Source organism: Anopheles marshallii, chromosome 3, assembly GCF_943734725.1.
Source record: "Anopheles marshallii chromosome 3, idAnoMarsDA_429_01, whole genome shotgun sequence".
Taxonomy (NCBI): Eukaryota; Metazoa; Arthropoda; class Insecta; order Diptera; family Culicidae; genus Anopheles; species Anopheles marshallii.
This window is the reverse complement of record NC_071327.1, coordinates 83,510,863-83,652,882: the sequence shown is the minus strand read 5'-3', so window position 1 is coordinate 83,652,882 and position 142,020 is coordinate 83,510,863. Positions and strand designations below refer to the sequence as shown.

At 47.5% G+C, this 142,020-nt stretch overlaps 12 protein-coding genes across 12 annotated transcripts; 3 read left to right on the top strand and 9 right to left on the bottom strand.

Annotated features, from left to right (window-relative positions):
• The first annotated feature begins 4,757 nt into the window (after positions 1-4,757).
• Positions 4,758-6,871, top strand: LOC128716002 (dolichyl-diphosphooligosaccharide--protein glycosyltransferase subunit 2). Its single transcript, XM_053810924.1, has 3 exons — positions 4,758-4,770; positions 4,894-5,138; positions 5,210-6,871. The coding sequence occupies exons 1-3, from the start codon at positions 4,758-4,760 to the stop codon at positions 6,869-6,871; spliced, it is 1,920 nt and encodes a 639-aa protein (XP_053666899.1).
• A 595-nt stretch (positions 6,872-7,466) lies between these two features.
• LOC128715097 (unconventional prefoldin RPB5 interactor-like protein) lies at positions 7,467-9,084 on the bottom strand. Its single transcript, XM_053809979.1, has 2 exons — positions 9,034-9,084; positions 7,467-8,960 (listed from the first exon to the last, which is right to left on the bottom strand). Exons 1-2 carry the CDS (start codon positions 9,082-9,084, stop codon positions 7,467-7,469), a joined length of 1,545 nt encoding a protein of 514 aa, XP_053665954.1.
• A 1,690-nt stretch (positions 9,085-10,774) lies between these two features.
• LOC128715610 (phosphatidate phosphatase LPIN3) lies at positions 10,775-16,457 on the bottom strand. The gene is made up of 4 exons (XM_053810518.1): positions 13,681-16,457; positions 13,256-13,607; positions 13,086-13,189; positions 10,775-11,033 (listed from the first exon to the last, which is right to left on the bottom strand). The coding sequence occupies exons 1-4, from the start codon at positions 16,455-16,457 to the stop codon at positions 10,775-10,777; spliced, it is 3,492 nt and encodes a 1,163-aa protein (XP_053666493.1).
• A 12,343-nt stretch (positions 16,458-28,800) lies between these two features.
• LOC128714933 (uncharacterized) lies at positions 28,801-29,571 on the bottom strand. The gene has a single exon (XM_053809815.1). It carries the CDS (start codon positions 29,569-29,571, stop codon positions 28,801-28,803), a length of 771 nt encoding a protein of 256 aa, XP_053665790.1.
• LOC128713283 (ras-related GTP-binding protein C) lies at positions 29,570-31,344 on the top strand. The gene is made up of 3 exons (XM_053808142.1): positions 29,570-29,584; positions 30,128-30,945; positions 31,023-31,344. Exons 1-3 carry the CDS (start codon positions 29,570-29,572, stop codon positions 31,342-31,344), a joined length of 1,155 nt encoding a protein of 384 aa, XP_053664117.1.
• Positions 31,345-33,738: 2,394 nt separating this feature from the next.
• Positions 33,739-38,939, bottom strand: LOC128711930 (proton-coupled amino acid transporter-like protein pathetic). Its single transcript, XM_053806821.1, has 5 exons — positions 38,931-38,939; positions 38,769-38,839; positions 35,108-35,200; positions 34,219-35,031; positions 33,739-34,147 (listed from the first exon to the last, which is right to left on the bottom strand). The coding sequence occupies exons 1-5, from the start codon at positions 38,937-38,939 to the stop codon at positions 33,739-33,741; spliced, it is 1,395 nt and encodes a 464-aa protein (XP_053662796.1).
• Positions 38,940-51,004: 12,065 nt separating this feature from the next.
• Positions 51,005-52,021, bottom strand: LOC128716259 (leucine-rich repeat-containing protein 59). Its single transcript, XM_053811180.1, has 3 exons — positions 51,908-52,021; positions 51,751-51,810; positions 51,005-51,688 (listed from the first exon to the last, which is right to left on the bottom strand). Exons 1-3 carry the CDS (start codon positions 52,019-52,021, stop codon positions 51,005-51,007), a joined length of 858 nt encoding a protein of 285 aa, XP_053667155.1.
• A 586-nt stretch (positions 52,022-52,607) lies between these two features.
• Positions 52,608-57,411, bottom strand: LOC128716258 (adenylyl cyclase X E). Its single transcript, XM_053811179.1, has 11 exons — positions 57,268-57,411; positions 57,060-57,200; positions 55,972-56,496; positions 55,779-55,903; positions 55,668-55,703; positions 55,177-55,608; positions 54,957-55,110; positions 54,712-54,905; positions 53,972-54,638; positions 53,638-53,906; positions 52,608-53,565 (listed from the first exon to the last, which is right to left on the bottom strand). The coding sequence occupies exons 1-11, from the start codon at positions 57,409-57,411 to the stop codon at positions 52,608-52,610; spliced, it is 3,645 nt and encodes a 1,214-aa protein (XP_053667154.1).
• A 1,198-nt stretch (positions 57,412-58,609) lies between these two features.
• On the bottom strand, positions 58,610-65,840 carry LOC128710872 (laminin subunit gamma-1). Its single transcript, XM_053805726.1, has 9 exons — positions 65,691-65,840; positions 63,802-64,678; positions 61,764-63,152; positions 61,502-61,699; positions 59,749-61,165; positions 59,428-59,677; positions 59,268-59,354; positions 58,892-59,192; positions 58,610-58,821 (listed from the first exon to the last, which is right to left on the bottom strand). The coding sequence occupies exons 1-9, from the start codon at positions 65,838-65,840 to the stop codon at positions 58,610-58,612; spliced, it is 4,881 nt and encodes a 1,626-aa protein (XP_053661701.1).
• Positions 65,841-68,132: 2,292 nt separating this feature from the next.
• Positions 68,133-68,366, top strand: LOC128714510 (uncharacterized). The gene has a single exon (XM_053809385.1). It carries the CDS (start codon positions 68,133-68,135, stop codon positions 68,364-68,366), a length of 234 nt encoding a protein of 77 aa, XP_053665360.1.
• Positions 68,367-69,799: 1,433 nt separating this feature from the next.
• On the bottom strand, positions 69,800-74,538 carry LOC128712113 (transmembrane channel-like protein). Its single transcript, XM_053807009.1, has 8 exons — positions 74,498-74,538; positions 73,908-74,400; positions 73,514-73,839; positions 73,270-73,380; positions 73,017-73,208; positions 71,339-72,941; positions 71,164-71,268; positions 69,800-71,092 (listed from the first exon to the last, which is right to left on the bottom strand). Exons 1-8 carry the CDS (start codon positions 74,536-74,538, stop codon positions 69,800-69,802), a joined length of 4,164 nt encoding a protein of 1,387 aa, XP_053662984.1.
• An 8,167-nt stretch (positions 74,539-82,705) lies between these two features.
• Positions 82,706-96,774, bottom strand: LOC128711594 (formin-J). Its single transcript, XM_053806475.1, has 6 exons — positions 94,798-96,774; positions 94,508-94,685; positions 87,874-88,010; positions 84,828-85,016; positions 84,600-84,722; positions 82,706-83,830 (listed from the first exon to the last, which is right to left on the bottom strand). The coding sequence occupies exons 1-6, from the start codon at positions 96,772-96,774 to the stop codon at positions 82,706-82,708; spliced, it is 3,729 nt and encodes a 1,242-aa protein (XP_053662450.1).
• Between the last annotated feature and the right edge of the window lie 45,246 nt (positions 96,775-142,020).

The following is a 142,020-nucleotide window of genomic DNA, read 5'->3' as shown; positions in this document are numbered from 1 at the left end:
TATGGAAAATACAATATTCAACACCATCATAACAGAAAAACAGCGCCAAAAAGTGTAGCCCACGATGAGGAAGCGCTTTTTCCAAGAGCATTCATCGAATGTAGATGCTGAAGAACGGTTACAGTTTGTGCTAATGGCATGCTCTCTTTCTCCTCTCTCTCTCTCTCTCTCTCTCTCTTGCTGCTGCTCTTAAAAATTCAGTTCTTTAAAATAATTTTACATTTGTTGACAATTTCTGCACAATTCTTTTCGGGCTCTTTCAAAACCTTCTACGGGATGGGCGTGCTGAGTACCCAATTGGCAATTGGCAACAAGAACCCAAAATGTCTGGGTCGGTCTGTCCCCTTATGAGGGCACAACAGTCCTAAAAAAATCCATCCTGCACGCTTGTCACGACTCACATCCCGAAGCCCATTCTCGTACCGCTCACCCGCCGGGGGTGCGTCACCCGCCTAGGGTTTACACGTCCTGTCCTTCGCTGTACCGAAAGTGTCATCGTGCATGGCAAACGCATATGCGGAGACTCGTCGTCACGCATCCTTATTTAGCATCGATCTATCGCGAAGACGGTCTGCACTGTTCAGAGGGCGCAAGCAAGCAAAATTTCTTGCTCGGGGTGTACCATTTTTCGACACATGATATTTGGCGCCAACACCAGCGAGACACAATGTAACCAAAAACGGAGCTGGATGGTAGGTAAGCCCGGTCGAAAGTCGAGTCCACTTGAAACAGCAGGGATTCCCCCGGTTATCCTTGGTTCCGCTTCGGTCCTGTTTTTCTTCTACCCCGGCGCCTAATGCGTTTCCACCCACCCGGCGAGGGACGATGCATGTGCTTTCTTGCGAGCGGGAACCAAGGACTCGTGGAATTCGCCCGCTTTGCCTAACGCCATAGGCTGGGCACACACGGGACGTCCACGTCCTGCCCACGTCCACACCAACGTCGTGCAAAGCCGAACATAAACGCCTATCCTTTACTGTACGCACGAGCGAGACAGCATTTGTCGTACGATCAAGCCCGTTATGCTCTGTACGCGTCATTCTAATAGTTATTTCCGATTCCTCTTTCACTTCGTGCTTTGTGGACGTCTTGTGGACGCGTCCACGGCAGGACCCAATTTTTTTGAATTTTTGTATGACTTCGTGGATTTTGGACGTCCAGTGGACGTACGTGTGTGCCCAGCCATAGACCTCTCGCCAGTGCACGACGACGTAATAGACCGTCCTACGAACAAGCGGTTGATGATGGGTGGCCTCTCCCTAACGGACATGCATAGCTGCTACTGATCGATAGGACATTATTTCCTGTGCACGAACACCCCGTAAAACCTGGGTGACTCGTTGGGGGTTCAAATGATTTAGCAAAATTTTATTGTTTTTTAAGAGCCAGCGAGAGGCAACAAATCAAACAGTTCTAATGTTTTTTCCCCCTCTTCCTCTGAACAATGCAATGCTCGTGCAGCTCGAGACTCGTGCACCTGCAAGTGCATACAAATAAATACACATACACACAGAGATGCATAGACCGTCGTTTTAGCAAACATTCCGCAGTACAAGAATCACGATGAGGTCGATGGTTTGCGGACGGTGCTTGGTTGCATACCGAGTCCGGGAGTGTGTGTGTGTGTGTGTGCTAGTACACTTTTCCACCACTCGTCCTTTCCCTCCCTCCCCTCATCCCCGCAAGCTTCGTTTTGGGCAAATTTTCTTTAAATAGACATCTAATAAAAGCACTGCTTATGGTCGAAGAGCATGGGTTCGATTTTCCTCCCACTTTAGGTCCCGGGTGAGGGTGGTGGTGGGGACGTGGTTGTCGGTACAACCGATGCCCTTCACTCCCACTCACATCGTACATTCCATAGCCATTTGAGGTCGACGCAACAGCAACCAACTCCCCTCTTCAAAGTCCATGTTTCCACGACGACAACATTGGTGCGGGGCCAAAATGTTCCATCCTCTCCGTGGCGGGCTATTCTGGTGGTGAGCAGATGACTCCGCGCGCGGGATTATATTTCCGCCCAACTGTGTCTGAGCAGATCCCGCTTTTACTCATCAGTGGGAACCATCATGGGTCACTCGGTAGGTCCGCGAAAATAGATTTGTAAATGTACGAATTTGCTTCCAAACCTTCCCTCGCCCAGTCGTCACACTACGTTCGGAGGATTTCCCCGTAAAACCATAGGTACGGAGTCCATCGGTATGCTTCGCTGTCTCTCTTGCGCTGACTCTGTTGGCGTGCATGCCAACGGCTATTGCGATCGGTAGAATCGACGACAAATCGACCAACACGCGGATTGTATTTTAAACCGTGAACTGCGAAACTATTCAAGTATGTATCGAAGGAGGCGATGGTCACCTGATTGGAATGTGTGTTTCTCGCAGCGTCACAATCGAATTTGAAACAGTCAACCCCACACAGTGAGATTGAATGTCTGATTGCAGTACGCGGATCAGAGTAAGCCATGCCTTGTAGTCAACGATGGTTGTTTGATTCGACAACTCTTATCAGTAAACTTTTAGCTGGAAGTGCGAAATTTCTTGGCGTGGTGAGTTCTATGCTGGATGGTGATGCTGCGGCAAATGGTGGAATTTTCCATCCATCTATATCACGATGGAGAGAATGAAACCAAACGTACGAGAGTGTGACAGGTCGAAAGTGGCGCTTGGCCAAGGATTCTCCCCGTTCGTTTTATACCTGCATCTTCTTGGGCAAATTTCTGTCCATTTCTACAGGAATACTGTAAGTCCTAGATTAAAATTGGAAATGTCCCCGTTTACCTGTTAATGATGTCCTTTGGCTAATGTACCTGGGCTACTCAAAATGTGAACTCCATTAGTGGCAAATGGAATATGTTACAATAAACAGGTGCAATGATGTTTAGCAATATGTACCCTATGTTCTCATCGTAAAGGTCACCCATGCTGTTCAAACAAGCAGCTGTTCCTAATCACGTCACCACCAGGCACCGTCAATGGATGAAATGGCTAAGAACACGGGGAATTCCCCAATTGATACCTACTTGCTTTGCCCGATCCTTTCTTGCGTCCCATGCTGATGATTGTGGCAGCGTCTGCTTGCACCGTCGTGTCCTCCCCACTGTTGCACTTGTTCGTTCGTTGCACATGCACTTCTTGCCTTGGCCGCAGAACAGGACCAAAACCCGACCCGCCTGACAAAACACTTTCTACACGCAGCCTCGTTTGCACTTGCTACACATCCGAAAGGAAACCAACGCGGACGCGCGTTTTCTTCTCACTTGGCACGGCACCGCAACTGCACACCTTCTTGTAGGAACTTGAGATTAGGCGCTATGTATATCTCGTATTTTCCGTACTTTTTCTCTCAAAATCAACAAAAGCACAAAAGAAATCACTTCTTCTTCAGCACATTCTTAACTATTTGGCACGGTCGCTCTGAAGGCGAATCACTTCCGGCTGTAGTTATCAAAAACTACCCGCAAAAAAGCTTGCATATTTGAAACACCAGAGACTGCTTATACGCACACACATTATACACCCCCTCCCCCCAACTATCTCGCTCAAGCTCTCTATCTCTTTCTCACACACACGCACACGGACTACTACGCGATATGTCGGATACACGGATGTTTTGTTTTTTTTTCTTTCTACCGATCAAGAAGAACGATGATTTCGCTAGGTGATTCTTTTCCTATTGTTTGTATCGGCAACTTTTCACCTTTTTCCTATCCCCTTTTGCACTTGCCGGAATCGCCCGTTTTGCACGCGGAATAGTTTCCCAAAAAAACAACAGCGCAGCACACAGAGATACCCGGATAGGGGAAAACTGATACCTAGCTCCAGCTTTGAAAGTTTGTGGAGCTAGAGACACACACGGAACGGAACGTCCGTACACGGCTCCGTCCCACAAGTAAGTGCGCCATCTTTTTTTGTGAGAGAGCAGCTCAAGCGTCTTTGCCAGCGTGCATGAACCGAAGTTAACTCACCGTTCTCACTTTCGAGCGTGAGGGAGACAGCACACTACCGGTAGGTGTTGTGAGTGGAACTCCCTAGAGGTTAGTAGGTTGATTTTCTTAGACGTTTTAAACTGATGGAAAAAAGTTATAAGATACATTTCCATGCGCACATCCAAACAAATAGTAACAATCAAATGGAATTTATTAATTTCATTTCATTTCACTTTTCAGTTAGGTTATATTGAACAGGCCGAGGTATAACTAGCTACACATGTTTTGTATTTTCATTCTATCGCACTTGTCGCGAACGCATTCAGTCTTGAAGAAAAGAGGCGAATATTGTAGTGAAATAAGAAAGGGAGCGAAAAGTTATGAATTTTGGATTCCAAATTAAATCATTGAAGTACGAAGGAATTGTTCAGTTATAAACAAAATTCTGGAGTTTGTAATTCTCTACAATTATTCCGATCAGGATGTAAGGCGGATGTTTGCTTCCAGTCACGGATGTAACGTTCAAATTGCTTCAACCCAACCGTGTTCCCAGAACTCTACGCATGTGGTTTAAACACAACCTTGTTGTGTCCGCACGAACCTAAATTCGCTGCGTCGAAATCGTTGTGTTGTCATGTTTTCGCTCGAAGCGCTGTCATTTCACCAACAAGAAGAACAGCAAGAGCAACAAAATCTCCGATTTTCGTCTGACGTGGTCCGTGTACATCGGCTATCGGTAAATTCATTTCAATTTCTGCGCTGGCTGCAATTTTCTGTACGTAAGAACGTCCTGTTTGCAGCTCCCGCATCGCTTATCACCAACGGGTACATCATGAGTCCTTTGGGTAAGTGGACAGACAGATCATTAGAACCAACCGGCTTACAAGGAGGCTGACCTACCGGGCGTGTACGTGTGCGTGTGTGTTTACGATAAAACTCTAATCCCGCTATGGTTGTTATTTTGGCAGGATTGCTAACGCTGGTTGCCCTACTAGGGGTCGGGTTTGCCGCTTCGCCGACCACACTACGCAGTGTGTCTAGTCATCTCACAGCACTGGACCAAGAACGTTTTGCAAAGGTTTTCAATGAGGGACTGAAATCAAATGATCTCCAATCGATGTACTACGCGTCCGCGAATGTGGCTCTTCCGGCCGGCGATGTTACCAGCACCTGCAAACGCTTATTCACGCTACACGGTGAATCGAAATTGAATGTACGTAGCATCCACGATTCATAATGTATTCCCTTCCACAATTCTCTCTAATAATGTCCTTTTTGGCGCAGGATTTCGAGAAAAACTTTTATCTTGTCGGTGCTCGCAAGAACTTTGGTTGTAAGGAAGCACTTCAGGCAAAGGTCGAGTCTGCCGTGAAGGCGGCTCTAACGAAGGATGCTTCGACCGCTCAGGAGATCTACTACAACTTCCACTCGGCCAAGCTGGCAGGCCTCACCGTGGATGAGAAAGTACGCACCACACTCGGCAAAAACCTGCAAACGGTATTGAAGAAGGACGATTCACTAAACTCCCTCGGGCATGCCTTCACTGTGGCTGCCGAGTTGGGTTCAGCCGGCTCATTTGCGTACGACCGCATCGAGGAAGCGTTTGTGCAGGCCGATGAAGTCGATGGAAAAATGCTTCAGTTCGAAGGAGGTCTAAGCATTACGGCACTTATTGTAAACGGTGGATTCAAGCTGGCTACAAGCCTCTCCAAACCAGCCCCAATTACAGCGGAACAAGCGGTCAAATTCGCTACCTACTTCCTGTCGCGTGCCTCTGTCCAAACGCCGAAAGGCGTTAGCGTGCTGCTGGAGGCGTTGAAGCTGCTTGCGTCGCAGAAAACTATCGCTCCGGTCTGTATTCGCCTGGCTGACAATGGCCAACTGCTTCCAGAGTCACCCGTGCTCAGTGTGCGTGTGTGTGACTTGCTCGGAAAACCCCTGACACCTGCTCTGGCCGCACTATCCACCACGATCGTGTCCCGGACCAGCGGTGATGCGCTCGTTTCCAAAGTGAATCTTGTCCCCAGCAAAGACGATTCGACGCTATTCACGTACAGCTTGAAATCGGCATCTCCTACGCGCGGTTTGTACAGAGTGGACATTGAAGCCGCACCTTCCTACCGGCAGCAACTGCAGGTGAGCGTACTGGGCAAGGTTCGCGTAAGCTCGCTAGAGGTCGGAGTAGGTGATACTGATAGTGCGGCCACGAGCGTAAAACGTCATTCGGTAGTACACCCCTCGAAGCTGGACACCGTTCTAAATGCTGACTCGCAGCAGAAGGTCGTCCTTAAGACAGCACTAGTCGATGATGTTACTGGCAAACCAATCACCGTTCATCAGGCATTCGTGTTGCTGCGCCAACAGGAAACCCGGCAGGAAATTATCTTCGTGGCCGAAACGGATTCGAGCAAGGCGTACAAGTTCGAGATGGATGTTGGTGCGCGGGCTTCCGACTTTGGACACAAGAGCGGACTCTACGAAGTGCGTTTAATCGTAGGCGATGCGCTTCTCTCCAACTCTTTCCAATGGCATTTGGCCGATCTCGAGCTCAAGTTTGCCGTGATTGAAGGACAGCAGGTGAGCGCATCAGTCGATGCTGCCAGCTCGCGCAAACCTCTCCCTGAAATCGTTCACCAGTTCCGCGCACCGGAAAAACGTCCACCACGCTTTGTATCCGACCTGTTCACCGCTCTGTGCATCGCTCCCCTCGTAATCCTGTTCGGTCTGTGGGCCAAACTGGGTGTGAACGTGAAAAACTTCCCACTATCGCTCGGTGCTCTCGGATTCCATCTCGGTTTGGGTGCCATCCTGGTGCTGTTTGGCATTTTCTGGCTTCGGTTGAACATGTTCGAGACGATTCGTTACCTGATCCCGCTGGCACTGTTCACATTCTTCTGTGGCAATCGAATGTTGCGTAAGATCGCGCGTGGTGGTAGCGACAAGTAATACCGAGTCTCAGAACTCTCCTCGAGCAGCCTAACAGTCCTTTAAACGAACAAAGGCTTAACACTAAGCAAAATAGCATGACGGATGAATCAACCTCCCATTGCAGAGGAGAGAACGCATTTACAATAGGAGAATCAACCAAACCATTCCCTTATCCCTGCCGAAGATCGCAACTTAGGGAGACCAGAACCAGGCAGAATTCGAGTTTTAAGTCACACCGAACTCCATCTCGATGCAGGGCTTAATTGGCGTGCAGAGCTGTCAGTCTGTTGCATCAGTCTTTCTTTACTTTGTAAGAATTACCGTGAAGAGCCAAGAGCAATAGGAGGAAAAACAAACAAACTAGGGTTTAAATAACGCAGGCGCATAGAACTGAGCAAGATACAAATGAGCATCATATTGAGGGTCTCTATACAGAGATCGCCTGTTTGTCGTGTGAGAAATAAACATTGGAAAAACTGGACATCAGCATGTGAAATCATAGAAAATCCGATCAATGAACCCAATATTGAAAAAAGGATTTCTCATCTGAAGAAAACAATGGATATGGAAATTGGAAAATTTATATAACTTATAATGGAAGTAATGCTTACTTTTAGTTACGTTGCTGCTTAAAACGACTCACTTTCCTCTTTTGCTGCTGCTGCTGCTGCTTTTGTACCGATTGAACATCGGCTTCAGTTACCGCGTCAACGCTGCTATGCTCGACGACCTCCCCCAACAAATTCGGCAATTGCATTGTCATGCGACTGGCTTGTTTCGTTGGTTGTTCCGAAAGGGGACGGTTTGGATTATGGTTCTTAAGGATTGGTTTCAGGTTCGAAATTTGCAACTGTTTGAGGGATTCTTCTTCCGCGAGAAATTTCCGGTATATATCGGCCGGTGACACAATCTCCTCTTTAGAATCGGAACTGTAACACTCCGGCGAATGTACGATTGGAAGGAAGAGTGTCGGTTTCGAATGATTTAGTAATTCTTCCTCACTCGTTTGCTCTTGATGTCTGTTGGTAATGAGTTTGATATGTTCCTGTTCAGCAAATTTAACCTTTTTAACCATGGGCGGTTCGGGTTCTTTCGACGGAAGCAAAAAGTCTAATGCTTCCTCCAATTCATCTTGCAGCTGATACAGATCTAGCTTTTCCACAATGTCCATCGAGTTTTGATACAACCGTCGACGAACGTCCTTCAGCTTCGCATGGAATACTTTAATTTTGTCCTTTTTGGGGCGATTTTTTGTTTCGTTTAGAAGCTGTGAAAACTCGGCCGAGATATCGTCTTCTTCATCATTTTCATCTTCTTCATTGTCCGTCGTCGTTTCGATTTGTTCTTCCGGTTCTTCCTCTTCGACGGCTTTCGGTTCATTTGTTGTCGTTTGCTGTTGAATCTCCGTCCAAGACGAACCCCTTTTTGCATCCATCACAGACTCAGGTACAGGTTGTTTGTGTGCAGTCCGTAGTCGTTCGTTCATCCGGATTTCACCTCGCATCAGCCGTCCTAGCTGATCATCATCATCCTCCCCGGTCGGAAGTTCCAGCTGATCCATTTCATGTTCCAACTCCTCCAGCAACTCCATTTCCTCCAACTTAGCAAAAAGTTCACTGTCACTTATCTCTTGCGCCGCATTCTTTTTTACTGCTCGTTCTTTTGCTTCCTTCTGCTTACTTTCGCGCACGCGGTGACGATGCTCTTCGCGCCATCGTTTTTCCGCTTCCTCATCGTAAGCTTCAACGATTTCTTGTACATTTCCACCAGCAAATGCTTCGGCTGCCAGTGGAACTTCAAGCTTGTCGTTGTACAGTGAACGTTCACGTTCGTACTTTTGTAGAAGTTCTTCTGCCAACTTGATACGTCGGTCTGCGATCGATTGCCCCTGTTCTGAGGAGCAGTCGGAGAAATAACCACATCCATGACTGACCATAATCTCTCCCGTGTGGTAAAGCTGACCAGGAAGGAAGGCTTTCGTTCCTATCGGGATCATTATGTCCGCTTTAGGGGCCTTTTGGTACATTCGTAGATTCTCCTTCAGCTCCATATGTTCTTGCCGGTAGGCTGTCCATCGTGCCGTTTCCGCCTCGTTCGTACGTAACGCCTGTAGATAATACGCACCACGCAAGGGACATTTGAGGAAGAAGTTTGTAGTGTATTATTCAGATAATACTTACATCGGAATACGTTTTATTATACAAATGATTCGGTTGGTTTACCGGTTCCATTACGGTGCGAAATTTCGTGGTGCCGCTAGAGGAAAACAATGATAAACATACACACACGCACCGTTCTTTTTGGCATTGAAAACAACTGTCAACGTCGCTGGTATAATGTTTTCAAATTGACCGTTACCACTGTGTGATACTGTGTGAAACACACAAACAAAATTGCCTCCATTTGAGATTTCATTAACCAAGCCTTAGAAAGTGATGCAGTGTATTACGATGGGTATGATTTATTTGCATTTGCAGCCAGTTCTAAACATTTTCACGCTGAAGCAACTATCTCGCACTATTTTCGTTTTGCATTGGCAACACACTAACGGCAATAGCAATGTTTGCTACATTGATATCCTATCAGATAAAATAAATTCATCTTGTGCCGAGTTCGCAACTAAACGAACCGATGGCATTTTATTTTAATACTAAAGAAAAGGTAACCAAAACTTTGATACAATGAAATAAAACCACGAACTACGGTACACAGGGGATGAGCAAACCTGTAGCTTGGGCCTGCGACACACTGATGTGCTCTCTTTAGCATGATAATGCAACTAAATACCGATTGTTCTACTCATTATGTTTACAACTCTTTCCGTGTGTCTTTTATCGCTTCCTTTCGATCCTGTAAGCATAAGCACCTTTGTCTGATGCTCCGCCCAATTCAACGTTTCGCACTTATCATTACAACATTGGGCGATTAAATAGACACTATTTAGAATTTAAAACTAAACAAACTTGCTAGGAAATGCTAAAAATGAACAAATCAAATAAATAGAAAAAAATTATCACATACTTTTGTTTGCATTGACACTTCTGCCTCCTTAAACCACAGCTAGGACTGAATCAGCAGATTGATAGTTTGCTGATGCTGCTGATTCACGAAGCCCTTACTATCCCGTTATTCTTTGTATAGCTCGCTACGGTCGGTCCTTCTGTGGTTCGTTCCCGGTGCAACCGGAAACGATGAGTACAATCATGGTACAATCTTTGCTAAACTAAATTCCTGCTTGCATATTTTGTAGCACACACACTCACGCAAACCCGGTAGGACACTTTCGTTCAGTTCTGTCACTGCCTTCAATCACAGCTAGCTCTCAGTAGCTTGCTCGCTTGCTAGGAGCACCATTCTTTAACTTGCTACCTCTTTTCTTGACTCTTTTCTGATGCTTTGCATACTAATCCCTTACTTTTCCCACATCTTCTTACATACTAAACATTCACTGGCAGGCGTCACATCTTCATTTTGTCAAGCTCATTTGCTAAAGCCTCTGCTCTGTATGTGGCCTTCCTTTATACTATGCTTACACAATTCCTTTGGACCATTGCTGTTTGTCAAACATAAACAATCCAACCTAAAGCGAAATGGAAGCAACGCGATCAGAATGGGGAGTAGTATCCTCGCCATTCCAAAGCACTCGTTCAAGCTTACGATATATAGTATGAATAATATTATTATTATTATTATTGTACCGAACATTGGTTTCTTAGCTTAGCTTGTTCTTTTTTCTTCCTAACATCTTCTTTGCTGTTTAGAAATGTTACCATCTTTACTGAAATTGTTTTTGTTTTGCCTATCTTTACCAGTACAATTTGAGCCGATTAAATGATTTGGTTTTAAGATTTGTTCGTGCTCTGGTGGTGCTGGCATCTCTTAAAATGGAGATGAATGATATTCTATCATCCGTGGTTTATTTCAGTTCTCGGGAATGGTTGGCAAGGCCTGCTGAATTAGTGTCGCCGTGGGAGTAATTTTGCCAGAAGAAGCTAACGTGGCTGGATACGATGCAGAGCCGCTTGATGGCAAGGAGAGTCCGGGTATGTCAAAAGCATTGAAATCAATCTCAGCTACCGGCTCACGCCAGTAGTTGAAGCTGGTATACTCGTTATCTTCCTCCTCGATGTGTTTGATCGGCGGATACAGCTGGTCTACGATGTAAGCCATGTTAGCGTAACTGTATGAAAACGGGGATGAAACAAAAGAAAAGTGCATTTTTATTAACACCGCGCCTGATACAACACCGATTTGAATGCCAAGAATGTTTGTCTGCCAGCATTGTTAATCTCTATGATCTCATTGTAAATTATTTCACATACTAAACAACCAACATACATTGCAAAGCACGGAAAAGCACCAACAAAATTCACAGTTTTTATGTACATATTACAGGAATGAGAACGATGTTTTGTCAGGGAAAGTTTAGATCACAGATGATAATAGTATAATGAAGTGATCGTGAAGCACCTTTTCGCGCCCCCCTATACACCACGATATCATGTACGGATGAAGCTAAGTAGCATAGTTGAGTATATTATAATACAGCAATAAAGCGTAGGGTATGGTATGGACTTGTATGGAGCAACCATCTTACAGATAAGTGTTAGGATACCAGTACATTCTTCTCCATCGTCGTCGACCATGCTTACCCCGGTTTCGATGTCCGGAATGGGCACGCGTATCGATTCCACCGGCATGAGCATGAGGTAAAACAAACTCGGCAAGGGATACACTTTTGTTGGCTTTTTTGTACACTTTTGTACACACAAGATATCTTGCTATTAGATGAAACGGCCCATTAGGTCATGGATGCTATAATAAGTGGCTAGAAGACTACTTATTGTAGGATTATTGCGTGAGTATTGCCACTAGATCTAGTTCTAGTACCCACAGCATGTGGTCGTTTAGCTTATGCTGTCGAATTTTGCACTAGAATAAACTGCTCTGCATGCCGATTAAAGATCATCTTGACTAGTTTTTTTTATAGGCACGAAAGATTCGTCCTCGACTAGCGAGCTTGTTTCATTCAAGTATAGAACGGAAGAGGACGGAATTGTTGATCTTTTCAACCCGCATGATCGTGTGTTGATGGCACATGACTTGGGCCTGTGTTAAAGGAATAGAGAGCACTGGAGAGGCCTGCTCTTGCTGCTGGGGTGGGGTTGAATTCGCTAGAGAACTACACTGCATGCCTAACAAAGCCATTCTCGCTCGAAGCAGAGTAATCAGCGAAGCCTGATTTTCGCGAGCGCCTAATTCTCAGCACCGATTGTTGTTGCTGCTGCTGACTTTGCGGCTGTTGCTCATCGCCGCTCGTTTCGATTGGAAACTGCAACGGCTCATCGTCGTCATCTTCATCGTAGTCGTCATCGTCCTCGTCGTAGTCTGAAAATTCAGACTCCGGAGTCTCGTGTTCAATCGGTGGGAAGTAATCATTTACTACCAGCGACTGGCCAGCATACCTAGATGTATTTAGTGTTTCAATATCCAAAATGTACACGGATCGCGATCGGTGCAAGAAACAAGAAAAAAAAACGATCGGAAGCAAAGCGATTCGCGCGTGTGTTTGGTTGGCGAGGCAACACGTATGTTTTGTCGTTCGTCGTTGGTTTTGTGGGGTTGAACATCAAATGAGGTACAATAAATGGAAAATAAAAAAAGAACAAAAATACTAACATAAGTACCCGCGTGCAGGAAAAAACGATTTATTTGAACCACCCAGCACAAACGCTGTCCGCTGTTTAAATCCGTTTTGTGCTTGCAAATTAAATTCCAAATAAATGGCCAGATGAATTGTGCTATATGAATCGACGTGAAGATGCAGCAGTGTACAGTGTGGCTGAAGATCGTGCTACCTACGTGTGTGTATGTGTACGTTAATTTTGGCTAGTGTCCTGTTATTCAAAATTCAGAAAACCCCACATCCAATCCACACTAAATGTTCGCGAAACACATACCAATCCGAAAGCAAATTAGCAATACAAACACGCGCGAGTGTTCGATATTCGAAGCATTTCATTGAGTTTTTTTTTGTTCTTTAACCGAGCATCGGTCAATTCTTGGCTGTATGTGATTCATCCACTTCCATCACTATCGCTATAGACGTATGTACAATTTTACACAGCTTATTTATGTGTGGACTAAAAGAATTATGATGGTTTTGTGTAGTGTTCAGAATGAGCGAATATGTTTGAAAAGACAAGGAAAATGAAAGGCATTTGCAACTTACGTCGATTGGAATGTTTGCGTTAGCTCGTGCTTCAATTCTCCCTTTGGATTGATGGTGAAGATTCTCGACGTCGGAATACCAACGGCCCGGTACGCCCAAACATCCTGCAAACATTGTATAATATTATATCAAACACAGATGAGGCAATATACCTCTTTTCTATTACTTACATTGATCCTGTTACCGTATCCGGCGTAGAATGGATTTCGTTCTGGAAACAAATCTCGAATGTCATTCAGGCAGGCAATTTTGAATTGTTCAGGCTTTTTCTCAATCACTTCACGGTGAAAAGCGGACATCAGGGAGGTCGGATTGAGCAGCAAAGGACCATCCGGCAGTTTCACATCCCCTTGACGGATCGACTGCAGATAGCCACGCGTTGTCTTGGCCTGCCCGATGGCACGTGCAGATAGGTACAACATTTTGTACCCATTTTCCTCAATCTTTGAGAAAAGTTGCGCCACACCAATCTGATCCCAAGATTTGCCTACCATGGGCAGAATGTGACCAAGGACATCCGATCTGAAATAGTGTTACGTCGATGTTAAGGTTTGAATGGCAAGGTTTCATATCTTTTTTATGCAAAAACACTTACTTGGTTATAGTTCCATCGATGTCGGAAATGACTACCTTATCATTGTGCTTCCACTTGAACAGATAGCACTTGCAACGCGTTGTCCCCTGATAGGCAGTAGTAACACTAAATTCAATCTCGTTCATACCATCCAGAAGGTTCAACTCCTTAATGCGCTCCGAGGATAAACGCAACGTCTTGCGGTACTTTTCTCCACAACCGAGCAGATACAGTGTCTTCTCGCTGCTGTTGTCAATAAGGATGCCACCTACCGATTTGTCCAATGCCAGCTCAGAATCTTCCGACGACAGGGAACCATTGTATCCATCTTCCGTTTTCGATACATTTTTGTATGTCGGTACTGTTGCGTCCATACCTCCTTCGTGGTTTTCATCTTCCGGAGAATTCGAACGCGATGTTTGCGTGCCCACTGCGGCAGAGGTTTTACCATCCGGACCATCGCCAGATTCTTCCGTAGCTGCCGTCGGTGTGGTTGGCGTCTGCGGTGTGCCAGCCGGGGCCGGTTTTGCTTCGCCGGAACGTCGCCAGTACCACCAACGTCCTGCAACAATCGGCTGCTGCGGCTGCTGCTGTTGCGTTTGTTGCAGTGGTTCCTCTTTTTTCCCCTCTTCCATTCCCGATTCCTTCTGTTTTGCACTAGCCAGCATCTCGTTTGGCAGTCCACACTGGAACGCCAGAATGGTCATGACCTGTGGACAGGCCACTTCCCAACTATAGTACTTGCCATTGATACGCACGACTAGATCGGACGACTTGAACACACTAGGATCGGCCAGCACGTTAGCGTATTGTAAGCGGTGGCGCTCGAACTGTTCATCGGTGGGACCCGACGAACCTTCGGCGCCAGTTAAACCTCCACAGAGAGACAGAGCAAAGGAATCGATCGATTGATCGACCATACTCTTCGTGTCACCCGATGCGACATGGTCGCGTTCATCAAAGTCGGAATCTTTTCCGCCGGGCCCATCTTCCATCGAGGTAGGACTTTGCGGAATGGATGTACCATTACCGCTCTCGCGATCTTCATCATCGCCACTTCCGCCACTGCCACGCTGATCCTGTTGCTGGTGCTGTTTCAGCTTCGGGAACGATGGGAAATACAGTTGGGCGATCTCCGGTTCGTTCAGCTTATCCAACTCCGACAGATAAATCCCGTCCGGAACACTCTGGCGTTTCTTCTTGTTGTTGTACTTCATCAAGCTCATCAGTCCAGTCAGCATCGAGTTGTGCTGCGCCTGCTTGCCGGCTTCCGCATCACCTCCTTTCGGTTCAACCTGCGTCGGCAGCTCTCCCCAGTTCCACGAGTTACCGTACATCAAGCGTTCTTCCTCCGTTACAGGTTTTTCGCGCTGTGACATCTCAAACTCGGTATCGCTTTGAATAGGAGTGGAAGGACGCGACTGCTGCGGGCTTACTCCAGTTCCAATATCCGTATCGCTGAAGAAATGGATGTCTAGATCCGCATGATGACTAGACGTCATGGCTGGGCCATCCAGTATTGGGCTATCCTTTCCCTCCTTTTTGGTGGGACCACTAATATCCGGGACCTCCTGATCGACACCCTCGGTAGCCTCCTCTTTCGGTAGGGAGCTACCACTGGCCGACGAAACCGTGACCTGGGACGCCGTCAGACTGTCTGTTTCCGTTCCTTCGTTCGGATCGGAATGGTTCGAACCAGCGCCCGAGCTACTGCTGGCTGAATTTTTTCGTTGTGTATTTTTCTTCTTCATCAGTGACTTCTTCCTTCGCTTCTTTTTCGACTTAGAGTCTGTTGCGCCATCTCCACATGCAGCTGGTTGCGTAGTTGCCACCACGACTGGGACAACTTCAGTCGCCTGACCAGCCGGTCCAGCCTCAGTGGTAGGTTGAGCATCGATTGGTTTGAAATGTTTATCCTCTACCGACTGATCAGCCGCGCCTGATGCTGCGGGAAGAGGTGTGCTGTTTTTCCAGTCGCCCGCATTTGTCACCTGTTCACTGGTCACAGCTTCAAGTGAACCATCGTCCAAACCTTCCATGTGGAAGATCTGTTCCTGTTCGGCAGCCTCGGCCGCAGCGTTCAGTTCTTGTCGCAGCTTCTGCGTCGTGTACTCCTTCTTTGTCAGCGACAGGTCCGGCCTGTTGGTAAGATTGTCCGTGTGACGCCGGTGGCTGTATTCGGATCTTTGGTTTTCAAACTTTGATCGTTCCAGTTCGGGATTTTCGTTCGAAAGATCAACCGAGTTGCGACGTAATCGTGGCAATAATTCATTCTCCACAACGCCGTCATTCTCGCGCGTCGCAGCCTGACTCGCCACCATCATCATGACCGCCCCCTCGCCTATCTCAATCGTTGGCCCTGCAGCCACTCCTTCACCAGCGGCTCCCGTTGTTTCATTGGCTTCCAATGCTTTGAAAATGGGCCCACCGGATCCATCGTTCCGCTGCACGCTTTCCTCATAGTTGCTCAAATACGAGTGGCTCGGAATGGGGGAAGTGGCCATGTGGGCCGGAACTTCACTGTCGTCTTCCGCGCATTCTTCCACGAAGAATGCCTCACCCGACTCTCCGAGCTTCATCTGCAAATCAACCGGCTCCCCATTTACCTCGATGTCGACCACCTTCTCACGGCTGCGTAGCACACCGAGTTTCCCGAAGCGCACGTGGAACGGTGAGCTCAAGAAGGAACCGTCCGGTTGCTCTACCACTACCACATCGATGGCACCGGTCAGTGTGGCTCCATTGATTTCACTGTAGAACTCCTTAAAATTACTGAAGAGGTTTACTATGCTATTCATGTTGAGGCTTTGCTTTAGACGAGGAACTTTAGCGTCAATCAACCCAACCAGTTACAGCGCAACTGCTCACACGCACTGTCGTTTTTGCTCCGTTAGCTGTAAAGGAATATTTTCCCGTTCTATTTCCACGGTCAACGTCGCTGTGTGGTAGACTATCTGCAAGAGTAAAAGAAACGAGAGAATCATGAAACAAACACACCGACTCGAACAAGACGAAACATAGATTAGATAAAACGATGGTGAGTGGGTGAGTCCAAACTTCTATTCATGGCATGTGTTTCAACCAGGATGAGTTGTTATGAGCGATAACACACAACCGGCATTTGGTAACTTCTCAGCCGTACTTTAACCTTTGCCCACTAAAGTTTGGCGCATTAACAGGTGATAATCGCATCGGCACGCGGACTTCGTCGCGTCGATTTATCAATACCCAAAAAACCGTTATCAAAAAATTGAGCATTGCTACCAGGAAGATGAACCTGTGCTATTATGTTTATTATGTTATTGTAAATTATGAAAAGAAATATTTCGTCAGTGTCATAGCGTCGTGCATCAATAAATTGTCGAACAAACAAATATTAATATCGTCAACCATTGGCGACTATTCGTCTGTACCAGGGGGCCAAACCACGTCAGACCGGGTGAGTGATTCAATAAAGCTTTCTTCGCTTATATTCGTCTGTTTGACGTCGTTCATAATATGTGCTTGCCTTCGTGACAAGTGTGATGTTCCTCCACTCTAGAACCACACTTGATGCTTCAATCGTCCACTCACAATCGGGTATACATTCGTTGCCATTCCAAGTGATGGTATTGGTATAATGAACACTTCTACTAGTTGAACGATCATCTCACTTTAAGCCTCGCTTGCGGGGTGTCGCGAGCAAAATAATGTTCATTTGTTTGCACAAAGACAGGGGGTTGATGACGATGGCACGAATGATGCGAGCGAAAATTGAGATTGATTGTTAACGTCTTCTTCTAGATGAGTGTTAGGCACACAGCCGTAATATGGCAGCGATCGGTGATCTGATCGTGACAAACGAGTGAAGATTACTTCATTGGCGAGGGATAGCATTTTGGGGAGATAACATTATATGGAATTACAGTAGAATGGAATGCCTATAGAGCCGACAGGTTTAGAACCCCCTTCATTACATCCGCTTCATGCAAACCATTTCGATCCTTTATCGTACAACACAACTGGTAGATCACTTTTCTTTGTCTCCTTCTCTAACCCATGCTTAACAATATCGGCTAAGGTCGACACGGTTGTCAGTACGCGCCCTGGAGCTACTGCTGGTGTTTTGCTGCTGTGTTAATTACATCATGGAGAGTGAAACCACCAAGACCTTCGACAATGGAAGGAGCCAGGGTAATGGAAATTTACCCTCCCCAAAGTGCGTGTGGTCATTTTCTTGGCAACAAAGAATTGGCAGCATGTGTTGTAAGCAGGCAGTCGAAAGCAAAACGCAGGCAATCATTAACTTGCACAGCCAAGTTGTATCGACGTTGCAAACTTAGACCACCATTTGACCAGTGGACAGCCATGGAATGGACAGTTTTTTTTATCTATGCGGAACAAATTTCGCTGTCGCTGTTTGCCAATCGTCTGCTTGTGATGCATACCATTTTTTTTTGGTCAATTAATATTTTTAGCAGCACCGTTTGGTAACGAACGTTCTTGTACTCAAATACGCTACATTGCAGAGGGTCGTTTGACTTTCCTTCATAAAAATAATCTCACTCTCCATTGTGACGAGTGGTATGTTTCGAGATTTGGGTCAACGGCTTCGGCAACAACTCACGCGATCAGCTGACAGCGCAGCACACCGGATTTTTTTTCCTCGCTGCGCGTTCAATAACTCTGGCCGCAAGTTGTTTCGTCCCGACAGTTTCTTCTATCGGAGAACGCACACACTTTTAGCTTTACTTTCGCGATTTGCCTGTCGCCGTCAACGATGCTGATGACTGGTTTTCCAGAAGTGCAGGGAGCAAACAACCTTTGGACTTGTCTCGCGCGTCATGGCGCGTCGGTTTCGCACGATGCCTCGATGCAGCTGATTGCGTTTCTGTTTCCGTCAAGCCTGGCATTACGTCAAAAGGTACAAATAAGGTTGCTTCATTATTGCATCTCCCTCGTGTTCCAGAGTTGCCATTAATGGCCTGTAAGCCAATCGCCAAGCGGCGATATTCACTATCAAGTCTAGAACTTGGAACCGGTTCGGCTGTAATGAGTTCCTGATAAAGGGGAAATCCATCAGCTGCTTGATTAACTGGGTTGGAGAAAAGGACTTGTCATTCGAATTTCCAAGAATATTCGTCTAATTCGAAACGATCCAAGAAAGAAATATTCAAGCACCTCACGTGGCTGTAATTTATCATTTGTACAGGACCCATGTGAGAAGCCGTTGAGCAATAAGTCCTATTTTTGGCCATCGTCCCAAACAGTTCAGCTGTGCCCCAACACCTTTCCGAAGTATTGAACGTTTTCAAAACCTAAAAAACTTTGCATCTTTCCCTTCAGGCCTCTGGGCGTTAGCGGCACACCGTAAGACGTCTGTCCGCGGTGTTTACTGCGAAAAATTAGATGATATCTCGAAGGTAGAAAAATAACTACTACTGAGGGCAAAACTGAAACAACAAAACCGGGTGCCTGTGCCAAGGACAAAAATAGTTTCCGTCTTGTTTGCGTTTTATGTACCGCTTTTTCCTGACCGCGATCCTGGCCCTGTTTTCCGCTGGTTTGATGTCAGTGTCATCATTAGGAAAACCGTCCACTATTCGGTCGACATGTGGGGCGGTTGCCGTTTGTGGATGAGCAAAACGAAAATCGACCAAAACCGGGAACAAATTCTGTTATAATATAACTTTCATACGAGAAATGTTAATGAAATTTAAAAGTGGATTTTTGATGAAGCATATTAAAACACGACAAGCGTAAATTTGGATCTATTTTCATAAGATTATCTCACCTGAAACCCGTTCAATTTAACTTCGTCTAATTCTACACCACAATGAGGAACAGAATGGCACAGAAAAGTAAAGCGTGTTTGCACATTTCACAACGGAACGGAAGAAAACGGTTCACTTGTACCGATCGGATGATGATCAACCCTTCGATTCTTCTGACCACCGCAGAACAAGCGTCCTCTGTGAGACTCTCTTCTTTGTTCCAACTGCAATCCACAACCCCTGGCGAAGCCTTACGCTCCCATCAAAGCTAACGTCCACGCGCAAAGAACCTGTTTCGGTGCAAGGGTTTTGTTTTGATTTTAGGCTTTTGCTTCCCACCGACACACACTCACACGATCGCCACGATCGTTGCTTGATGCCCAATCTATGTTGCTATGTTTAACCACACAACAAACACTCCCCAACAAGATCGTCTTTCACTTTTCTTACGATCACACACAACAGTTTAACGTTCGGTTTGAAAATAACTTGTCGATCAAGCTACAACAGAGGTCACATTTTGATGATAAAACTTTCCAACTTTTTCTGTTTTGCAACTTAATCAAACCCCAAATCCACTTTTCTTCTCTGTTGGGATGGATAAACCACTGACAGAAGATAACCGCACACTTCCGTCCCGGTTTACGATTGGTCTGCGAATGAATGGTACCTCGGGCACCACAGAACCGCGTACTAGCTGCGCCGCGGAGCTGTTGGTGTTCATGTCGTGGTGTCTCATAGAAGCATCATCCCCACCTCAGTGGCCGCGGCGTCGTAAAGAGGGCGAACTTTATGTATGTGCGTGTTTCAGGGGTTTCTCTCTGCGAGATTACATTGCGTGGTGTTGTGGTTGTATAGGCCGGCTTTATAAAGTATACACCACGAAACTCACGTACACATACGGATCGCGTTACAGAGTGCCGGAGGGGAGGGGGCACCACACTTCCCTCAGCCATTCCCATACGGCTAATATGGCGACAGAGATAATTTTGCACGTAATTACGCTGGTCCGCTATGGTAAGGAGCGGATTGCGATCAAGTACCAACAGCATAACGATCATCATCATCCGTGTCGTCAGCAGGGTGGAGATGAGCACAAGCAAACATTACTGTCACTGGAGACGATGATTTGTTTCAATCGAAAGCCGCTACTGACTGAATGCGTCAGTTCGCTTCGCTGGTGGAAAAATAAATATGTTTTCCGCATTAGAGAATGGACGGAAGCTTAGTTTTATAGGTATAGCTTCTTCTAAGACATGTCTGGCGTTATTGAAGCGTGGTCAATTGTTTTAGACATCCCTCCTTTGTACAAAAACGATCTAAACAATTCTTGTTTGGTATTGCAGTACCGTCCAATGGTTCTGTTTTTCTTGTCTGTACCAAGCGCTAAAGCAAGCACCAAGCTTCAATTTATCCAGTGGACTTGGGTAGCTTGGTTAGTCGTTCAAAAATAGGCTATCTTGGCAACCTCTACTCAACTAGGACAATGTATTGGTAGTATTCGTCCGGTATGAAGGCGGAAATGGTGCTCAATTGTCAACAACAGTACATCTCACAACGTGCTTTAAATGTGTCCTCCTGTGTATCAACGGTTTCTAGACATTTGGACGACGTCTAAAGATGAGTCACACACAACTCACCGACATCTTGGTTCCTATCCCGCCATTATTTCCTTCTTGCTTTAGAACCTATTTGTTTGCATCGAAATGGCTTCATTCTAATGAAGTTCTTTCCGTCCCGACCGCTCATCAGTACCGCGTGCGCGTGCAATTCCGCATGACACCACAAAGAGGACGTCGAGGACGACTGTTGCGCAAAATTTATCCGCATGTGCAACACGTGATTTTGTCCGCACATTTTCACCACCACCGCAGGGGTCGGTGGTCGAGGAGTCGTGTGATCGACCGATGAATGTGAAACAATCGAACCACCGCAAATGTTTCCGCTACTGGCTTACGGACTTTCTGTGTGAGAATGCAAACACATGAAAGTGTAAACATGGCCGATTGGCCGTTAAAAATCCGCACCAAATGTCCCACACTCGAGAAATCTCACTCGGAAGGTGTACACATTTGATAAAAATACTATATTGCACACATGCACACCGTGGGGTTTTGCTTTCTACCACCTCCTTCACCGGGGACATTAACCGCTTTCTTGTATCTTTTTTCTACTAGAAATTCCCTCCGATCGTCAAGGTCAACCCGGCGACCGAAAAGTGGGTCCTCTCTTTAATCCACTCGTATTAGCAAGGCACACGTGCGTCGCATCCATCCTAATAGCGGGACCTGAAAGGGAAAACGGAAACGTTTGGTGTGAAAAGCAGATTCCACCTTCGATCTCCCTACACCTGTCACGACCTTCCATCTTGGACACAGGCCAGGAAGATGGCAAACATTCGATGTCAAAGCTATCGGTTGTACAGCGGAATAATATGTTTCTTCCACCGCCGATCATTCACATATCGTGCACGCATTTTTACAAATCCTCGTTCACTCCTCTGCCATACTTCCCCCGCCTTTCCCGTGGCCCTACACGGTAGTACGCAATCAAACGCGCAATTGACCACAAGTGCTGGGTGCGTTTTTGAAGGTTAGCCTGAACTTACCACACACACACACACATGGAGTAGGGAGGCAGGCATGCAAAGTTCGTCAAAGTTGGCCGGCATGTTTGCAAAATCGTTTCCACGTTGCCCACCACCAATCATGGCCAGCACACCTCGAATGCGAGTGTGTATGGGCTCGTAATCTAAATTGATGTGTTTCGTTCACTTCTAGTCATTGCTAGCCGGCTTCTAAACATCGGTACGCAGTGTGCGTGTCGTGTAGCAAAGCATAAAGCACACCTCAGCCTGCCTTGTTGCTTCCGACCCGTTTGCTTCGGGCGGTGTGTGATTTGCAAGAATTTTGATACGCAATTTCTCGTCCACAAACTTCTTTTAGCTTTCTTCTTCCTTTTGACTGTCTCGCGTCTAATTCAATAGAGACAGCGGCTAGTTTTGTTTCGTACGGGGAATCATATTCAGATTTATTCATTCGGCGAACAGGCTTTGTGTGGCTGTATCGATTACGGGTCCGCACAAAAAAAAACTACGCTTCCGGTACGAGCAAATCTCCATTTGCATGCCTCCACTACCATTTCAGTGGCAGTATGTGCGAGGTTAAGTATGTTCGTTCGGAACACCGCTAAAGAATTAGCCGCTCACTTCCACCCCGTAATAAATTCAATCAACTAGAACACGCGTTCCCCCAACCAAACGGAACGCTAGTTTACACACAAAATGTGGCTCACGATCGCCGACATTGATGCATAGACATAACGGTGTCGTCGTTGTTGTTTAGCTGCTACTGGCTAGAGAACTAGAACAACAGCTACTCTACCAAAAGAGGTTGTTTTGCAGGAACAATTGCGGTTCTTGCAACCCTCACCCTCACAACAAGCGGTCCCGGTACCTCCGTGCGGTACACGTGACAATGTAACTGATCTACCCTGCCAAGTTGGACTTGGGGAGAAAAACATGCAGTATTTTGCCCGTGTGTCACCTCCTCGTGGTATACCACTTGAGTGGGATGGTGATATGGGCAAAAACTACTTGCTGCATGGGAAAGAAACCGTCCTATGGAGTGCGTTGGCGTGTCACGCGATGTTTACTTCGGCCGGGTGTTTACTGTTATACAACGCGAAGTGGTCCTGGAGATGTGATCGCAAACAGCAGAGGTTTAACGATAACATCTTGTTATTAATTATTGTGCATACGCCTCAATACGGCCTCATCTTTCATCAATACGGTTCTGACACATGGATTTTGTCCAAAACCGATGAACCCCTCTTAGCCGTGTTCGAGAAAAAACAAGTTCAGAAGGATTTTTGGCCTCGAAGGACAATGGAGAAGAAGTCGCTACAATGACAAGCTCTACGATCTGTACGATGAACCCGCTAGGTTCCGGTCGGTTGGTCATGTCATTAGAATGCTACTGGACCCAATAAAGTCTTGTCAGGTTGGCCAGGCGGACAGAGAAAGTGTGGAAAGTTCAAAATGCTTTCATTGATGTTTTCGAGACAGTCAATCTTGCGTACGGAGGATTGATCCGAAAGGGATTTTGGACCGGTTCCGTTCTGTGACGACCGGAGCCGCTATAGCAAATTTAATGGACAGCATTTTCAGTTCGTTCCGAGTTTGATACGTAAGGGAATATTACAGAAACAATTGCCACGGACTAATAGTCAATTACGCAAAATATTCTTTAGTAAGTATTAACCCGTGCATGTGGTGTTACACTCGTCGATCATACCATATGTGCCAGGCACAAGCCGCACACCATATTTTGTAAGATTCGTATGGCTAGGCATCTGTATTTACATACAACTTCTGCTTGGATATGCAACTGTTACGCTTTTACGATTTGCCTCACCAACTATCTCATCTCGGGCCCTCGATTCTAATATGGGAGATCGTAAACAACTGCCCATTGCAAACTGTAAACAACGAAGAATGCGCGCTAAACCTGATTCGAAACGTGACGAGGATCATGAATGAGTTTCCACTTTCCAGCCAGCTTCAAAACATTGTTTCTAATACTGCCTCCTCCCCCTAGCGATCGCGTATTGCTGACTTCCGCATAGTCTTTTTTCTCTCAATATCTTTCAACACACCCACCCCACCAACGTGGTTTCTCCCCGGGGTCATTGCGGGTGCTGAACGGTATAGTCCCTCCCTTCTCTCGCATTCTACAACAACAATGTTGGCGCCAAAAGCCGAGAGGGCTGGTGCTGCTGTGAGAACAAATATCTAAATATCAGCTAAACAACAGACAGTGCCAACCACTGCTTTAGGGGTTTCGTCGGTCGTTGGCGAGATATAATGGGGTGTATGGTGGGAGAAGGGAATATTTTTGCGTTAAATGCTTTCCTTGGGGGCACGACCACCGTACGCGTAAACAAGCTAGAATGACGACGCTTCGAGTGAAGGCGATTAATGATCGCGAGCAACGAACGAACGAAGGTCAAACCGTCCCCGCTCTGGCGTTGAGGAAAGGTGATTATTACGGCGGAAGGTGATGCTCTCCTAAACTCTTTCGAGTTGTACCACGAGCATTTCGGTGTGATATGCCATCCGAAGGGGGTACCATGACTTGGTGGGTTTAGCTACAGTTAAAAACAGTATTGATTAGTGATAACTCTTATCTACTCTACTTTGTAGATAAACCTACTGAAAAATACATATTATCGTCACAGTTCTATGAATGTATGCAACTCTGATAGGAAAGCTTCTCTGTGGTAAAAAACAAACCACATCTTAGAGAGCAGAACTCAATGAGTGTTCCTCATAAGATCCTCATTTTCTCGAGTGTCTTTCAACATTCGCAGCAATCCGAAAAAGGTCACTACAAGCTGCGTTTATTACGTGTACATACAAATAATCACAAGCCGTGCCTTTCCGACATTAGCCAATAGTGAAGCGCCGAGCGATCTCAAGACTTCACAGGACGTGATTCGCTCTGCGCTTGTCTCTAATGTCATGGGGTGCTTAAAGTTGCGGCGTAGTTGCCGCCGGTTTTATGCCACAAACAAATCATCCACCTCAACCCTACCACCCCGTGTAGTAGAGCAGGAAGGCAGTTGCATGTGTGCGTCCAATCTGCGAAATGTAGGGAAGTAAACTGTTGTGCTGTTGTCGGTGCGTCAGCGAAAGTGGTTTTGTCTATGTAGGGTAGAGTGGCATGCGCTCGCGCGATCCGGTGCAGCTGGTCGGAACTTGGCGTGTTTTCTAACCATACGTATCACACCACGCGATGGCATAATGTAAAGTTTCGAAGAAGGAAGAGAGTATGTAATGGCGCCCTAATCTAATCTCAGACCGGTTGATCCCTTTTGCTGACCTTCAGAGAAGGATCGTTCGGAATCGGACTAGGATGGATGTACGATTATTTGCAATATTGCAAGCGTAATAATCAACCAATACGGCTGATGACGTCAAACGGGAGTAACGTGTGGGATTTAGGATCGCGCATTCACGACTTCCTGCTTAAGATCATGCGCCACATGAGGCTACCAATGAAGAGCAAATCATGGACAATCTGGTCTGAATCCAAACAGCAACGAATTGTAATTTATGTAAAGGAAGAGATTCTCCAAGCGCAAGGAAGGTTCGTTGAAACCGGTTCTAGCTCCAGTTGTGCACGACACTTCGAAGATCGTGCACGAATAATATTACTCCACCGTGATGATACCGTGATGTGGCCGTGATATGGCGTTCATTGACATTCTAGAAAGCTACCCAAGCCATCGTTCCGCTGGGGCATTGCCTAGCACGGGTGTAGAGGTCTCTCGTGTTATGGCATTCTTGTTGACTGATAAGACCAAACACATTTTCTTCTAATCAGCCACAGCGAATGCGTCACGTGCTGCATGTGTTTTCAGCCGCAAAGCACGCACCCAATTCGTGAGAATCGGAATGTTTAACAGCTGAACAATCATTGGAACTCATTGTTGAAGGTAAAATTTAGAATACCATAGAGAGAACTTTTCGGGAGCAACTGTGCTGAACTGAAGAAACCCGCAGAACTCATTTTATTCTTTCGTTCCTTTATTTGCCCTGTTCACGGTTTTCCCTCTGAGTCATCGTGGACCAGACGGATAATATGCTTGGGGCTGTGTTATTAACGTCTGCTGCCTGTCCACTCTTCGTTGCATACGATGCATGCGTGCATGCAGACAGGCTAAGACATGATATTTCCTGCATTTCCACACGCAACCATTACGCATTGGTAGGAGAAAAATCTTTGTTATATCGCAATTGTTGTATGCATCATGCGGTGCACGGGGTTTCGTTTCGTTTGATACACTTCTTCTTCTTCTTCTTCGTCGTGTGTAGTCGCCCTTGCAACAAAACAGGAAGTGCAATAAACGAAAAGTTTATGTTCAACAATACATTCATTCAAGTGGTTTACTTTTCAAGGCCCCTCAAGAGTCGAGCGTGGGTTAATTGTGATAACCATGTATTGGTGGCAGATTCGTTCGCAGTCAATAAAATCTCTCTTCCTACAAGCGTGTTAAATTCAGACAAAAATCACCCTTATTGTTTTTTTTTATCCCAACATTTCTGCGCATCATTTAGATCTTTATCGTTGAAGAAGTGGTGAACCATCATCAAGCTGCAAAAGCACGTTTATCGCCCATTTTGGCCGATTGCCGGTTGAATCAGCAATTCAAATGCTTTCCACCCGCGGTCCAATTCACGGCCGTGCACCACTGCTGCAGACCAACCCGAAGTAGTTCGCTGAACTCCGTTTTGAAATCACCGGCGTAGAGAGTCGTGATGCGCAAGGACCGTTTCTGCTAAGGAAGTGTACTTTACGGGACAGATCGATGACCTTCGGCGAGGAAAAGCGAGGAAGTAAACCATTTTTATCGATTCACGTGTTCTGAAGACCACCGAGGTTCAACCGACGTAGATTTTTCTCCGACACACCCTAAAATTTCTGGCTTTCAAGGTGCCAGGTTGACAAAGGATGAAGCATTTCTCCAGAAGTCATACGATGGTCGTACGATGTGGTGCGATGGAGCCTTCAACCGGTCTCGCGATGCATGAGCTTTTTTTTGTCAACGACAACTCTTTACGCATGGGAACAGGCCGCTCGTACGATGTTATGGCGTGATGCGTTTGCCTGGCGTCACACGTTCAAGGGGAAATCGACCGCGGTCGGTGGCACCAATACTACATCAACGATGCTCCCCACTACCGCACAACTGAGCGAACAAGGCAAAAAGACGCGCAGAGTGGCTAAAACAGCTGCTGCATGCTTAATCGCGGGTTCGTTCTTTGTTTACAACTCAATTTCTCGCATCAGCTAGCTACCGGAAACGATCGATAATCGGATTGATCGGTTACATGAATATGCCGAAATTCGTCCCATTTTCTTCCATCTCAGTAGCTCAGCTTGCGAAAAAAGCTTGAGCCGGGGATGTCTCACGCGTTGAACGCAATTTGTTCGCTCTTCAAACGATGTCTTAACGAGCCAGACTATTGATTTCCCCCATTAGATAGACTTCTAGAAATTTCTAAATTGTTTTGTGTAAAGTATAAGCTGGATGTAATTACTTACCAGCGAAATGTTCCTGGGACGAGAGAAAATCCAACCGGGAGTTAAAGGAAATGTATGCTTCTAGAACGATGCCAACTTCACTCACTATTCGTCGTGCTCTTTCGGATCTTTTGCAACTAACTGGACCTGCACATCACAAATACTGTTCGTTCCGTCGCGTAATGTTTCCTATCGATTTCACAACTATCCCGAAGTCTCGAAAATCGCGATGTTCAGAACAATTTCGCACGCGGAAAACCTTGGGCTTCACTTTCGACTCGGTTCGGAAAAGATGAGAAATGCATGCACTGCATTAAGCCATCTGATTTTCGTAGGAAATGGGAAAAATACACACTCACATACACGACGTAAGGCGCGTGTACACTGGTTCAAACGCGGCTGTCAAATGCCGATTGTCAAACTGACGGCCCAGCACAGGAATTCAATGTCATCAGTACGGGAATTTGAATGAATGAGGATTTTATTAATTACGTTTTGCAACATTTACACAAGATTTTTATTACCTGTTGATTGGCTTCATGAGAAAAAAGTCCAGCAATAAGGTAGTAATATGTAAAAGAATTGCATAAAGTTTAAAGATGTATATCGGTAGGTAATTCCTGGTCCTTGGGGATTTGTTCCTGAACCATATCGGCACCATCGTTACTTGGATCCATCGGTGCAGGTGCGTTACTGTTCCCAGGATTTTCGAAGCGGATTGTTTCTTCTCTGCATAAAAATTGTTACATGTTTGTAAATTTTATAATCACACCGCGCGTTTGTGCCATTCTCCTTTTACTTACCCTACTTGAGGAGCAGCTACGATACATGATAGTAGGATTGATATAACCGCAACGACTACCACAACCTTTCGATTAAACATGTTGAAAGAGCAATTCGTTGTTTTCGATGGTTTCGTAGCAATATTGGGCTTCGTTGGTTTGGTTTGTTGCTTATATATTAGGAATTTTACCCACAAAAAAAACATCCCAAAGAACAATGATGCAAGAAAAAAACGATAACCTCAGCCATGATGGGAAATTAGATTGTGTCAACTGGAAACCCCGTCGTACAAAGCGTGCGATTGTTTGTTCGGACACGCTATCTGCACAGGCGTAATTGAATTGAGCATTATTTCCATCGGATGTTAAATCGGAAACTGCAAACGGTACTGGGTTTGAATAACGAAATTCTAGCCACAATCTATTAGTTTATGTCCATTAGCGCTTGTATTTCTGGTGTGTGGAATTTTGTTTACTTGTATGTATGCGTAAAGATTAGGTGCAATTCTACACGATTGCTTAAAGAATTCGCCGGAATAACAGGTTAATGTCTTCGCCGCGGAAGCCAGCTTCACCACCAATGGATCGAAGCTTTCCCTTCTTTTTGGGGTTCTTCCATCCACCGGCGGGATCCTTCAGCAGGAAGCTACGCAGCTTTTCCCGGATTGCTTCAAAGTGCGGCCCAACGTTCATTATTTCGTGTACCAGATCTTCTACGCACAGCATGCCCAGCGAACCGAACAAGTCTTCGACCTGTTTGTTTGACGTTAGCGGTACGGGCTTCTTCGATTCGGCACCGGTTTGATCACAGCGCAAGCGGACATACTTGAAGAGTAGCTCCTTAACTACGCTGATGTTCGGATAGCCCCAGATGATAAACGGCTCCACAATCTTCAGTTGAGCGGCTATCTCGGGCGTCAAACGATGAAATGTGGCAGAACGCTGGAACTGCAGCCCAAGTCGCACTAGCGTCTTCATCACATCCTTGTTGGGTACGACCTTAATGCCACGATGTCGAAACACCAGGACCAACTGATTACGATTGTACTTCACCTCGTTCTTCGGCAGAACGCCTCTCCTCAGAAAGTTGCGTTTAATGCGCTTGGCATCGCGTTGGGCAGCGAGAGCGTGGGCTACGACAGTGGTCACCTTCCGGAAGGAGGTTTGCTTCTTCTTAGGTAGCGGTGCCTGCTCCGAACGCTTGGCCAACTGCTTTAGGCGCCCTTTACGATGAGTCAACACGCTGATCTCTTCCGACGGGAGTTTGTTCGGGACAGCGTACTTTTCCATGGTATCTGCACGGGTTACAGGTGAAAACAATAGAGCGGCTTGGTTTCCACGTGGTTTTACTTCTCGAACAACAACAACAGAGATCAATCAAAACAATTCTTCCGACATCGGAGGCACTTTCCGACAAGTGGTGACGAGTTTTGAAGCCAACCTCGTAAACGGTCACCAGATGGTGAGAACAAATTTGACAGGTGCAACAAAATCAAAACACAGTGATAAGAATAAAAGAAAAGATTAATTTTTTTGTATAATCCCGGTCAGAAACCAACCGGTCCCAACAAACCTCGATGTTGGTCCTCACCAAACTTTATTTTATCTGATAACTAGCCTAGCTATGTTCCAAATTCTGCGGATCTAAAGTGCCAAAGAGAGAAGTAAAAGTGGGACTTCAGATAGGATCGTGCAGATCCACGACGTAATTGGTGTTGAGCATTTAGGTTGTTGTGTAAATAATAAAAAGCGAGATTAGTTTAGCAAACAATAGAAAATGGTAAGTCTTGCACCATTATGGTCCATATGCGCTATTAATTGTGCTCATTTCCCCGTTCACTTGCAGAGTTACCAGGATGAGGAAGAACAGGTGGGATCGTTTCCGAAGGACTTCGGGTACGGGGACTTTGAGCATGAGAATGACGGGAATCGGGTGTCAGATGATAAGCCTCGCATTCTACTGATGGGGTTACGACGTTCCGGCAAAAGCTCCATCCAGAAGGTGGTCTTCCACAAGATGTCCCCCAACGAGACACTCTTCCTCGAGTCGACGAATAAAATTGTGAAGGATGACATCAACAACAACAGCTTCGTGCAGTTTCAGATTTGGGACTTTCCGGGGCAAATTGATTTCTTCGATCCGACCTTCGATTCGGACATGATATTCGGTGGCTGTGGCGCACTGGTGTTCGTAATCGATGCTCAGGACGATTACGTCGAGGCATTGACCAAGCTGAACCAGACCGTCACCAAGGCGCACAAGGTCAACCCGCGCATCAAGTTCGAGGTATTCATTCACAAGGTGGACGGTGTGAGTGACGATTTTAAGATGGAATCCCAAAGGGATATACACTCGAGAGCAACGGACGACTTGATTGATGCAGGACTCGAAGGTGTCCATTTAAACTTTCATCTAACGTCCATCTACGATCATTCAATCTTTGAAGCGTTTTCGAAAGTGGTGCAAAAGTTGATACCTCAGCTAGCTGCACTTGAGAATCTGTTGAATCTGTTTATCCACAATTCCGGCATTGAAAAAGCGTTCCTGTTTGATGTGGTATCGAAAATCTACATCGCAACCGATGCGACTCCGGTCGACATGCAAAGCTACGAGCTGTGTTGCGACATGATCGATGTGGTGATTGATCTTTCCTGCATCTATGGGTAAGTTGAAGCACAACAAGATTCCACTTACAGCAGCACTTACGCAGTCAAACTGAGCTTTCCCTTTTCAATTACAGCTCTCGGGACAATCCGGATGTGCCTGCGTTCGACAACCAAAGCTCGAGCATTATAAAAATGAACAACAGTACGGTGCTGTACCTGAGGGAGGTGAACAAATTCTTGGCCTTGGTGTGCATTATCCGGGAGGAGAGTTTCTCTCGGCAAGGTGTGATCGATTACAACTTCCTCTGCTTCCGTGAAGCCATAACGCAAGTTTTTGAGCTTCGCTTTAAGCACCAGAAGCTGGAAGCGGTCGAACAAGACTCGGACAATTTGGAAGATCTACGAGATTTTGAACGGGGGGATGTTATACCGTCCATGAAGCGGTTCCAGGATTAACTCCACCATTAACACTTTTGACATTTATCTTTGTTACAATCAAAATTTGCGCGTTCAAGGAAAAAAAAAATGTTCAGGGAAATGTGCAAAATAATCTTCGAGAGAGGGACGTAGATTTCCAGTAGATTATTTTTTCGAAAATTTCAGTTTGAAAGCTTGGCTTTTGTTTTGAAAATGTTTATATCTAAATAAGCGAAAAGGTGAAATATATGCTGTGTAATGAACATGAAACGGAGCCTATCCCGTATTTCATCGAATAACAGCCTATTGCAATGAAATGAATTTACAGGCATACGTACAGGATACACATTTTAGTAATCATTTCTCAGAAAGAAGTTCCCGGCACCGTGGCCTAGAAGGCCAAACTCATATAATCTTACTGGTGTATTTATTTATCATATTGATTTTTTCCTTATTTGTTTCTTTTTTTCATCATTCATACGCTTTCTTACAGTCAATGTAAATCTTAACGTGCCGTTCAGCTCTGGCACCGAAATGTTCATACTTATATTTCCAATATTTACTTAATCTAATGCGGGCCAATGAGAAAACGTGATTAATTATAGGAATGGGAGCAAACAAACAAACTAACAAACAAAGTTATATGAATGAAGTACTACGTCTGGGAACGATCAAGTATAACATTATGCAAAAGTTACCGATTTTGAGCGTTATATGGTAGGGTTTCCTTTTTCGTTTAAACAAAAAGGTGCAAGAATGCTTTGTGGAAAGCGCATTAACATACTAAACGCCATGCCGTTTTTAGGTGCCTTTCCGTTCACGACACGTCGACTGATTACCATTACCATTATCCTGCCGCGATGGCAGACGATTGAAGATAGTTTCATTGTTATCTTGCACTATTTTTATCTGTCGTTTGAAAAAGGTGCACGGCGATAAGTACGATCAATCGTCTGTCCCCAGTCCGAGAGATCCGGCGTGACTAGATTGGAAAGTTCATGGGGATCGGCATGGCGCTTGCCATGTTTAACGTTATAATGAATTGCGCGCATTTGCCGAATGATTGTCCCAAAGATCCATACATACCCCTCTTATTATGACGGGTTTATAACGGATAACCCGAATGGAAAAATCGACATGCATTCTCGTTCTGCCTAACAATCAAACCTGCCAAAGCGAGAAAGCTGGTGGGTTTTTTTGGGTCTGGGTAATCCGTTAAGGTTTCGAAATTAGGAGGATAGTTGGTAGTGGCTACGCTACAGTCCGTTGTTAATTATGGATCAAGTCTTTTAAGGATGACCTTTTCCATTTTTGCTTTGATGGATTCGAATGAGCATCAGCACCGTGGAAAATGGTTCTTTTATAAAAAGAACCATTAACACGTCCGTGTATGCTAGGGGATGGTTAGTAAACCTCGTAGCACGAGATCAACACTTGATAAGTCAAATCAGCAATAACTGCGTGTTGTTTATGGTGAGCGGTGCTTGTATCGGTAATCGTAATCGCTGGGAAACTGATTTGTGGAGGCCTTACATTACGCACGAACCCAGAAAAACAACAAAAACTTGTTGATAAAGCAACACACGGCTGGCAGCGAAAGAAAAAACAAAACAAAACGTTACAATTTGGACAGTCAAACGTTTGCGCATCATCCACTTGTGTGGCACCATTCGTTAGCTGAACGTAGCGTAGTTTTTGTTTTGTTTTCCGCGGTTTTGTATAACTGTATGAAATGCTCACTCATCATCCCTGAGAACGGGCGATTCAACGCTTCAAAAGCTAAACAACGTGTCCAAAATGTTGTTTTGTTAACTTCCATTTTTCCAAAAAAAAACTTAAGGAAAAAACACGTACACCAGACACCAGGATCGCTAGCACCTAGTCAACAACAATGGCCACATGGCAGATAAAAAAAACAATGTTGCTTGTTGCGTTGCGTTACAATGCGTGTCTGTTTTTCTGTCCGCTGCTACACTACTACGCAATATCAATTGTTGCTCCACTATACTTGAGGCACTTGTGTTTGTGTATTAAGGATGGTTCCAGCCTAACAAACAGCTTCTCTTTCCGGATATTTTGCATTCCCTTTTCCCGTTGTAAGTGAACTCCAGACCACGTTCGCCATTTTCAAAGCGACTGTGGGCACACGTTATTTTTCTCCGCTTATTCACACACACTTATCTGGATGAAGCAGACGACCCATCCAACGTAAGATTGCGCTTGGCGCATATGCACAAAAGCCGTGCAATAAATCAAAAATCTAAATAGCAAAACAGATAGAAAACTGTAGCTGTAGAAAAGCAAACGAAAGGCAGTTTGTTTCTCAGTCAGCAAATCCGTCTAGTTAGGTGTTCGTCGGTGTAATTGCTTGATGGTGTTTGAGGAGCCAATTCCCATTGACTGCTCCACTGGCTAAGGTGCGCTGCTAAGGACCTAAGCGTACAGGGCAAGAATTTCCTCGATGGCGTTCTTGGAACCAAACACGAGCGCAATGATACCAAAAACGAAGACGACTACGTTCTTCCACACGATCCAGTTACCGGGTCCGAACCCTTCCTCCCAGTACGTGACCATCTCGATGACAATTGGGATCAGCAAACCCAGGATCGAGAAGCAGAATGCACCGATGAGACCAATGAACGGACTGATGGTCGGGACAGCGACGGCTAGCAGGACGGCAGCAGTGACGAGGATAGTGCGCATAACGTACTCAACCAGCCGCGGTCGCTTGGTGAAGCGATCCTTGATGGCAATCCAGCCAATATCAAGACACACGTAGAACTGCAGTCCAAACGTGCAGTACACGGCCAAGGCAATCAGGATCTTTACTGCTTGGGCGGGACTGAAAGAAATATGAAGGCAATTCACTTGTTAATCTCCATCAATTCGCATACAGAAGGTATTGAAACTCACATTTCATCGATTGGCAAATTGAGCGTAATGCTTCCTTCCGCCGCATCGCCATACTTAACGTAACCGAGGAAACCGAGCAGGATGTAGATCAGCGTCACACCAGCCATACCCTGGTTTAGCACACCGCAAATACCGATAAAGTTCTGTGGCGTTTTCATCTGATTTTCCAGCGGCATCACCACACCGATAGCCTCCATGGCAAAGATGACAATGGCGAAGAATGCGGGCCATTGCATGATGGGCAGGAACAGTGGACGCGATTCGACCGCTGGCATATCGGTGACGAGATAGTAGAACGTAATGCCCAATCCAACGCCCATAAACACGTTAGCGACCATGGAGACCGGTGCGAGGTACTTCAGATTCGGTACCCATGACAGCAGGATCAGCGGTACCAGCAGCAGCGCAATCATGACGCGCAGATTCAACGGGCTACCGTAGTAATGCTCGATCACTTGCTGGAAGTTGGTTGCAATGATGACGGTATAGACGGCACAGGTGCCGAAGTACGTTATGAACAATCCGTATCGGATGCAGTAAGACGTAGGCATGCCAAACCGGCGGCCCCATTCCGGTCCATTCTCGAACGCGACCTCGGCAATCTCGGAGAAGCTCATCGCCGTTCGATGGGTGCGACGGTACAGTGTGTGCCCGCACTTCACCAGTACGTAGGCGCAGTGCGTGCAGATAAAGGCAGTGACCACGGTAGCCAGGATACCTCCCACCAGACCAGCATAGCTGAACGCGACCGGCATCGCCAGGATACCCGTGCCGAGCGAGGCCTTCAGCAGATGAGTTAATGTTTCGCCATCACTGTACGATCGAAGAAACGGAAATCCGGTTATCACATGCAAGGCCACAAGACAAACAGCAAATCTCCAATACTCACGTTGTTGGGTGTTCCAGTTTCCGTTCCTTAAACGGATCAAACTGCATTGTCCCATTTGCCTCGACATCCGATTTGGCGGGTGTAAACTTGTACCTTAAGAGAGGGAAAAGACAAACCGTAATTTATTTGAAATAAGCATCGCTAAGCCAGATAGTGATCGGTTAGTATGTGATCGAGCCTAAAGTCCATCGGAGTTTGCCAATTAGAAGCGCTTCGAGACACATCTTGTTGCATTGTTGCATCAGCCAAATTACCCAAAGGGAAATGAGGCATTTTTCCGCCATTTGCAATTCTTCACCCCCCCCCAGAGCTCATCGATATTCACCTTATATCCATGTCCATTTTCTCCTCATTGTTATTATTATTGTTATTTGATGACGCCATCTTAATGCGGTTTGCTTCAGAACCCTGGCGTAGGGGATGGAATTATGTTCCAATTGCACTGAATCTTTCTTTGCGCTATACGCGGCACGGCACAATTTTGTTTTTAAAACCTTGGATGCGCGTGTCACTACTGGCTTTAAAGTACATACAAAACACTAAACGGATGTGAGCGTTTCCCCCAAATTAATGGACACTTTTTAAATAAACCAAACTTTCCACTAGGCTTCAACGAACCCCAACCGACGGAGGTCTTGGTGGTTTTGGTGGGATAACTCAAAGGCCTCCTTCTCGGCGAACGACCGTTAGCGTACTGACCACAGCAAAGGCTTTTGGTCCTGATCGTGGGCTCTGTTGGTCGTCCGCGACAAGACGTTTCGTTGCTTCAGCGAAAATTAAACCATTCTCCCTTCTACTATTCCCCGCTGCTGCTTACCATCCAGTGGCCAGTGCTGGACCTTAGGGAGGTTGCGTTGTGGGCATGTTGTCTCCATACACTGGTACATGGTAAGATAACATTTTTCTGCCTCTGCTCTGTTGCTTCTTTTTGTAAGTTTTCACTGCAGACTGCAGCGGAGCATCAAAACGAAGGTAGAAGACGAATGTCGGGAGGATAATTTTCGGCTACGGCTCGCAGGAACGCAACGCATCTCGAAACCACAGGGAATGACAGAGACGAACATGTGCCAGTGATGTTTTTCGAACATTTCTGTGTTAACTATCGGTGTACGCACTGGTTTACCTCTTCGGAGCTGTTATTAACTACCGAGTACGTTGCGCCTCCCTGCACACCGTTTTGTCCTTCCGATGCATTTTTCCACGATGCACAGTTAAAAACTTTCAACCCACCCGAACGGATGGCCTCAAATACGAACAATGCAAACCCTTCCTTTGCCAGGAAATTGCAGCAAAATATGACGGGCCACACATTGGGGACTTTAACGCAGCGTGGTCCAAGCCACACAAGCAAGCAGAAAACAATCGCCCTCCACTTCAAGCGACACACATCGCATCGATTGCTGCATACCTCCGCTACACTAGCACACACCTTCCCTACATTGGTGGTTACATTTTCCTCGGTCGCAAATACGCTACTTGCTTTCTTACTGTCGACGCGATGGAAACGCCTCTGTCTCCAGGCGAATTACTCTACCCAGCAGGAGCAAGGTATGTCAGCGCAAAAAGGCGGAGAGTGGGGCACTAGTAGGCTTTTCTTTTTGCGTATGCAAAGCAGTGGTGGCCAGTGCATCGTTTACCCCGCCCGTATTAGTTAGCATGTATTTCTGATGAGTTTGTTTTGCAAGGTTCTTGATGCATCGATGCATCGCTTTTGTGCGCGGTACACGTAATGCATGCTATTACAATTGATCGTTCCAATAGCGCGAACGCGTGAAAATCAAATTCAGAGCTAATGGAAAAACAAACCTCAAAAATAGAAATAATTAATGCAAGTTTCTGGAACGAATGGATCAGGCACTTGTACGAGTGGCTAGAGCTATACAGCTACGGGAAGGTTCGTTTTCTGTGTCTCGTTAAAATCGATTGTTTCGAATGACATTTTACTGTCTGTAAGCAGATTTCTGATCATCCATAACGTATGAGATATTGAATAGAAGTTGCAGAAGGTTAGTTACCATCACTGCAAGTCACCGCACCGAAATATCTCTTTGCGCACGGTATTCGCAGTTTCCTTTTTCGATTTTCAGTCTCCCGCAAGTATTAAAGGTTGATTTCAGGTCGGGAATTAATTTATTCCACCAGAATACCTCCGCCAAAGTTTCCTCAGCTGCGATCCACCAATAACAGTGCAGAAGATGATGAGTTATTCCTTCTGCACACCCTCTTTTCCCATCATCGCTCACCAAAAGTGCATGTGCGTGCATGCACCCAACCACATCCCACCACTCCCGCGCGCTCCACTCCCCAGTCGATATCCGGTTCGAAATATCGATTTGTTCATTATCGAATTTTTCCTTCACATGCACAGGAGCGGTACGGGCACGAAAATTACCCACAAGAAAATGCAGCAAAGCGGCCAGAAATCCAAGAAGACAACCGAGGGGGTCTCGAAGGGAAGTTGAAATCATGATGAGGCGAATGGAGCTTTTCTTGTGCCAGGCGAGAGTGGTGGTTCACCACTCTCGTCCAATCGCAATGGCACCGAATTGGTAACGCAAAGCAGTACCCAGAAGGTACCTCGGTCAACCGCAATAAGGATCCCGGGTCAGAGCGCATTGGTATGTCCGTTTCGAGGAGATTTATTTTTCTGTTCTTTTTCGGGTCCGTCTTCTTTTCTTCATGCCAAAATGCCAGACGATAACATTAAAAAAAACTCGATTTCGTGGACACAAAAATGCATGTAAAATCACTAAACGCCCTCGAGAGGTGTGTGCACGGTTCAGAGGATTATGAAGAAACGGGCGAAACTTCCCGCAGCGAATTGGAAAACGCAAAACTGTCAGTTCGGTTCCTGTACAGTCTGCTATCAAGGGTGCATCGAAAAGTGTCCGGCCAACCACCACCACCACAAAAAAAAAACATCGATCAGGATTCCTGCAATTAATTCTCATTAGACCATTTACGGCGCTCAGCAACAGGGTACCGGTGACCTACCAGTAGCAAATTGCTTATGGTGCTTTCGGTGTTTTAATGAACGATCGTTCTTTGGGCGTGTGGTAAGCGACAGATGAATCGAACCGATTTTGCAACAAAGTTAAAAATCCAGTTGCACAACCTTAATCTTCCTTCGCCCCCACTAAACCGGGAAGGAGGGCCCCGGGCCCAAAAATTATTTATTCAAAAATAAAAGCCCAGCTCGATTGTGATAAAGAAGTGCGTCATAAATTTAGTTGATTTATACTACCCTGCAGTGAAAGTGGTTTACACAATCCTCTAAATTCCCGCAGGAACTCAATGTATCGCACAAAAAGCGCTAAATATATTGTCGTTGCATGATTGTAAAATATTAAAGGAAACCTTTTCCCATTCCGCTCTGGATATTCTTTCGCGAGGCACTAAAGGCTGTATTCGTTCCAACCAAACAACGGCACACAGCATGCATACGGACACCTGTTGCGCGTGTTGGTTATCTTCGGTATTTTAGACATTTTGCGCTACACGCTGCACGAGAACGCCAGTGTTTGGGTTAGCAATGATTGCACTCTTGACCAAATTCCCCACTTGAAGTGCGCGAGCTATCACTCATCAAACAGTGTTTGCTGGAGGTCCTCACGATGGACGATTATTGTTACTATTATATCCACTCGGTTGTTCAACTTACACAGTAGCTCCGTTCTTCCCATCCTGCGGCAGGAATGTTTCCATTTCCTGCGGTGGCGGTCCCGTGTATTCCTGCGTCGAGAAGCAGTGAAGGAAGGGGGAGATTAGGTTAGTGCTCTAAGCTTGCTTTAGGAAGAGAATCTCTCGATGCACGGACACTTACGTTCACCATTTTGACGTCTCTGTTTGCACTGTGGTTGGTTGTAAATCCCAGGGTTTGGTATAACTGTTGTGTTGTGTTTGTGAAGTGTTGGATTAGTGCTGCAAATAGAATAAAAAACGGAAGAAACAACATTAATAATACTCGTAAGGGGGTTTTGAAAGCCACAACAATCTAACCCAAGTTTAGCTCCTAGTTTTATGCAATTAAATGCACGCTTTTCCATTGTGCTAACTGCTGCGCCAACCATCAATTGATGTCAAATAAATGGTAACACTTTTTCTGTGGTCCCCTTTTTATTGTCAGCTTTTAATCGATCGCCTTTAATAACTAGAACGCCTTTACGCTTGGCTAACGACACAGCCCTTGGGATCAGATTGTCGTCTATCTACCGGGCACTTTCACAGCCGGGTGCAGGAAGGGGTCATAGTTATGGTGTAATTGGAAAGTAAGCAATAATTGGATGTTGCCGCGTTCGATCGGATGCTGAGCGCGCCACATCAATTGGACAAAATTATGCCAACCGTCGGCAACCGCTAAGGCGGGTGTAGAATGATTACTGATCAATTTAAGTACGATCGCGCGCAAGTAGGGGAAGAAAAATTGAGCACAAAGAAGCGAGGTTAGATATCTAATTCCCAAAACAAACACAAGAAACCGTCGTGGAGGCTCGTCTTTTGCTTGATATGGCCTTGTCCCACCCGAAACAACCCATCAAACTTCACGCGGGCTCCAATTGCTGGTCGCTGATAGCGTGATGAATATTTATACCCCTTGTTACGGCGGCACGCAGCGATACAATCACGGCCAAATCGATTTGGCCTAACAAAGTTTGGAAATCGTTTCGGCGAAGCATTTCTTTTCGATAGCGACCGACATTCTGACGATGTAGTCTGTAACGAACAAAATGCACTGCAGCTAGGTGCAGTACAATGAATCGTACTTGCGTAAATATTCTGGGTTCTACGCAAATGCACGACAACGAATCATTTGTTACTATTTTTAAACAAGGGACACACCTTCACAATTTTTCATTTCAGGTGCAAACAGATGTGGACATACATGTTCCGGTCTATTTCGTGAAGCTCTGTGGAATGTATGTAGGATTATTTTTGACTCTGGCAACAGCTTGCGAACTTCTCCTGCCATAGTACAATGACTCGAGCACTTGTGATTAGGCTAGGTAGTGGTTCAAGTGCGGTCCGGGTGGCAAGATGGTTGGTTGACACATCCCGGCGCATATCGAACACAGCCCAGATAAGCATTCAGTGACGACGTTCGCAACAAAATTCGTCAATCATGTTCGATGGGGTTTTTCTTTTTTTGCGTCCGGACCTTGAAATGGTTTTCCGTGCCGCCAGGGCCGCCATTGACGTCAGCACCAGCCCGAATCGCCCAAACCAGGATGGACGACACCCCGGACTCGGCCAGTTTGGCAGAGGAGGAATGGTTTTGTTGTAATTGTTGATTGTCAAAATGGTTCTATTTTTAATGCTACTTAACCAGCGGATGGGTAAGGAAGCAGTCCTACCCACAGAAGGTGAATGAAAGTGAAAACGAACACAAACCCCGGATGGAAATTTTTCACGCTTGGTGTTTTTTAGGAGAATACGTTTCGGGAACCGGCATAGTAGTTATCGATCTGGAAGCCTAAATCGAATGTTAAAGGTTCAATCGGCTGTCGTGTTGGAGGTCAGAGCTTTGGTGCGATCGCGTGCAGCTGATAAGCCACGGTTTGTTGAACAACGTACCGACCCAGGCGGTCACAAACATTGGGACGGTAATCGATAATGGTCGTCTCACTGCTCGTGGAATCGGCAAAATAATGCGGCCTCTACAAAAACACTCTGACTGTTTGTAGTGGCAATATGTGTGAAGGAAAATATTTTGCTGTCTCTGCACCCAGTTACATTTCTTATCGCTCGACGAGGGCGCACTAGAGCTCCAATCCACAGAGATGAAGGCACAGGCATCGCGAATAGGTGCGCAACTTCAGACCAACTTGCTGAGGGACCTAGAATCCAATTACTATAGCGTCCCGATACCGATTTTCCCGAAAGCTTGCGGTTGTCAATCTAGTTCACTAGCGAATTCCTGATAGCACCGTATCTTATCTTTTGCTGGTCTGAATATGCAATTCTGTCCGTCCGGACACACAAAGATGACAAGCTTCACTAACGGTCGGATACTTAGCGTGTTGTCTTCGTACATTGTTATCATGTTTTTGGCCGTACGTGAAAAGATTGCATTGATTTGCAGTGGTTTTTTTTTAATCGACACTATCTATACTTCCGGTTGGCTGTATTCAAGTGGGACAGATTTTTTGTTGCCAATCACTCGCCACTCAGCTGACTGATCAAACCCGAGCCACACTCCCAAGCTTATCGGTTCTCCTAGCAACGTGGCAGTTATGGACACACTTCACAGTTCAACAGTTCATTTTGCACGATGTAGTTTTGAAAACATCGCTTCACCACCCAAAACTGACCAACATACTTCCGGGAGCTGTAACTGGTGTGGCATACCGATCACGTTGCGACTTTACTTTAATCAACCATTCTCGGCTGGGACAAGCGCCACCTGCTATTTATTTTCGTTTGTATTCTGCGGACTTTGGAAAGCGGCACAATAGCCGCCCATGGTCTACGGCGAATTGTTGATTACTTTTTTAATCTTATGTGTTTTGCAAACACGAGTGTGGGAGCTTGTTGATTTTTACGCTTTACGTCCACTGTAAATCGACACAAGTTGTGAAAGCTTGCGACACCAGCGCTTGTTCCCTTTTTATTTTTAAGCGGTCATTTAGACATTCTGTTTTGCTGTAAATGTCAAACAAGTTGCTTATTTTGCACATATAACGAAGCAAAAACACAAAATGCCCATGGAATGTTTGACGTTAGACATTCGTTCATAGAACGGAGCTTCATTGAATAGGGCAGTATTTACGAGTGGCTCCGTCCGTCCGGTAGTAATAGACGAATGATGATCGTTATGCATTTTTCCTTGGTTTTCTAAAAAAAAGGAAACATAAACTAACGATACGGCCAATGTGACATGCTTCTCTTCCACATCGATCTAACAGTGCTCAGGCTTGTTCGAATGCTTGACTACGTAGCACAACCGCACATTAGATAACTCATTCTCCGGAAGGTCATCCGATTCGTGGACAACGTTTAGATGATCATTGTTAAGCTCCAAATTATTATTATTATTTGTCGATTTAAGCCAGGCTTGATAAGCAGCCACGTGATCTACTCAAATCCAGCAGGGTGTCTGATGCAATACTCGGCATATCCGACAAAACCCCGTGCAGTTATGTGTTGGGAAATCACTGGAACGCTGCAACACGCGCAAGAAACACGATTCCGACACCGCACCAGTCCAATGCCCGATTGCCAGACCTACGATGGCGCTGCGGTCCTCCAGTAAATAAGCATAGCGCGCACAAATTTTCCACCGATGTCGAAACCTAAAACAATCGTGGAACGCTCGCATCACCCGGTTAGCACATGGGAGAGCCTTATAACGGCCAAAAACCTAAATGTATTTTGCCCAACGTAGCAAAAATTATCAACCATACCGGGAAAGCTTGATACTCCGAGGGTTCACCAAAGCCAAATGTGTGCTGACGGAATTAAACTTTCAGACGCGTGGAGAGTTAGTCCACGATGTAGGGAAGAGCCACGCATAAGGACACCAGAACCGTTGATTTCTGAGAAACTGGTTATAACAGGCAAACCCGCTCTCGAAGTCTGTTTCCCGCAGGCATCGACCGACGATGTTCTACCCTTTCTGCAGAAGAGCCTCTTGGTAAACACAGATGGCGACCAGATGCGGCAACAAGTTTCGCAACCCGCACTGGGCTGTGCTGGGATGGAGAAAATAGGCCGAGAATCAGTGGGTCTGCACAATCGGCCAGAAGACGGTTTCTGTGCCAAGGCCGACCGGAACATCATGGGTAGAATGGGTAGAATGGGAAGCATACGAAAAAGGCTCTCTTGCCGGACGTTAAAATTGTCGAGCATGGTGTAAATGGTGTCGGCATTTCACATACAGTACGTTTCGCACCTTCATTCTACGCCTTAAAGGTTTCTTTTACATTATTCCGACAATTAGCATATCACTCGGAAGGATTTTCTGTGGAACGTATTAATTCTCATCCATCCAAACGGCTTCATTCACCGATCAATTATGTTGTTATTTGGAGTGTGGAGAATCATTACAACCAACGTTATCAGCTATCCGCAGTCATAATTGTAATAACGCGCAATGTACCCAAAATTCTACCTAATTTGTTACTTGATAACGGTCTGCAAGCGACACCTTCTCGTGAACAATCAGATAAGGTCCCTAAGTCTTATTAGGGACCGTCCACTATACGGCGTAGTATGGGAGAGATGTTACGGCAACCTTCTAGGGGTTGATTGGTTGGAAGCTTCATTTGCTAGTTACCAAATCCGGAGCTCGATGGTTTGTCCAACATCGGCTTGTATTAAAGGCATTAGGCTGTGTGCTGTGGTGGTATGTAACCTGATGCGTCAGTATAATTGAGCACATATTTCCTGTGCAGGAACAAAACGCAATGAGACGGAACGTGCACCGTCGTGCAAACAAAACTGCACAACCGGATTTAGAAGCGAAAACCGTCGGTGCGAGCACAGGCACGGTGGAGCAGACGGGAAAGTGATGAAGAATATTAGATTTCAAAGCCACGTGCTTCGTTGCTAATGCGTCGTCGTGGAGCACTAATGCCTTTCCGCTGGTACGTCCACTCCAACAAGCTTCACACCACTCCACTAGACCGATGAAAGTTCTAACCAAAGTGCTGACTATTGCCACCATCACAAGAACACTTAGCTTTCACCAATAAAACGCACTCGCGCTTCCTATAATCCTTCCACTCAGAACAAACACACATCCCCCAAAGCGAAATAAACTTAATTCTTAATTGTTGATGCTGCCCTCAGCTTTCAATCAAAGGCTGCTGTTGCGAGCAGTGCGCCGCCTACCGGGATTTGGAGGTGAAATTGGTGCCGCTTTTCACTTGGTGCTGCTGTGACCCACTTCTAACGAGACTGCTTCGATCGGCAGCTGACAAGCGATAACTGAAAGCCTTAACTGATGCCGATGCCGTGCTAGACTGTCGCGCTTCGAATACTGTTACTACTTATTACTACTACCAATACTGCACTACTCGCCACCCCAAATGGTATACGTGTGGTTTTGCGCTCTTCCTATCGCTGTAGCGAGCGTTTGCTGACACGCCAACACATTTCAAAGCGCTTTTCGCTACTCGATGCCTCTCTCGCTCTCGCTATTTCATTGATCGATACCACCAACACACACACACACACACACACCAACAGTCCTTTTGGCTATTGTGCGGCGAATGGTTTTGCTACTCTAACGAGTAGTTTTTGGCGCACTCGAAGGGCTGCTTACCGCGTGGTGTCTTCCGAATGATGCAACACGATTAGTTTGAGCTAATTTCAGAGCGTCTACTATTACTATGTACGATTTTAGGCAGACGGTTTTCTGTAGTGCTGTAATGCTTTGCATCGAACCAACCCGGAGCAGTAGCATTTATATGACGACGCGATCAAAATATGTTCGCGTATACGTTATCTTGAGCAAACGCCACAACGACCACCTCGCTGCGGTAAGGTCGAAGCCTTGTTTCTATCAAAAGACCTAGACCTTATCGTATGTCTTATCGCCATCTCCACGCAATCAGCGATGACTTGAGACATTAGGTGCACATTTTGCTTCACACTTTATCCGCTCCGTTCTCCACAACGTTGTGCAACGTCATCGACATTACGTAGGACAGCCGGGAATGGTGTGTCGTCATCTAATTCCAAAATAAAGTGCAGCCCACGCTGATTGGCTACGTGCTATTGATTGGCAGCAAAAGAGCAAGGGCAACAGCGTGAGCTCAAAATCAACATTTCAGCGCGTCCTGTATGCGTGTGCGATTTGTTTGCTCTTGAGTAATCCCCGCTATTGAAAGGGGGAACTATCCCACTATTGACGGGGAGGGGGGAGAACTGAAGATTACGGACCGCAGACAAGTCGCTAAACAAATAAGCCGATTCTTCCACTTTGCAATGCAAAATATTAACTATCGATTCTAAGCAGTCGGGGCACGCTAATAAGGCACCGGAGGGGACACATGCATCATTGGGATATGCAGTCGCCTCGTGAACTCCAAACGACGTCGTCTAAAAAAAACATAACTGAGAAAGGAGTGCACACAGTTGGCTGTTACTGTCCACTGCACTATCCCACTGTGTAATGCTAACGATGTTGGATGTCGTTTTCGATCGACGGCTAGTTGCTATGGCGACAGGATAGCCGATGGTGCGATTTCTGGCGCGAAATGGTGCTGTCGCCGTCCGCGTGACCAGATCGATATGGGATGCAGATGGGTTGTTTGGGCACGAAGTCACGGCGCTCGTTAAATACAGTTTAGCTCACCGAACCGGACGGAATGGTTAACTTGGCGCGAAATCACTGAGGCACACAATGAATAAAATGGGAGAAAGGTCACGCCTAGGAAGTAGAGCGCACCCGTTCCTTTGTAATGGACGGAAGGCCTTTACCATTGCGAGCAGATGGTTTGCTTAACAATCGTTTTAATGCAATACAATGAATTGTTTTTTGTTACCGTTTTGTGAGATAAAAATCTTTCCTTCCTCGTTTAAAAACTACGGAGGCATGGGAAAATGGGTGTGATGGGTGGCAAAGTGTTTGTTTCCATTTGTCACGAGACGAACATAAAACGCTGTGCAAACAATGCAAAGCAGTTGTCACCAAGACATTATTATTCGCTGCTGGTACACGTTTTACACAAACGCATTTCTGTTGCCTATTGATCAACCCCCAGCGATGGGGCCCGTCCTCTGCTGTGCTATGGCCGATAATTGATTCCACAAATTTGAACGCCTCGTGCAGCTGGAGCCGTCAACAATCTGTCCTATTGTAAGACGAACTCCGGCACGTTGGAAACTGTAACCTCCCAACGGGCATCCCCAAAGGGATAAACCTTCTTCATCACCTCCATCGCCTGCTCGATGTAAAACATTCCAGAGTTTCACTTGCTTACCTCACTGCGATCTTGTTGAGTCGAAGATAAACAGACCGCCGCTCTCAGCCGCTCAAACAGACGAAGGCACAGAAAGATCGATTGCTGTGGTTCGTTCGTGTTCCTATTCCTCTAACGGTCTGATCGCACCTCGACTGAAGACAGGTTTTTAACGTGACCGAGTTAGTGTTTTATACACTCACAAAAAATCGCACACAAACCTTGAACCTCAGCAATAGCAGAAATCACGAATCTCTTTCACTGCGGCCGAAAGAAGTGGAGTTCCTTTCCTTTCACTTGAACTGACGCGGTGCGAAACTCCCGGCCCGGTGCCGCGCCGAACGATGAATGTGAACTTCATGCAGTGAGAACAGAACATTCTACCCCAAGAATGAGAGAACCCTGAAATTTTCTTTTTTTTTTCCTTTGGGAATTGGTTACTGCGATCATAGCAAGCATAGAATATTGGGTACAGGTATTGCTGACTACTCTCCATGGCTAGACATCCACCCCTAGACCGAAATGCGTGCTCTTCGTATGCTCCGTTCCAAGGAAAATCGCGAGCAAAAGCGTATTAGAAACTGCATGTTTCTCTCTGTCCTGCTCGTGCTCTCTTTCCCCACATATGTACTACCAACATTTTAACGGACTAGCGCTCTCTTGCTATTCAGGGTCCTCTATTCTACTCTACAGTGTAGTTTTCCTGCTCTTTTGAACCGAGTTATGATGTTGAGCATGCTGCATTTTCTTCGCCAACACTGAATCATCATTGCATCAGGCTAATTTACCGCCGTTTGTACCGAATACCTTGCAAACGTCGGTCATTCAACGAAAGGGAAACCTCCCTTTGAAAGTTGCCAAGAATTGGGGATGATTTGTCAGCACAAATGAGTGCATGGTAACGATAAACCGATAATTTAAAGATCGTTGTTCGTATTAAGCCCGAATAAAGAGTGAATTTTTAAACGCACTCATCATCCCCATCCCCTACAGTTGTTTAAACAAGAAGAGATGCGTTTTTCGATGCGATTGCAGCGCGCGAGGTCGAGCCAAAAATAAATCACTCGCGTAGCAGCGTACAAGCAAACCCAAAACTCGGTCACTTTCGGATGTACAACGTGCGGTATCTTTTTGGCAATGGGGAAACAGTACAAAACACACTACTGTCACAGGAGGAATCTGCTCCGATCGAGCATAACCATTAGCCGACGCACGTGCGTTTACGGCTGGTGCGAGGAATGTTCCGACTGGTTCGTCGCAAGACATAAATCCGACGAAGCAGGCAAGGAAATGAGGGCGATGGATGGGCTCGAGCGTGCTGGCAAGCGTGGCAAAGATCATTCTAAATGTAGATCCATCGTATAGATCGCAGCTGTGTGTACCCTTGGAACAAGCTGCACCCATTTCACCCCGAAAACGGAGCGCTGATAATTTCACGTCTCTACGCGTCGGTAAGTGAAACTGTACATTTACTACCAACGGCGCGATGATTCATGATTCATAGCCAGCGAGCCATGCCAGCTTTCCGGCGGTACCCCAAAATGCTTTCAGTTTCGCATTTCCTCTGTGGTTTGTTTTGCCGCTCTGTTCTTGCTGGTGATTGCAGAAGTTGCGGCTACAGTAAGAAAACATCATGCAGAAGGCACACGCAAGCTTCATCGGCGTAACGCGAATCAAATGATAGCAGTGTGTTCAACTGAAACGAACGCTGCAAAGAAGTTCCGATCCCGATTGAGTAGCGGTTTTCACCATCTTCAAACATGCCAGCTTCCCGGCAAGATTTGGTGGAAAATTGGCTACATTCCATTTCGTAACTGATTCATTCCGATAACGGTTTCCAAACTTTTAGCAATATCCACACAATGTGGTGCCGTTCTGCATTGCCATTGCCCATCATCCTGAGCAGCGAAATAGACGGGAATTTGTATTGATCGACAGCAATCTTCACGCTATCGTGTCTCGATATGTACTAACTGTTAGTTCTCGTATCATAGTGAACTAAGATGTTGAACGAAATATGTTGCAATCAAACGACGTCATGGTACACTAGTTGGCTTTTCATCCAGAACGACCATCGACCATCGAGCTCCAATTGAAAAGTGCTCACGTAGTTCCGACGAAAAGTGCGCGTGTGACGCAGTCTAGGGATTGCTTTGTTTCCTTTTCCTCCTTCCGTCATCGTTTCCACGCACCTCCTGTTCGATTGCGTCATACCGTGTCCAGTACATACGTCCGTAGGGCGGCTTCTGGCATAGGACATAAACGCGTCTGGGGAAATTCACCACCCACGCGACTTTCCTGTGTTGGATGGTGATCCGCGGAGGGCGAAACAACGAACATAGGCTCCATTCGGACTGTACACACTCTACTTAGTATCGACCCGTTTGGTGGATTCGGTGTTTGGTGTTATGCTCCCAGCACAATGCGTCCCAAACGAAACGATACTTGCAGGCGGCATCGAACGATTGAAAGAAGTTCATTTCCACGATCCGACTTTTCGCGTAACCGCGGCGGCTTCAATGAAATGGAAGCCTTAAAAATTATATCCCTTGAACCCGTAGCAACCGTGTTTGGTTAAGGAGGCTGGAGAATGGTTTGATCGTGCTAATAATCACACACCATGGTGGGCGACACGCATTAGGCAAAATTTACACCTGGCTATGGGCGAGGCAGAAGATCTTCCGAAAGAACATGCAAACAACCGGGATCCAGTAGGCATAGAAACTATTTTTATCATCGGTGCGTGTAGCCGGCCGGACGTAGCACACCATTACATCAAGTTGTAATTTAGACACAGGAAGCAAGTTCCGGCATAATTCCAGAAATTCCCTCGTTTCAAGGTAATCGATGATAACGAAGCATGCTTGATAAGCTAGCGAGTGTGTAAAGTTCCATTCAAAAGTAGCCAAGAACAGAAGATGTTTGCACCGCATGTTTTACGCATTTTCTTCCCTTTTTTCTACTGTCTCATTTTGTCAGCACCTATTTCTCTCCTTAGAATTTTTCACTCACACTCTCACTCAAATGCCCGCTTTTCTTCTCTATCGCTCTGGTGCCGTTTATCCTTTTCTAACTTGTCTCCTCTTTCTACCGCTCGTATGGTTTGCCTGTCTTTTCTACAAAACCGGTACCGGCAGACAACCACGTGGCGAGTGCACACACACACGTACGCAGAGGTAGGTAACCGGTACTTTATGATCTCAGCTTTTGCATGTCCCGAAACGCCCTTATCGTCTCGAATCGCTATTAGCTATGCACACTTCAGATGATGTTCTTTGGGCTTTGGGCTTTTTTTTGGGAAAAGGTTACTGCTCTTACCTGTATCGAATGTTGGTCGAGGTAAGTGATGCGCCTTCCGTTAGATAGAAACACTCGCACGGAAACTCTGAATACATCAATTTGCTCGAGTTTCTTGCACCGTTTTACACTGCCAACTAGCCAAAGGCACACGCTTGCGTTTCACCACAGCACTGTAGCGCTAGGTCAGAATGTTTACACCCAGATGCCGCAAAGATTTTGTACGGTATTTTCACACGCGTTGAACAAGTTGGTCGGCAAGATGCCGAAAAAAAGGCTACAGGTACTACCCGACATACGCTTTGTGCGAGAGAGATAGAGAGATTTCGAAAAAACCGATGTTCGAAAATGACAGCTCCTTGCCGTTTTATTTTATTTTTTGTCGTGATGGCCCCCAATCCATATGAGTAGGTAATGTTTTATTAAAATTTTTTGAACGTTTTGGAAATTTGCAATATTGTGAATTTCGTGTGTACAATAAACACGCGCCTCTAAAAGAATGCAACTTTTGTAACTTGGGTATCGAACATCGGTTTCGAAAGATGGAGGACGGTGAAAACGCAGCCGTCAAATAGTTGAATTTTGTCATACCCTTTTATTTATTTACCCGCAAATCCAATTTGTACGTTACACAGTAAAGTTGATTTGTCGGTGGTACGTACTGAAGGAACATTATTCAAAATGACCAAGTTCATAGAATCTGTGAAGCGATACAAATATTTGTACACAGTTGGGGAAGACATTGGTGATGAAGAAATGCAAAACTGTTGGAAGAAGGCGTCCAAAGAAACCAGAAAGAGTGGTAAATTGTGGTTGTTTTGGGACTGAATGCAGCCGCCAATTTACTTCATTTTCTATCTTCTTGGTACAGTGGCTGACTACCAGCAAACTTTTTTGAAGCGACTCGAAGCATACGCAAGGTTTTTAGAAAATAACAATCCTAGCGATATGGATCGAACTAAGATGCAAGAAATGGAATTTGTGCGGAACAATCTACCAGAACTGTTGGAGCGTATGCGGCGAATATGTGGCGGATATGTTTTGGGTGCTGAAAACACTCTTCGGATCACTGCAAATAGTGACGAAGCTATCAGCGAGACGACCAAGAGGGAAATTTTAGAAACGATGACAAATCAGGACTTTCCGCAAACGCCAGTACCTCCAGTACCACCGAAACGGCTCCGTAGAAACGCTGTGGATGACAAGCAGTACGCATATACAATATGTGCTGTTGATGAACACTGTCAAACGCCGCAGGACTCATGTTTGCTAAATAAAGCAAACAACTTTAATCTGCGAACAGAGCGGTGCAATTCCGATGTAGGTTCGGATAATTTGCAGCCCAATTTAAAAATGTTTGGTTTGTTTGTGGCCACAACATTGAACCAGTTGCCGGTAACGAAACAAATCATCGCCAGGGGGAAAATTTTTGACATATTGCAAAACGCCGAACTAGAGAACTAGTTTGTTTAATATTAATTTTGTTATATTCTTTTTTGTGCCATTTTGGCCTATACCTCCCCCCCCCCCCACATTTGATTATCATTATATGCTTTGGACAACCGCGTCTACGCTTTATAATACAACATGTTTTCATCATATTAGACACATCAACTATTTAATAACGAGCAGCCGTTCATGGAGAATGCTTACTGTTTATTTTTAATGCACAATATTTAGAAGGACACCGGTGATGTTACTTAATATACTCTTCGAGAATGGTTTCAGGAGCGTGCCGGGGCAGCATATCGTAATATTTCGCGCACAGCAAAAACGAAACCGCCAGTACCACCAACATACCCAGCCAAAATAGGAATGAATGTCGAAAACCTGACGTCATGGTTTCGCCATCATCCGCTCGATTAGCTTTCTTTCCTGATTTAGGCTTAGATTTCGGATCATCACCGCTGCTGGCGTCACCATGGGGAATTTGCCGACGTCTACGTTTGGATTTTTCAGACTTTTGTTCGTCGGTCGGCTTCTCCTCTTCGGTAGTAATTTTCATGTCCTCTTTCAACTGCTCCTCCTGCAAGTGCTGCTTCGTTCCGCGCAGTTTTCGCTCCTTGGCACGATCTTCCACGACACGACGTTCGATCAGCTTCATAAATTCCACGGCACGCGTCGCTGCCGCTAGGCAATCGTTGGTGTCGCTGCATGATCCGATGAACTTTTTAAAGACGGGGTTTAGTGGATTTTCCTTCAGATCGAGATACTTGAGATTCCGCAGGCGACCGAGCGTAAGCGGTAGCTTTGTAATTTGGTTCTTGTACAAATCTAAACGCCGTAAGTTGGTCAGCAGACCGAAATCATCACAGATCGACGTAATGCGATTCTTCGACAGATCTATCTGAGTCAGTTGTGTGAGGTCGGTAAAATTACTCTACAATACAGAGTGGCACATTTAGGTAGGTTAGGTTGCCAACATAGTTTGGCTTTACTTGCCTCGATGATAGAGATGCGATTGCTGGATAGATCCAAAACAGTAGCACGTCGGAGTGGTTTCTAGAATCGACGTGAAGAATAAGCCGGTGCAGCGAATCAGTTCGATAAAGATGTAGAAGCAGGTTTACTATCTCTTGTTTACTCTAGCGATACTTACGATTTCTTGCACCGGTACTTTGGAAATGTTCATCAAGCTTAGATCCAGCACGTTATCCACCAGTCGATCACGCACGTTAATCTTTTCTTCGTTTTCATGTTGTTGCATTGCCATTCCTGTGCTACCAATGGAAAGGATGTCGCTCGGATGGATAAAAAACTGCTCACTTCCTTATGCTATGGTGCGGTCACAAACAACTTCCGCGAGCCTAAACTGCCGAAACCCGAATCGATCGTGTGTAAATTATTTCACCAAACGGAATGTATTCAAACGTTTGTTCTTCGCAATCGTGTTTAGGCTACAAACAATTTTGATAATATTTTTATTCAATTCAAGTTGACATGGGAAGCTGCGTTGGCATTTCTGTTGGATGCAAGATAACGTGCGTATATAATGGCGCATTGAATGATTCAGTCCAGATTTTCCACTGGCGCGAATTTGTTCAACAGCGGGCTGTTTGCTTTTGTTAACTTATTTGTTTCACCTTTTGTACATGTCGATGGTTTACCAGACATGTTTAAGTTAATGCCACTTATTACACTTAGCATACAATGCGGTATTTTATTGTGGTGCAAATGGAATGATGTATTTTTTAAATTTATCATCAATATGATGCCTGATGCCCGGATTGGCAACTTGTAACAATTGGTATGATATGCTTCACAACAAGTAGAACATGTATGTTGATAAATAGCTTAAACTAAAGCTTCGTCGTTATATATTCGGTGGGCACAGTTCCATTGCTTGTCGCACACGACTTTTTGAGAAACTTCAAATCGTTACTTATCTTTAGAAAATATGTAGGAATTTTTCCACGACCCTTGACGAATATCTCGCCCCGATAGTCGCACTGATAGCCGTAGCTTTGGAGCACTTCCGCGCTTTCCTTCGTTACTTGAATACGACCTGGACGCCCGGTGGAATCCATGCGCGATGCCATGTTAACCGCATTTCCCCAGATATCATACAGAGGTTTGCTGGAGCCTACGACACCAGCCATCACCTTGCCATGAGATATGCCGACCCGCAGCAATCCCGGGCTGGTTTGTTTGAAATTTTCATTACTAAAGTCTCGCAACACCCGCATCAGCTCGAGCGCAAACTCGGCCATGACGATCGTGACGTTGTTGCTCTGCCGACTAGAATTGCTGGAATTGCTTCTAGTGCTCGTGCTAGCCTTGTGGGTCACCTCCAGTGAGGTGCGAGGATTAAGACTACGCCTTCCGTTGGTCATTAGAGAGGTACGTGTCATGCCCGACACAGAACGGTAGCCACTGAGAGACGAGGACGAATCACACCTGCCCGGATCGAGTCCACAGGCCGCCATATACGTCCATCCGGCGACCTTGATTTTCTCCACCTTCAAGTACCCGTCGAAGTACTGCAGGCGTTCGTCAAAATCACAAATTATCTCGTTCAGTACCTTCAGCACACTTTTCTCATTCTCTACAGATATGTCGGTGTTCACCTCCATGTTCGTGATGGTCGCAAACATAACCGCCACATTTTCGTACTCCTCGTTGTAGAACTCATTTTTCAACTGTCGATTGATGTAGATTTCGGCCACATGCGTCGGCAAGATGTTTTCCACCAGGATCTTGTTCGTTTGCTTCGTTACTTCGGCTTCCTCCTTCTGTTTCAAGAGCTGTTGTTTCCAACTAACGAGATAGAAAGCATTTGCATAACAGTTTTGCAAAACAACCTATCGCGCATTTTCGGAAAACACTCACTTGTAATCCGTCCGTGCAATGTACTCCGACTGCCGATCGATCCAGTGAAATATGATGACAATGAACAGAATTAGCATCAGGTGGGAGACCTTTGGATCGAGGCCCGGATTCATGCTGGCGCTACTGTCGAAGTAGTTATACAGCTCATCAAAGATCGCCCAACAGTAGCAGAAGAATATCAGCAGACCCACGGCAGCTTTCAGTAGAAAGTGTATCCTGAGAAATAGAAAAGCCATCCCGATCGCTAGCGTAAGGCACTGCGTGACGGACTGGAATTGGAGATTAAGTTGAGCAGGAGTTTCCTCACAGGTTTATGGTACCCAACATCACTTACCCATGGATTTGTGCAGAAATTTTTACCCAACGACTCAAACGGTGCTCGGGTGTCATGAAACAGGTTCGTTAGATTGTCCGCATCGATCGGAGGCAGCTCGGTTGTTGTCGTTTGGTCCAGCAGATCGTAACTACACTCTATCAAATACATCAACGAACACACCACCAGTAACGCGATCGTAATCAGATAGATCACCGTGCGAATAACGTAGTTACTCATGATATTGTTGGAGAAATCGTAAAATATTCGCATCACCCTCGATTGAGGCTTTCGGACACGCAGCAAATCGTCGATCGAGTACGGCGTGTAGACGTCCCAGACCTTCTTGAACCAGGTGATGGGAATGAATGCAAGCAGCAGTGCTCCGGATAACCCATTTAGCACCCAAAAGTACATGCCCGACGCTTCGTTTAAGATCTGTATTAGCAGTATGCACACGAACACGATAAAACTCATCAGCACGCTGTACTTGAGCATTAGATCCGGCTCCCGAAGGTACGACAGTTCCCAGCGTTTGTTTTCAAAACACATAAAAAATGGGGACATGTTGTCGAGACGGTTGGTGTCTTCTTCACTGCAACGCGGCCCATTCTCCGTAGATCTCGGCGTTACCGTGTGCGAAGGCTCTTGGATGTAGGTTTTGTAAGACGAGAACAACTTGTTGAACCTGTGGGCGACAGCAATCAAAACGGATTAGGTAGGAAACACCAAACGCCAGCTGAGGGGTTCGCTGAACTGACTGAAATCTTCCAATCGGCATTCGCTCCAATTCGTAGGCCATTTCGACATTGGTCAGCTTCATGATCTCGCGAAATTGTTCCATTGAGTTTTGCATAAAATTTCTCGTCACCAAATTGCGTTCTTTTTTAATGGTTTTCCTCTTCACGCCACTCGACATGCGACTGCTGGGGCCAGGCTCTTGAACGGTAAAAAACTACCATACTAATGAGTGAGCGATCTTCGGGTCTGTTTCGCTTCCACTCACCGAACCATCGTCATAACCCGGCTGGGGAACGATCAGAAACGTCTGTATATTGTGCTTGACGAGGATAGGATCTTCCTTGGCCTGTGGTGTACCTTCTTCGAAGATGTACTCACCATCGAGCAGCTCCAAAGTTTGCATTGTAACGTGAACTTTGCTGTGGAGGAAGAATTCGGTACAGCGATTAGACTGAAGCTAAGATGAGCCCCAAGATCTCTCTCACCCTGCCTCCCCGGTTGATTCCATCTTGTTGGCAATAATAACGTCCTTCGACCAGATATCATACTGCCACTTGCACGCTCCAATTACACCGGATATGATGCTTCCGCTGTGGATACCGATGCGCATATCGATGTTCAGATCCCGCGACATACGCACATCCCGTATGTCCTTGATCATGCGCAGGCCCAAGTTGACACAGCTTTTGGCGTGATATTTGTTGCGTACCGGTACACCCGACACGCAGTAGTAACAGTCGCCCAGGAACTTGATTCGCAGCACGTTAAACTCCTTTGAAGCTTCGTCGAACTTTACAAACAGCTCGTGGAGTACGTCCACCAGGGTGCGGACGGGCAGCTGCGTTGTCATGTGCGTGTAGTTAACCACATCGGCATACAGAATCGTAACGTTGGTATGCTTCTGTACGTACAGTTTGCTGCGAATTAAGCAATTGTGAGGATGGCGAATGAATTCGATCTTTGTATCGATACCTACTTTATGGAACGCCATTGTGTGCCCGTCCGGAAGAAGCTGCAGTTGAAAAATGGAAGAAGGATATAGGACTTATTCAAGAAACGAACTGCGAACCCCCAAAGGTGATCTTACTTTTGGGTATTGATCGTCTGGTTGGCATTGTGCTGATCGTTGCGCATCTTTTCTATCATCGCACGAATGTCCTTCTCCATTAGTTCGGCCGTATGTTCCGGAAGGATGCTCAGCAGTAGCTCTTTCTGTAATGAAGCGAAAGCGCATCAGTTCACTGTTGCGAGTCATCGTGCCATACCGTGTCATGGCGCACCTCTTGGTTGCGGGCAAACTTCAATAGTAAGTTACCCTCGACCAGCTCCCGTCGATCGAGAAACGTCCGTCTAATGGCCACTTCGTTGATGAGCCGAAAGTACAACCCAAACAGATTCAGACAGATGAAGTAGATCAGCTCGGTGATCACCTTCAGGGCCGTATCGTTCTCCAGCCGATAGGTGATCAGCGTCATCACGATCAGATAGCACAGAGACGTTGCACTGCCCAGTATGATACCGTGGATGTTTTCGCTGAGCGGAAGGAATATGTAGATCGCCAGAATGGTATGGCTGGCGTAGGAAGGCCGCAGTGGTGGATTGATGAACGTGACAACCGCGTGGTACAGAGGAATCGTCAGATCGGTAATTATCATCGTAATAACAGCGATGCTGGAGGAAACGTACGGCACCCAAGGGTAAGCCTTCACGAGACCCTCCTTGAAGGCGGCAAACAGTGAAATCCATACGATTAGAATCCCGAACAGATAGCAGATCAGATCAGGATGAATAGCCGCCGTTGGATGCTACAATGATTGTACAGTGAGCGATAGTTAGTTGTAAATGTTTAATCCATCCTCGATGCGTTGACGGATGAATCGAACCGTACACCAATATAAACAGCATGATTCAGTAAATCAGCCGATGCAGGGCGCGACTAGCGGTAGCGCACCGTTCTTTATCGCGATACGATACGGACACAACATCATCAACATCGTCACCCGCGTGCGGCCGACACCGATATCGTGCGCTTCCGAAGTAAGTACCACAACAATGCACCGTGGTGCGTTATCACCATCAATTAAAATTATTGTCATCTTCGCATGAACGCTCTCTAGATAGGACGGCGGGTCGGGTTTTGTTGGGTCTTGTTTTCGACATGGAACACCGCTCCACTGGGAGGAGCATCTTTGGCCAGTGCAAAGTCAGTAGCGCCCTTCTTTTGGCGAGCGGATAATTGATGGGAGATGAATTGATCCCGCCTGACAGCAGTCCGTTGATCAGTAACTTGACCAACGGCATCTGACGAAACCTGAATGGATGAGTGACGGGGCGCCACAAAATCTCGCCATGGGCATTGTGTACTCACCGGCTTACCGGTCACGATGACGATCACATGCGAGATACTGACGAACGTTTGCAGCACCACAAATATCGACAGATAGCTTCGTTGAACCCGTTCCATATATTTAAGGTAGAAGGTCTCCAATCCCAGATTGACACATTCGCGCTGTAATGTGCGTGATAAGGGGAAGGCGATTGAGAGTCTACCGAGCAGCAGGGTCCTACATGCTTACCCTCAGAAATCCCAGTTCCCACTTCTTGAGTGCAATATAATCGCCCTCGGTATCGTGGGATTGATCGGCGTTGCTATCCGTGCGACAGATGTCACATTCTTCCGGTGCATAAACGCCCGTTTCGGGATTCACCTCACCCATCATCGTGTTGTGTTGAAAGGCACACGACGTCCACTCAATCCACTACGGTCCTTAAACACTTTTGCTTGTTGATCTTCCCTATTACATCTCTTCAACGGAGTTTGCACTACGACCACACACAGGCTTCCGCGACCACTGAACCGATATTGTACCTTGTTTGTACCGATATTTCTCGTTCTTCAAATATTTAATCCTGCGTTCGGAACCCTTTTCCAACCCATGTGAATTGTAGCTTGGCATGCAAAATCAACCGTAACGTCGCGGTCGGTTCGCCTACTCGTAGCATAAGAAAGTGCAAACGTGCGGCGCTTTCGAGCGACAATCGGAAACTAATCAATAACCGGACGATGATAAGGTGCTCCAGCCTAACAGATCCACCCGGTCGGTCCCGGTGGTTACGACACGGGCAGTAAAAGGGCATCGGAAAGGGAAATTGAAAATTACCACTTAAAAAGTAATGTACAAGACGACGCTCTCCGATAACGCTCACACCATCAGTGTAGTGTAGGTGTGGACGCACCTGTGTCGAACTGGTAGAGCGGTTTCTAACACAGAGACACACAGTCATCGGTTCTAGTTTTGTTGTACGTTTATTAACTTTCCTTCCCAAATCGTTATCTTCTCGGCACGCTTAAGATGATGGGCAGTATATAGTATGATGTGTAGAGGATAGAAAAACCTTAGATCTCGAAGACCAGGAAGCGGAAATGCGGAGAGCCGGTGTTACGAACGTGCGGATAGGTTGGTTCAGATCAGATAGGTCAGTTAATCGAGACTCGTACTAAAAGGCAAGGAAAACACGCGTACACACATGGAGTAGAAAAGTCCCTACTTAAGTCACTGGATTTGTTCTGTAGTAGCACCAGTTGAATCGTTTCTTTTCTTTGTGGAAGCGCCAACTGTTGGCACTGTTGGCTATTCTGTATGCTAGTTTTGGGGTGTTAGTCGTAAACGGTTGATGGATACCTTTTAAATATTATTCGCTTAAAAAACTATCGCTTTAAAACGTAATGAAGACGGGTTGTTGCACGGGGCAATTAGTAGTTTAGTAGTTCGTTGCTGGTTTGTGGCACATTTGTCATTTTGTAAGCACGCAAACATACGGCATGCGTGTCTTCTCAAATTGGCTACCTCGCTTATTCGAGGACAGAGGAGCTTCCCTAACATGGAACACACGTACATCGGCTTCATCTGCTGCTGCCTACGGTTCCAGATGCGTGCGCTTAAAGCATCCCGGTGGCAGTGATTTCGCTATTAGCTCGATGTTAACGACCTCGAGCCGCAGATCGGCCAGCTCCTTCAGATAGCTGCGGATATTCTGGTTCTGGATGTTTTTAGCTTCGGTCAGACTGTTGAGTCGTTTGGTCAGCTGCGCATCTTCCAGCTCCTTTTCGGCCGCAGTAAGACGACGTTCTGTTGAGGAAAGAGTAAGGTGACATTAAGTGACAACCATTTACGCTCGCAATCGTGCTGTGTGTCTTACCCAAATCGTCTAAACTTTTGACGTCGATCTCCCGCAGATTGGCCAACTCCGCCATGATGAGGCTGACCTCGCGCATCGCTTTGTCGACTTGCGATTTCGCTTCATTGGAATTCAGCTGTGCTTGGCCAACCTTTTCCTTAGCCTCGTTCGTGAGATTAAGATCCTTGCGGATCTGTGCTTCGCGTTCCTCTAATCGGTTGTCCGTCTTGGCCAAGCGACCATTCAGCTGATCTGCTTCATGGTGAAGATCGCGCGCAGTGTTCTTCGTCGCATTGGCACGCTTTTTGATATTTTCAGCCAACTAAACAAGAAGGTGAAAATTACACAGGGTTATGTATAATGCTCGAATGTATTGCTACCAGTAGCTCACTCCTACCTTGGAAGCTTCCTCTGCATACTTATCCTGAGCCGTTTGCGCATTTTTACGTGCATCTTCTGCATTGCGACTTGCAGCATAAAGAGCCTTTGCAGACAAAAAAAAAGCGAAGAAGGTTAATAAGAGCGAATTCACGTCTACAAAACAACCTACTACTCACCTCTTCTGCACGCTGCAGAAGGTCACGCGAGTTGGTGATCTGCCGCTCAATATTCGGTACCAAATTAAGCGCATCCTCCGCACGCTTGGAGGACTCCTCGACCTGGTTCTTGAATCCGGCCAATGTTTGGTAGGTGTAGTTTGCCTTCTGTAACGTACCATCACCCTCAGCCACGGCTTTAATCGCCAGTTCTTTGGCGAATTGCAAATGCTTCAGTGCTCCGATAGCATCTTCCTTTTGTAACTGAGCCCTGAAAGACAAAGCAAAGGTCATATGTAGCGTACATATATACTGACAACTACACACCATTCAAGTGCTTACCTGTTAAGCAACGTCTCGGCCAGCTCAATGTTTGTGACGACGCTATCGAGCAACTGGGCGTGATCGCGAATCTTGTTAGCAAGATCGTCCGCAATTCGATCAGCCTCCCGGTTGTACTGGTTGGCTTCCTTCTTGATCTTGTCGATGTCGATGTTGGGTGGTGCGGTACGATTGACGGCAGCGAACAGCGTCAGTGCTTCATCGTTTACTTCGCGAGCACGTGTCAGTGCCTGCTCGGTAAGCTTGGAGACAGTGTTGAGCTTCTCGCGGGCCTGTCCAATTTCGCTCGATATGCTCGTATCGAGCTCCTTGGTAATGTTTGCTTGCTGGTTGAACGCGTCGTTTGCTTTTTTCAACGCTTCCGATGCCTTTTTTTGCGCTTCCTGGGCCTGCTTCATGTTGGCATCAGCTTCCGCCTTGAACCGATCAGCGTACTGTCGAGCCTCACGCGATATACCACTGATTTGATTCGTCTGGTTACCCAGATGACCCGAAATGTCCTTCGCACGAGCCAGCGCCGTATTGCCCTCCGTTTGCAGCAGCTCCACGGCGCTGTCCAACTGACGACGTGCGTCTTGAATCTTGCCATTTGCCAACGTTGCATTGTAGCCTCCTTTGCCGATCTTGTGGTTCGTAACCTCCTGTGATTGGTCGGCATTGTCCAGCAGTTTCTGCACTTCCTGTAGGCGACCCTCGAGCTCCCGGAGTATTTCATTCAACGTTTTTTCGCCACCACCTGAACCACTCTTCGCATCCTCTACGAGAATGTCTATCTTCTCCTGTACTGCATGCAACTTTCCAGCAAACTCACTGTCATCAATGACAATCGGTTTCGATTGGATGTCCTGTAGGATCTGGTTCAACTCTGCCAACTTGGCACGATGATCGTTTGCGGCATCTTGTACCAGATTGTAGCAGGCCGGACAATCCAAACATCCCTGGTGTCGATCGTACTTGTTCTCCTTGCAGCGATCACACCGACGTCCTTCGACGTTATCATTGCACGGACATTGGCCATAGTGGTCGCACTGAGAACCCTTCGAACCGCTGGGATCGCAATCGCACGCATGACATCCATCCTCCGAGAAGCCGTAATGTGCTGGAGCACACTTGTCGCACTTCTTGCCCACTACACCCGGCTTGCAGAAACACTCGCCGGAGTATCTGTCGCAGGACGAATTGTAGCTACCGATCGGATCGCAATTACAGCTTTCGCATCCGTTTCCAGACCCAATGTTCCAATAGCCGACCTTGCATTCATTGCACGTACGTCCGATTACGTTAGGCTTACAGTGGCAGTTTCCGTTGATGGCGTCACAGATCGAGATACCCTTCTCCGTTTGTTCCGTGCCTCGTGGATAGCAGCTACACTCTTCACAGCTTCCGTGCGGTTCGGCGAGTGGATCTCCAAAGTGGCCTAAAAGAAGGTAGCAGTAACAGTGAACAAACATGAGTAAACATCAACAGCAAAGCAATCGAGAAACTTCGCTATACCATCAGCGCAGCTTTTACGTTGCTCTTGCGAAAGAACACCGACAAACGCCAACACTAACAGTACAAATATACTCTTCCAACAGTCACGCATGTCTAATGTCTCCGTGAGCGCTTTAGCGTAGAATCGGTACAATCGTACATTACGCACCATCAGCCCTGTTTTTATCTTATCAACCCGTATCGATCATTGATTAAAACGTTTCAATGCCACGGACTGGAAGATAACTCTCCTAGGCGAAACGTTTGAACGCTCTCTTACCTGCCAAACACTGGTCACAGTGTGGTCCGCCCGTGTTGTGAATACACTTGAGACATTCGCCAGTAGTGCGGTTACAATTGCCCACTGCATTCGGGTCCACATTTCCATTGCAGTCACATGCCTGGCACATTCGCACCGCTCCATATACACCGCTTGGGTCGCCGTAGTATCCATCAGAGCACAGCTCACAACGAGGTCCTGGAAAAGAACAGGTTAGTCGTAACGATTGCAAACAAATATGTAGTTTGTATAGTTTACATACCAAAATAGCCAACAGGACACTCGAGACAGATTACCGTATCGCCTGCCATCTGCATGCAAGCACCATTGTTCGGACAGGGGCACCTTCTACAATCGAACGGCGTTCCACCCAGCGCGTTACCGAAGAATCCTTTAGCGCACTGATCGCACGTATCGCCCGCCGTGTTATGCTGGCAGATACAGCGTCCCGTTTCGGAGTCGCAAATTTCCGCATGTTTGTTACAATCGCACGGTACGCAGGGCATGAACGGGCCCCCGCGTGCCGGATTGTGCCGGTAGCCAGGAGCACACGATTCACAGAACTGTCCCACATAGCCCTCCGGGCAGGTACACTGTTCGATCCACGTTGCCTGTCGACCAGCAGCACCCCGGTGTGCCGTCTGCAGCTCTACGTCGTCCAGTATGGCCTCACCATGGTCACCGTAGATGGCACGGATCTTGATCGCGGTTAGGTTGCTCAGGATCGACATGAATCCGCGGCCCGAGTTTGACGGGTGCCAGGTATATTCGGGGTTTTCGTGCAGTCGGAATGCGAACTCGTGCGATTCCTCACTCGGCATGCGTTGGTTCTGGGCGAAGATCGGCAACGATATGCTACTGTTACCGCCCTGAAGCACCACATCGTACGGGCTAACTTCAACACGCGGTTGTCCCACGAGCTGCAGCCGGAACTTGAACAGTCGGTTATACGAGGCTCGCTGATCGCCCAGGAAGCGATCCGGCGCTAGGAAGTACACCGTCCGATATCCATTGGCTCCCACACCGATCGATTGGCTGTGCGAGTTGTACTTCACGTCCACCGGAGAACCCGTGTCCGAGATGGCGGTCCATTTCTCTTTGTGTTTGTTGAAGTTGGAGGTGGTCGATACGATCGAGTACCCGCTAGCACTCGTACACTCGAGCGTGTGCCCGTAGCAGAAGCACGGCGTACAACCGAACTTATTTTCCGCGTCCAGATTGAAGTATCCCAGCCGACACTCGCGGCAGTGCCGTCCCTCGACGTTTTCCTTGCACGAGCACACACCCGTCACCGGATCGCAGGACGGTGTGTTGTCCAGCGAGCCACGCTCGTCACAGTTACACGGCTGGCAACCGTGTGGCCCAAAGTTGAAGTAATTACTGTCGCACCGATCGCACTTCTCGCCCGTAACGCCCGGTTTGCACTGGCACCGCCCTTCGGCATTGCACTGCAACGATCGCGAACCGACCGGATCGCATCCGCAGTTGATACAGTAGCCGTCGTCGCGCATGAAAAAGTTCTCCTTACAACGCTCGCAGTTCGGGCCATCGCGATTCGCTCCACAGTCGATGCAGTGGCCACCGTGCCCGGTCAGATTGTACAGGTGTCGATCGAAGAAACATTTCGTAGAGTAGCCGTTGCAGTTACATGCTGGACGGGTATGAGAGCAAACAAAATGTGGGTTAGAAGTGATTCGCTGCTGGATGCGACGGAAACATCGCCCCTTACAGTCTACGAGGTATCGCACGCGAGACGAGGAAGAACCTTTCCGCTCACGGTACGTGTAGAAGGCAAATGGCTCCGTTCCACTGGCCAGAAGCAGTAACAAAAGTAGCAAAACCAACCGATACACATTAGAACGTTTCATAGCACTCCCGTGATATTCCCGTGTGGAAGGAACTTTAACCACAACCAAATCGATGGTTGTTTCAAACGCGAATGTGCATGCATTCGGAACGAAAATGTACGACACTAAAGCCCCGGACAGTTGCCCTAGATGGACACAGCAATGTAGAAGATTCGAAGACGGGTAGCGGACCAGTTCCCGAAGGAGCTGCCTACCAAGCGCTGTCTCTTGCGTGATATGTTCAGCACATAAAAGGAAACCTGTCCTTTACGCATCATTCGTACGGTACGATCGAACCTTCTCCAATCCACTATATGGTAGAAATCGTATCGGGAACCATCGGCAAAAAGTGGCCCTTCACTTTCGGGTCCTCTTGCGGTCGGGTTAGTATTAGCGTTTGCTAACGGTTGTTACCGATCGGGACGATCTCACACAACACAGTGAGGTACTTACGTTTGCACTCGTGCACATTTTTGGATGTCGCTCGTCCCCACGGTGCATCGTTGTAGAACGGCAAACAGCGGTCACAGTCGGGTCCGTCCGTGAAGTGCATGCACTTGCACACGCGCGTCCGCTGACCGTCCAGCCCGGTGCTGGTGGTACATTCGCTTGCGTGCCCATTACACTTACAGCGCGCACCGACCGCAATGTCGGTAATGGCGTAGAAGTACGACTTCAGTACCTGTGAATCGCCAAACACCTCGTCGCCGAACGTGTTCAATCGGTCCAGCGTAATCCGGATGTCGGTGGCCGTCACCCACTGTTGCAGCTCCAGATGGTGCTCGAAGTTGATGGCCGAGGGTCGGCCCTCGAGTGACGAGAACGCGATGTTGCCGTCCCGCAGTGGGGAAATGTCACTGTACTCGCTGGTACAGAGCGCACGCGACTCATCCTCACCGTTCATGACGGAAATGGAATCCGGCAGCCCGTACGTATCGCGACAGGTCGCACTGTAGTACTGGTACGGGATCCACGGTCCATTCGGTGTGACACGCTTGTAGATCGCGAACGATTCTGGCCGCGGCGAATGGAACACGATGCGGATGTACGTGATGTCGAACGATTTGCCCAACCGCATCGTCAGGTTCACCTGGTTCGGGTACTGGACGGCTTCGAACATGGTTTCCGATTGCCACCAGGTCGGATTGTTGGGATCATGCAAATCCGTGAGAAAGTGGGGCGAATGTTGCCCCGCATGGCACACGTCGCAGCTCTTCCGGTTGGAGTAGCCCGTCTGCACGCAGAAATCCGTATCGACCTCGTCTCCGCACGTGTTGGTCGCTTCCACATGTAGCTGGTAGGCCGCATTTTCGAACTCAGGAATACAACGCTGTAGAAAAGGAGTCGGGAGGAAGAGAGAAAGAACCGCTTAAGTGATAATGCGCTAAGGTAAGGGAACAAAATCGAAGATGAGGTAAGAATCATATTCGTGCGTCGTTATTTACGCGCTTGAATAGTTCTAGCTTAATCTTGTACACATCCCAGACGCCGTCACGTCCACAGAGCCCATTGGTCGGGATGTGAGCACGATCAGCATCTTAACACAACAAGTAAACTCTTTCTCACTAAGAACACGCACCCGAGCAAGGGGGTTTCAGAGGTCCGAGATTGCGGGTCTTATCACACACTGCCAGCAAAGGAATGGTTTAAAATAGCTGATAAAGACGCTTCCGGAGCGATTCTATGCGTTCGTCTGGTCCATACGCCACACATACCGCCCTTCCCTGCCCTGCCGGGAAGCGACCGGGGGAACAAACATTATCAACAATATGCTCCACCGTACTCCATCAATCCCGGACTCCATGTGGTGTCGTGTGTATGTCGTGGCTTCCGTTTCCTTTGCACTCGGTTGCCGCGCGCTCATTAAGCGGATGGCGCTAATTGAGCTGCGGTCGAAACAATTGTTGCTAATTGAAAAATGTGCATTATTTAAGAAACAGCTTGAGTTGGAGCATCTTTGGCCGGCAAAAACACCCGCAATTAGTCCGAGCTTCTGGATGCAGAGCTGTCATGATTCTGCTGGGAAGGTGCTAAGCGAACGATCACGTCCAGTTTTTTCACATGATCGCACAGCTATTTCTGGGGATTGAAAGAGCTAAAAAAGCGATAAGCTGAACGAGTTGGTTTTGTAAAGCCAACGAATTATCAAAGTCGGACAGTTTGAAATTCCACACACTTTGGTGATGAACTTTAACCCAGTTTCTTGGACGCGATCGTAGATGTAGTTCTACGCGAGCACTATCAAAGTGCCAACCTATGCTGCTTCCGGAGTAGATTCTTACGTCATAAACATCTCGAGGCTACTGGCGCAAGTTCCTGCACATCGAAAAGGGTTGTCTTACCTGCGGTCTGCCGTAAGGATCGACACATTCCAGCGGGGGCAGGTAGTGTGTGTTTTCGTTAGCACTTGTCGTCGTTAATACTAGCAGCAGTGCCGTTGCTGTCACTAGAGCCGACCAGGTTCGCGATTCACCTCTCACACTTAGCGTCATCTTTGGCACTTTGGTAATCTTGTACAGCGGGTTAGCTCGCCTCTGCCACCACCACCCCTGGGCCACTCGGTACTTCTCCACTAGTTCACTAGCACTGTCCGTACACTACTGTAGATGGAAGGATGAAAACGCACTGTAAGTATTTGTTTCACAGCTGTGCCGTTCGTTCGCAGACCAATCCACCCAGTGCACACGCGGTTTCTTTACAACTTTTGATGAGGAATTGCGAAACCCTCCTCCTGAGCACTCACTCAGTAAACCGCGAGCAACCTCGGCGGGCAACGCTGGCTCATGCTGGTCCGTTCAGCCCGAACTCCAGCACGTCTTATCGGCAAATGGTAATTCAGGCCAGCTTCCCGTACAGCACTCGCTGCCAGATGTTGCCCAACGTAGAGCACACTAGAGAGACGTCCGGGAACGATCGGATCCCCAGAGAAACGAGAGACTCGAATCGACTTTCTCAAGAAAACATGGGAGAGATTACAAAAACACATTTGGAAGTAGTGGCACCAAATCTTTGCCGTCATACCACCACCGGATCGGGAGATGATCTTCAATGGCGAAGACTGCCAAGATCTGCTATTCGAATGCAATGTTTCTTCAGACAAAAAAAAAAACGGAATATAATCTTCCGGCATTTCTTACTCCCTTTCACCCCGGCCACACCCTACCTCACACACTTGCAAGATAAACACAACCCCTGCCTACTGTATAGGCAAATGTTGATTTTCGTTGCGAGGGTATCCGGCAGTCACGATTGCTGAAAACGATCACAGAGCACGATCATCGATCGCGGCATGAAGCTATGAGGCGATGAATTGTAAACAGTACGCTTCTCGGTGCTTGAGGTAGTAAAATTGGGATAGTTTTACATCTGCTGGGAGTATGGAAAAATAAAGAATGACTTCATCAGTACTGCGGCACACATCACGGCTCCGGCCGGCACTGTATACGGACAGTTGTTTCGGCCTGTTGCTTTATACCGAGGGAGGTGCTAGCTGCAACTTTGTGCTACGGAAGGTATACACTGTGCAATAACGACTGCAAGACATCTTGCCACTACGGACTCTTGTTGGATGTTTTTCTTTATCTTTCCACCAAATATTTGTTGTGCAGATGGCGTCATCAGAGTTGATAAAATGATGATCGCAAAGCAAAGATCAACCTTTTCGTGTTGGGGATTTGTGGAAGATACTGGCCGTTTCTTGAAGGCGGGCTATCTAGTGCTGTGTGGGGAGCCGCTAGCACCAAGTATGCACCATCTCCGATTGCACACGTGCCCCCCCTTGCATTTACCCTCCCTCGAAGAACCCTCTCCTCACCCTCCCCCTCCCCCTCACCACCAACAATATTGCGGGCCATCGGTTCTTCTGGAAATACGGCTCACACACATCCACGAAAAAGGGCACCAGCAGTTTGGGTGTGTTTGTTGAACGTGAATAAAGCACCCGAAAGCGCGTTTTCCACTTATGCTAACCAATGCTGCACACCCAAAACCAGACTCTCCTCGGCCAACTTTTCTCACTCTCTGTTCCTATGCGACTGTAAAATATGCTGCTGGCCGAAGCAATGCGCCTCGGTGATCTCTCTTCGCGTTTGTGAACTTCCCGCTATATGCTCAACGAGGAAACGCATCGATCGCTCACTACCTACAGCCCTGCCGTCAGCACTACTACAACGGTTTGATAACACACGCATTCCTACACATCGGAGGGAAATTGTGTCCAGATTTAGAATGATGTGTAACTTTTTCCTCATTCAAGCTTCGCTGCTTCTAGCGTCGGAGATGCACGGTTTACATCACCAGCTGTAGAATAAACAGCCGTCACTAACCACACACTCGAGAGCTTATCTGTTGCCCATTGATAACCGCCACAGAAACGGCACGAAGCCCGTATACCGGAACAACACATCTATCCGACCGCATGCACGGGTTCCGTTTTTTGTTTCCTTCAGTTGGTGTAATTTCACTTTCGATTAACTTTGTATATTGCCACTGCCCTGTTATGTTCGCGCAGCCGTGGAGAACTTTTTTGCTGATCTTTCCACATTTGCTTCTTTCTTTCGAATAGTTTAATCTGTCTAGCAATACATTACATACTTGCTCACAGTTTAAACGATCTTTTTAAAAAGTTGATTTGGCAGAATGTACGCAAGTTTGCTTGGAAATACATGTCACACGACACATGTCGCAACATAGCAGGCCCTGGAATAGACATTCGAAACGAGGCTCCAGTTAATTCAGTACAGTTCAGTTTTTCACACAGTCAACTATTCTGTTGAGCTGCAAAAATGTCGGAACCAGTGGGACGTCCAGTGAAATTCCCCTACACGTTCACCGCGAAGATGGTGCAGTTCCCGTACCAGCACTATTTCAAAAATCAATGGATCTGGCGATTCTACTTTGTCGCGTTCGGACTGTCGCTGCCACTGTTCTACAAGCTCCATACGTTGGCGAACATGCCAGCCAACAAGGAAAAATGGGCCGAATCGAAACGGAAGCAAATGGAGCCAGGGCACCATTAGAAGGCGACTGCGGAATACATTTCTTCCCGTTCGTTGAGCGTGCGCTTGAAGAATTTTAACGAAAACAAAATCAAAACTGCATACACTGCATAAAGCTGGCGAGGGAAACGACACTGCAGGAAAGAAAAACACGCACTCTCCAACACTAATACACACGCGTGTATGTAAAACAATATGCAGCTTTCAACACATGCTGCTTATGCTACCACCTACGATCGAATAAAGAATGCAGAGAAACGAGAAGCATTCAACAATTTCACAGAACAAAACGCAACAAACAGCACCGGATAAAACATACAATCTATCTAAGGCGCTTCACCTTCAAACTACAAACACGATCCCGTCGATGTCAGCAACGACATCTGGAGATGATGCTCAGCACGGCGAGATCTCGACGACAATGTTTTATGCGCTGGGATGGATTGCCAATGCCTCGGCCGTTCAAAAACACACACCTCAAGATGCTGCTTACACCCGTACGCACGCACACACACAACACACATGCAGCCGAAATTCGAGACAGAGAAGGAAGAACCTCTACGCGCATAGGTTGACTACATACAATGGTGATCGCGATCGTGACTATATATGAGGAATTAATTTCAGCTTTCGCACGGAGTTGTGCGTTCAATTCTAGTAAAAATACTGTGATATTCCTTGGAGCAAACATTAATCGAAAATAAATTATCTTCTTATTGTGCGAAAATACGAATATTTTATTTACGCGGAATGGATGATTGCATCGACCGCCTGTGTATAGCCAGCTGTTTTTGCAGCAAATGTCATTGACGGGCTCCCAAGTAACAAATTTGTTTGTATTGTTTGACAGATCATAGTTGTACTTGCCAAGGAAATGTAGTGTGTGTTGTGTTCTGATAAGGTCAAGATTAAAAATTAATGCGAAAAATGTAAATGATTTGCCTAAAATGGTAAGTAAAACGATTATTAATGTTTCAGCACCGTTCGTTAACATGCTTCCAACCAAAATTCGCAGGACTTTCGGGAATTGTTTGGTTAGTGTACAAAGTGAACGTTGGCGACGGTGGTCATCATGTGTGTGTGTGTGTGTGTGCAAGTGTAGTTAGTGATGTTCCGCGCAGTGATTTTGAATGCGTGATATCAATAGTGGCAACAAAAGTAAAACAAGTCCAACGTGTATTTTTTTTCTTTCAATCAATTTACATTAACTAACACACAAAACGTATGTTTACGTCGCCGTATCTTAAACTGGTTAAAAACGTCCAACATTCAATATATTATGTGTTAAAGTCCTGAAAATTGCCCAACGACATCTAAATCTTTCAAATACTTAATGTAATAATAAAAAATACACATACAAAGTAGTGCACACATAGATCACACAAATGCTCGTTTGTTTCACATACAACGTACGGATTGGGGTAAGTAAATGTTCAAAATACAACAATTGCACTTTAGCTTGCCGTAGACGGTTTCTTGTTTGACGACGAACGGCCCGGTCGTCTTTCGAGAGTCAATTCCGTTGTCGTCGTAATAGCAGGATCGTATGGATCCTCCAGATCAGAATCGATGATGCACTCATCGCTCGATGTTTTGCTGATCGTAATGACTGGAATCTTTTCAATCCAATCGGCTGTTTTGTCCGCCATCTTCCCTGCTGCCAGTTTGCTTTGGGTGCGCCGTCGTTCGGCCTGCGCCGCCATTCGGAACCGTTCCGCCGTTGAAGGGCGAGTTTTTTCGAACTTTTTTCTACCAGTTTCTCCATCATTAGCACCTTGGCCCGGTTCTGCCTCTCCATCTTGACGATTCATCTGTTCTACTGCACGGCGATCGAAACGAAACACATCCGTGTCGGTAGCATCCTTAGCGTCCTTGGGCTTGGGTTTAACCTGTCCAGAGGACCGATTCTTTTCATTAATCGTTCCAATGACAGGCGGTGAGATCGGTAATGGCGATTCGGCAGTCAAATTTTGCTGTCCTGCAGTAGCAGGCTCTCCTTCCGTACCGAGCGAGCTTTCCTTCTGTAGTGCCTTCTTCATCATGCGCTGTAGCAGTTCCTTACGCTTAGAGCTGGAGTTCTCCGAGTCAGTTGCATTATCCGTCGTCGATTGAAGACGGAGTTGCGTGGAATCGAGCACTTTATGCCAGGAGCTGGATAGTCCATTGATACCAGCCATTCCAGTACCCGGTGTTTGTTGCTGGGTGCTTGAAGCAATTTTAAACATTTTTCTTCGCTCTTCGGTTCGTTCTTTGCGCAACTGTAACTTGAGATCTTGGTTCGCTTCACGCAACGAACCGGTGAGGGAGATTAGATAGTAGATAATCAGGATGAGCAGAACGAGCAGTGGAATGACGGCGGCCGGTGACACGATGTACTTGGTGATCATCTCCGGTATGATTTGCTCGGTAGCGTTCGTGAGAAGATGATATATGCGGTTCGAGTTTGAGAACGGTCCACAGTGCCATGATGGTTCAAGGAATACGATGGCGTAGCTTACGGGAAGCACACAAAGGAAGAGCATGGTCAGTAGCAGTGCGAAGTAGAAGTTGTTCGATCGAGAAGCTCGGAATACGACTTCATGTGGAACATTGCAGGTTAGAACGGTCCAAGAGCGCAGATACAGTATGATCACCAGCTTAGCGATGTTTAACACGGCTAGACCGGGCGAAAAGAACATGCCCATCCATACCATCCCTTGGTTATTAACGAGATGCAAAATATTTTCTGCTATCTTGAAATCTCCATACTGAAAAGATGCAATCGAAAGAATTAATGAAACCTCAAACGATACAAGTCATGTTGAAGGCTTCCACCAACCTTGGGAAACTTCTTCTCCAAATCCCAGCACCAGCAACTGTTCATAAACCGCACGAAGAGCGCTCTCAGAAAATCCAAAACCAGAGTCGACACAATCGTCACCAGCTGGAAAAGTAATTAATCTTGTAACAATTCAAACTTCCACAAAAGTCTATCATTGATCCGCAATGCTCACCAAGTCCATAACGGTTAGTTTTGCCAACTCTTGTCCAAACATCGTTTCCCAGCACAATGAACGGATGTCTGCGTTTCGATACTTGCTGTCTTGACCCTCTGGGTGCTGCAAGTTGCCCGGTAGACATACCCAACGATAGCACGGACTTGGTGTTTCAGTAGTTGACAAAGATTCTCCTTCGCTGCTGCTATACGTTTGAGACGTTTCCTTTTCAATGATTGATGTCTCGGAGGTGGTTGCATAGATATTTTCGTCCAATTCGTAAAACTGCGACGTAACATCGCTGTCGTACTGTGCAGTGGGCGATTTGTCCATTTCTGTGGTAGAAAACTTTTCGCCATTCTCGTCTGTGGTAGACTCTGTTGCCAGCTGTTCTGCAGTTGAGTGGAGGTCTCCGGGAGTGGTTGAATAATCTTCGATGGACACTGTGCTGCGAAAAAGTTCTGTTGTAACATCCGGTACCAATTCGAAATGTTCGGTAGTTGAGGGAGTTTGGAAACCGTTCGCTTCTTCCGATGTTAAAAATTGATTTAGTCTGTACTCTTCTTCTTCATCGTCGCTTTCCGTTTGCTCTAGGCCGTCATCCCCTTCCGAGTCGTAGTAATAAGAGGCCAAAAAATCATTATATCTCCCAGTGACGTAACTGTGTAGTTCGGTGTACGTCATAGTTTGAAAGTCTTCCGTGCTAACTGTCGGTACAGCAGTGCTCTGAACTGTTGTAAGATTGTCCGTAAAGTTGTTATCAGCTTCACTAATGGTGGTGTCGCTGCGACTGATGCCATCGTAAACAGCTTCACGTTTATTGATGGGCACGCCCTCTAGTTTGTCATTGGGCAGAAGACGAGCGCGATACTCCAAATAATAATCCATATCCTCCTCGTCGTAATCGTACCCGTCATAAGGCGAACGATTTGCTTTCCATGTGGTCTGATAGAAGCTAGTCGTCGGTAACTCACTCGATGCTATAGCCGTCGTTGGGCTAGATTGCTCTGGAAGGGTCGTGGTGGACATGCTTGTCAGTAGTAGTGTAGTCAAGAGTGTAGCCGTACTAGTAACATCCGTGCAGTTAAAAGGAACGCGAAAGCAGTTACTTCCATTAGCCAACATTGTGCCCGGTCCAACACCACTACGGTTGAAATCCGCCAACATATCCAACAGGAGCGATCGCTCAGAATGCAGCTCACCGGGAGGTGTAACATTCCATCTAGCACCCGCTTCCGGTAGAAAGCACGAAGAAGCCGAGGAGGTAAAGTTGGTTGGTTTCATTCTTCGCAACTCCCCCGTCATGTGCGCAATTTTATCGAACAGAGCGAATATAAGTGAGTATAGATTCAGCATGTTTAGCACCATGATCCGGGCGAGCTGTATGCGGAGCTGCTTCCTTGGATGGTAGTACTCCATAATGCCGAGGGCCTCAAATATCATCGGGAAGAAGAACGAGATGAGCGACATGACGACGGTGATTTCGTTACGTCTCCACCACGAATCCGATTCCTTGATGTCCATCGAGCGTTTCACAACCAGAATGACCTCGTATGCGGAGATGACTAGCAGTCCCAGGATGAGAAAGTTTACCAGTATCCGCAGCAGGATAATCTTCCAGCTGGAAAGGCAAATAGCGTAAATTACATCCATTAGTTTGCGCCTGGAACGGAGATGACAAATTGTTTGGTTGTACTTTCGCGTATCCTTTTTCTTTTCGGCTTCCTCTAAGAGTGCCTCCTTAAAGCCAAGTATAATGGAAGCCATCCGATTCTGGGCCGTCTCCATATGACCAATCATGTAGTCCCAACCGGTGAATAGTTTCCAAGAAAACACGTACTCATCGTCTTTGGAGGATAGCTTGGACATTCGCGAGTTTTCAGCCATTCTGGGAGGGAGATTATCATTAAACAGCAGTCACGTGGTTAGAAATGGAATGTAATGCATACTTCTTTAGCGTGGCCACAAAGCTGTAAATGTACACGACCAATCCGGTGAAGAAGTAAGCCAAAGGAAGATTGTATCCCCATGCAATCGCTCCAGAGAAGGTGGAGTAGTAGCTGAAAATGAAAGATACCGTTTAAAGGCAGGTTCCTTGCCGTCGTCAGTATTGAAGTCTCTTTTTCGTGCATGAAAATAGCTTCCGACGCCCAAGCGCGTTGAACAACCATTTTCACTCTTCACCTTGCTTACCCGTAAAATAATGGTGAATACTTTAGATGACCTTCAAACTCCCAGATCGTACTGAAGTTTCTCGTGAGTGACAACTCTTGCCTGGACATGGTCTTCCGGATGTCACATTTGGCCTTTACCGGATCGACGTAAATCTCCTCCGGTACCATGATGAACACAACCAGCAACACCGAGATGACGACGTTAACCCAGAACAACCAACGGAGAAAGGTGAAATAGGAGGCAACGACGGAACCAAAGTGTGATTCAATTTCCTTGATGCGTGATTCCCACGGTATCAGATAGGTGGCCAGATTAGCGAGCTCTCGAAGTAGTTGTTGCCATTTCTGTCGGAGGATGATGCGGGGCATGTGATAGATTTGATGGAATGGTGTGGCGTGAGAATTATACCTACCGTGGTGAGAAAGATGTTAAACTGTGCCAGCAAACTGCGTGCCGTTCGAGAGGTAAAATGTTCCTGTAAGGCTCCCTCGTGTCGGGTGATGTAGCTTTTCGCCTGCTGTACAAGCCGTAGCTTCCGCTTCATACTAATTGGCTGCAGTTTGACCGTCTGCAGCACCTCCTTATGCAGCCGAATCGTATCGAACAGCTTGTCCTGCCGTCCGGCCGACTCATCGCGTCCAATCGAGTGGTCATCCCCGGGCAGCGTAATTCCCGTCTCACCCGAGCTGGTAGTGTAGACGCTGGAGCGACGTCGTCCATCGGCCATCGGTTCAGATGCCAGTCCCATCATCTGGCTAGCCGGACTTGAAGTTCTTCGATGATGTCCACCTTTGTAGCCTCCGCGCTTTTTCTTAACACTTGCTTTCCGTTGAATGATCGCATTAATACTGGCGGAATAGTCCTCATCGTCGTCCGACTCGCAGCGAATGCCAGAACCCGAGTCACTTTAGTCGTTTGGGGGAAAACAAAAATCAACACAGTCCAAATACAAGATGCACGATTAAGATATGTCAGTTAACACCGGTGACGTTATCAACCAACCCGCCAAAGAACGTGCCTCCCGCGACGTCCGGTGATTTCATAACGCTTCCGGTCTCGGTCGTAGAGCACGCTTTCACTGAGCGCTTGGGGCGCTGTTGTTCCACGGACACCTTTGTCGGCGGATTGTTTCCGACAGTAGAAGACCGTACCCTACCACCGGAGCCATCGTGTGACGGCGGAACACTAATAACTTCCGGATGTAGCTCCGTGCTCAAATCACTGGCATCTGCGTCCTCGGGCAATTCGTCGGGTGAGTGTCCCACGGGTGGAAAGGCCCACGTGACAGAGAGTTGTGGCGAAACGGATGATGGTGGTGAAAGCTGCGAGAGTGTATGAAATGAAACTATTGCTGTTAGAGAATGATTCCAACTGTTACGGGAAGTTTTCTTTACAACCGCTGTTTGCTGAATGTCTACCAAACATGCGGCTGTCTAGTCGAATTGTGACCGTCGTCGCAGGTACGATGATTAAACCACAAACACTCCAAAAATAACCACAATTAAGTTCGGTAACGGAGCGGTGCGCAGATATAAATAGAACAATACAGGCAACAGGACGCACAACAACTGACACAACCACTCCGCTTGACGTTTCCAGTATAAAATAATCGACTCCATGTGTACTTCGATCGATCGAACAAGTGTTGCGTACCGATAATCGACGACGATGAAGACGACGTCGACGTCATTCCACACCCATGTTTCAGGGTTGATTTTAAAGAACCACATTCACTCAACCACCGGTGCAGAACGGGATGAACGATAATTTTCCATTCGCACGTGGATCCGACCGTCGGAGAATGGAACAGAAAAGGATAACGAAGCATCTGTGGCGATGGTGAGCAGGAAGGGACAAAACCCACCTCCCCGAGAAGAATGCAACGGCGCGGTTCGTTCGTAACAGCATGTTACATCGAATGATAATTGATTATGGCTGGCACCATTAATAATCGTTCTCATTACGTTACAGCAGGCTTCGTGGAGCAGCTTCGGCTTGCCGGCCTTTTGTCGTTCGATGTTGCCACTGGTCTGGCACTTGCACTGAGTCTCGAACCGTTCATGCGTGCTGAACCAACGAAACGAATTAAAGACGGCAATGTGCTAAGGTAGATGGATCGAGAATGGTTGGAATTTTGTACGGGACTCCACCTCTCAACCGTGACGCACCGTGGACGTGTCTACAATGCGGAATAGATCCTTGAATTCTACGTCCGATTTCTCAACTCGTCGGAAACTTCGTGTCGTAGGGAAAGGTTTCATCAATTAGTTTCTCTTCCTCCTTCCGCGGGAAACCATCAACCCCCGACTGTGCGTTGAATAGATGAGCAGGAAAAGTGAGAAAACTCCACGACCCACCCGAAATGTGTGTGTGTTCCGAAGTGTCATCGTTTGTGCGTTTGTGCGGATTCGCGTGCCTTTACCGGTCGACCGTGTGCCGGTAAAGGGTGTCGGTGCGAGCTGCGCCACAACAGCTTGCTCATTTGTCTGTTCACTGTCGGGATGCCCAAAAATGTTGCTGCCGAACAAAGAGCAGCGGGACCGATGATGCCCCGACAGCCGAGTGTCATTAGCGTGTCTTAGAACGCTGGTGTGGCCGTGGGTGTGAAGAATATTTCCATTCATGCGCTACGGAAACACGGAACAGGAATTTCCCTTCCTTGTCGTACCTTTTTTTTTGTTTTGTGTGAATGTGTGTGCGTTATCGGAGCGAGGGTGTGTAAAGGCGTGTAATGGTTACAAGGCCATAAAAGCAACCGAATACTATAGGGGTGGTAAATTTGGCTGGGTGGGTGGTTTGTCTTTTTGTTTTTGGGTTTTTTTGTGGGCCATGTAGCAATTTGCCTTTTAGCAATGAAAAGGTATGTTTTTTTGTGTTGTAGGGAGGAGCTTTTGTGGGAAAACCGTTGTCAGCAAATGGGTTGAAATTTACGACAAATTATTTCAGTATGGTTTAAATTGCATTTAAAAATCTTAATTTATGAGTGTCTGTGCAATCTGTTTGAAAGCATGGCTGTAAAATTATTTCGTTAATTTTATTGCTACGGACAAAGACATCATTAATTGTATTATACGATTGGAGTATGTTGGTTAAATTATACCCTTTTTTGTCACAAGCACACATTCAAGAGGTAAATTCTGGTTAATAATAACTAAGAATCCGTTTATAGTGACACTAATTGCTGGTGCACTGTTCATCGCACTGTACTGCAAGCTTTTGAATAAGAAATATTCAAGCACCCATCAGGACTCACTTAGAAACAAACGCCGAATTTAAGAACGAAAATAGAACAGAATCACTGAAACAGACACTGCAAAAAAAAACTCGCGTGATTCTTTTAAACCCTACGGTGGTCGGTGTACTACTGTGGAACCGTTCCGAAGGAAGGATTAATCGCAACTGGATCGCGCGAGATGTCCGTTCGGCATAGAAAAGGGCCGTCCGTCGAAACGAGCATTGGTTCGGCAAATACAACAAGAAACCCCCCGATCCCCCAGCGCAGAACATACCAAGCGTGACGTAGGTATATGTTTTTATTATTTCTGCCTTCTGTGCGCGCCTCTTTCTTAAGCACCCTCGAGGTCTTGTCTGTTCGCGAACACCCGCAAAAGAAGTAAAAGGCATCCGTCCGTTTAAGGATGTACCACCTGCTGCTGCTGCTTTGTGTGTGGCGTTTCGTGAAAATTACCGCGTGCTGATAGTAATCGAATGATGGTGGCATCTCTTTTTCTGTTCCCCATTCCGGGCGGGATCCGTTTTTACCACCGCGGGAACCGTTTGCGCTTACATGCGCTCTTTTGATGTGGTGAAAGGGAGGTGTTTTTATTGCTTACTACGCTAAATTAATTTACCTCGACCCTAGTACAAGGGGGCAACAAGGGGGATGTGTATTCGTTTAAGAAAAAGAGTTCTCGATTCAAGGAACGGTGAGGTGTTGCAGTGCGAACGGCCAATCAAAGGGGCATTTCGGACGAGAGAAAGTATGAAGAAGAGCTATTTACCACGGCACGAACAATAGCTTGAGCTAGCTGGCTTTTCTAAGCTTAGATAGTCTGGTTGTAAGGCTTCATGCCATTCATTGCAAGAGGCAAAAGGCTGATTTTAGATTACACTCAAATGGTTCACGGTCACGCTAGTAAATGATGCGAAGCAACGATTATCAGCAACGAATCACCGTTTCCCGTTCAATTTTGCCAATCACAATCGAAAGCGAATGTCCGTTTACATTATTCGAACAAAAGCGGCCCCACCTAACACCTCTGAGGTTGCCATTGTGCGCGCATTAGGGTGCTATTGTATTTGCTTAATTTTTGCGTTGCTGATTACAGGTGCGATGTGCGATTTGCACGCTTTTCGGGAAAGTACGCAGCCAATTTGTATGGAATGAGGTGCTAGGCGCCTCCATCTTCGGGTACGGTACCTCATCACCGAGTTGTAATAGCGAACTGCCGGACGATTCTCGACGACGCACACTGTCCAGCTTCAATATTCCCGAGGGTTTCTTGCGGATACGTTTCGGCGCATTGGTATCACCCATCGCGTAGGTCACGTCACGGAGCACGCACACAAATCTCAACACACAAAAATCGTATTCGGATCTTAGGCACGGGCGATAAACCACGTTAACTGTCACACGTTCGAATCCGGAATGAAGCCACGCTCGGCAACGACTGGTACCTGTGCTGATTCCCGGTACACAGGTGTTGCTCCCAAAACGCTAAGCATGGCGAGTTACACATACGAATGCAAAAATAAAAAAGTACTCCCCGCTCCCGTCGAACCCTACCTAGCCTTCAACACCACCGAGGTTCATACAATAAATATTTACAATTCATGTCTCTGAATCCGACACGGGTGGCACCTGTGAGCGAGCGTGGCCGCGTGTAGCGAGCGTGGCCCCGTTCGTTACACCAAACATCGCCATCGTCATCATCCAAACCACACCTCGCGGTGCCACGTTTAGGTCACGGCGCCTCGTTGCCTACTTTGTTCGGTTTGCTAGGGGAGCTATGGTTGGTTGTCACCGCCACCGGTTGCTTCGATGTGATACACCCCCTATACGTCCTGCACGTGTAATTGCACGTAGGCAGCCTAGGACGAGCTGACGACCTGACGAGCTGTCAAATGAAATGGCTTCAAACTCGAAATCCAAAGCGACTACAAATTGGACCCTCGCTGGAGACCGGCTGCAAGCACGGGCCCGTCGTTACAGGTCGGGTCGTTCAAAAGGTGTGCGAATGCCCACCCGCGGTGTAACGAGAGTGCTTTCAGCTGCCCCTGAAATTATACCTTCCGCATGCGACAGCCGAGGGTGTGCATGCAGCCAGCTTCATACCATAGGTAACTGGGCGGCTCCATCTGGTAGATAGGGGAGTGCGAAAACATGTTTTTATTCAAGCGTAGGAGTGGATTTGCAGCTTTCTCCACTCGCAAGACACGTTAAAAGCTCGCCCTCAGTGAGCTACCCCACCCACACCCGTTGGTGAGGGACCAGTTAATATCGTTCAAGCACGAGGCCATCCCAGCCAATCAAGTCGTTTTGCAGGACATTGATAGATTACCCTCTTGTGAGGCGATGGTACACCGTACCTAGTCGATACCAAACTCCGGACCATCGGGGGGTCGGCGTGAGTTCATCGTTCAACAACTGGCCACTCGTGCGTTCCGTGGCAAACCGTTCTGCACATTTTTGCGTCACATTTTATCATCAAGCAAGTATAAAGCTGTATGCGGTACGTACCGGTGGCAAAATTTATGATGTGTGACTGCATGCAAAAGTTGCTCCGGGGAGAATTTTCGCACCCAGGCACAGATTGGATTACAATGAATTGATTGAGGTGTGCAGACGAGCAGACGTTCGAGCGGAGCGCAGCGACACGAAGGAAGATAAACGGGTTTTTACGGGTCCTTGATCGAACGTGTTGCAAAATCAATTGGCAGCCAGGAAGGGAAAAAGGAACAATAGATTGGATTTAACTTTTTCCTTATGGCTTACCGGTACCGGTACCGGGCTTCAAAGCCGTGGGAAACCCTTGGTAATCCTTAAGAATGATAGAACCGGTAGGAGACAACAACTCAAACGCAAAGTCTTTTCCCCGCTCGGTGCACGTTGAAAGGGAACGCTGTTGTTGGCTGTTACATCGCATTACTTACCTATAAATAAAAACGAAAGCCAACCAGGCTTGTCGTAGGTGAAGGCGGCTGGAAACACTTTTTCCTAGCCACCAAAAAGTCATCATTCATTGCGACTCCTTCCATTAGGGTGAAAGAAATAGCTTTTCGATGCTGCTCCATGCTAGGTACCAGTGAAGTTGCTTGGAAGTTTTATAAAAATGGTTAGATAGAGCGAGCAGCGAGCACCGGAAAGATGAAACAAAACAAAACGAAAGAGAAAAAGCTTGCAAAAACGGCAGATCATTTCCTGTAGTCTAACCCCGATGGAAAGATGTTGGCCATCAATCATGTCACGAGAGACACATTGGACTCTTGATGGCCTCTTCAAATGGCGCAGGCCAGGTCGCGTAGCATGGTAATATCGCTAGAAGGAAAGAACGCTGGGAAAGACTATAGCGGCTATCCATCCGCCCCAGATCCAGAGCAGCATACCTTTACGCCGTCTGCTTATCATAATGGTCGACCGAAGCCATTAGTGAGGCTCATTAAAATATAGAAAAATCCTACGATAATACGGGTATGAAGTGATATATATTCACCGGCGAATGGAATTTGTACGAAAGCGGCACAAACCGTTGGCTAGGCTGTCATGGAACCACGCCACCATGGAAAGCCAGGGATACGTTCGAACGAGTGCAGGTTGTTTTTCTTTTCTTCACAGGGAAAATGTTATATATTATAATTTTTATTCACTACTATCTTTTCCATAAATTCTCCACTCACGTGGAGCAGCACGTGGAAGCTTATAAGCGAACGCGTTGGGGATGATGTGGGAAAATGATGGAAAATTAAACTACTTATAAGCTAGACGGTGTGGAGGAGCAAAAAAAACGCACACAAAAGCACACACGTCGTTCTTGAAGAGTTATGAATAAAGGAATAATGAATCACCTGCAAAGCTTCTTCCATGCGTGAACTGTGTCGTCCCACCGCGAGATGAAAGCCATCAAGATGGAATGCGTTTTGTTGCAAATCTCTGCCATTAATAGTAACAATTTTGTTCGGCCAGTTCAGTCTTCAGGAGTGTATGACGAGTAATACGCTAATTTACAGATAACGGAGCGGGAGAGAGAGAGAGCGAGAGAGAGCGAGAGAGGGTAGGGTCGTCCGTTACGAAGGGAAAGTAATGCTTAAAGCGAATGGGATGAATAGTTTGCTGAAGTTGAACGCACATCAGTTCCTCCAATCCGAGCGCCAGTGCCAAGCCATGATGATGAAGTTTCCATATAACTAGTGAGTTCGTTAGTTGGGTTGCTTTTGGGTTTTTCGCGCAACAACAGATGCTGGTCTGATCTAACGCTAAGCTGCCACTTCATTATCGGTCCAGCACAGTGCCAGAGTTCCTCTATTTGTCGATCGTCTTATGATCTAGAATTTGCGCTAGGGGGATACATCTAGGGGTGGAATGTAACAGAGCGCGCTGTGGCGGTTTGCTGCATGTCTCTGTCTCCTAATCATAGCAAGGGATTACCGTTTGGTGTGGCGATGGTTGTTGTCTGTCTGCTTACGGCCTAATGGAGAAGCGCCTTTATCGTTCCCTAAGAGTAAGCTATCATTTCTACCCTACCCATCGCGTATTATCATCTAGAGGCATGCTACACGAATATGGGAATGTGTTTTTTCTTTCTCAGTTTTTTGGCGGGAGAAAATGCAGAGCAGCGTTCATGCACCACGGCAGAACGGTTCCGTTTCTCCCAAATACCGTTTACCGTGCCTGGCTAAAATCTCGCTTTCATGGCGTGGCGTGTGAGAATGTGTGTATGTGTATATGGTCGGTACGAGTAGGGTTGTGGGGTTCCTCGCGCGGGTTTAGCGTACCCAGTCTAAGGCCGGAAGGAACAGTCCCTAATCGTCCACATCGCTGGCTTCGCTCGCCGACGGTGAGGCTGCGGTCGTGGTCAAACGGACAGGTGGCTGTTCGCTGCCACCGCCACCACCGGCACCCCACCATCGTTGACCACCGCCCGCCGCCAGCGGTGGCCAGCGGCGCCGGGGCTAAAAGGTTGTCACCTTGCCAAGCTTCAAGCCGAGCAGCTTCTTGCGCTTCTTGACGCTCAGCTTGCTCCAAAGGTTGCTGGTGCCCTCGACCAGCAGATACTCGTCGCACAGATCTACGCCAGCACCGGCCGAATGTTCCTTCGCCAGCAGATCCACCATATCGACGTCCGACTTCTGGTTGCGCTCGGACCGTGAATCACCCGAGACGAAGCCTGACTCGGGTCGGGATAGCGACTGTGCCTGGTTGGTCCACTGGAGCGTGTGGAACCAGCGGGCCACCTTTGCCGTCGACGAGAGCTGCGAACGAAATGAAAGAAAAGAGTAGAAAATGAACTCATTATCGCAAAGCAACCGAACATTGCAACAGATTTATCGGTCGTTCGTATAAATGGCGCCCGTTTCCGATGGTCGAGAAGTAGACACGAACGAACTGTAATTGAAGAAAGAAACCCCAAGCCATTTTTTTGTGCATGCTTTTCTGCTCCTTCCTGGTGCGTGCTAATGAATGGTTTTCAATTTTCCCTGCCGATCGATTCCGGTCCCGATTGCCATCTCGGTGCGGATGTTTACAAACCAACACACGCCTGACACGCCCGACCCAAAGATAACTGGCGAGGCGCAAAGGCCAAATCAACAACACGGACCATTTTCTTGCGGGGCAGGATTGCTTTTTTGTTAAATTAACTTTGAACCTTTATTTGCTAATCATCGTTACCATCACCATTATGTGTCATCATGCGCGTTCAATTTGAAATTGTTGCTAATATTTACAGTACTTCTTCCAGTGTTGCTTTTTTTTTTTCTTTCAGCGTCCATACGCTCCCGACTGCCGATATCGCTGGGCCGTGCGGAAGATTTTACGATGGACCGTCTTCCGCATCGGAGCTGCCTTCTAGTGGTGGGTGTCGAAAGTGTCGACATAATTACACGCTATTAGATTACAAAACCGACTAGAGAGCGCAAGCATTGTAACGAGAATTTGTGGTCCGCAGTGCTGAGGAAAGTTTGCTGCTGTGATAGTGCCTCAGCCTCAGCTCGCTACTTGGTGGTGTGACGAGCCCACTGGGTGCGTTGAACCTGGCTCATGATCTGGCTGCGGTTGGGCACCTTCTCGCTGGTGCTGCGTGTGATGAAGCTGGGCGTCGCCGGTAGCTTCCTCGTGACGGTGGTACCGCTCTCGTCCGTTACCTTAAGCGTGACCAGGCTCGGAATGGATGTCTTGCTGCGTGATGTGTCCTTCAGTATAGAAACGTTCCGGGTGCTACCCTCTTGACTTGCCGTGCCGCTAGTGCCCGAACTGCCGCTAGCCCCGGTCGGTAGCTCCGAGAAGGAGGCCGACTTCCGGCTTGGTCCAACCGCCGGAATGTCTAACTGTTGCTGCTGCTGCTGCAACTGACCGGTGGTGGAACCCATCTGCTCGTTTGTATTAATCGGTACCACCACCTTCACCTTGCCGTCCGGATCGATTGTGGTAAGCGTGCCGACCTGGGACAGTGGCTTAATGAATGGGCTCGATCCTTCGTCTTCCATCCGGAGCGATTCCATGCCCTTCTCCAGGCTACGGGCCAACCGAAGCTCATCGAACAGGGTGGACGTGGAGGACGCATACGAAGGGCGGTTTGAGCGCTGACCAGTGTCAGCTAGAAATCCGCCACCCGTTCCCCCACCGATAAGCCTTCCCGATCCGGACGAAGTTGCCGTTGGTGAGTTCTTGCTTGAACTATCTGCGGACGGCGGTTTACTCGAGGAGCCTCCCAAACCAGTCCCGTAAGCGGCCGCATTCGGGTTGGCAAACATAAAGTTTGGCATGCCTGTTGCGGCTACTCCGCCCGGGGATACACCGGTCGGGGCGATGCTGGTCGGAATGGCACCGGGATAGAACGCACCAGGGAAAGCACCGCCAGACAGCTGTGTCAGCAGCGTTTGGTTCAGCTTGTACAGTTCCTGCTGGGCGGCCAGTGGGTTGGTTGGTGCGGTGGGGCCGGTTCCAGCGACCAAGCCAGCAAGCGATTGCAGTTTGTGCAGTTGCTGCAGGGCAGGCGTGAAGTTCAGGCCCGCTGCGCCGAGATTGAGCAGCTCAGTCAATTGTTGCTGCTGTTGTTGTTGCTGCTGCTGCTGTTGCTGCTGCTGCTGTTGCTGTTGCTGCTGCTGCAAGAAGGAAAACTGGAGAGGAAAAACGGAACTGTGAGTGCTAGGAGACGATAGTGAATGGGGAAAGCGAGTTGTGACGTTTTGCGTGTCGCTAAAGGGCACAGAGGAAGCGTTCAAAACTTACCTTGGATTGTTTCCCGTTTCCGACGGATTGGGAGAGAGACACGGTGGTCACTTTTGGGCATCGTGTTAGCTTGCGGGCTATGTATTATCAGCATCGATCAATCAGTTATAACACACAAACACACCAACAACACTCAGTAACAGATCGAAACACAAGCAAGCACGCGGGCTGTTAGTCGCTTGCGTTTGAAGATTGCATAACTTTAGGCGCTTTTGGACGTTTTTCCCCGTTTTCTCAGGTGATCGAAAATCAACAGACGCCAGTTGTTGTTGAGGAAAATTTATTGCCCGATACAGACCGGAGAAGGGATTAGTGCGGCAAGATCGATTATTTTCCTATGCTTCTTACCGTTCTACGCTTTTTTTCCTGTGTAAGGAATGTTTTTCGTGACCCAATCATTCACCGCTGGCTGAAAAACAGGGGTTGCGGGAGCGTAAAACTACACAAACAAGACAAACAAGCCGGTGGCCATTGCGACCGTATTCCAACGGGCAAAGTGTTGGGCGGAAAATTAGAAGACAACAACAGCAACAGCACACACAAACACTCAGGGATAGGGCGGCATAAAGGCGAACGAGCACGAGATAAACTTCCCTTCCCTGCGTGGAAGGAACTTTGGCGGTCTCGGAGAAGAGGAAGAGAAAAGAAAGAACATACCTGAGGTGCGATACCGATGGCGGTAGCCGACAATCCCGGTCGGTCCGGTTCGTGATAGCCACCGAGGGATGCAATGTGCTCTAATAGCTCACGATTCTGCTGCAGCAGCTGCTGGATACGTGCCTGGAGTAGAAGACAACCCGATGCAAACGGTTGGTTAGAGGGGGTTCGAATTTGCTGGGCACAAATTATCGTAATTTACTTCACACCGCCACTTCGCACACTTACCTGAGCCTCCATGCGGGCGTTTGTTTCCGAGATGAGCTGCTCACGGACGAGCATCAACTGGGCGAGCACTTGGCGCGTTTGTTGCTGCTGCTGATCGAGCTGGTCCCGCAGGTTCGTCATTTCGCGCGATGCCGACAGCGGGGAGGATTTGGCCAACGATGATGATCCCACCTCGGGTGGTTCCTTTTCCTGTGGAAATGAAGCGGAACTGAAACGTTAACGGGGTAGATTAAAGCGCGCGCGGTGCATTTAAGGAGAAACTCGCTAGAATCTCATTCCCCGTGTGGACGTGATACAGCGATGGAACGTGTCGAATGTGGAAGCCATGGTTGGGGCCATCGTTACTGCCCGGCATATGAAAGGTTAAACGATGAAGCAAGTGCCGGCAAGCACAGTTCCGGCAGTGATTTCGCATTAACTGCTAACAGGTTGACTGTACGATGGCGGCATCGCCTCACTGTACTGGAGTGGCGTATTGCGAGAAACCAATAATCTAATCAACGATTCGATTTAAATTTAACGTTGTCAATGGTGTTCAATGGCACGCTTGACAAAGGCCTGCCAAAGGTTCGTTACCTAGGAGAGACACTTTGAAAGCACCATCGACTACAGGGTTTACCTCCTCCTGTATGATGATATCGCATCGCACAATTGGATTGCGAACTAGCAAACGTTACGTTCAGCGAAATTGGCTCTTTACATTTATTAGGCTTATTTTACAGCTTGAGATTTGTATCGCCAATGATTCTGGCAGTATAAAAGCTCCATAACAAGCATAAACCATTACAAAGCTATGAAATCATACAAATAAAAACAAAGACAATTTAATCGTATGTCATCCTCAAAGTGTTACAAATTGTTGCTGATGATGTTTTACAGCCCCATTAGTGTCGTACGTCATATTTTGCAAGATAAAAAGAAACGACTTTGACGAGATGTTATGTGAAAGTGAAGAACCCTGCATGGTGTGGCACATTTTCGGAGGGAAGCTGGATAGGAAAACCGGCAGATCGGAACGTTGGCTGCGGTGGATGGAGGTTTGAACATTCGTTTATATTTCCACCGTAGCACATCATCGATCCCCCTGAAGTGTCCTTTTGTTCCGAAAAGTTCTCTCAAAAACATCACCCTCTTCAAATTCGCCAACCCACCTCCCCGCCCTTACTTCCGACTTTCCATTCACAACAATCTGTTGTGAAAAAGGTTTTATTTATGGTGGTTTGCAACCAACAGCCCCATGCAACGGTCGGCCCGTTCCACTTTCTTGACGCTTGTTTTAAGATTAAATACAAGGTGCCATCACTTTACTCCTCGTTTGGGGACAAACTCGCTCGCTCTCTCGTTCGCTTTTCGCCTAGCAGCTCCATCTTCTGCTTTGGCAAAGCATCCAGAATCTCTAAATATTAACGCGTGTCCTCGCGCTCGGGATGGGAGCTATACGCTCCCATAAGCAATTAAAACTCTCCCTACGCCCCGTCGGTTACCGCATTCCTCACCCATCTGTCGACCGACCACACCACCGAAGCAGTGCGCAACGTTACCCATGGTCCCATTTCTAGGGAGAACCGTAAAAGGCGTCCTTTCTAAGCTAAATTTTATTATGGGACACCCTGGAGAAGACCAGCCGAACAAAAAAACAAAAAGAAAAGAAACACCAGCACTCGAAACTTTTGTCGTGCCAAACTGTCAACGAGCGGGGAACCGTTCCAAGGTGGAAGGCACCCAAGGGGTGGTGAGGTGCGCATTAGCACTGGGAAATCTAATTATCTTCCGACGAGCGGGCAAATGTAAATACATAAGCATATCGTGCATAAGTGTATCCGCTTTTGAGGGCCAGGCCCATTGTGGGACACGGCGTCGGCTGGGGGGTTTTTGACGTTTACGGAAGGAATTTCCTACCAGTTTTCCTCAATAGACTGGTTAGAACGGAACAGGCACGTGCGTATGTGTGTGGATGCGAGCGAGTGTCAAGTGAAGTGCAAAATGATATTTTGTGAAAATGTCCTATTCCTTCGTACGGTCGAGACGTAAAGCGTAACCATGCTGGATCATGAAAGTTCTACGAGCGTCCCAGAAAGAAGCAAAGGAAAGTACAAACTGCTGCAAAACACCGAAATTGGTTGGATCGGGGAACGAACACAGGAAGCATGGCATTGCTTTTTGTTTCAAACTTTCACCAGATGATGGTCCGCAAACAGAACGTCAAGCCATGCAAACATCGTGCATCATCGATGCGTGAAATTGTATTACGAACAATTTTCAACCATCTTTTTTTTTTTGCTCGCTTACGTGCTGTTGCGTTTGTTTTGGTTGTGTTAGTTTTGCTACTGCAGCGGATGGATGGGTTTTGTTAATCTGGCTAATATCGAATACACCGCTGGTCGTACTAAACAAATAGCATTTCGGGACGGGTGGGGGGTTGGGTGGGGGCGGAAGTGATGATCTCCCACCCCGTCAGCTTCCGTTTCCTGGACCACCCACACTGATCCCGCGCGTCTCAACTGGATCCTTCAGCACAACGGGCGAGGGATCGATTCATCAATCAACTTTTCGTGAAACGATTAATGATGTTTGCATTCCATTTCAATCAGTTGAAATTTAAATGGTCTGCAGACTTTCGGCGTGGATTAATTATGCTTTTAATACATAACAAAAACGCTCTCTGGAAGAGGGTTTTAAAAATAAAATAATTTACAACACCTTTTAGCCGGTGCTGGTAAGTGTTCATTCTGAATTAGGTTTAATTGTATCAAATTATTAATCGCATTTCGAATTTTCGAAAGCTAATGTTCTATTACTTAATTAGCGGAGATAAATGAAGTGGAAGTATTGAGGATTTGATCTCTTCAAAATTCCCTCAATAGGGATGGATTGCCTTCAGACAATGTTTTATAAAACTACCAATACCTTCAACATGATCCTTGTCTTCCTTGCAAAGCAATTAGAAAATCTCTTCTGAAGGTAAAAGTATCTATCGCCACGTTACGATGGACGGCATATTCCGCATCATAGATCATACACACACACAGCCACCCACACAACTTACCTGTGCTGTGGACGATCGCTGCAGACTGGTACTGCTGGTGGCGGCTGGTGACGACGGTACCGGGGCCAACATCGCCAGATCCAAATGGTCCGGTCGAGTCAAACGGGGCGAATCGTGGTGTGTCGCTATCGCCGGATCTGAAATTAATCGATAATTTATTAGAACGAACCTCCAACGAACGGTTGCCCTAGCGATAATGGTATTTATCGTGCACCGGTAGCAGGTGAGGGTTATGGAAATCGTCGAGACGAAGCGCAAAACCGACAAGACGAATTGATTGCATTCCTCAGCGATTGAGGGATGATGATGGCGGTGGACGATGGCTTCCGACAATTGCACTTTGCATTGCATTCCTACGGCTGCCACGAAGGTACCAGCAATCAATGCAAGAATTCGCTTTACCGAATAGATTTGGAAGTCGCTTTGAACTTTGTGCTTCGAGCGCAATCAGCTTCTGGGTCGATCGGAGATGGTTGAGGTATCTCCCAATGACCCAATGACGTCGACGCGCGGGCTACCGGATGCAGAAATTGGGTAACTTCCAATAGAACGGTTCACCCCGTAGTGTGGACATTCAAGTGCAATAGTTTTCCGAAAGCAACCACCAAGTTTTAATACAGTTCCCCGTTCTGACTGGCCCTTGTAGCGTGGTGGACGAATTTCGAGCGTTTGGGAGGCATGGCAGGGGACAACAAGAAACGAATGGTTAAATTTAGATCATCATCACCGAACCACCAATCATCATCACCCAACCACCTCGTACCGGTCGGGTCCGGCTTTCTATATCGGGGCCCTAAGCCCTGCTGGGAGATAGATTACACTGTCGAACGAGTTTGGACAGCTGGTTCAGTCGTTGACCATGTCCACCAATTCGGGTGTCCCATCGGGAAGGAAAAGCAGCAGGGGCAAGCTCGTTCTTCTTACCGCAAACGTCACTGTCTGTCATGGTCAAAGTATTGGAGACGTGGATTACCACAACCGCGGGCGACGGTTTTCGAAGCTCCCGTGATCCATGTCCTGGCTCCCGCGATCCCCCCCCCCCCCCCCCCCCCCTCGCTTGCTCATGTGCCGAGCAGCAGGTGTCCACCTTTTTGGAAGGGCGACATCTCCTCGAAGGGATAGACACGACGTAGAACGGTGTGCAACAATTTTGCTGACAGCCGATTGATCAAAGATGGCAAAGAATAGCTGTACCGCTTCGGTGTCCGGCTGGCAAACACAAACAAAAAAAAAACATCGCCGGCACTGCAAGCTGGTGGCCTCAGTGCAGGAAGCACGGCACGGCAAATGAAAAATCTGTCTTCGACAGCACAACATGCAACTGTTGGGGATTGGTAGTAAATTTGTGTGTTTTGTCTGTGCCCGCCTGGCAGGAAGTGCAGCTACTAATGCCAATTGCTATTTAATAACCAACACACACACACACACACATCCGGCATTATATTTTCCCATCCTCTCCACATGCAAACCCAATCATGTCGCGAGTAGTAATATTAAAGACAACCATCATCGATGCGCGTGTCGTTCACTTTGTCTCATCTATTCGCACATTAATCCTATCGCGCTACCGCGGGTTCAGACGGGTTTTCCCTTCCCGTTTTAAGAACGCTGATGGAAAATGGCAGCTTTTTTTGTTGTTTGTTGCTTCTGCTCCATGCTGTCTGTCGTTTGCCGGTAACATCAATTTAATTTCCCCCCTCCGGAGAAGAAGAACAAAAAAAACACACACACACAGGAAAACTCACGCGTGCTAAAGTCGCAAATGAAAATGTAATCATCAACAAAAAAGGAAAGAAAGAAACTCCCTACGCTACCACATCAGATTGAGATGGGAGCCGTGTGTGTGTGTGTGTGTGTGTGTGTGCGTGTGGAGGAAAAAACAAAATGCTTCCCAAAAGCCTTTCACGCACGCCGAACGAGAGTTGGTAGCTGGGATCGGCGTGATGGTAGTAGCGTAAAAATTGTGAAAAGATACACTAATTAAAAACAACGCACCAGAAAGCCGGCGGGAAGCCACAAGAAGCATGCCGAAATGACGGATGTCGGGTGCGATCGGTTGGCGGGAAAGAAGAAAAACGATTCAATTTGCTCTCAAATGACATGTTGTTTATACGTTCGGCTTCAAAGTTGCACGCCTCGGGCCAGTCTTTGCTCGCGCATCAATCGCATCGATTGAAGTTGACCGACCAGAAGGAGTGGTGGGGGTGGGGGAGGGAAAACAGCTCCCGGCCACACCGGGCTATAATTGATGGGAAATCAAAGTCACGTTTTACTCCAAATGTTTCCAACAGTTCCAAATGACAGGTGTGGGCAGAAATAGCGATCCACCCACTCGAAGACACTGCCACCCACCGGGGTGGTTTGGAAAATATTATCGATAAGCAAACAGAACGAAAAATGGTATTCCCCCACCGTCTAACCACGCCAATTGTGTCCGCTGGTCCGCTCCATCGATCACGAGCATGCGATCTCGTGAACGGGAGACGAACCTGGGGCGATCCTCCACACTCAATCACCATGGCCACGTGGCCCTGATTCGCATTGCGTGACGCCATGTTGACAGACCCCTTGCCCTGCCAGGTCCGTGGTCCACATGTGGCCAGCATGTTTCATTTACATGTGCCCGATTGGATCCGAGAGCCGGGGAGGAAGTTAGGTCATGGTAGTAGGTGTGGTGTGGCACGCAGTTCGGTCGTCCTCTCTGACGTCATTGAGCACCTTGAGCAGGACAGACGGGTTCGGATCGGCGAGAGAGAGCGAATAAGGAGTGTGCGAGTGGAAAAGCGGTGAAACTGATGCTTCCACGAGGACGCACTTTGCGCGGAAACCTTTGGGATGTGCCGAGTAAAACGTGCAATGAGACGTTCATTTGACAGATAAAATTTTCCCACCGAACCGTCGCACACGATCTATGGCGAGTTTTTAATTGAACAACCAGATAGAAAGGCATGGCTTGGACGAGATAGAAGACATCGTCGACACGTACGCTGTGAACGCACACGATCGACGGATCGTCACACATTAAGGGCACAACAAGCCAAAAGGAAACAAAAAAAAAAAAACAAAATGGCCCCAAGTACTAGACTGCGATGATTGAGTGGTTTTTGGCCGATGAAGATTTTTTCCGGCCCGGCTTGTCGTTCCCCGGGAGGTGCAGAAAAGGAATAAGACGGAGACCCCTCTCGTATAAGCTGCTGTCCACTGTTTAATCAATCAACCATTAACGCCTCATCGACTTTGGCGCGTCCGGTTTGGCGGTTCCACAACAAGAATGGAAAGAAGAAACCGTCTTTCTCCACCGACGTCTCTTCGTCTTTATGCCATTAAATCATACGGTTCAGTTGATGCGTGGTACGGAACGTTTGATTTTTCACACAATTTTTAGTCTTTCTCGCTCTCCCTCTCTCTCTCTCTCTCTGTTCGACTCGAACTTCTTCGTTCGAATGGTCGTTTCCGCTTAAACGTGTGCCATATTCCCCACACCACCAGCGCGCTGGAACGCGAGCCGAAAATTGAACCTTTGCGGTGTGCGCGCGCGCGCCCGGTCGTCGTGTGCGAAGAGGTGATTTATTTAGGCAGCGTAACCGATCGAACCAGCAATTAATCACCAACGTAAACAATAATAATTCCGGTTGTGTGAATTTTATTTTGATATTGTAAATCAGATCATTGGCCAATCTCATCGATCGTAACCACCGGGGTGTGAGAATTGGCTCGCAGTTCCGGCCAGTCGCACATCTGTTTGGAAAGAGATCGGACCTCCCGGAAAACGAGCGAACGGGAACTGCGGTGCGTGCTGGGTGGGTGGAAGTGAGCAGTGGATTTAAGAAAATAAACACAATCCGTTCCACTCTCGCACCGGCGGCAAAGGGTGGGAATTTCCCTGGCCGGGCATTGCGAATGGACAAGGTTTTTTTTTATCTTTTATTTTCGGTACATTTTCCACAACCCGGAGGACCGAAAACAGAGCGGATGAGTGATAGTATGTGGCGTTTCGGTGAAGTTAGCTTAATGGTAAGTTATTACTGCCGACGGTATTTCTTTTTTTTTCGGCGCTGGTTTGTCCATCACATCGCTGCGACTACCGTACACTCCTGTTAGTTCGTGTACGTGACGGTTTATTTATTCAACAAACAACGAGGTAGGAAACGAGACTCTCTCGTTTCAATCACACCCCGAAAGAAGCCATTTCCGCCCTTTATACACCGATCCGGTTCTTGCCCGATCCGACGACTTGGTTGGACAAATAAGATCTGTCCGTGTTTTCCGGACTAGCTCGTAGCAAAACGTCCGGAAGGGGCCTTTCAACATGAAGCCGCAAACTGGTTCTGGTTCGGCGAAGCAAGGATTCTTCTTTATTTCCGAGCGAAAGGAAAGCGCCTTCCCGGCACAAGGTGGAGATGTGTACCGGTGCGATAATTCGCTCACGCTCACATGCCACGTCCACGTGCCGCTTGACGATGCGAGAATATTTTAAAAGCAAATGAAACCCACTCCTTGGCGAGGATTGCCTTGTCCTTGGTGGTTTACCATTACGCCCGACACCACGGCTCTACGGGCACAAAAGCCTGTGGCAACATAATTATGTGAGTTTGTGTGTGAGTTCCTTACCTTCGTCTCAGCCTGTCGGAAGGTATGGATTTCAAGCTACCCATCATCAATTGGAACACACGTAACGCGAATGCTGCGCCAGTGCTCCTTCAACGATGCCGGAGCCTTACCAGACTTACATCGTTACGACTGTTTCATGTCTTCTCAAAATGGGAAGTTCGCGCGCTCGGTCGGCATACCGACCACATTCTTCTCATATCCGGGCATTAGAGCGTGCGGTTCGCTGTGCGTGCGTGCCTCGTTGGTGAAGGTGCTACGCTCGTCTACTCTGCCAGTCAACCTAAGCGCAAACTGGCTAACGAACGCAAAAAAGTAAATAAATAAAGCAAGACACGAACGGGCGGGGGGGCTGCAAGGGAAAAACAACCAGCAGCAATCAGAAAAGAACTGAGCCCGGTGGTTCTTGCGCCACCACGAAACCACCTACAATAGCGTACTGGAGATGGGTCGCCGAGGATGTTGAGTGCGCTTTACTGGTCACGAAAAAAAAACCCCCGCCAGCAACCAAACAAATTTGATACGAACGCGAGAAGGTGACGCGAACACGTAGCAACTAGGTGGCAGAAAGAAGAACGAACGAAACCAAAGCCAACGCGCGGGATAAAGTTTAATTTGAAGCGATGACTTGTCGAGATTTATTTTGCCAATGTTTCGATACTGACGGAACGTGCACAAAAAAGATGGTGGGGAAAACAAAACCAAGGGGACATGAAAATGAAATGGGAACGAAAGTTCCTCCTTCTTCGGGCCGGACCGAGACCGGACGTGTTAAATGAACCGAACGGTAAGCACGCGAAATTGGACGGTGCGCCACGAGAAGCTGCTAGCAGTTCTTTTCCAAAGCGAAACAGATGAAGAAACAACGGCAATCCACGGTCCAAAGACCAAGGACACAGCAAGGATGCTGCCCCGGGAACTGTCGGTAGGTGTGAAATCCCTCACTTCCTTTTCCTATCCGAACTTAATGCCCGCGGTACGGAACAAAGTGTTCCCCTTGTGTGAGACACCGAGCCTTTCGAAGGAATCCAAAACGCCAAAACGAATGATTGCCATCTTCTCTTCCCGACCGCACCGAAAAGCGGAAGCCCACGGAGACTAAATTATGTCGCGTAATATTGTGAAAGAATTCTAATCAATTCACTGCAGACACGGGTGTGCTTTCGCTACTTATTTTTTTTTTTGATGAAATCATTTGAAGTGTCAGTCAGTCCCCGTCGGTTTATTCTTTGATGATGGCTTGCGCAGTATGTTCCGGGTGAGTGGGAACCGAACGGAGCGTTAAACCCGCTCCCACCTCACTTCCAAGCATCATACAGCATCGAATCCGTTTCCGGAAAATGGAAGGATGTGGTGGGCGGCCTGTGCCTTTTGCTGCACCGGCCTGTGCCTCAATCTGAGCAGTGTGGAATGAAGTAATATCAAGAATCCCCCAATTCCGTGCCGCGGGTAGACCGTGTCCAGAACGCGCGATGAAAGTTCTCGATTCTATGATCAACCGTTCGCCACGGCGTTAGGTGTGTGTTTGGGTGCAAGGGGGTGTGCAAATTTAATTAAAGCTCCAAGTCGGCATCGCCACGGGCTAAGGATAACGATTTGTGGATCGGTTTGTTCCGGGCGCCCCAACCCTGGGATGGTGTTCGGGCCCCGGCTATACACTGCTGCTTTCGATTAGTATAATCGTGCCGCTGCGGCAAAACGGAAATGGTAACCGACGCCCATTATGAAGCGCTCCGGGCGCCCAAACAAAATTGAAATGAATCTGTATCATTCTGCGCGAGAACGGAACGAATCACGGTACCACGGCACGGTGCGATCGAATTTTTCAATGAAAAGAGCAGAGTCTGTTTCCAATGGCGGTCCGGATATTGGTGCAATCTGTTTTCGACTCCCAAATCGGCAGTTAAACATTGATGTTGGTGCTTTGGAAAAAAAGGCCTTATCGGTCCCCATCATGACGTTCTCCGCGAATCTCCGAACGCCTTTTCACATTTGTTTTTTTTTTTTCACTCCGATCGTGACTTACCTTTTTTGATATCGTCATCTTCGCTGATGCGATCAGAGCACCGATCCTGTTCGGAAACATCGCACGGTGACAGTTCCGAGTGGTCGTCACCGAGGTTGTCTCCGCTGTCCTGTATGGTCAGCTTGTGGCACACTTCGAATGCTTGGCCAACGGTTCTGACAATCCGCATGGCTTGTGACTGTGAAGAAAGAAAAAAACGTTAGACTGTGTTCAGGGAAGCTTTGACCGGAAAAAATCCGCAATTCGAGCAGTGTGGAACACGACAAGCAGTAAACAATGTACCGAGTTACCTCTAGGTCCGAATCAAGACTCCCGCTGCGCGGTAGGGTCATATCCGTGTCCAAGTATTCGTTCACACTGGGATCGATGTTTGGTTCCGTGGTGGATTTTATCGTCGACGTCCGTACGGAACTGCGTGCCGCACTGCGGGGCAAGGTTTGACACTTGACACGTTCGCTCACGTCCACCGGTTCGTCCTGGAAGCAAATCTTCCGTCCGGTCGTTCGCTTCTCGCTTTCTCCAACCATATTTTCCTCGGGAATCGTTCCGGTGCGACCGTCGGCCTTGGAGCCGTACTCGAGTGCACCGCCACGCGGTAAGGTGCTACTCATCCCCCGTGGGAGATTAACAATCGTACTGAACTGCTTCTGGATGCCCTTCGGTTTGGGAGAGTCCGACTGCTGCTGCTGCAGTTGTTGTTGTTGCTGCTGCTGCTGCTGTTCAGTGTTCCCGAGAGGTGCACCAGTACTGGACAACTTTTCTAACTTTAATGTCGCTCGTATGATGTTTGGTTCGTTGTTGGAAGAGGGAGTCGTTGGGGCTGACCGTTGTTGAGGAGTTGGTTGCTGTTGCTGCTGCTGTCGCTCGTCCCGTGACACTTTACGCAGTGCAGATGGGGCAGGTAGGAGTGGTTGTGCAGGAGAAAGTTGCTGTTGCTGCTGCTGCTGCTGCTGCTGGAGATGATGGTGATGATGTCCATCTTTAGGGTAGGAGGCAGATTTGGCGGGTCCTCGTATGCCCGAGTGTTGCTGCTGTTGCTTATCCGTCCGGCTTTGATGATCGTTCAGGGACTTTGTCTTGGAAGGTCGCTGGTTTTCCTTGAAGTAGAGGATGTCGTTTTCTTCATTGAACAGGATGTGCTTTTGGACGGGTGGTGAAGCGGCTGCATTGGAAGACATGTTGGAGGTGCCCGGAGCTCCGGTGGATTTGCGTAAGTTCGATTGACTAGTGGTGGTGGTGGTGGTGGAGCTAGCTCCCTGTCCAGGGCTTGGTGGCCTATCGAGATCATCTTGGTCCTCCGGGTCGTCGTACTCGAACGCATTTCGTTGGTGAGATCGGGGGTGTGATCGTGAGGAGGAAGCATGTGGGTGATCGTAGCCCGGGGAGTAGTCATAGTACTGGGAGGAATATTTCTCATTGTATGACTTCGGTCGTCCCTTACTGTCGGAGTAGTATTCGCCGTAACGGTCCGAGGCGAGACCACCTTGTTCCTCACGGCCTACATACGCCATATTGTCTTCCATCGATCTGCTGTATTCACTCGTTTCGTCCAGTGACCGTTGTCGGAAGTCCTGACCTGGACTGTCGGGATAATCGTACCGATATTTCATCACCCTCGATGAATGCTGGTAATGTTGGGTGCTGGAAGTGATGGGTTGCTGCTGATGATGGTTCGGCGGACCTCCACGTGCTCCGGAAGCGCCAGGTCCCGGTCCGGGCTTACGGATCGTACCCGTCCCCGACGGTTCTTTGGTGCCTCGAGTGTCTCCACCACCATACCCCGTCGCCGGTTGGTTTTTGGACGATTTATCCTTCTTCTGGCTGCTCTTGGACGATCCATCTTTGCTCTTACCCTTCGGCCACAGGAAGAAATCAAGCGAGCTCTTGTCTTTTGCCGATTTGGGACTCCGCGGAGGTGTGGAGAACTGTGCTTCGACTCCGCCCTGCATATCACCGCCACCATCGTAACCACCGTCGCCACCACCACCGGTATCGTGATACTGTTCCGCCATTTGTCCTCCACCGGCCGATGACGTACCGCCACTACCGGACAGTGTGCTCTTGCTCGTCTTCCACACGTCGCCGAGGGTGCTCAGTGTCGAGCGAGCCTTACCCATCACATCGTTCTGTAGCTGACGAAATGTGGACTCGTTTTTGCGCTTCATCCCGGGTGATGTGAGTCCTTCACCGCCACCACCACCTCCATTACCACCCGAACGGTCCGGTGGCCCATCCAGGTGGTAGTCTTCGGACTTTTGTCTTATCATTTTCCCTCCTGCTCCAGTCGCCGTCGTCGTCGTCGTCGTCACCGTCTTGGAAACCACCTTCACCACGACCCCCAGTGCTACGATAATCGGTTCCACCAGCACCACTGTCACTCAATCGGTACGGTAACGGTAACTGATTGAGTGTGCGCGAAACGGTCACCCGACGGTGTGTAGTGTGTAGTAATTTTGCACAATTTTGTGATCGTTTTGAAGACGGCACCAACGCTTAGGGCGCTGTTCGCGACGGATTTTTCTGTACCATTCGTAATACACTCAACCAGCCATAGGGAACGCTTCGTCACTCGCCGTATTTCGTTTGATGCATAAATTATCTGTTTTGCTTTTTAACGACACCACCCGAACATGATATGGAGCAACGTGTAGCTTCTATAGCGGGGAAAGAATACCGACCAAACGCATGGTAAGAAGAGACGCATAGCAATAACGGGAGCCGATTGTAATCGAACCACCTGTTGGAGTTAGAGTCCGAAAAAAAAAAAATGGAGCGCAAAGTTCCAACCACACTCTCACTGGACAGCATCGCTTATGTTACATAACAGGAACACATCACTTATAACCTCGAAATCGAACTCACTGTTACAGTCTCTCGCTCAACGGGATAAATCTTTCGAACCAACCAGCACGGACCCTCGACGACATCACTGTCGGTCGCATGGTCGCGCAATGGCGACTAGGCGACAGATTACTTTTGCGATGACAAAATGGCGCACCGAAACTATCCCCCTTAACGCCTAACTCTTTTTCGCTGAAGTGCATCGCGAGTTGTGTCAGTGGGCAGTGGGGGGATGCATCGCAAGGGAAAGGTCTGCCGAATCGGATCGGATCTCTCACAGGGGGGGTTGGGAAACGAGGGGTTTGCCACCGTAGTCATAACAATAACTAATGCGGAGCACGTTGGCAATGGAAATGGTAGAAAAAAATGAATAATCATCTATCTCTCCCTGCCTCGGTTACTGAGGGGGTTTGTTCTTCCACTGCCACAAAGTTCTGAAGATCGTAAGCGAGACGTACTGATGGCAAAGGGTTGAGAACCATAGTCTGACCACATTCCTGCCCCGAAGGACCGAAGGGATGCATTTTGAGCGATCGGGCAGGAGCTTTCTACCTTCGTGTTGTGCAGCTTCGACCACCGGTCGCGGATCATTCCCATCACCCTCGTTGGCGAACTATTGTTGATAGATTGCTATTTTGAAAATTTGTTAAAGCAACCGACATTCGTGTCCATCGTGTCGGTTACCAGTGGCAGCACCCGGGGATGCCCGCGACGTGTAGGACGGTTCACGTGGAAATCTTTCCCCCGTGTCTTCTTTCCATCCACCCAGCATCAGCTTTGTGGAAAATCCTTCCCGCACCAAACGAACCGTCCACGTTTTACGCCGGATTATTTTTAAGGTTAGGGTTTCAGCACAACCAAAGCCTTCCCCTGTTGGCTGTTGGTATGGGGTGCGAAAGGCGAGAAGAAACGCAGTGGCTTGTGTTACTGAGCGATGGTGCGCCAACAAACGATGAAGGAATAGCGTTGACGCACCGTGAGTGACACGATGATGAATCGTCCGCGATCGACGGTAATTGGGACGATTCTGTCGCGTGCGTGCATAAACATTTGCGGGTACACTTAGCGCAGAAGACACCGTTGAAATCTTGGGAACGATGTGCATGCGTCACTTATAAATGCTAACAATTTTAGTGCAGCATCCGTGAACCGCAGGTCTGAAGTTGTACCTCCCACCAGAGCAGCAGCTGGAGGACTTTGCTCGCGCCAATAGATAAAAGTAATTATTAGAAATAAACCGCGTACAATAAACGTGCCCATACATGGGCAGATATCGTAACTGACTGATATGTAATAAACATATCTAAAAAGAACCCCGTAAACATCCAGAATTGACCAGTAAAAATGTTACGCACGGAAATTCCATTACGCATTACCGCCAACCCTCACCACTGAGCCAGCCAACGGTAGAGACTTTTCCGGATTAAAATCCGCGTCGTTATATAGTAATGGCGCTTTAGCACCTTGTCGTCATGTTTGCGATACAAACAACACACATTCGCCCAACGTACAGCCCAGCGGGTGACCAATTCCATCAGCTCGACCTGCTTGCGTCAAATTCGCCTTTAATTCGCAAATCAAACGCCGATCGGCAAAAGGCCGTCCCTGCGAGGACGTGGTGTGATCTTAAGCAAAAGGAGAACCTGACAGGATGGGGACATTTCTATGTGTATTTTTAGCGAACTCTGGGTATGTTCTTGCGGTCTCTGTGTGTGTGTACGTTTTTTTTTTGCTTCTCATTGGCCGGCCTCTCCGGCTATTATTACACCGCTTCCTAAATATTAAACAAACAAGCACGTCTGTGAACACACACACACACACACACACATGTATGCATTCATAGATTACTCCAACCCATTCCCCATAGACACGCCAACTGCCGGTACGCGGTGGACAGGTCGAAGAATCCGCCAACATTTAGTCGGACGTGAATTAATAAGTGTTGATCGAGGAAGGGCACCGGCACAGATCCGCACAGACAGATTTTTCCGTAAAGACAGCAAAGAAGAGCAAACATCCGAATCTTCCAACCTGCGTCCCCCCATACACACCGTCCCATTCACCGATTCCCAGAGGGAAGGGTGGAATATGTGTTATTCTTAGCCCAGCGGGAACGCCACCGCATTCAGCGCTGTCGGCCGTCTATTGTAGTAATTATTTTAGGTGCAATCAAAAGTGAACTATTAAATAGAAGATTTATTACCGCCTGACGTGTTGTGATTCGGCTGCGCAAAGGGAGACGGCACGCGGATAGCACAATCCCGCCGCGACCTTGGAGCAGGATGCGGTGAAGATGCTAGGACGAAGTTTCGCGGTAGTGTTTTCCCCCCTCCTAACAACGTAAAAAAAAACACACACACACACACACGGAGATTCGCTTTCGAGCGGCCATTTTAATGGACATGCAGATCGTGTGTGCGTGCACCTGTCGCAGGTGGGAAGGGATAGTGGTGGGTGGTGGCTCGGTGGCAACGAAACTCGAATCCCTTCGGGGAGTACACAATTCATTTCCAAGCGCTCTGGGTTGGTGGGTGCCTTTTTTCCACCTCATTTGCTATCGCTGAGGAGGTAGCTGAGTGCCGCATACAGAGCAACCGGAGCGATTATATGACAAACGGGCTAGTTCATGGGCGAATGGTCGAGGATCATTTTGACAGGGTCCGTGTGGTATCTCATAAAACTAAACCGAGTGCGTCAGCCGCTTTCCGGCCCTTTGGCGAGTTTCAGCTTAGTTACAAATTTACGATCTTTAATTTCCTGCATCTTTTAAGGGCTGGTGAGAATGTGGAATGTGATCGTGGATTTCTGTGGATTTTTTTATTGTAAATCCCAAAATCGTTATTATTCATCTCGGCAAACTGAAGCACGATTTGATTCGACGTCCACGTCCCACCGCGCCACTGCGGATTGAGTGTTTAAAAATAATAATAAAATAATTCTTGCGGTTGATATTTCGTGATGGAGGCTAGTCGCCGACGATGGGCCAGTGTTCGAGTCGATGTAACTACCTTGCGGCCGAGGCAGACACACCAACGTCAGACAAACCGTGTCTCCGAAGTGCTCCGGCCCCGTGCTGCGGCGCATCCCGATCAAGCAACCAGCGTCATCTATTAGCACGGGTTTGATTTCAGCCGGTGTGGACTAATGATTTCTACACACTGCGTCCTTCAGACCGCATTCTATACGGCACCCGAACCTACCCAACCTGGTCCCTCTGGTGGAACTATTTGGCAACAGGTTACCTCGTTTACCGCTCGTACTTACTTGCTCGCGAGGGCACCAGGCGTAATCTACACGTTTAGTCTAGCATGCCAGGAAATACCGACTTCCAAATCCACGAAAACGAGACGAGGCCATACACCGGCACTCTCAATCCAAACCCCAGAACGCTAAGGATAACTGTGACGCCATAGGTGTCAATCAACGAGCGCACACCCCGTGCAAAGCTGCAAAATTGGTACACTGGTTGCGGTTCATTCGGTACCAGAAATGCGTTCAAAACATTTTGCTGCCCGCGCGCCCGCGTATGACGAGCGTGGCGAACCACGGCACTCGGGTCAGGTGTGCCGGGGGTCCGAATTTTTTGCCAACTAGCAAGTGTCGAATATTGTGGCAAACATGGCCGGCGCAATGGCGCAACGCTCGTTTGCGTTTGTTGTTGCGAGTTTTTGCCGATGCAACGATGCAACCCCATTATTCAACTCCCCAATGTACATCCACCCTCCAGGTGGCCATCCGTCCTGCAAGAACGCAGGCAGGGAACCAAGAAAATAATGTCATTTGATGACGTTTGTTTTAGCATTGAGCATCGGGCATGATCGTTCTTGCCAAAGCCCGCGCGTTCTCCGCTGTCGAGGACTCACCATCGACAACTTGGCACACGCACACACACAAACACACACGTACACTTTACGGTCCGTGAACGAGATGTGAATGATGCGTGCCACGGATACGCAAATGATTATTATTGTGCAAAAACCCCATGCTCCGTGGCCCCTCGCACTCGGACCCCGGGGTGATGGTGGGCCCCTTGTGGGCGATTAATAATGCTTCCGTTTGTTGAAAAAGGGTTGGTTGGTGCTGCAATGTTTCGGTGCACTCGGAAGGAACCACTAGCGTCCCTCTATGTGGGACCCTCCTTAACGCTGACGCACGGTCACACAAATGATTAATCCCCTCGAGTAGGTCACGTGGTTTAGCAAAAATTTGCTACTCTTCTACCTCCCCCGCCTCCAAAAAATGACAGCAAAACGGCTAGGCGAATGTTGAAATTCCCTCCAGCGGGAGATGCGGCAAGCAAAACTCGGCATCCGTAAAATCAGTGACTCATTAGTCATCGGGGGGATCAGGGCCCATCGCAATCATGGCCGAATGCGCTGGAATGTCGATTGGAATGACTAGTATGCGGTGGCGCGGTTGCTTCAAACTGGTCGCGAATATGCAAAACGACTGCTGGTGGAGTAGCGGGAGGGAAGGGAGAGGGGAGCAGGACAAGAGGCCGCGGATGGAATTTTAAACATAAATCGAATTTTATGCTTTGCCTCCACTCTGCCCACCCATTGGTAGCGCTGGTTCGCTGGTTCCTGGGCAGATAGTTGAGAGTTGTGCCCGCCACCGGTCACCGATCTAACGTGCCGATCTTTGATTGCATCCCGACATTTATGATGTGCGGAAATTTCACTGCAATCGTTCACCCGAGATGCATTGCACTCTTTCGCCATTCGAACAAGGTCCCCCCCCCCACGGATTGAACTGAAGCCAGAACGAACCTATCATCGTGTTTATTGACATCGTAAACTCTCGGTCCAACAGTGTAATCGTTAGCGTCCTAGGCCTAGTGCTGTGGAACGGTGCAGCGATTGAAGCAAAACTACAGAACAGACCACTCGGCAGACAGTGGTCCTTCTGGTCGCGCCCCGTTGCCAGCTTTACAAAAGTTAAATAAACCGTGTGGCTGGCACAACGTACAACCCCGACGGTCTCGGTTGGGCAAACACTGGCCGTTCAGCCGGCGAATGAAACACACAAAAAAATGCATATAAATTATAAAGTCCTCAAATCCGTTTCCTCTCCTGGAGTGTCTAGAATGTCGGCTTTGTTTTGGGGAGGAAAAGCGGGTTCCGGAACTTTTTCCGGGCCCAGAGTGTGTTTTCCCCCAGGACCGGGGGAGTGATTTAGGAGATCCGTCACGTCATCCGCGTGCGTGCGGTAGTGGAATGGTTCCCACACTGGCCGGGGGAACGAAGGGTATAGGCAGGTACGGCGAGAGACATTTTAATAGTTTGGCAATGCTGGGGACATGATTTATGAATAACCAGACAAGAGAACGAGACAGCAAATAAACGGGGACGACTGAGAAGGAACAAGGTTTTCACTTACAGGAAAAACCAGACTCCGGGATACGATGGAAGAAAGGAAAGATTGCAGAAAAAAAGGGTTTTGCGCAAACATAAATTCGAGATTGGGAAGTTTAGCATCCGTTTTGCCGACGGCGAGGACAACTTTCTGGTTGTTCTTTCTGTGTGTGTGTGTGTGTTTTTTTTTGTTGGTTTTTGGTTTTCCGGTGGGTTATCGTTGCCATTTGCACTCGCTGTCACGTTCCGCGCGGCATATCAATCATTCAATGGAACAAGCGTACGAAAAGGATAACCAAGGGACAGAGAGATGAGGTGTGTGTGAGAGAGAGAGAGAGATGAAGGGAGAAAGCGAGAGAGATCTGAGCCTCCTTTTTTGGGGAGGTAAGAGAGTAATTGCCAATTAAGCAGTCGTAAAACTTATCCAATTTTACGACAGCAGCAAGTAAGTAGTAAGGCTTATAAGCTCACCAACACTCACCACCGGCGCAAGCCGCTTGGACGAAAAAACAAACAACACACAAACCGAACGGAATGGAACCGAGCGGAACAAAATTAAATCATAGAAGCAACGCGCCATTTTGCAGACACAACCAGTAAAAGAAAAGCCGCCCTGAGAGTAGGGGTTCGCATTCGACGCTGAAAGAGTCATTAAAGTTCCGGAGTAGTTGTTTATGGCTTCACAATTGGCTAGTAAAATTGCATGATGCTGACAGCGACCAGTTACGAAAGTGTGCGCTGCTGTTGTTACATATCTGCAAAACGGTTGATGTCTGGAAATCTGCAAACGTCAGCCGTTGTCAATGTACCTTTTCGCCTTTATATGAAACTTTCGCGCTGTAAAAAAATGTTGGGTGTAAATATTAGTTTGGATAACTTTTACAGCATATTCCACCCTCTAAACAAACAGTAATATTCGATTGATTGTTTGAATACTCCGCTACTACAGATGAAAAGTGTAATTATGGCGCACAGGTCTCTCACAATAGCAACATAAAGTAGTTTATCGCTAACACTTCATCGAAAGATTTTCTCTCCCAACCCAATACATCAAAATCGAAAATGCTAATGCGCATAGTACGGGGGAGCGATCGAAAGGCGTTCGATCGAAAATAAACCATTCGTCAAATGGTTGATTAATGGTGACCTTCGCACTTTATCCCTCAAACTCCCAAAACAAGGCATCAACCCACGGCACCCGGTCGGGTAGCCCAAATTGCCAATTTTCCACCGATACGACGATTGTGCTGCGGGCTCGGGTTGGGTCACACTGGACACCATTTGGCTGGATCATCGAAATTCCATGCCAATTTTCCTCGATCAAAAAAAACACACAGAAACAACCAAAAAGGAAACGGTACAAAGTGAAATAGGAAATGCTAGCAAAACGAGCCACCCCCCCTGAAACTTCGATCCATCACATGCGCAACCATCGTCGTGAGGGATGAGAACCGCGATATGTATTTTCCGTCGGTGTTCGTCAATTCATCCAGAAAGCAGAAAAGGTCGGAAAAGTGCGAACGAAGGTGATTTTATCGATGGTGCGATGCGTTTACAGTGGGAAGCGTTTGTGCGTACATAATAATCCATCTCGCTACACCCCGTCTGTCAGATACCACACAAAGGCCCGGGAAACCGACCGATTAGCATCAAACTGTGAGCAGCGCCCCCATGGGAGCGCGGTGTGAAGCGTTATGCCAATTAATCACCGTACGCCTTCTTCTTCCGCTTCCCTGTTCGTCCGTTTGGTGTTTGGCCATGGACGGAAAAAGGAAAAGCCCTCCAATCGGTCGCGATCGGGAAAACGGAACAAAACATGCAGTTTGGTGGGCCCCCCCACCAAACAACACCAACAACAGCATCGGCAATCCAATAAAACTTTATCGCAACATACCTTCAGCGAATAAGATGCCGAAGGCCGAAAGCGAATTAACGAGCACGGGATGAAACGACCAAAAAGCGAACTTTTCGATTTTGATATTACACATCTCGAACACTTTTTTTTTTTTTTGGTAGAAATCTTTTTTTCCGCACGCCCAAAACCAGAGAATGGGGATGCGTCAGGAAATTTGGTTTTGTTGTTTTGTTTCACACCCATTTCGTTTCAACTTTGACGCATTTTCCCACGGTGGAGCACCTTCCTCTTGCGCCATTCGTCAGCGTGTACGGCGGGGCAGCTGGTCAACCGAAAATAGCTAATAAATAAACCTACCCAAAACAACCCCCTGCTACTAATGCGAAGATTCGGCACACAATAGCACCCAACACGGTACGAAAACGACAGGGCAGAACGGCGGGAGATGGCCATATCTTCTTGTACAATCCCAACAAAATAAAATTGGCAAAAAGTTTTTCCTCGCAGATTTGGGCAGCAACAAAAAAAAAGTTTCACCTAAATAGAGCCATTTACGGTGATTGTAATTGCCCCATCTTTGCTCCTCTGGCATCGTTCCACTACGGTCCAAGTATTATTGAATCAAATGAAAAGAGTTTGCGAGCGAAAACCAAACAAACAAAAAATCAAATCCCAGCAAGCGTTGAAAGCGTTTCAAACGATTCTTCTTTTAAATTGTTTACATTGATCCGGCAAAGTAGATTGGCGAAGCTGGACCACTTCTATCTATCATGCCAGACAAATGAAACGATTCTTATCGAAGCAACCCGTACCGATCACGCTCCAACATCATCTCTTTGGTGAGGTAGCAAACGATAGGAAAACCGACCAAACGCTTCACGATGGAGACGCCCGGTCATCCACTGTATGGAAATGGCTGCGGCATTATCTACAACCTCGCGGACGGGTTTATGATGCGCCGCGTAAAACATACATTCGTCCATCTATCCATCCATCCGTCCACGGTCGTACGTGTCCACACATCTCGCACACCCTGCTTCCTTCGGCCGGCAACCCCACTAAACAACGGTAATAAAATCGGGGCGACATCTGAACGCAGCCGTTGTTGAATTATTTATGATCATATCAAAACCCATCTCGGCAACGGCAAACGGTGACATTAGGCCGTTTTCATTCCCCCGTCCCAGTTCGCCATGGTCCCGTCTTAAGGATGATGGAGCATCCCGAGACGGTAACGAATGGCGATCCTCCATTAACGCTGATGGGCCAATGAGCATACACAATGGGATGTTTTATAATGTGCTTTCCAACGCTATACATCCGTGCTGTCCGGCTCGAGTAGTCAATCGCTCGGACCGGACGCGAGTGTGTGTGTGTATGCGTGTGTGGATGTGTGTCCGGGAGCAGTAGGAAAAGGACACTTTTGACGGTCAACCCGTGGTGGTGTTTAGACGCGTTCGGAAAGGTGTGAGAAAAAATATAATATATATCTTCAAGGATCTAAGACGCGCCGGCTGCTTTACGACAAGCCGGCCAAACAATAATGGGCGCACAATTTATTGCTACTTAAAAGAAAGCGACAACGAGTTTAACCAGTAAAGGAACAGAAAAGCCAAGACCACAGTGGTCAAGATCAAACAATCGATCTTGCTTACGAGTGTTTGATGCTACGCGAGGTTCCTTTCTGGTGTAGCGTAAGGTTTCGGAATGGTCTGTATATATATGCGTGTGTGTTTTTTTTTCCTTCATATTTCTCACCGGACTCGAACTACTAAATCTTGCTTTAACTCAAACAGTACTAACAGAAGCATCGATGCGGATAGTCGATAATCATTTGTTTGTTTATTTGCTTACGTTTGCCCGTGCAATACACAGTAGCGCGAAGTTCACTGAACAGAAAAATCCAGTACATCTCGCATTTCGTGGCCGGCCAGTGCACATGAAAGGCAGCAGCTTCCGAAACGCCGAACGACACATCAACAAACGAGGTTTCTTTTTTTTACTTCGCTTTTACGCTCACGTCGACCTTCCCATCTCCAAAGCAGGGTTGCAATCGCGCAGCGTCAAACAATTGCCGATGACGCGTGGAAATGCGACTGGTGGAGATAAAAAAAAAACTGAAAAGAAGCAACAATCTGGTAGAAGAACAAGAGGAAGATGCCTTTCGTACAGTCTGCTTGTGTGTGGTTGTTGGCAAAAGGAAGAGGAGGAGGAAAAAAAAACTCCCCTCGGAAGAATACCTCGATCGTGATCGTGAGTGTCACCCAAGGCGAGGGACACAAGACCGACGGCGTTACGTTTCGTGCGAAAATAAATCATTCTTCTCAAGAGTGGTCAATACACCCGTGGGAAGCTGCAAGAGGATGTGTGAAATGGGAAGGAGTTGCTCACGGTTCGTTGTATCGTATAGGGGTGGGGTTTTGCGTTAGCACTCGCTACATGAAGGGACAGGACACTGAAAACGATCCCCGAAACGCTGACATTGGAGCAGCTTGTGAAGGTGGCAGTCGCAAACACAACACACATACTCACGCAAACACGTGCGCGTGCTCTCGCACACACTCACATCGAAATGAAGAAAAATGTCCAATCAACAGAACGTACAACCCAGACCGCATGGGTAGGATGTGTCCTGAGAGGCAAGCCGAGTCCTCGGATCGGTGTATTCGGTTTCTTCATCTCAAGTGAACTGTGTTTCGATTTTTTTGTTACCCCTCGAAAATAGGGGTAGTAGAGAGTGGCAGTGCGCCTTTCTAAATCCGTACAAATTCGGAACGGGTTCGGCGGCACTCCAAAGGCACTTGAACAATAATTTTCACCCTCTCAAAACAGACGAACGACCGCGAGCAACCGCACATCATCTTTGGCCGTACCGGGCAGTCTTGACCATATTTCGAAGGTGTCCAATTCTGGTGGCCAAAACCCATACACGGGCAAAGATATTCTCGCTGTGTGGCGTTGAACGTGCACACCTGCACCTAATAAAAGGTGCCAACTAGCAGCAGAACACTCTTATCTTGCTTCTTCGCGTTCAGTTTCGGCAACGGTTCCGGTGTGGTAAAGGATGCAATTCTTTTGTGGGAGAAAAAAACGACTCAAACTCACTTTTAAACAACTTTTGCTACAGCACGACGGCACATACACAACATATTTTTCGGCGGAGCATCGTTTAGCACCTTGCCACAATACGGTTACCGGTCATAAATTACACCCTCAAATCGCTTTATCGCTGCACTTGAGAGCAGCGGTTAAATGGACCCCAAAATAAAAGGACACTTTAAGGGTGGCATAACACAACAAAGCACCACCGATGTGTAATGATGTCTTGGCCAAGAGCTGTATCTGACCAGCCTGAAGTTTACTTCAGGCTAGAAGAACTCTTCTCTATGTATACAAGGGAAAGAGACGACAACATAAAGGAACGTGTGCTTTTATTGCTTTATGCTCCCACCCCCCCACCAATCCCCCACGTGGCTTCTGATGTAGAGTATTGCATTGTTATTTCCCCAAAGAAACTGTAGTAAGACGGCGGCAACTAGAATTGGTTCCAAGCAGTAAGGATTTCTCCATTCTTTTCTTCGCTCAATTCTTTCTCGGTGCACTTGATCGCACATCCTTCAGATTCGTTTTATTCGATTCTGTGATTTTTACGCCCACACTTGAGACTCAACTAGATCCCGTTGAAAACTTGACGTTGCTCTTGTGTTCTTGTGTGCATTGTGTGCGCGGGGAAACCATGTGCCATGTGCCACCACCGCCGAAGATGAACACCCGGCCACCGTACCACGGGTAGTGTGAAAATGTACGAGCTACCTCTAAAGCAATCCACTTGATGACTTTGAAATTTATTCATTTATTTTCCTCGTCGTACGCTTTTTTTTTGGTGCAGATTTTATCGTTTTGTGTGTGTGTGTGTGTGTGTCTACTACTTCTGTGTTCTCTTGCGGTTGAATGAGTACCAGAAAGCGTGTGCGGGTGTGTTTTCTGCTTTTTTTTAATAGATTCACTAGAATACGACAGATCAAAACGAAGGGACATAATCTGTTTTCGCATCGTACGTGATGGTAAGCTTCCGCAGCATCTTCTGCTGTCCGTGCTTTAATTCCCTCGCGAGCCATTTCCCATTTTCCCGCCTCAAAGCGCGAAGGTTTTCAAGACTTTTATCTACTCCGAAACCCAACCCAATCGTCGTCGCACCTTCGCCAGGAAGCTTCCAAGCCACCCTCTTTTGTCACCCGGCTGTATGGTTATGGCCACTTTACGCTATCGTAACCATCCGATGCCGATAGTCTTCCAACCAGCCACTCACCACCCCCTTTCATCGTGCGTTCTGTTTTCGCATCATCTCATCGCGGAACACTGCGATTTCGTCGCCCGTTTTTTGTTTTCTTCCGTTCGCCGAATCGTGGCGCGCTTTGCTCCCCTCCTGCTTGGCTTGTCGTATTTTTCGGCGACTATTTTTAAAAGCGCGACGGGTTTTTGATTTTTATCACTAAAGAATTCCACAAAAACCGGCCACTGGGCATACACTGTGAAGCACAACGAAAATCACCACAATACGCACACACACACACACACAGAGGCATAAAAATGCCGACGTGCCAAGTTGAGGGTAGACAGGATCAATCGAGTATGCGAGTGCGAATGGCCTCACCGACCTTGTAAAGGCGTCTCAACCCAACCCAACCCAACTGCTTTGCATCCCAACAGGCACATCACAACAACACACATGGGGACGATCGTGTGAAAGTTACATCCTTGTTATCCTTTCGGAGCAACTGCTTCAAATCCAACCACCAACCATTGGTACGGTATCTGTTCAATTCACTGCTGCGGCACTGATTACAAAACATCCGCACCCCACGTTTTACACATGGCCCACGGCGTAACACTCACAAACACGGACAACAGCACGAATGCACACGATCTTCCACGCTTTCCGCGGCAGAACAGACACAGAGGTTTTTTCCCCTTCAGCGGAAACCAATGACGATTTTTCCGGCCGTAACACACCGGTTACATAACGGATTATGATAATCCAAGTGGGCGCAATGAGGTAGAACTCATAGCTCCACAGTGGAGTCATAGCGCTAGTAACTGTGTAGTGCAATGCGAAAAACTCTCCCAATTGGAGTTGATGATTAAAATCAATATTTCAATCTTTTTTCCTCCTCCGCATTGATCAGCTCTGTCACGATGGGTCCTAACGAACCACGAGGATATTCATTGCCATGCACTAATGTTCGTTTTGTTGCATCATTTCAACACGTTGCTAGCACTTTGCGCTCATCTACTAAGCGGCACCACTAATCGATCAATCAATTGAAACGTCATTTCCAATGCGTCACACACAGTCGGTGTCAAATGACTGCTGTCAACCAGCTGACAGCTGGACAACACACAGTCACCCCAATGGGGTACAACACAAACAGCCGGGCTCCCCCGGCTGGGGTCGATACGGCAACCAAACTCCAACTCAAGTTCGTCAAGATCGAGAGGCTGGATTCATTCGTTTTACCACATTTGGACCCGCAGCTTCAACCAGGCGCGCGATACACTTCCGAAACCCGGACCGGTCAGATTACCGCAACCTCAAACCGACGCGCTGACGCTTTAATGCAGAACCGCGTCCGGCGGGATACACCATACGCACTGAACTGCCGCCGATCGCCGGTCGATCGTGGTTCTCGCCCAGCAAGCGAACACATCTCAATGACGACAGCGGTCCGGTGGGGCCCCGAACGACGACGTTACTTCGCCATCGCTAGGTGTAGTAGCAAGTTTGTTAGACTTTTTTCTTCTTCTTCTGCTCACCGTCCCGGGCCCCGCGCCCCTCTTCCCTTTTTGGCTCCCCGCGATCCATCATGAAGCAGGGTCTCATGGTGCATACTTCACCGGGTTTTGGACGACTCGATGGGCAAAATACTAAAAATCAACCGTCCGAAATGGATGGAAGAACGCAACGAACGGCCACGGTTCGAACACACACTCAGAGCTTCAATCACGTCGCTGCCGCCGCCGGTTGGTTATAATTTTAAAATATCTCGTTCCATCTCGCTCGCCACATTCGGCGCGGATCAGCACATGCCGTTGCCGTCTGCACAGAATGCGCTTAGAGCAGACGTCAATCCGGAGCGAGAAATCCTAACAGAAGCGTGCAGAGGCAGCAAAAAAAAAAAACAACACCGTAGCGGTGGTCAGTTTTCCCGGTCGATGGTTTGGCGGGTTGGCGGTCAAACGTCGATCGAAGTGTTGATGGGCGAAGAACGGGTTTTCTCGCTCTGTTCTACGCGATTACACCTCGCACACTTGCACATTGCAGAGTCCGTTGTCGAGAAGAACATTTTCCACCCCTGCTTCCGATGAGGCGCAGTATTTCTGGCTCTCTTTTCTGGTTGTTCCAATCGAATTTTTCCACCCAGGTTACTCACGGTGGCTGCCTTTACGACCATATGATGGTCATTTGTGACGTAGTCACCGTGGTGTGCGACATCCTTTGAACACCGATCATGCGTGCAACCGTTGCACACCGGTCGGTTGTCGGTGCGAGTGAGATGGAACCAGTAAACATTGGTTCCGTTGGAAAAACCAAGCGAGCGAGAACGATCGATCTTTCGTCCCATGCGGACCAGAGCAATATGGAGAGCTTTGCTAAATTTCTCCAACCCAGTTGCGTCACGGCTTGGCATTCGCGCTTCTTCAAGAATAGGTTCTGATCAGTGAGCATCGGGAAAACGCGATCGGCACATCATTCTGCTGTCTCTCATCTCCTCTCGCGCGCTCTCTGCTTTCGGGTTGGAAAAATCTTCTCTCAATGAAACGCCAGTTGGAGGACGACTTGTAAGTAAATGTTTACATTTCAATATGGAATTAGTAATTGGGATCACCTGGGGGCTGACGACCGTTGGTACGAAGCTGGACGTTGTTTCCGCTCAGTAGAGCCAGGCACAGTTATTCGCCTATTAGTTATCAGTTACAAACCGCTGTTAACTGAAGCTGATTGACATTGTTTGACAGACGGCAGACCTAACACCAGCGGTGGTGAACTGAGCAAATGAACATTATGTTTTTCATATCAGATTTTGGCACCTGTGTAAAGCGTTACTTCAAACGCGGACCACCATCATGTTAAGCGTAAATGATGCAAAATGATCGAAATATCATCTTGACGGTGAGTTGTGATTATTTTGCTGTAGCCAAACATTATGCTCATCATCGTGACGATATCAATCACGAATGAAAAGTGACGCTGATGAGGTGGTCCGCGGTACGAATGGTGGCTGGGCAACGAAGAATGCTCCCACATTGGAAGATGTCTTTTTTATGGAGCATTGGTAAAAATAAATCCAATTCTCTCTCTCCACCCCGTCATGTGTCGTCGCGTTGAGGAGGGAAAACCTAACGAAGGTAACCGGGGAAATACGTCGATGATGCTCCCTGCTCCCCGCCAAAATTAAGCGAAAATATATCTTTCTCTTGCTAACGATCTAACGATACGCTTCTTCCTCTTTGGTATGGTCAGGGTTCTTTCGCATTCCCGTCCGAGACGGACAGGGCACATGTCTCTGTGGGACCCTCCGCCTAGAATTTGTTGTCATACGACGGATCAGACCGCGTATATTCGTTTCGTTTACTGTGCGAACAACGCCGATGCGGCCCGGTGAATTGTGTGGCCCGTTGGTGGTGAGGTTTCCCCACAATCACATTACGTTCACCGGGCGCAAGTTCTTCGTACTCTGCCACAAACGTAACGCGTGGGACCTATCATAGCTCATCTCGCCGAATGGATATCCACTTAAATTTATTAGCTCACATTAAGTTTCTAACATCAATAGCAAAATAAAGAACCCATTCCTCCCCGTCCTCGCTGTTCGCGCACATCCGTCCGCAACACATCGTTGCTCACGTAGATCTGATAGCGAATTAGACGAACGACGAACCTGGCCGTTCAGATCGTCAGTGAAACAAAGAGTGCTACTTTGTAGAGCGAAAACATAACAGGGAGTTCAAGAATTGGCACAATTCATTTAATGATACAATCGCTAAAATAAACAATTATTCTACTTTGCTTTACAGGCACTCTATGGACGCTTGCTGGTAAAATCGTCCGTCAACAAGTCAATTAAGAGGTATGTAAAGAAAAAAAAAACTTATTTCAAACAAGGTGCTAATCAAAATGGCCAATATGGACGATTCGTTATCACTGCATACATTAGACAGGCAAAAGCTGCCCATCGCTGAGTCATCCCAACCGTGTTGTGTTGTGCGGATTGCATCCAAACAGGCGAAAACGTGGTTCACTCTCGCTTTAAACTGAGTAAAGCCGCATTTTGTCGTTAGGTGGTTTGGTGCTTTTAAATCACGTTCATCACGACCATCAAGTGGCTCACCATCATCGTAATGCTTGCACGCTTGGGGAGTATAAGCACAGCATTGTTTGGATGTTCGTCGTCCCATCGTTCCCTACATTGCCATTCGATCGTTGACAGTTATTTTTCTGACAAATTTGTTTACTAATGCGCCGGTCCGCTTCACCATCTTCTTCGCTGTGTGAACGAATAATAGCTAACAATACGTTACAATACAAACAGCAAGTAGAAGGACCCTCACAAACGGGGCAGAGGAGTTACCGCTTCATCAACATTCTGCCTATTGGGGGATGTGTTCTTGGGGAAATAGAGTGATGTGTATGGTAGTGTGTTTTTGGGTATGTATTTGTATGGCGACACACGCATGAAATTAGCGTCTAGCCGTGATCATTGCGGTATCGGTTACATTTGAATATTTTTTTTTTGTTCGTAAACCACTCTGCCGAATGACAATCAGACGTGTATCGGCACCGAATGTGGATTAAATTATAGCAGGCGTTTTTATTTTCATTTCGAACCGTCCATTTTTTTTTTGAATAGGTGTTGGAATTTGCGACCAATTCTGTCTGATTCAATCACTAGCAAGGAAATAGTAGCACAAACCCAATCCCCATTTCCATGTCGTTAAGACACCGTAAGTAAACACAAAGAAGACAAACCTTCGGCGGAAGTTAGTGCCGCATCGTTTCCGAAACCCGGTTCCACTGAGTCATGGTATAATTTTGAACATTTCACCGACCATTTTGTCACCGTGGCGCATTCCCGTGTTACCACCCGTCTCGACTTGCAGTGCCGCGAATGGTGCGAGGCTGGTATCATTTGCTCCCGATTAATCTCCTTCTCACTTGCGGTGCGTGTCTTTCTTTCGGGTTCTCCTACCATTACTTTCGCTCGATCATCGTGTTGAATGTCTTCCGACAAGTTTCATCCTGCCTTTCTCGAAAAAAATGGTAACTGACATCTCATATCATCCAGCTTCTTGAAAGTCCCCCCCGGTGGAAAGGGTACAACCGAAGACAGTACCCATCCGTGCATCGATTCCAATCAACCTGCCAACCGAACCTGCTTGTTTCTGGTCGATTGGAAGATTTCCGTGCGCATCGACGACAGTTTCGACGACTAATTTTCGAACAGCACCATCATGGCGGAGCAATGAAGCTTGATGTCCCTGCGATTAGCTCTGTCAGTTGGAAGCGTTGCTGTTCGTTCCTCCTCCACACGCCTCTTGCTCGGTCGCCGCCGCTCACCGAGAGTCTAATTCTAGCTGCTAGATGTGTTCGCCACCGGTTTGTATGCTAATCTTACTTCTGTTCCATAGTCGATCCACGATTGGTTGCCTCACAAACATCACAGAACCCGGGAAAGGAATGCAGACGTTCACCGGAACGTGCGTGACATGGCGCGTGATTATCATTTAAATGGCGCTGACAATTTCTGCTCCAGCGCGACACAAATCGACACCGACAACGTTGATATCGGGCCGGTGCTGGAAAAGGCGCGGGCGAGCGTCGATGTGATACTGGGAAGTGTAAGAGATTCCATAACCGGAAGATGTTTGATTGAGTGCCCGAGACGCCACACTCTTCATTTTCGGCTACGTCCGTTTCCATCCCGTCAATGGTGGGTCGTGCAGGGAAAAGTTAATTAACTTACTCTAGGCAACAGCTTGCGAGTGTGTGTTGTCTTCTGTTTTGTTCCATTCCGGGAGGAATACAAATAAACGTACGAAGCTTTAATTTTAAACACGAAAAGACTTGTTCGACCGGGCGGTGATACGGTGGTATCTATTGAGTTACCATGTCTTGCTGCCTCTTTGGGTGTGCGAATCCTCAGTCAGATTTCACACAATCACGGAAGATTTTCCTCATGATAAGCCAAAACTTGACGAATGGAAGAAATTATTTACCCTCATTAGGGCTGTTTTAATTGCACACACCGACGAGAGACTCACACAACCTCTTGCGCCGTGGCACATGCTGTCATTAAACAATGAAACCCCACCAATTCCCTCGAAAAGCATCCCGTGCGGCAAACCGAGGTAAAGAAATTAACACTTTCTCGCGACGAATCAAAAGCCGACCAAAAATTAAATAAAACAAGCAACGCTATCGTCTGCACCCACCCAAAGACCATGCGGAGAGCCGCAGCCGGAGGATGCATAAAATAAACACTCCAACAATCATGCAGGCTGACTGGCACATGATGACGGTGGTAAAGAAGTTAGTGATAAAAGTCACACGTGTGTGTGTGTATTTCGGGGCTATGTGTTTCTATTTTCTCTTCCCCCGTGCCATTGGTTTCCGTGACGGAGCTATCAGATCTCGGGTTACCCTTAAAAACCACGAGCATAAGGGGTGATATCTTCCAGTACCTTTTCCAGGTGTTTTCACCGGGCAGAGTTTATCGACTTGCGAAAGGGAGAAGGGAGCCAGAGTCTTCCCTTTTTCGGGCGTGCGTTGACATTTGTTTTGAACTTTCCTCATCAGCAATAAGGTGGGGCTATAACGAGGGTTATCGAAAGCCACGAATATTAGAGTTTGTGTGTGGTTGCAAGGGTTACCAATTTAACAAAATCCAGTGGGGTTTTGGATGTCGGTCTGAGCTAAATGACATCACGAGATTCACAATAAAATGATCTATAAATTTTAGAATAGTATCAAAGAACGATTGACTCTATCAGTGCTCAGACAATAGAGCTGTAATGTAAATCTGCACAGCTTCAAGCTCAAACATGTACTGCTCGTATCATTAAAAACGATCACTCATTAGACGATTGCACTTAACCATCCAGCTAGGCGAGTTGAATCGAGCGGCGGTGCTTATGGAGAAACCAATTATACCAAGTTGATATCATCTGTTGCCGGTACAACGTCCAACGCTTGAAGCAGACCAATCACCATCCCAACGTGAAACCGGTTTGCAGCGGAACAAGATGGCCGGAGGGCGGAAGTTGAAGCAATCCAACGCATTCCACACTCAGGTGGACGCCTAATGTCAGTGTCAAGTGAGTCATCTCTCGCGAGTCGCTATTGCCGTGGAGCACCGTGTCACAAACAATCGCTTGCAAATGAAGTTTGCACCCTATTGAAGAGCAATCCAGGCGGGTGACGCTGTAGAATTTAGCTGGAACCGCACGCATGACACAGACACAGGTCGCGTGTGAGAGACGATTCCGGATTTGACAAAACCATATCCGTTCGGAATACCGCTCCAAACTGTCCCACCATCCGGCTGGATACTTTGCGTCATTGTCGGAGATTTTCGACACTTTTGACAAACATTGGGTCACCGACAATGATGAGGTTGGCGTGTTTTTTTTTTGCTGGCCCGTTGGGAATGGGAACTTTGTAGTTACCCACTGTGTAAACATTTCGCTTGGGCAACCGTTCGGCGGAAGAGAAACGGGAACGTTTGAATAAATATTTTAGCTCATTTCCCGTGGAGCGGCAGATTTGGTGCATCAACCGCCACCACCCTATTGTGGCGCTCTGGTACATGGTTGATGGCTATTTAGCGCGATTTATTTACTGTGACCGGGCGGTGGAATTAATTAAACTAAAGCCGATTGACGGTCCGAGCTGGCTACTGATTTTGTTAACAGCGTACAGTGGTCGTCATAAATCTAATCCCAGAGAAAGCATTATGTGTTGGGCTTTCTTTCATGGTCAATTTCGAAAAATCTGCTCTTGGAGTTGCTCCACAGAAGAAGTACTTCTCACGCGTACCACGCACATTTGACAGATAAGGGAGATAAGACATTCTTTCGTCGGTCTATAATGGGGGGGGATGGGTATTCCTTTTGTAGCTACGCCAGGTAGTCATGCGCGGTTGAAAGTAGGTGAAAAGCGGTCAATGACCGCGTCGTGGTAACGTGTTCCCCAAGGGGCACGGAACACACGTGTCGTTAAATAGTGTCTACAGCTGAAAATGGTCAATTTTCGATGAAATTCAAATGATCAAATGCATACAACATTTACCAATTTAAAAGAGATTTACCTACTCGTTTCAATATGTATATTGAATATATTAATTACATTGAGTAACAAATAGTGTCGTGTTCCACATCTACGCATAGAATTGTGACTCACCTTTTTGTTGGTCTTAAAAACGCAGCACTTGAAGACATCGCTGCTACCATCGCGGGCAATGTAGCTGAAGATCTTCAAGTCGTTGCTATCGTGTGAGACGTAAAATATCCGGTAGATGGGATGGCTGAGCAGTTCTATCTCCAGTGGGTCATTCCATTGGTGTTGCTTTTTCTACAATCGGAAAGAAGCATCCATGGTCATTGCTCACAGATTGCACGTAATACATCAAAAGCGAACAACTTGACAGTACTCCACCGATACACGTTGATGAACGATGATGGAAATGCCAGGAGGTTTTGTTCCTGGGGTTGCGGCGTAGCAGAACTGTAAACCGATTGCCTTACCTTTCGTCTTTTCCGCTTCAGACACACGCGCACACCTTCCACCGAAATGCTGACGGTGACCTTCTTTTTCTTGCTGTTTTGAACCTTACACTCGTACTGCAAAGTAGGGAGAAAAAACGGAAACGTTAGATTGAATTCTACGTCCAATAAATGGATCTTTTGATTCGGTGCACGTTTCCCGAAACAATTTCACCCGCCAGCACGTACCCGTATCCTTCGCATGGCTTGTACAATTTCCGTTCGATTGCTGGGCCTCGGTACGACCTGCCAGCCGATCAGCTGTAACGAAAGGGAAGAAAAATTATAAAATTAATCATAGTTGCACACTGGCGCTCGGGAAGCGATTCGGGAGTAACGGGGCAGACGTAAAAGAATCTAAACAAATTGCAATCGAATGTATCGGGCACGGGGGTGAAACCATAGGCACACTTTTGCAGAACCAATCATCGTCGGTAGACACATCGGGTGCAGCTGCAGGAGAAGTACAATTTCTCGGACATTCCAGCTCGGACCACTATTGAATCGATGCACTGCACTATGTGCCGGGTGCATAAATGAGGACACGAAAAGAAGGAGAAGGTTATTACCCTCGCCTTGGTGTGTGACCAATCAGCCGTACCTTCGTCCTTAATTTGTACCCCTAGCATCAGTGTACTCCTGCGCACCGGTATCGGGGATACCGAAAGCCTGTACCACGATGGGAAAATGTCTGCCACCAGCTGGATAAAACGGTGCATTCCTTCCCCTGGGTCGGAGAGTGCATACCGGTTCGATGAATCAGCTCCTGCACAGTGGGGGAAACCGTGAGAAATAGGGAACTCGGTGACTAAGAACCACTATGAATCTATGTATCATTGGTAGGATTCCATAGATCAGATGAGCAGTGCCCTCTATATTCATGGGAACCAAAAAGGCCATGCACGCTATAAACAAACTGGTGCTAAGTTACCTGATTTAGGCGACTCGACCGTTGCAAATATTTGTTTACATTGGCGCTGTCAATCAACTACCAAACAGTGGAATTAGTACACGAAGAAAGCCTTTACGTTTTTGTTAGCCATTAGTGGCGAATAGTTGGAACACATTGCAGCTGGTTCACGTCTGTGGGTTGTTGGTTGCTTTAAATTTTACTCAAAACACCCATTGAAGTAGTTGGAACTCTGAGATGCGCTGGGTCGTTCGATATGACAATGTTATAAACATTTGTGCCGCTATGAGTTTGGCTTGAGGTTTCTATCAATGGAACCTCAAGGAACCGACACTGTTGCCACAACCTTTTCTAATCAAACTTTGATTGAGTGTAAAATGCCGTTTCTGGAACAATCGCCCTGTTTCCCAGATTGATAGCACTGGATTCCAATTTTCTCTCGTTTGGGTCAGAAAAAAGTAGTTCCGCCGTTCCCCACTGTGTGTGTGCGTGGCGTTGAGGTTAGGGTCCCGCATTTACCGGTCGTCACTGAACCATAACAAACAAAGAACGTAGAAGGGGGTTAGAGAAAAAAAAGAAAGAAATGCACCCACGCCTAACGTCCGGCAGCTGTTATGGCGCATGTTGGCGTGATGTCTGACCACGTCGCTTTCGTTGGATCGGAGCTAGGGAAGAGAAGGCGAAGCAACTATTATTGTCCGCCTGTATAGCGCCTCCTGGCGGTAGGGGTGGTGGTGGTGGTGCATGTTTCTTCTTGATGGACGTCGGACGCTGACCCGATCTCGGCCACCAGGGACCATCACGGTGAGGAATCGAATCTGATCAATCTATCTAATTCAGATCAGACAGAAGATGTTGACTTTCGATTCCTTCGACCCGAAACCAAGGCAGCGCAACGAGGGGAAGATGAGGAAGAGATGGGCAAGCTCATAAAATCCAAAAGACGCTAACTGCCTAGAGTTCGGTGTATTCCGGGAAACAATTCCCGAACGCCAAAACGGTTCCATTAATAATCACTTCTTGCTCTTTTTACCCGGCATGGCGCTAGCAATGGTCGTGGCTGCCAAGATCTAACAGTGCCATGTTTGCTAGCCAGCACGAGATCCACCATCCAAAGACGGGCGTTTCACCAAGAACTAGTCAACAGTGGCCAACCGGAACGGGTGATGGTGAGAAGGTGCGGAGTGAAATGCTCGCTTTTTTTCTACCTCGTCTCTTTTAAATCCGTACCAAGCTCGTTTTCCGTGTTTATTTCTTCACTAGCGTTTTCATAACATGTTTAAAATTAGACTTCATACGCAATGGTGCCGTGTTCCTTGGTTTTTCTCACACTTTTTCTCTCTGTCGCACCGTTTGCACGATGCCATTCCATGCGTTTTGTTGCTTCGCGCCCGGTGCGTTCGCATCAAACGCATGTGCCCTGGACACGCAAAACCCCGCAGACACAGCTGTTTTTGGAGGCCTTTTCTGTACTTCGAGCTGGAGCTGGGTTCGGCTACCTCTGCCAGTACCAACCGCGGCGTACGAAATGCTGATAGCGCACTTACTTTTATTTTTATTAAAACGTAAAAACCCGGCGGGAAGTGAAATTATCAAAAGATGGAACCGACGCTTGCGTCCGTTGGATGAGAGATAGAAAAGTTAGGCAAATATTTGTGGAATGCACTCGAGAGAATGTTCTCGGTAACAATGTGTCCTTGTTTGAAGTTCGTCCATGGGGCAACATAAGCAACTTCGAAACAAATGTACTTTTGGCCTAAAGAAGCATGATATAGAAAAAAATAAATATATACAAAACATTACTCGGCACACGTGTAAAGGTCACAAATCAAATGTTGGGTTTATTAATAAGTTGCTGTCTTTCGTCATATTCGAAGCATCTTTAAGAACTCTTCAGCTTTACCAAATTCCTACGAACAAAGGACGGATGTTTCCCAATTCTTGGTGGTCCGAAACTTTCTTGCGAACCCAACCCGTAGGACGATGGACAAAGCACAGTGGAAAGCGAACAAAAAAAATTAAATTTCAACCAAGCCACATGCAAGTGAAATTGAAGTTGAATAAAAACAACCGCGACCCACGATAAATCGTACTCGCCCCAAAGAGTCGTGGGTTCGCCATTCTGTGGAGGAAGTTTTCTGATTGAAAACATGTAAACATGGCTGCGACGAACGGTCACAACCAGTGCGGTTACCCGGGCTTTGCTGGAGTGTCCCAAGCGGTGGAAAGGGCACAACAAAGTGAATAACAGTCCACTTGGACGGCTCGCAACGTGCGTTAGTTATGAAAAGTTTTACTTATTTTTATTCATCATTTTTGTTGCATTCGAAATGGGACAGTAGTGTGTGACCGATGCACTTCTCTGCCGAGTCTACCATCGTTTCACCGTCGCCATAGGGCCCCCTGTTGACGTGACTTCCCGTCGCGTTCTGTGTTGCTTAGTAGCATTGATGATGCAAATTGAAGCGGCAGAGCGAATAAAAACACTGCCCCATACGCACAGCTACGGTGTATGTGTACAACAACCCATATGGAACTGGAGTGCTAACTAAAGTGGAGCATAAACCATCGAGAAAACACAGCCAGCTGCATGCAAAACACGACCAACAACAAAAGACACGCCAGAGAAGGGGGCGGAACGGGAAGGGAAAAAAAACAATCGGGAGAAACAAGGTCAAACATAACTAAAAATTCAAGTACAAAAATTGAAATGCAAACGATGGACGATAGAGGCTGACTGATACGGTGGAACAGATTGTGGAAGAAAAGAATCATTAAAATCACCTTACGGGCCGAGGCCGAGGCCGAAGGAAACCTGGGACCATTCGTTGGTAACAATGCATTGTGCTAGAGCGTTTAGAGACCGAGAGTGTGGGACCCCGAAGGGCAGGGAAAACCACACGCAAAAGCAACCACAATAAGGGCTCGGCAAGAGCTAAACGGAAGCAAGTTAATGACGCTAGGAAGAAAGTGGCAGAAAGAAGTGTGCCAGCATAGTGCATAACGGGTGGCAGGGAGTGGATGGGAAGGAGGAAAAAACCGTACATGCACGTGAAACCTCTGTGTCACCATGCAAAGTGCACCGGTAAATGACAAAGTGCAGCGGACGGACGAACGGACGGACGGATGGACGAGGAACGTGGCGGGGTTTGCACGGTGCAGAGTGCGTGTTACTGGTCCGACCCTTCAGTGATTGCTGTCAGATGCAAAGTGCATTCCAGCTGTTGCAATGATGCACGGTACACGGGTACGCCTATATCGGTTTTCATGCTTGATGCAACTGGAGAAGCTTGATGTAAGGGCACAACGGGAACGCAACGGAAGTTGGTCACGTATTTATTTGCACTGCCTCGTGTCGGACACATCTTATTTCGTTACGCTGAACGTGAGGGATGGCCCCATCCGGTTGGTGGGCGCCTTTACTTCCGACGGAAAGGAAACGGGCGTGACAAGCTCGGAATCGGAATCGAACGGTATGTGCAGTAGCTCATCAAACTGACATCTACCGAGCTCGGGTATTCAAGTCATATTCTGTGAGAAAGATGATCATTATCCGAGCATGGTTGAGGTACCGACCCGCCAGACAACTCCTCATTCTAATGCAATATGCCGTGGTGGTAGGTGGGTATTCAACCCGCTTCAAAATGGAAGAGAAATCCCACCATTCGTCACATCGTCATAAATCGACAACGAAGGCTCAAAATATTGAAATTTGATTCATTTGAAGGCATCACCGCGTTCACGGCACTAGGTGTTGAATAGACTTTCCTACCCTGTAATTACGATGGATTGATGCCGTTGGTGCTTGCCGCAACGAATAAAGCTCAAAGCGACAAAGCATAGCATTTTGACGCATACGCGAAAGACAACAACTCATCAAGCTTTTACTTCGCTGGGATGGAAAACAACGACACCCAGCAAACAGGAGATGCGCTCAAGAGTTTGTCTTCAATGTTTCAGGTTGAGCAACTGTTGAACGAGGTGTCGGCCTCGCCCCGAACGGAACTATCGTAATAAATTGGTCCCTCCAACATCTTATTACGAAACACACTGGGGAATGGGACAAAAGGAGTAGTGAAATTTTCATTTCTAGTATCGCATTCAATATATCTCGCATTAATCTCGTCAAATTGCCAGATGAAAATCAAACAGCAAGAACATTGAGCCGTATAGCTCTCAGGTCTTATCGGACTATAAAAAAGGTGACTTTGCCGAGTCTTCTGGTTAAGAGATATTTCTGATATAGTAACAATCATTTTGTGTAATCTTCGTAGTACATCCTCCAGTACTTTGAACATTCAAAATACCTAAGTTTTTTTCCATAGACACTATAGTGTCGGTTTTGTATTTTGCTAGCAATTCATTACAGTAATCTACCATGTCCACGTTCTGCCTCATGACGATGTCGTCATGTCGTGACAAGGTATTACCGAGGCAAACAGTAAAGAACAGAAGCACAAAAAAGAGGATAATCACCTTTGTACGCTCTGAAAATTCTAAAACCCGACGCTAAACACCGTGGTACACCCGGACCACAATGAAAACATCATCATGTCGCATTGGTCGGGAGGAAACAGGATAAGACAATATAAACGTCAGACCGAAAAGCAAACATTGTTTATGCTGATGTGTGCGCAATTTGCATGCGTTACCGCCGGCTGTGGTAGAGTGGCAAGGGGTGCAGTAGAGGAGAAGGCTGTCGCTTTGGATGAAAGAGGACTCCGGACTCAGCAACAAATCGTGAAATCGGCTAGAATAGTAGTAGCATAGTATACGTTAACTCTTAAGGATATTTAACGTTTGCCACTTTTGGATTAATGATTTATGATAGCCATACTGATAACTCACCAATTCTCATCCCAATAAAATGCATGTGAAACATATTGAAAACATAATTCATTCTTTCCACTTAGCTTTATGCGTGCTGCTCTGCGCATGGAAGGGTTACTTTCATTGCCATACTGAAACCCCCGCCCCCCCTTAACGGTGACTTGTTCGCTCGGTTGTCAGCATTTTTTCGCACCGCTGCGAATGTCGAATGTCCAGTTGAGAAGAATCAGGTCACCCGTAACGTTACGCCTTGAAGAAGCAAGACAAGACCGGTGCAAGACGACGGTGCTGTTGTTAAGCCGTTCTAGGAACTGGTGAGCGCGCCATCTTTGTTGCAGGACGATCGCCATTAGCGAATGTTTGCGATCGTCTGTCTCTGCCTTTGTAGCTGCAAGCGAAACAGTAAATAGAACAACAACACGCACCGCACAGCGCTTTCCGCATCTTTCGCTATAGCGCGAAGGGAGGGTAGTTTTTCTTCCCGGCAGCTCGTATCATCATGGTGCCGACACGAACATGGTGCTAAATGGTGTGCTTAAATGTTGCTCCAACGGATGCTCCACTTCAGCGCCCCCTATTGGCAGCGCTCCAAAGTCGCAAAACTTCGGGATGACGTATGTACGTTAACGTTAATTATTTATGTGCGAAAGTGCGGATCTGCTCTCTGCTCCGATCGGTTATGGGATTTCATTCTCTTCCCGTGCTCCATCTGGTAAGCCTTATCCAGCGGACCCTTCGAGGCGATATCTTGTGTTTGCCTGCACCCTAGGAAGGTGCCTACAGCTAATATAATCAGAACCAATCCGGAATGCAATAGCTAAGGCACCTTTGCGACCTCAGCGGATCGGAAAAGTTCAGAAGAAGAAACGTCTTTCAGAAGCGCTTCGCTCAACCGGCCAAAGGTAAACGAACTCAACGCGTCTTCCCCGGCTCCTCCCGCGGTGCCGTTGACATAACGCCAAAACGATGACGTACGGTGAGTTGCGGTCGGCGCGCCATGTGCTACGTCGTCGGCTCATTGCATACACACGTGCAGCGCGTGCAGCAGTAAAGCGCGGAATGCAGTTTCGTTCGCGCGATTTTGGAAGACACAGCAGCGAAGCAGCAGCAATTCCCCGCGCGAATAGACGATACTTCACGATTAATTAACGCGCAACGCGATGCTACTTGGTACGCAAATCAGTTCACCAGCATTCATTAGACGCTTATTAGAAATGGGATTTATCGCTCGGGTTGAGAAGAGTATGAGGCGGAATCTCATTAAATTTTATTGGTTCTTACTCACAAACTCATCGGACGTTTTACTCTTCTTGGATTGTGGTGGATGGGGTGGAACTCTCAATTAAACAATATCGTAGAGGATTATTTTTCACAAAAATTGTGTAAAAAAGTATAAAGTGAATTCGCCATTATTCAGCACAAAGTTCGTTACACCTTAGAACTCTAGTAGTCAACATACCGATTGCCGGTTCCAGGCAAGATAAATGATTGCATTAAATTGATTTCTTGAAACACGAAATTGCGAAATTCAACACTCACAACAAGAGTGAATGATTAAGTGATGAATTTACTTCCAGCGCCCATTGTACGCCCATTTTCCCACATCCCAAACACATGAACATTTTAACCTTTTATGCTGCAAAAAAAAACATCTCTAGCCGGTTCCATACCGGGAGCTCTAAGTGGTAATAGAAAGCATTTCAAGCGACCTGCTCCCTGCTCGCTATTTCCCCTATGTTGCTTTTCAAACGCGCATTCTAGCGAATAAACCCATTTCCGAATATATGTGCTCGGGGGGCATTCGATGCGGAATGGAATCGCAAACAAAAGGCTGCCAGCATTACCCTTGTTATTCACCACGGTGAACCACTTGTGTGCAACAGCAGCGGCACGATTGTACCATATCGCGAAGTACGCGGCAACTAAATGTTACCAGCGCACCGACCGGTGGTGCACCATTTTTGCATTCTCACCTGCAAACTGGGACTCTCGTACGCGAATGTAATGTACGCTCTAACGAACAAGCCGATTCTAGCGGCGTTTTTTTTTTTTGCTTTTGACAGCGGCACACCGGCAGGCAGGCAGGGACAACCAGCCGAAGGAAATGCATATTGGAAATCGAATAAAAATGGACAAGTCTTTCTATTCTTTCCCCTTTTTCGAGCTCTGTGTACGACAGCTGCATACGGAATGGAACGCGCGTACCATTGTTTGCTTCGTGCGGTGGTGCGGATTGTGGGAGTGTAAGTGTTGTCGGCTTCCGGAGTTTTTCCCGAGGCTCTGGCCTCTAAGCCCTCCGGGTGCGGGAAGACAATTAGTCGCATGCCCAGGTGCACTATTGTGGGGGGGGGGAGGGGAGACAGAGCCCCCTGCAATGGGTTACCCTCCGGGCTGCATTTTGCAATCAATTTCCTATTTTTATTGCTTGATCGGTTCGCGCTTCTGGTGGCTGAGTGAGATGGCGAGATAGCCTCCGAATCCCAAAATGGGTAAATCGCCTACCACATACCATAGGGCTTTCGCATGCATTTCCTCCACCGGTGGACGGCTTTCGCTTATGCTGCAGTGGGTTTATTATTCATGGCCCATCGATGGGCAATCATGCTATCGATATTGGTCCATCGGTTAGATTCGTCGGCTCGATAGGTCGTATGGTCAGCCGCAGAGCTTCATGGATGCCCGGTTCAATGGACTCCCCGTGGAGGGAGTGGTTCTGGCATTTGACCATACCAGGACACTTTGAAAGCCAAGCCGGGAAAACCCTTTGTGAGACATTATGCGGACGTCGTTATGGCTAACGATAAAGCATTACCGTGCAAAGCCTATGCTGGGAATCGTTTAAGCTGCGTGAATAATCAAATTGCAAGCTGAAGGTAGACTTGCTCTATGTTCTACCGCTACCAGCAGCGTGCTCTACTGATAAGAAGGTTGCCGGTATGTACCAATAAATTGTGGGAACTTCCAACCAGTTTAACAAAGCTTTATTTGTTGGAGAAGCTGCCCTAATGATGTCCATCATTAGGCGAGAAGTATTAGAAAAGAGCAGCCTCTTAAATCCACTACTTGTTGAAGAGGAGCAACATATTGCTGAGCAACTGCTTGATCGTCTACTAAACGGACCTATTAGCCCTGCTTTTTCTAATGTCCTCCCAAGATAGCATTAACAAATTATCTTATCGTCCTCCTTGCAATGATTGCTACATACATCTCCGCATGTCTAATTTTATGGGCATAGCTCAATCAAACTTTCTTCCTCGAGCTGGAAGTTCTTCTGTTACCCGGTCAATAACAAATGGTCATCCATTTTAGGGTACCAAAAGATCTTCCACCAGATAAGAGACCGTTCCAGTAAATACCTCCTTACCGTCTTACACCAAATAACAGCAAATACATATCCTCACTGCGTCGATTTGTACTTGTTCCTACAGGTCCTTTAGTGGGACTTTCACTTGGATAGAATTTGCGCAGCCATTGACATGAACCCTACCAGCAAAACAGACTGATGGCCGATGATTCAATCATAGATAAGAGTTGACCATCAAAAATAAGGCCGTGGCGCTCTGATCCGCTCATTTGGCATCAGGGAACGAAGTTGCCATAGTGCCAATCTGTTTCCTCCACGCCTTTGGGGGTTTGGCGGTCACTGCGTTGTGAAGCGTTGGATGATTGCAAGCGAAAGCTGTCACAGCAGAGATATTGAAAAAGGGAACCTGTCCAATTTTCGAAAGTCATTCGCCCGGTCCTGATTTATCCATTTGCGGCCTAGCCGTCGTTCGGCCAGCCAGTTGAACGTCCACGCGTTCGCACGTCATTCTTGGATCCCGATCCCGACCCATCCGTTTCGGCAATGAACTTCGCACGTGTGTGTGTGCTCTGAAGCGATGAAGGATTAGATCGCTGGCATCGCCGGTTATGACACTGAAGATCTCTCCCGTACTGTCACTGCCGGATTCATCAAAGAAAGCGATTTGATCTGCTGAGCGGAGTGAAAGCAAACCAATCCCTACCCGGGTGAGCGGGTGATCTCAGGTGGCCGTCCCTAGCGTCGATGAGCATGGCCTTCTTTAGAAGTTGCGCCGAGCTTTCCAGGGAACTGAATACTGCTACTGCCTACACACAAGGGCACATGATTTGGAAAAGAAAACTGGAATCCAACCGGGGCGACACACGACGACAGGCGGCGGTACGTTTAGTGCGAAAATGGCAATACGCGAATATGCAACACCCAAGCAGTGTGACAGCTTCCAGCGAACGGAACAAAGAAAACCTTCCATCTTGCCGGAGTGGCTGTTGGCGCACGGGAGAGCCTACTGCCATAGTTCGGCTTTTGCGTAAAAGGAGAGATATCCACTCCCCAACTCCAAAGTCCGACCTCCCATAGGGGAGGTCTCCCTTTTGCCTCTGCCTGCCGCGTGTCCCACAGCCGGGGATGTGTTTGAGTTCTGAGAAATGCATGTACCACAGCCTCCTCCACCCATTATAAAGCGGTACACCATTACACCACTCAGCGCAAGAGCGGGTGCAACCAAACGAAAGACACCAACCAAACGCAGTCTGCGGTACAAAGCGGGCAAAAGCTGCAATAACGGGCAGCAAATGGTAAATTATTTTCCACTCTCTGCCCTGCTTGCCACCGTAGCGCTCGTTCCTGCCTTGAAGGGCCTAGCAAACAGCGCCACGAAGTGCCTCAGGATCGCAGGGCTCAATTCCCCGATTCCCTTCGTACATTCGCCAACAAGATTCCATCGCGTGGTGTGTTTGTGGAGGGTTTTTTTATATTTATTTGTGTGTATGTGTGTGTGTGCATATGTATTGAAGCTGTAGGTTGGGGGGCTTTTGAGTGAAATGGCTGAAAAGTTGTGTGTTAGGACTTATGCTTTCGCAGCTCGTCGCTGTTGTGCCGTTGCGTCCCATCACTGCAGCTTCCCTGCCCTGCCAGTGCAGGGTGTGTGCACGCTCGTGTTGCTACATGCGGATGCTAATGCTGTTGCCCGTTGCCACCAAGCGCTCTCGCCGCCGCATGGAGGTGACTCATGAATTTTTAACTTGCAATGTTTGCGATAACCTCCGCGCCTGGCTATGGCGTTCTGCGTCATGCTTTCTCAAGAGTTTGAAAGCATTCGCTGGGTTTCCATATGCGATGTGGTTTACGCAGTTGCCAAAAAATACCCACAAACCGGGGTGCGCGGGGAGCCACCCAGCAGCTATTATGATGTACATGGTTGACCTAGCGGGTAGGTGACGCTAAATCAAACCCCAGTTCCATATTTCCCGGAAACAGAGGGAAGCTTGAAATAGCTTAACTTCCGTCGTAAAGTATTCACGCGCGAAGAAGAAAAAATCATATAAAGACATTCTTCCGTTCGCCAAAGGCAAAGAAGTTACGCAGAGGAAAAGTTTGCAAATAATCTTCTGCCTTGTGGGTGCGTATTGGAGTATGCTCTGTACCAACACCGAAAACACTTTATTGTTTTATGAAATGGGATGTCTCCGCGGCAGGCTTCAGGTACTGCTCAAATGGTGCTTTTTCGAGCAGGTTCAATCCGCTCTGACCGGTGACCAAACGGAAAGACTGCATAGCGAAACCCTTTAATGCAGATCCTCGGCAAAAAAAAAAAATCGATCGATTGATAAATCAAAGCAGTGCCGGTTGCTTTTCCGGTGAAAAATCCTTTTAGCCCCCGGGTCTTTCACAACATCCGACATATAAAAGCTCACAAGAAACTCCTTTTCCGCTGTTATTCTCGCAGTCGCAGTACTGCTCAACGGCTAGCGAAGATGCCTTGACATTGAAACAAACGGTAGTTACGCTTTTCCTGAACTTCTCCTTCGTTCCCCACGCCCAGTTGTGCCTGGGACCGGGCAGGAAACGAACGCGACACGCGAAGAACGAAACCCACACGGTTTACAGTGCACCAGAGGGTGGTTCTGATAGCTGGTAACGAGGCCGCGCAGAGAAGGCATGTTGGGGGCATTAAAAAACGGGATCTCATTCCCACACACCACATTTGTGCTGCAGTTGGTCTTGTAATTCTGCAATCGTCTGAAGAAACAGGGCAGCAAAACGGTAGCGTAGTAACTGATGCAGAACAACACCGTTGCTGTGTGTAGAACAAAGTGCTGCAGAACCGAGAACCCCGCTGCAAACTCGGTGCGCATTGTGGCAATTGTTTTAGTGGAGTCGAAATTTAATCACAATTAATGTTGAACGAATGATTTTTCTATACATAACGCTGCCTTTATCACGGTGAGAGATTGCTACGAATTCTACGGGAAGGATATTTTTAGCACTGGCTTTTTTGTTCTCAAGTGCTCATTTATGCGACAGCATGCTACCCAACATGATTCAAAGAGCCATTTGGAGGATAGTGTAACATGTTGTAAACCATTCTTCCGAAGCATCTCCCCGGTAAGTTCACCGAGATGGAGGACACAGTGCGGGTGAACCTGTTTTTTTTTTTCATCGTAGAACGGCCAAAAACGGCAGGTTTCATCCAGCTGCCGCCCGGACCACGTTCGAACAGCGGAACAGTGAGGAGGAAAATGTGTGTAATTGGGGTACAAGCAAAGGAGCAGCAGGAAAAAGAGAAGCGAAACCCCGTCAAGCGAAGCGTGACAACGAGATATGTTTTGGTTCCTTCTCGTTCGTCGCTTGTTGGTCGCTCTCGTTCACACAAAGCGCTGCCATCCCGCAACGCAATCAGGAATGGGGCGAATCTACTCGTCCACGGTAGGAACTACACAGATGCTGAATCGAAGCGCAACGGTTCCGTTATCGAGCAGCAGTCGGCGTCCCCAACTTCTGCCTGCCAGTGGTGGGGCCGGGAAGCGATTCTGCCCGTTAGTAGCTTCTTCCCCAGTGGTATACAGCTTGAACCTGACGTTATTACGTGACTAGCGTCGTATGGTCGTGACTACTGGGTCCATTGCTACTATATAGTGGGGAAATAAAACACAACAAGCCATTGCACGAAACAGTGCATGGGGACGAACGGGTGGGAAAAAACGAGTTTGGGGGAAGAAAATACGATACGACCCGAAATTGGCCACCGTTGGCCTGCGGATATTCGGAGTCATCAGAGAGAAAGAATCCATTCGGTTGAGATAGCACCTAATCACGTGGAGCGCACGGCAACAACAACAGCCGAGCGGTCCAGCCTCGTGCGCCCAGAGGCCTTATCATTATCGAAGCCCAACCGACCAGAGGAAAGTGCACATTTCATAATAATAGGTTATAAATTTCTCCCAATAAAACGACAATCCCCGTCCAATCAACGTCAAGCAGGTGATGGGCACGGTATGGGCAGAAAGCAACAGACGAATATTACAGGACGTCCGAGAATGATAATGCTCAGCAAAAGGATGCTCTTTTCATAGCGCGTTCGCGTTGTTTTGGCACCCGGGAGCTACCGGGGCGAGATGTGGCGGCAGCGAGCCGAGGCACAACGAGAACGGCGAGGGCATATTGTTATTATCGTTATGAACCGCAATGGTGACCATCGATGGCGGCCAACGGTAACGGTAAAATGGGAAAACTGGAAGCATAAAATTGTCACCAAACTGACAGCTGCAAAAGAGAATGGACACGGCACGGAGTATATTGGCGCGTCGCAGATAAAGCACTTGGGAGACGGTAACTGATGCAGTTCCGCATGGCTACATTGGGTCCTTTTAATGCGCGCTTTAGAAGTTATATCCCAGCATCATCGTAAGACACAAAGCGCGCCCACTAACACTGAATCCAATGGAACTGTTGTAAGGTTCCGCTCAATAGTTTGCTTTTTGTTTGTTGGACGCTGATCTGATCGATCGATAAAATCGATTCCGTTAGCTGCTTTGTGACGCTTTCCGGAAAGTTATTAATCAAGGTATGATGCTGGTTCCTAGCCCTCCCTGTTATCCATGTTATCCGATCAATGAACGCGTACACGTGACTCTTTATCTGTTGGTAAACAAAGCGTCTCGGTTACTTGCGACAACTTCACTGCATTCCTGTACGCCGTGCATGACGTACCGTTGAATAAGGGAATTCAGCGCCGTACGGATGGCGTTGTATATCTTGCCCGTTGTCGAACCAATGGTGACTGTTTGACAGATGACATTCTTCCCGTCAGGTCCGAATGGGTGATTGTCAACTGTCAACTAATCAATTGCGAACTTCTGGTTACTGTTTTTTCCATCTAGTGCTCATTTGACACTACCACGGATAAATGCATCTTAGTGCACAAAGCACAATTGGAGGCTCTCGATCTTGTGTGATCGTTATCGGTGCATTAGATTTAATGGATTTCTTTATCTCTTTTCCCGCTATATTCACTCGCAAGCGGCATTGTGGCACTGCGAGACTGCGATCGCCGTAAGTAACTGAGTTAAATGCTGTCCATCCCTTTCTGCTTCGGTCTGCTGCTCGGCCTCGTCAGGAATGCCTTCCAGCCTGTATCATCGTTTTACCAGCACGATTGCTTTGAAATGTGCGACGACTTATCCACATGGAATGCGCCCACCCATATCGGGAATGATTAAGGGCCATGAGTTGACTTTTTCTGGCCCGGGTCACGCTGGGTCGGCGATACTCAACGAAAAACCGTTCTATTTTATTTTGTTTTCGTGGTCAATTCGTTTTCTTATTTTATCCTGTGTCATCCGTTTGATCAATTGAAACGATCGTTTTTACCGTCGAACGGTTCGCATTTTAAGTGCCCATACGTTGTGCGGCGATGGACAGTGTGTGTCTGTCGCAAAAGAATTTAAACTAACCCGTGCATTGGTAGCAGGGAATCGGCCCTTTACGCGATCGTAAGCGGCGCAAATTAATTGAAAAAGAAGCCACTCTCACATTCATCGGGATGGGTCGAGATGGGGGCCGCCCTTTAATTGGCCTACTTGCGAGTTCGTCGCACCGGCTTACAGTTGCACTTCTCATCATTTCCGCTTGCATCACACGGAAATATGGACGCAAATGCAACTGTGTTGAAATGTCACACAGGCTTGATTGCGTGCTCTAGTGCTGGAGTTGTTTCCGCTTAAACACTCCATTCCATTGCATGCAACGAGGTCACATCTCTATCGTTAGCAATCAAATGCGTTTTTTACAGCGAGTTTCGTATATCATCTGGGACCTCCCCATTGAAACGACGACACTTCGTTTTCGGGCAGTTCTGAATCAGAATCAGAGACCTTTTTTTTCTTCAACCCGAAAACTGCCCTATTGCTATATCGTGTCGTGCACGTGTAAAATATGTTCACGGTAACTTCCTCACCAACATATACCGAACGTTATTCCTCTAGAGTCGGACGTAAATTAATAAACAGCCGCGAGGGAGAAAACCATTGTACCGTAGGAAATTTTTAAAACACAACCGGACGAAATAATTCGTTTTCAGTCATTTTTTTTTCTTTCAGTTTTTCGATGCATGACTTGCCGCTTCTCCCAGCAAGGGAAGGTTGATATACACACTGCGCTTTATTTATCTGCCCATAGTTTTAATTTCCTTTTTTCGCTCCCAAAAAAAACCCCACCCTGAAGCGAGATATTAATGGAATGGATGCGGCGAGAGTGGAAGAGAGCAAAATGAAAATGTAAAATGTATTACAGATATAAAAGAAAAGCGACATCGAAATGCTGGAGCTTTCATTTTATGGCAGCGCACACCCTTTCCACGACTGCGAACTCTGCCGTTGTCCCGTGCAATACTGATGCTCCATGGTCAATTAGCAGCCGGCTAAAGTTTGAGTGTGCTCTGGAATTGTGATACCCCGAAATAATTCGTTAGTGTTTAATTGGCTCATCATTCCAGCTTCTCGCCCCTTTCTCGGCTCTACCCTGGCGGTTGTTTTGCGCGTTTGTTTTGGGCCAATCAATCCACCAGTACCGCACACCCCCATGGTGTGGTGGTGATGCACGAATATGAATCCCAGAATTGAATGAACATACCAGCAATTACAAATGCAAAATGCATAAACGGTTCGTCTGGTGGGGCGTCAATCGCAGTGACGGCAATCTGACATCAAGTCCTCAAGTGCGAAAGGAGCGACCCCATTCGCTATCGGTCGTTTTTCATTGGTACACCACCAGAAACCAGAACATTCCGAACATGACGGCCGTACCGTCAAGCTCTAGAGGAGAGAACAGGACACACCGAGATGCAATGGTTATTCCGGATTCCGGGCGCTAGATTGAGGGCAGGCCAGGGTCATCTGGCTGCTCGAAAAAAAATTGGACCGAGAACGGGTGGCGTTGTCAAGGGCGCCAAGGGCGTTGTGCAAATAAATCCATTGTAGGTGTACCAGAAGAGGTGGCATTTACTCAAAGGACTACAACTAAAGTTTCTAAGTTCGTGATGCAGTGCGTCTACCTATAGTACAGCCAGCCTCTGTCAACTTCCCGTCCGAAACCAGTTCTGGCAGTTTGATCGTGCGAATGCAGCGCTCTGCATTTTAAAGTGCACGCTACGCCCCAACGCGCTAAGGAATTTTGAATTCCGGGACCTACAGCGTAGTACGTACGTCCGGGTGTGTTTCGAGCGAAAAAGTTCGACCGTTATAGACACCCACCCCGGGAAGGTCAGCACCGTCACCGACGGTGCCTACGGATATTAGGATCGAGTTAATGATGTCGAAAAGGGGATAGATTAGAGTGGGTTGGGTCAGGTCATGCCATCATCGAATGATCAATAGTTTCCAGTTAAGTCTATCAGCCCTCTGGAACTCTCGCGTTATAAGCGCAATTAAGCAATATAAAGAGCCAAGATGGAGTCGAATTCCAAGCGATAGTTCGGAAAACCAATCGATCGACGGTGGAAGCCTTTCCACAAATGCTAATGAGAGAAAGCGTCCGAGAGTGTTGCTGACTATGTGGTGGGGATTTGGACTTTGGTGAGGTGAGTTTGTATGTCAGAACGAGAAGCTCGCCCGTATCTCGTCGTGATGCAAGAACCACACCACCCGAACTCTTCACACATGAACTCTTGAACTGGCGATAAAAATAACTGGAAGCTGAACTCTATATCGCTCATATGAGCGTTGCTTCTAATGGTGACCCCACGCCCTTCGAGAGCATCACTCGAGGATTTTTCCTGTTTGAGAAATGGACGTGATCAGACTCGTGCGACCTGCAGGAATAGTAGGGTTTGCCATACAACCTCATACAGACATAAACTCAAGTTTATGGATAGTCGTGCCTAGGCGCTTTCTTTCAACTATCCAAGCTACTATCGCAATGCTCCACGAAAGAGGACAGCAAGACATGAAGTATGAACCGCCCTCGTATAGGCCGTGTTTTGCCGTAAGGTATTATGTTGTGCACGAGTTCCTCACTGCTTTGCATACACAAAGCGCATGAAGCAATTGGCGGGGCGAGAATGTGAATTAATTCTCGCGCTAATCAGTCATACTAATCAGTTCCTCATACCGGGCGACCGAACCGACGTGGATTAGAAGTTAAAGAATCGATTAATTTAGAGGTGTGGTAAACCGGAGTGTTATTTTACGCACACACGTAGATTTTGCTAGCGCACTCACCTTTGCCTGAAATGTCAGTCCATTGCCGTAGAATGCCTGCTCTGGGTACAGCGGAACCCGGATGTCTTGATCATCCTTTACCAGATCGTAAGGTTGAGAAGGCATGCTGACGTTTCTTCCGCCGTTGTAGATAAATATGGATGAATTCTACACAGCCTTTGCACCTCTCGCTCTGGAACAACTTTGGGTGTCTCGACTGCCCGAGAACCCAAGCTCGCTGTGGTTGGGGCTACTATTATTAGCGTTTCACTTGCAACTCACACATTCATACACCATCATAGCCACCAGCCTTAATGCATGTAACACAACGACACTGGCTATGCTTCGCCTGCCGGGCTTTCACCTACACCCCTGACACACGCACACTTGAGCGGCTTAGAACGATGCGCTCGATTCACCACACACTGGAGCCCACGCACACGATAGCTCCGGGGCCTACCCTAGAATCATCCCAAAAATCACTGAAAGCTCACGCTGACGCCGATCGACCAGGACGTTCTGGCTGCCCAGTCCGACACACTCTAATGCCGTAATCGTAGGGCTCGTTGGGTGCTGGAATGAATGAAACGAGAAAAGACATCATCAGTGCAACTGGAGAGAGGGCAGGCAGCCGACCGGGAGAGGCCTCCGAGTGCCGTAAAACGTTGAAGGGCAGTGCAATGATGGAGCGCCCGAATCGGATAAGTGTGAACGAACTCGGGCCGCTCGCTGCTGACGAGATGCGGCGTTACAGCGTCAAGGCACAGGGCCAGGGCCAAACCTATCCTAATCAACAATGCGTGATGCCCGCGAAGGGTTGAGTGTGGCCCTTAGTCGGACGATACGAAGCAGCGTCAGTTTCGTTTCCTGTTTTCCTTTTTCGTAACCCTCGGTGCTCGATTTTTCCTAATCCGGTTTTTTCCCGCCCGTAGAACTGGAGTCAGGCTAACGGGGCTCTGGTGAGGCGCGTGGTTCTTTCGTCAACGATGGTTTCTCATGGTTACCGTATTCCGATTATGGCACAATTTATATGGGGCTACCATATTATGTCCACCCTCCCAGCCACACTTTTGCGCACGCAGCAAACGGAGTGCCGTGGGGAATTTGAGAAGGATTCAGTGCAGAAGTTCCAGCGCCTGCCACAAAATCCGCCATTGAAATTTTTGACATAAAGAAATGTTTCGCATCCAGACCGGGGTGGGGAAAAAATGGAAAGTGCCCGAAACGATGATAACGAGATTACAGAACTTTTCACTTAGGAAGTCAGTGCCAAGGGAAGCCATGATGTCCCCTTTTTTACTGACACGATTGCCAATATCGGGCCCGGGACGTCGGGACGCAACTTCCAAATCCCACGTCACGATTATATCATAATGTATGTGCGCACCTTGTAATGAACCCGTACATCTGAAAAGGGCTGTGCTAGGGGAGGGGGTGAGAGGGGGTGGCTTAGGGCACTGACTTTTTTCTCTGCACCCAGCTGATTGAAGATCGGAACCTCGAGAAGGCACGTTAACAAACGGCAAACGTACGAAGAATGAAGCAATCATCCGTCGAATAAATTCTGTACGCCCGACACAAACGCAACAGCTTTCGCTGTGTACCTTGGACCCTTCTCATCCCCAACGACACCGCGAATGTATGCGTGTACCACCAAGACACTGTTGAGCCTTCCTTTTCTATGGAGGCGGTTAAAAGAGCTTATTCGCATTATTTATTTTTTTTTTGTTGTTCACTCCCAGTTCGCTTGGAAGGCATGAGATTGGTTGGTTGGCTGGCAGACGTGCACCGCATGAGCTTCAAAAGGATTAAGAACAATTTGTTCCGCGAAACGGCGCGAAGAAACCCTGTTTTTACTCGAAAAAGGGTTGGTGGCTTCTTTTCAGTGCAACTGCACTCGCGACGTGTGTGTGTGTGTGTGTTGCAAGTGATCGAAAGAACGGAAGAAGTAGGTGAAGAAACAGGACGCTTCACTCGGCGGGTTGATCCGTACCGACGGTTTGCCAACGGTGCCTCGAAGCATTCACGCAGCAGCAGTGTTAGGTTCGGGTCTTGCGAGAGTCCAATCGCAGATAACGAACAGAAGAATGAAAAAAAAACTGGATAAACCGGTTCTAAGCCACCCAGCGTCGTCGTCTGTCTGTGTATCCACGTCGGGGCACGCTGTAATGGTGGGACTCGGCGAAAAAGCGGGAAGCAGTGCACACACGCACGCACACGCCATGTATTCTACCCCCGTTTGCTCCATACTCTCGGACCGGGTGTTCCACCATCGCTTGCGTTCCAATGCGCCAATGAAGAAGGATGCGCTACCAAGCAGCTGAGTAGAGCCGAGAGCACGGAAGAATTATTCCGACCGATCGCCGCGGTCTCCGCTTTTCTGGGGTCCTTCTTATGTTTGGTGGTTAGGTTTCTCCACAGCTCGTTTCCTTTCGATCTTCTCCTCACCACGGACCTGCCCTCCGCCGCCTTCATAAATAGTTTCGATATTTTCTTTGCGTTTTGCTCCTTCTTCACCATTTTTCTCACTTCATGTTCGTGTTTGTATGTTACTTTTTACATGCGCTGTCCATTTCTTTGCATCGTTTTGATGCTAACCGTCCGCCGCACCATGATTGTGTATTATTTCTACTCCGTATTTTACGCTTCTCCTTCAATCACCCAGCTGAACGAGAACCGAAATATTTCGGTGGTGGTACACACGAATATAAGTTTCGAAAATATCTGCTCTTTCTTCTCCGCAGATCGCTGTGTCTGTGCGTCACAGCGAGGGAGAGGCACCGAAAAGGTACGTCTACCATGGAATTAAAAACAGAGGAAAAAAATAGTTAATCATCCGTGAACCGCAAACCATGTCCTCTCACATTCTCGCGCAAGACCAGTCCTGCAGGCACAATCATCTGGACAGCGCGTTGAAAATAACCAGCGGAGTTGAGGTGTTGCACAAGGAATGCTGAAACACGCCGCACCATTCACCGATTCCCGGGGAGTTTCTTCCGCTGGAGGGTTTTTGCTTTGTTTATTTCTTCGTTCTGTCCAAGAGCTTGGCCACACCGCAGCGGCAGTTCCGGCAGCGTCCCAAATCCCTGGCGAAAGAACTCGCGAAGGCAATCGGGCACGTACACTACATAAAATAGTTATGTATGTGCGGTGCGGATATCATTCTTCGCTCTTTCCCAAAGCCTACTACTGTGCAATGGAAGAAACGTAGCAACGAAACCCATACACACGTACCACGCGAGTGATTATTTGAAGTTAGGCATTTTTCTCCCAAATACCCTTCATTTACACCCTGCCCCGTCGTTCGGAAAAGGGTGAAGCGCGAAGTCTGTGGTCAAAGTTCTTAGCGGCCAGCTGCATGCAATGGCCTCGCGAGGGAAAGCTACTCGCGAGTGTCTGTCTGTCGGTGGAGGTGTGTGCTTTTGGGCTGTACATTGTCTGAGAAGGCACTGCTGGACGCCCTGCATGCGTACATCCCAGGAGCAACGCGGGAAGCATGTCCATCGTCTGACCGACCTTAACACACACACACATATAGACACAGCGCGCTTCAGATTCGGTTGATCGACCAATCCCAATACGCAACCGGAAGGCAGGTGGTTGCCTTCAATTTTCTTTTCGATCTTTTCTTCTGCTTAGTGCTGTTCATTATTGTGTTTTCCTTTGTTCCTGCTCACTTTCCACGATTCTAGCAGAGCAGCTCCCCGCCACGGTCCACCGTTCCCCTCGGTTACATGTTTTTAAACGCATGGCCCTTCCCGAAAAACATGCCCAAAATTTGTGCCGCTCCGGAGTGCCAGAAAAACGTGTCCCTATCCCGGGGAGTCAACAACCTTTCAGGCAGAACCATTTTCCCTTCAGTTGGTCGCAGCATCCACGATGGAGCATGGATGCAGCTGCAGCCTACAGACTTTTGTGAACAAGGAGAAGGCAAACTGTGTTGGGCAAACTATCGAACATCGTTCGATTCTGGCCGATTATTTGCTGGTCATTATTTTTCGTCGGAATAATTTGGGGCCAATTTCAGCGGTATCAGTAGCCGGAAAGAATGGCCGGAGAAAGAAGGGACCATCTAAAGGGCACAAAGGAAAATAGTGTGCTTCGTTACCAGGCTTGGTTTTCAAAATGGTGGCACTGCTTCAAGACGAGAGTATTATTTCCAATCAGCTACAATATGCCTTGTTCTTGCAAAGGCGTCGGCAGTACTTCAGCTACAACTTCCAGCACTGGAAGTGTATTAAGTTGTAATTGAATTTAACATTCATCTGAGGATGTATGTGCCTGCTGGGAAGCCATCCCAAAAGCGTTCCGTGACGTTTGGCATCATATCGATTATTTATTTAAACGGTAAATCCCAACACCAAGGCCCACAGCCCGCATCAATCCCAATCGCGCTAGGACGGGATTACAACCGAGCCGTACCTAATGCCCCAGAAATAATCGCGTCAGGGATTCGGGGGAGGTTCGCTCTTTTTTATTGCACCGCCAGGGCTTCAGATTAATCAACTAATTTAGCGTAACGAGCAAACCGATGCGCTAGAATTACACATCCGAATGGGCACCGGGACGCATATCGCGCCTCACAAGTAGCACCGTAGCATAGGCAAACTCCCCGTGGGTTGTCCTTTTTGGCCTTTAAAATACCCGATAGGCGTGATGGTTTCCGCGCCCCACGTTGGTGGGGGGCCCGTTTTTAATACACACGCGTCTGCTGGCCCTTCCGTTCAGCAACGCCATCAACAAGTAACCGAATCCGTTTCATCCAATTACACGACCTACGCGCATCATGGGCGGTACTTTTTTTTCTCTCTGCCCTTTTGACGAATTGATGAAGATCCTGTTTTTATTTTCAACGGTTGGCCGGGGCCGATGTCGACGGCTTTTGCAGCCAACCGAAACTGGAAACAGCCAAGCTCCCCATGCACACGCAGGCCTTTAGCGTTCGTTTACCGCAATGTGTTGAAAAATCGATTTAAAACTTCTTTTCTTCTGCTTCCTTTCAGCGCTTGTCTAGTGTGTGTCGTTTGTGGTAAAATTTCATATTCGCCTTTTCGGCGATACAGTGTCGTCCTGTTATCGTTGCGAAGCCCGCCTGTTATCACAATAGGCCGCAGGAGTATTGTTTTCGAAGTTAGTTCGTCCGTTAGGAATGAAAAATCTGACACCTTTCCCTTGCCCGTGTGGAAAATACAGCACACACACACACACACACACACACACACAGAGTGACGCCAAGGAAACTTTGGTAAACATCGATTTCTTGGCTGTTGTTTCGTATTTCAACACGGCAACAGACGCCTGCAACAACCGGCGTGCGCGCATTTAGCGTTAACGGTGTTGTTGTTGGTGCGGTGAAAATGATCCTTCGCTGTGCCGCACATGCAGGCGATAGCGGAAAGGGGAGGGCATTTTCCTGCTCCTCACCTCTCTCTCCACTGATTACCGGCGCTGTTGGGATGATGTTCTCCACTCGAACGAAGCAAAACATACAACACATTACGATCACAACACAAACACGCGCCCAAGCTCGAGCGAAATCACATTCAGAACGCGTGGAAAATTAATGCCCAAAAGGCGAACAGGTTTCGGTTTGTAGCACTGTGCGGCACGTCGTATGCGAGATGACGCGCCCTGGCCCTGGCGTTCTGGTGTACTGGTTGCGATCCGGCTACAAGATCCCGTGGAACAGCACGAGAAGGAGACAACTGCACCACTCGAGAAACCGCCATAAACGCAGCAGTAACCCCAAAAGGGGAAAAGATCACCACACCAGCAGCCAAGTCAAGTGTTGCCTCGGCGAGCACCCCGAGCGAGAGCTGTACGGAGGCGGCGCAGGGATCCATTTCGATTTGTGACATGCACATCACCTCAAGCGTAACGGCTAATGGACGCTGATGGGTGTCTGCAGACATTAGAACACCGGTGATTAGAATATCACTGCCGGCTGGGACGTTCGGTGCAGTTATCTTCCGGGTTCTATCTTGCAGGCGATGCTCTCCGATATTGCGACTGGATGCGATAGAGTGCGCGTGCGACACACGCGATCGTTGGAGCTGCGAAGATCGCGGATTGTGGATAGCCGATCGCGTTAGCACATGGCATAAATTTCTATTTTCGTTCCGCATCCGACACCAGCTACGACGACAACTACGACCACGACGGAGCGATGGGGTGGGCCGCGTCGAACGCACGCGGACCCCGTGTCTTTGGAACGACGTCGACGTCGGCATGTTTTCTGCCCGCCGAAACCATTCCCAACCTTTCTTCCAAGTCCCTGCTGCTCCATCAAAGCGGTCGCAATCGAGCGCAATCGAAAATAAAAAATGATCCAATTTTTCGACCTTTTTAATTTGGCGCAGTGTGTTCTCTAGTTGGCCCCGGCCGTTCCTGTGTTTTACTTTTTGTTCCGTGGAACCGTGGCCAGTTTTTTTTTTTTGCTTGTTGAACCTCAAATGTGACCTCCCCGCGAACTGAAACGATGACGATCGCATGACTTCGATGGAATCGTATCTGTGCGCTGTGGGAGCACCTGATTGTGTCATGCAGCTGCAACGTGCAATTTAGCATCATTTTCACATGACGATCCTATTACTCACGACGCCGCCCGTCCCCAAAGAGTCACGGCGGCGCGTATCGATCGTTGGTTTGCGATCGACGAGAAACGCCGTGTGACGTAGCGCATTGGATCTCCCCACTGCTGCCCACAACAGCACGACTCGCTTTGCTTCCCGTCGCCGATGACACGATCGTCATGGTTATTCATCAGCCGTGAGTCCGGTCCGGGCATTAATTTATGCAATCGCGCCAACTCGCGTACGGTTCCGTTCTACCGCAAATGCGCCGCCCGTGTTTGCTTTTTGCACACTGATCTCACTGACATTCTGCTGCACAGGCGAGAACCAACAAGAGCGAAGCAGTGCGGTCGATGAAGGTGCAGATTAGGCTGCAGATGCTGTTCGACAACGCGGAATTGTACCAAAGTCCAATGTCCAGCAAGAAGTCCGCCATAGTGAAGTACAGGCAAAAAAAAAACACACCATGAACGTGATCTCACACGGGTTGTGTGGCACAATGTTAAAACAAGTCTACTCCCGTGTCCAGGCCATCACTTTCTGTCTTTTATTAGTCAATGACCATATATGTTTTGTAAAATACTACTTAATTGTCCAAAATGGCACCACAATATCCCACACATTTAAGCTGACTAACGAATCATATAACAAGCTATTCAGTATTGGTGCCAGCGAAGGATACGATCACCATAGAAAATATAAATAAATTTAACAAAACGTTCTAGATATACTGTGGATCCTGCGTTTCAACATTCTGAAACTTAAAGTTCATCGGTGATCGAATCACTTCTAGCTTCGCAGTGACGCCCAACAACTTCTTCTGCTGCGGTTCC

Bases quoted from the DNA above. Each gene is read 5' to 3' on its own strand.
- LOC128716002 (XM_053810924.1), top strand. The intron at 5,139-5,209 runs GTACGTAGCATC...TTTTTGGCGCAG, and splicing joins ACGGTGAATCGAAATTGAAT to GATTTCGAGAAAAACTTTTA.
- LOC128715097 (XM_053809979.1), bottom strand. From the start codon at position 9,084: ATGGAACCGGTAAACCAACCGAATCATTTGTATAATAAAACGTATTCC. The intron at 8,961-9,033 runs GTAAGTATTATC...TATTATCTACAG, and splicing joins ATAATAAAACGTATTCCGAT to GCGTTACGTACGAACGAGGC.
- LOC128715610 (XM_053810518.1), bottom strand. From the start codon at position 16,457: ATGAATAGCATAGTAAACCTCTTCAGTAATTTTAAGGAGTTCTACAGT. The intron at 13,190-13,255 runs GTAAGTAATAGA...CAATGTTTGCAG, and splicing joins GATACGGTAACAGGATCAAT to GATGTTTGGGCGTACCGGGC. The intron at 11,034-13,085 runs GTAAGTTGCAAA...GTTTTCATACAG, and splicing joins ACGCAAACATTCCAATCGAC to TTACGCTAACATGGCTTACA.
- LOC128713283 (XM_053808142.1), top strand. The intron at 30,946-31,022 runs GTAAGTTGAAGC...TTTCAATTACAG, and splicing joins GATCTTTCCTGCATCTATGG to CTCTCGGGACAATCCGGATG.
- LOC128714933 (XM_053809815.1), bottom strand. From the start codon at position 29,571: ATGGAAAAGTACGCTGTCCCGAACAAACTCCCGTCGGAAGAGATCAGC.
- LOC128711930 (XM_053806821.1), bottom strand. The intron at 35,032-35,107 runs GTGAGTATTGGA...TCGATCGTACAG, and splicing joins AAACTGGAACACCCAACAAC to TGATGGCGAAACATTAACTC. The intron at 34,148-34,218 runs GTGAGTTTCAAT...TATTTCTTTCAG, and splicing joins AATTTGCCAATCGATGAAAT to TCCCGCCCAAGCAGTAAAGA.
- LOC128716259 (XM_053811180.1), bottom strand. From the start codon at position 52,021: ATGGCAATGCAACAACATGAAAACGAAGAAAAGATTAACGTGCGTGAT. The intron at 51,811-51,907 runs GTAAGTATCGCT...CGTCGATTCTAG, and splicing joins AAGTACCGGTGCAAGAAATC to AAACCACTCCGACGTGCTAC. The intron at 51,689-51,750 runs GCAAGTAAAGCC...TCTGTATTGTAG, and splicing joins ATCGCATCTCTATCATCGAG to AGTAATTTTACCGACCTCAC.
- LOC128716258 (XM_053811179.1), bottom strand. From the start codon at position 57,411: ATGATGGGTGAGGTGAATCCCGAAACGGGCGTTTATGCACCGGAAGAA. The intron at 55,904-55,971 runs GTGCGCCATGAC...GCTTCATTACAG, and splicing joins AGTTTGCCCGCAACCAAGAG to AAAGAGCTACTGCTGAGCAT. The intron at 55,111-55,176 runs GTGAGAGAGATC...CTTCCTCCACAG, and splicing joins GAATCAACCGGGGAGGCAGG to CAAAGTTCACGTTACAATGC.
- LOC128710872 (XM_053805726.1), bottom strand. From the start codon at position 65,840: ATGACGCTAAGTGTGAGAGGTGAATCGCGAACCTGGTCGGCTCTAGTG. The intron at 61,166-61,501 runs GTAAGAGAGCGT...ACCTTCTTTTAG, and splicing joins CTGTGACCAGTGTTTGGCAG to GCCACTTTGGAGATCCACTC. The intron at 59,355-59,427 runs GTGAGTAGTAGG...TTGTCTGCAAAG, and splicing joins TTCTGCAGCGTGCAGAAGAG to GCTCTTTATGCTGCAAGTCG.
- LOC128714510 (XM_053809385.1), top strand. From the start codon at position 68,133: ATGTCGGAACCAGTGGGACGTCCAGTGAAATTCCCCTACACGTTCACC.
- LOC128712113 (XM_053807009.1), bottom strand. From the start codon at position 74,538: ATGAAATCACCGGACGTCGCGGGAGGCACGTTCTTTGGCGG. The intron at 73,840-73,907 runs GTAGGTATAATT...ATCCTCCGACAG, and splicing joins TTAACATCTTTCTCACCACG to AAATGGCAACAACTACTTCG. The intron at 73,381-73,513 runs GTAAGCAAGGTG...TTTCATTTTCAG, and splicing joins TATTCACCATTATTTTACGG to CTACTACTCCACCTTCTCTG.
- LOC128711594 (XM_053806475.1), bottom strand. From the start codon at position 96,774: ATGATAAGACAAAAGTCCGAAGACTACCACCTGGATGGGCCACCGGAC. The intron at 94,686-94,797 runs GTAACTCGGTAC...CTTTCTTCACAG, and splicing joins GTCTTGATTCGGACCTAGAG to TCACAAGCCATGCGGATTGT. The intron at 83,831-84,599 runs GTATGTTCTTTC...TTTCCTCTCCAG, and splicing joins CCATCGGTATCGCACCTCAG to TTTTCCTTCTTGCAGCAGCA.